Genomic DNA, 122,175 nt, shown 5'->3' on the forward strand with positions numbered 1-122,175 from the left:
CCTCTCTGCCTACTTGTGATCTCTCTCTATCAAATTAAAAAAAAAAAAAAAAAAAACTTTAAAAAAAAAAGTGTTGTACTCACAGACCATGTGGTCAAAGCCACTGAAAAAACAGAAATTGAATTTTTACAGAACAAGTCTGATCACTTCAGCAGTACTTAATGAACTTGAAGAATTGGGGTTTGGGATAAAGTATTTACATAAATAGTACATTTTACAGAATAGCAATTTCCAAACAAAGGATTAAAATTCTAATGCCCTTTTTGTTTGACAATTTTTAGCATCTATTATATTAAAACTTAATCCATAATACTAATTTAGATAAGTATCTTAAATTTTAATTATTGACTGTCTCTTTTAAAGTGTTATCATAGTGACAGTTACACAGCAGTGTAAGATAAGACCTTTCTAACCAGCGATCTATAAATGGTCAAGAGCCCTTTCAATGGTTAAAACATGATCATTATTAACTTTGGGCAAAACAGCCATTGCTTTTTACTTAGAAACTTGTCATGGCTATTGCTTAATTGTGGGTTCAATAAATGTTCATCGGAAGAGAAGGAACGTGTGGCAGGTCCACACTTGTCGTACATTTCCTTGCTCCATTCAACCTGTGAGGCCAAGAGTGTCTCACTTCTCCTGGACCAAAGTTTATGACAGACCAGCCTCGCACAGTCTTACAAAAACACTGGGCAAATGGAGCTGAGCGAATAGTAATGGGGAAGGATTTTATTTCTGTTTAGTGTCTTCAACCTGCAGACTCTCACATGCACTCAGGTTTTGAAATGGGATTGATCAAAAAAAGGGCTGGGATGGGAGGCCTGAGACATCTGCATTGTTTCTTTTAAGGAAAAAGTCTTTAAATCCTCTGCACTTGTTGCTTTCAATGACATAAATTGGCAGAATTCCTCGCAGTATCCGAACACTTGGAATCATAGGCTGAGTTTGCTGGAAGCAGAAGCCCAGACAAAGTATGGGGAGCAGGATGGTTTTCAGGGATTGACACCTGAGACAGGAAGGTTGGAAAAGCAGAATGGGGCAGAGGGAGAAATCAAGCAAGACCCTGGAGGCATCAGGAACTCAGCATGGAGCCTGGGAGCAAGTGTTGCCCCAGGACTTATCCTCCTTAGGCTGAAATGGACAGGTCTGTGTACCCCTTGGTCACTCAGTCAAGGTGGGGCTGCCCCAGGAAGGGCGCGGCCTTGAGGAAGGAGACTCTTTGCCCCTGAGACAGACACTGAGGGGGCTCCCTTCTGTTTGCTAGATGGGACACTGCCCAATTCATGAATTGTTGCATAAAGCCAGTTAGATCCTTAAGTTTGCTCTGTTGAGTTTTATTTTTTGATGATATCATGTATCAAATACATAATATAAAGTATCTTAAACTATGCTTTCTATCTTTTCATAATTTTTGCTGGTTCAGAGATGAATAATTGCATTTCTTAATTTTGAGGTTCTACTATACCATTAGTTATACATTTCCATTTACTCTGAGAAACAAACACATATTTCTCTACCACTATTTGAAATAAAGATACCAGTATTCCCCGATGAAAAGTTACTCTCCTGGCCTCCTGCTCTACCTGTCGTCATAATTTCACCCTTTGCCCCAGTAAAATAATACTTTCGTAACTTTTACTTTCCCCTCTCCCCAGCAACCCCCAACCCTTAAGTTGTTGAGGCTGTGGTCTGTTTTAGTCCCAGACTATTGAATTCCCTTTACTATATGACTCTTTAGCATTTATATTACTTTCCCTAATAGCCTGCCCTATCCACTTGGACTTCCTCTCCCCTTTTGCTTTCCATCTGAATGACTTTATTGTTTGATCCTTTTTCCTCAGGTGGGGTAGTCTTTATCCAGGAGGGAAGAGGATATTTTGCTCCAACCACTTGGTCCCCATCGCCTTTCTTTCCTCTCAGAAACCTGCAGCTGCTAGTCTCCTGCCCTCTAGTGGCCATTGAAGCAGCCGGAAGTTTGATGCCCAGAGGCAGGTGCTCACCAGACCCAAAATCTGCAGGAGCCTTGATCTAGAGGTGGGACCTGGGAGAGGAAGAGAAGGAACCTCAGAGTCAAAACGGTTGAGACTAGAGTGTCTTAATATAGGTGTTTAATGACCAGCCCAAGGGTCCTAAAAGTGCCCTGTTATCGGTCCTCTTGCCTGTGTTCTGCATTGGGGTTTTGAAGAGCTCACCATAGAGGGCAACACCCTAGGGACACTGAAGTCATGGCCAGTACTGTTCCATTTATATCCTTGAGCAGAATTTATTGCAGGTTTTTTTCCAGAAATAGGTTTGTTTAGATTGCTGGGGAGGGCAGTGCCACATCTAATATTAATTCTTCTATTGGGTAACAGGGACTTTTTGATGTAAGCCTTAAGACTTTCTTTTCATAACAAACATAGAATTTCATCAGTCGATACATGTCAAGTTTCTCTTACCAGAATAATCCATTTTAAAGTGAAGAAATTTAGCATTCCCTTTTCCTAAAGGAAAAAAAGAAAAAAGCAGTGGTGGCTTCTTTTCCTTTGTCTTGACTAAGATCTGAGAGTCAGAAAACCTTGGCAGAGACTGCATGCTACCTTCTCAGCAAGTCATTTTTACACTGAGTTCCCCAGAGCCCTGGGGCCTTCTGAAGGAGAGAAAATCAAATTACTTCGGGCCTCACCCTCAGCCCTCTGGGCTAAGCAGTAACCCTTTTCTTTCATTTGTTTACACTTTATAAGATTTCATTCGAACAAAAGTTTTGGCTGAGACAAGTTTGAAAAACACTTCTCTAAAGCCATCAGATTTCAGATTTCAGTTTCAGGTCAGATTTCAGTTTCCCAGCAATTAATGTGTTTGGTTCAGTAATCCAAACTACTTTTGTATCTTACAAATCTAATACCATAGTCACACCTTAGTACCTAAGACTGTTCTGTTCTTCTATGTTAAATGCTTGTATTTTATGTTAACACTGAAGGATTTATTCCTATAAGTATTATGAAACCCCATGATCCACGCTTTGCATCATCAGTATGTGTGCTCCTGTCAGTGGAAACCATGAGCTCTTGGTGTTCCCTACTTTCCCTCTCCTAGGGGCAGAGCCAGGTGGTGAATAGACTGTGAACCCTAAAAAACAAGCCCTGTGTCAGTTTTCCCCTAAGTGGAAGCAGCTATAAGGACATCTTCTGTCTCCACTTTTTCTCTCCCCAGGCTGCCTCCCCTCCATTCTTAGATCTCGTAGAATCAGCTACCACTCATCTGTGGGGACTATATGTCCCTCCCTCAGGCCTTCCCTGATCCCCCTCCACCAAACAAAGCTAATTCCCCTGCTCCATGCTTCTCACAATGATAAATATTTAATGGTATGTCAGTACCCACTGGGTGAATGAATGAATGAATCACTGATGCTTCCTTCACTTAAAAGTATCTTGGGTGACCAACCAAGCATATATCCATCCCCTCAATATCCAAGTTGTCATTCATGCTGAGCACCAAGAGCTTGCTACCTAATCGGGAAAATGAGATACATCAAGTAGACAACGAACTGTTAGTGGCAGATAAGAGGCTAGTTTCCCAGTTCCTGGTTTATTAAAAGAAAAGTAAAGAAGCAGTTGGTTGGATCTGCAGGTGCTTTTAGATTTGATAGAAAGAAAAAGAGTAAAAATGAAAACACAACTGTTCAAAACCTTTGGGATAGCAGAGATGGTCCTAAGACGGAAGTACAGAGAAATACAAGCCTTTCTGAAGAAACAAGAAAGCTGGAGTGCCTGGGTGGCTCAGTGGGTTAAAGCCTCTGCCTTCAGCTCAGGTCATGATCCCAGGGTCTTGGGATTGAGCCCCACATCGGGCTCTCTGCTCAGAAGGGAGCCTGCCCCCCCACCTCTACCTGTCTCTCTGCCTACTTGTGAAAGAAACAAGAAAGTTCTCTGTTGAACACACAACCAACCCTATACCTAAAGGAGCTGGAGACAGAACAGCAAATAAAGTCTAAACCCAAGAAGAAGAGAAATAATAAAGATCAGAGCAGAAATCAATGAAATAGAAACCAAAAGAACAATAGAACAGATCAATGAAACTAAGAACTAGTTCTTTGAAAGAGTAAAATTAATAAACCCCTAGCCAGTCTTGATCAAGATCAAAAAGAAAGGAGAAAGTGGAGAAAGTACCCAAATAAAGTCACAAATGAAAGAGGAGAGATCACAACCAACACTGAAAAAAACACAAACAATTAAAGAACATATTATGAGCAACTATATGCCAACAAATTAAGCAATCTGGAAGAAATGGATGCATTCCTAGACACATATAAACTACCAAAACTGAAACAGGAAGAAATAGAAAACCTGAACAGACCCATAATGAGCAAAGAAATTGAAGCCTTAATCAAAAATCTCCCAACAAGGAAGAGTCCAGGGCCAAGTGGCTTCCCAGAGAAATTCTATAAAACATTTCAAGAAGAAGAAGTAATACACATTTCTCTGAAGCTGTTTCAAAAACTGTAGAAATGGAAGGAAAACTTCCCAACTCTTTCGGTGAGGCCAGAATTACGTTGATCCCAAAACCAGACAGAGATCCTATCAGAAAGGAGAATTACAGACCAATATCCCTGATGAAAATGGGTGCAAAAATTCTCACCAAGATACTATCCAATAGGATCCAACAGTACATAAAGGGATTATTCACCACACCCAAGTAGGATTTCTTCCCAGGCTGAAAGGATCGTTCAACATCTACAGATTGATCAAGGTGATACACTACATAAATAAAAGAAAGGAAAAGAACCATATGATCCTCTCAATAGAGACAGAAAAAACATTTGACACACTGTAACATCCTTTCTTGATTAAAACTCTTTACAGTGTAGAAACAAAGGGAACATAACTCAGTATCATAAAAGCCATATACATAAAGCCCACAGTGAATATCATTCTCAATGGGGAAAAACTAAGAGCATTTCCTCTAGGTGGGAAGCACAGCAGGGATGTCCACTATCACCGCTGGTGTTCAACATAGTACCAGAAGTCCTAGCCTCAGGAATCAGACAACAAAAAGAAATCAAAGGCATCCAAACAGGCAAAGAAGGAGTCAAATTTTCACTCTTAGCGGATGACATGATATTCTATGTGGAAAACCTAAAAGACTCCAATCCAAAATTGCTAGAACTCCTACAAGAATTCAGCAAAGTGGCAGGACATAAAATCAATGCACAGAGATCGGTTGCATTTCTATACACTAACAGTGAGACAGAAAGAAGAGAATTTAAGGAATTGATCCCATTTACAATGACACCCCAAACCTTAAGATATCTAGGAATAAAACTTACCAAAGAGAATAAGGATCTATAGTGTGAAAACTATAGAACACTCAAGATGGAAATTGAGGAGGACACAAAGAAATAGAAAAACATGCCATGCTCATGGATTGGGAGAACAAATATTACTAAAATGCCTATGCTTCCTAGGACAATCTATACATTCAATGCAGTCCCCATCAAAATACCATCATTTTTCACAGAGCTGGAAGAAATCCTGAAATTTGTATGAAATCAGAAAAAAAACCCAAATAGCCATAGGAAAGTTGAAAAAGAAAACAAAAGTTGGTGGCTTCACAATTCCAGACTTCAAGCTCTATTACAAAGCGTGATCATCAAGACAATATGGTACTGGAGCAAAAATAGATGCAGAGATCAATAGAACAAAATAGAGAACCCAGAAATGGACCCTCAACTCTATGGTCAACTAATCTTTGACAAAGTAGGAAAGAATATCCAATGGGAAAAAAGATAGTCTCTTCAACAAATGATGTTGGGAAAACTGGATAGCCACATGCAAAATAATGAAACTGGACCATTTGCTTACATCAGACACAAAAATAAACTCAAAATGGATAAAAGGTCTAAATGTGAGATAGGAAATCCATCAAAATCCTAGAAGAGAACACAGGCAGCAACCTCTTTGAGCTCAGCCACAGCAATATCTGGCTAAACATGTTTCCAAAGGCAAGGGGAAAAAGGCAAAAATGAACTATTGGGGGGCATCTGGGTTAGTTAGTTAGTTCAGTGGGTTAAGCCTCTGCCTTCAGGTCAGGTAATGATCTCAGAGTCCTGGATCGAGCCCCACATTGGGCTCTCTGCTCAGCAGGGAGCCTGCTTCCCCCTCTCTCTCTGCCTGCCTCTCTGCCTACTTGCGATCTCTCTGTGTGTGTCAAATAAATACATTTTTTTAAAAATGAACTATTGGGACTTAATCAAAATAAAAAGCTTTTACACAGCAAAGAAAACAGTCCACAAAACCAAAAGACAACCTACAGAATGGGAGAAGGTATTTGCAAAAGTTTTATCAGATAAAGGATTAACATCCAAAGTCTATAAAGAATTTATGAGACTCAACACCCAAAGAACACATAATCCAGTCAAGAAATGGACAGAAGACTAGGTGACGGACATTACGAAGGAAGGGCACGTGATGTAGTGAACACTCGGTGTCACATACAATTGATGAATCACTGAACTCTTCTGAAATTAATAACACACCATATGTTCATTGAATGTAAATAAAATAAAATTTTAAAAAAAGAAGGGAGAGGAAGTTCAGTGTTGCTTTTTGATGGTAGTTAAAGAGAGTGGGAGGGCAGTCATAGCAGGATAGAAACAGGGTTGTTATGATTTCAGACATGGAAAAGCCTTCAGTCATTTAACAATATTTACTGGGCATTTATTCTGTGGGAAATTTACACATTCTAGGATACAGTGATGAGTTGAAAGTAATGTTCAAACCCTTACGGAGATTATGTTTTAGTAGACAAAGCAATTAGAAAGGTAAGCAAGTATCTGTGTCAGGTAACAACAGGTGCTCTGAAGAAAATGAATCAGCGTGGTAAAAATGAGAGGGCTGGAGATACTACTGCAGACTGAGAGATGGGGGAAGAGCTCAGACCCCCACAGCAAGAAGACACCAGTCATGCCAGTGTCTAACAGAAGAGAAGAGAAGTTGAGCCAAATGAGTAACATGCACCAAGGTCTTGGGATAGGAGAGAATTCGGCCTGTTCAAGAACCGGGGGAAGACCAACATAGCAGGGATTACAAACAAGGGAGGAAGTGGTTGAAGATTCACTTGGAGAGGTGGGCAGGGCTAATCCCATGGAACCTCCATGGAAATCATATGGAGTTTTGCTAAGTGCTCTGGGAGGCCATTGGAAGGTTTCGAGCAGAGCAATGTCATGTTTAAGCAGAAAAATGTCAATGAGAAGAATAATTTGCCTGGAGCGTGAGATTTTTTTGAAAAGCACACAATCTGAGGCCTGAAACAAGGACAGACTATGGAGGGCTTTGCACCCTGGGCTAAGGAGTTAGGACCTGATGTTCCAGACCTTGAAGAGCTATTGAAGGTATTTTTAACAGGAGTGACATGATCAAAAACACTGACCCATAATACCTAATTCACAGCATGATCTCCAACATCCCCTCTCAGGACTCTGTTGTGGGTTTCGTCAGCAACTTCTTAACATATGCAAAACACCTGCATACATACCCCATTTCCACAGAAGTTTCAACGCCGTGGAAACACACGTGCAAACACTGTCTCCACAGGTGTAGGAAGTTGCCTGGAACCTCAGCACTAGAACTCTAAAGAAAGTTGGAAGCTACCAACTCCATGTGGTTCGGAGTGTTTCTGGACTAGTTCTGTGGTGGGCAGGATTCTGAAGCCACGTGTGGACCAAGGAGGAAAGAGAATCATCCTCAGGTAACCAAATCTGGGGGGTGCTAGGTTTTTGCCGCCTCTGGCCTGAGGCCCTGTCACAAGGTGAGGCCATCTTAAGACAAAGGAGTGACTCTAACAATGGTGTGCCAAGGCTCCACGGCCTTCTGAAGGAAGCGTTAGGGAGAGGAGAGGTCTTGCCTCCTCTCTTGAAACCAGTCCATTTGAGTAGTCACCTGCTTTGCTCATATGTGAGGCCGAGTCCTGGGCATTACTTTAGCCGAAAGAACAAGAACGGCTTGATTTTATCTCCTCATACCAAAATGGATAGGCTCAGAAAGATCCAACATTATATTTTTCTTTTTATTAAGGAATTTTTCTATAAACTTAAGGTGTTTTAAGCCAAGAGATCTTGGTTTGGGTTCCTGCTTTGCCACTTAACTTTCTCTGTGTCCCTGAGCTACCAACCTCTCCTATCTGGGCCTCATTTTATTCATTTATTCATTTTATTCATGGCTGCCTTGACTGCATCACTTTCCCCATGGAGCAGTCTTGTGGGTGGGGAGGAAGAAGGGGTGGGGTAGAGCGGGGCCGGGTGATTGTGACATCCCAGCCCTCCACTTTAGGGCACAGAGTACACTATCTGTATGCTTCCTACAAGGACATTTCTGCAGCTAGAGTAAGAAAAAAGTCGGGAAAAGTGGGAGGTCTCAGAAAGCCCACTTCTGGCTCTCTGAGAAGAATGAAATCTGTCCAGAATATATTCCTGGGGCTGACAGTGTGCAGAGTCGTTTCAAGTTTAGGGGTAGTTTTTGGTTTTCACACACTGAAGCCATTCAACTCACAAGAAAGCCAGAAGAGTGGGCTGTGCATGGAAGCCAGGATTGGTGGGAAGGAGAGGAAGAGGCTGGGCCACACAGTACCCTAGACTTAAAAGGCCACAAGCAGGGACGTCTCCACCCCCTTGCCCTGCTCTCTGGGGCCCTCAGCTGTCTGCTTCTGCACAGGGAGGGATTTCAGTTGCTTGGCACTAAATTCTCATTTCTCTGGTGCCAAAGAACACCCGTGCTTAGAGTTGCAAGGCGAAGTTTATTTACAGGTGCAATGCCTTGCCCATCGGAGTCGGATGACTTGGTTTTCTTTGTGAATGGAAGAAAGGTAAGTGTTGGGTGATTCTACTGCAGCTTGCAGAGAGACACCAGGAAACGACCAGCTTGAGGGCAGTTCCTGTCCAGTCAGGGACAGGAAGCCAGGGACTTGGAACCCATACTAACTTGGCCTCTTGCCCACTCAGCCAAGGCTCAGCTTCTGAGAATCTGGGGAGGTGGTAAAGCCTCGGGGTGAATCCTGCGTGCCCCGGCCTCGAATCCAGCTCTGCCCTTTACTGCATAACTTTACGGGAGTTACTTCACCTCCCTGAGCCTCAGAGGACCCATCTCTAGGATCTGTAACTATGTTATAGATTGTTATAACGTTATATAATACATATACTATATATGGACTGTTATAACTTTAACTTTTTATAGAATGTTATAACTTTAATCTTAAAAAGATTAAAATAGAGTTGCTTCTTTCGTCGATTAGGAATCCCCTAGGTCCTTATAAAGCACTTAGCACTGGGCCTGATATCCTGGAAGCACTGTATCTAGTAACATATCTTGATCCTCAAGCTCGAGAGGACAAGAAATAGAGCTTTATTTTTTCTATTTATTAACTTAATTTTTCTGTCAAGACTTCATTAATCAGAATTCGTCAAAGTGTAATTGCAGTCAATTTTCAATCCAGGTGACAACTAAGTTCTAGGGGAACCTATATGACAAGAACAGTGGGCTCCGCCGTTGTCGCTGTCCTCTAGCAAGTCCCTGTCAGTGCCCACCATCCGTCCACACAGGCTGCTGGTTGACCCTCAGTGCCCTCTGCCAGGTCCCCTCTTCTCAGGAACTTCTAGCTCTCAGGGGAACCATTCTGTAGTTCCCAAGGTCTGTGGCTTTGCTTTGGTCTTGCCACCTCCTCCAAGGCCTCTCAGCTTTCCAGCTCCACAGACCTAACTGCGATCTGGCACATACAGCCTCCCACCCCAGGAAAGGAGATAGGACGTGGTGGTAACCCCCTTGTAACCAGTCTCCACAGCCAGCAGCCACCATACATTCTCCCAAACCTTCATTCATGAACTGAGTCCCAACTCACTTGTTCCACTCGCCTAGGCTTTGGAGGCTCCTTTGTCTATTTTCTGTTCCAAATCCCTCCTGATTCATGAGCCCAGAATTACTTTGGGGGGTCTACACAGGTTCATGTTTTACTTCTAGGGAAAAAAGGAGACCCTAACATGAATAGCCCCCTATGTCTCCTTCCCTCTGATGCCCCAGCATGGCTGGAGGTGTTTAGAGGATCCTCTAAGATAAAATCAAGGGAAATGTCCCAAAATAAGCAAGTAGGAAAGAAGATCCCTCCAGGCTTCTGAGCGATAGCTCCCCACTTTTCAAGGAGAGGGAGGGAAAAATTCTAGTGCACCACCAGAGACACCCTGGGCCCTGAGCTCACCATTAGCCCCTCTGCCATGAGGGGACTGGCACATTCAGGGACCCCTTTGGGATGACAGCAACTCGCCCCACCTCCCATCTCTGACACCAGCTCTTGAGATCCCTCATGTTCTCATGTGTGCTCCCCACATGAGCAGAGTGGGTATGTCAGAGATGCCAGGAAGAGAAACTCTTCTTCTCTAGATGTCTTCCCTCCGGGACCTTTCATTATGCGCACGCGCGCACACACACACACACACACACACACGGCATCCAAGTCTCTTCCCAATTTCAAATATCCTAAGAGTACAAAAGACTGAGTTGGAAGATTCCACACACACAGGTAGTGGAGCAAACATGAAGAACGTTAACTCCCTGTGGGGGCTTACTCAGCGGTGGCTCCCCATTCTAATCACACATAAAAGCATTGCTGGCGCACTCATTTGGTGAGTCTCCAGCTCTGTACACCTATGTGAAACTTGTTTGGCTTCAGAGCAAAAAATAAATGGGCAGATGAAAGTATACCCGAGCCCCCAAATCAAGCAGGCCGTGGCAGACATTACCCTGGGTCACCCAGTCAATCCCCATAATAACTCTCTTTCCTCTTTCCAACGCAGGTGATAGAGAGGAATGTGGACCCAGAAGTCACTCTGCTGACCTTCCTCCGGAAGAACCGGATCCTTTTGATCAAAGTCTGGGCAGTGTCTGTGTTTACCTTAAAACTTAAGCCTGCTGTGATTGTGAAAGATATTCTAACCTCTCTGTCTCTAGTCAGCCCCATTGGCCCTTGCTGTCTCTTTGCTTTTGGCAGTGGTTTTAAGGATATTAAGTTAATTGGGCTATTTCAGAGGATGAAGTTTCTCCAGAGCTTCTTATATCTGGATTTAATAGCAATGAAATAGAAGCTAAGCTCTTTACTTCAGCACTAATTATTCTTTAAGGGCTCTCCAAATCCCCAGCAGGATGGTTATGTAATAGAGGTCTGTGTTGTATGTACCCCGTCCTGGCAGGAAACCAGATTCTCCAGATTCAGGAAGAGCACGTGTCTTCGGAAAAGATTGCCTTTCCCTCCATCCGTTCTCTGACTAGAGATTTTCCCTACTATTTCCTGACCTTTTTAGATCTTCATAATGCCAAACGTTTGGATTTTTTTTTTAAAGATTTATTTATTTATTTATTTATTTGACAGACAGGGATCACAAGTAGGCAGAGCAGCAGGCAGAGAGAGAGGGGGGAAGCAGGCTCCCCGCTGAGCAGAGAGCCTGAGTGGGGCTCCACCCCAGGACCCTGGGATCATGACCTGAGCCGAAGGCAGAGGCTTTAACCCACTGAGCCACCCAGGAACCCCATGCCACACGTTTGAAGTGGTAAGTCTAATGTATCTTTCCGAGAAGCTGAAAGGTAAGTAAAGAAATGGCAGAAATTATAAATGGATGGAGTCCACCGGTGGACAGGTGTTGCTTAAAAGTCCACATGGTATTTAGTTAGTTATCAATGTTTGAAAATTAGGAAGTCTCATATTTTATAAAATCAAGATTTTTCAGCTTCTCATGAGAAATAAGAGAATTGTCTTTGCTGCGTGGTGGCCATTTTGCTGAGCAGAGAAGGGACCGTCCCTAGCGCCCCACCTAGAGCGCCACAGGCTCTCCGGTTCCACGCAGCCCACTCTGCTCATTTACATGCCTCTCTGATAAGCATCTGATGTTATAACTTAATTTACATGAATAAGCCCTATGGCTTTAAAAAAAAAAAAGCAGTGAGTCTGAATGAGTCTCATGAATTACATCCAATCTCGAAAACTAAACGGGGTGGAAATGGACCACACGTAGGAAGAAGGAGGAGTAAAGAGAAGGGGGTGGCATCTGAGCCTGGATTTGGGGCTCGGGCTCCGACCAAGCGAGAGCAGAGGGACACTTTAGGTGGGATTTGAAAGTTAGGATGAGAGTTTTTGCCAAAGCTCACTCACTTGTTTTCAGACCACAAGACTCTAAATCATAGGAAACAAACAGGTTTGCTTGGACTAGAGCAGGTGAGGGGTTGGGCTAACTGGGCGACCGACCTTAGGGGGGACTCGTGACATCATGAGTGATGAGTATCATATAAGACTGATGAATCACAGCTCTGCCTCTGAAACTAATCCTATATTAATGTTAATTAATTGAATTTAAACTTTAAAAATTAAAAAGGAAAAATAAAATAATTAAAAAACAAAACAAACGCAATACAAACGGACAAAACTAAGATACATTGAACTGCTAAAAAATGCTCTTCTTGGGGTGCCTGGGTGGCTCAGTGGGTTAAGCCTCTGCCTTTGGCTCAGGTCATGGTCTCAGGGTCCTGGGATCGAGCCCCGCATCGGGCTCTCTGCTCAGCAGGGAGCCTGCTTCCCTCTCTCTCTCTGCCTGCCTCTCTGCCTACTTGTCATCTCTGTCAAATAAATAAATAAAATCTTTTAAAAAAACAAATGCTCTTCTCTCCCAGTTACAAAATTGGAACCCGAAATACCTATAATGAAATAGGACTTTTCAAAGGGTTTTCACAGCCACCATCCTGTAAGATGCTCACGATAAGCCCGTGAAGATAAAGTAGGTATTACCTTTCTCTCTTAGCAAGTGAGAAAACAGACAGGAAAAGTTAGTGGGTTTGGTATCACACAACTTAAAAGATCTAGAGTGGCCTTTACTGAGACCTGGCAAGGAAATGACTTCTCAGACCTACATTTCCCCTTCCTCACTAGCGACACCCTAGGGAGGCAGCCATAGAGGGTAACGCATGCCATGACAACCTTTCCTTGACCAGCCCCTCTAGTACGCCTCACAGGAACCAAATACGCCTGCGGAAGAGGAGGCTGCGGGGCCTGCACTGTTATGGTGTCTAAGCGCGATCCACTGTCCACAAAGATCAGGTATCCGACCCAGAGGCCAGAAGCCAAAGGCCAGGGGGCTTGGGTTCTTGGTCAGGCTTATATTCCTATTGGAGAGCAAACTGTCTCTAAGATCATGTGACTCTAACCTCTCTAGACCTTTAACCTCTCTGAAAATCAGATAAAAGCTATTAGCTCTCTACTTGGAAAGTACATAAACGAATCCAGTGTTGCTCATAGTTTCAGGGAGATTATAGACCTCCTAAGGCCCATCTATGTGGGAATTCATAAGATTTAATAAACACATGCCTCCCTGGTGAGACCAGTTGAAAAGCAAAGAAGGGAAAACTGAGCCCCCTTTACAGTTTCTGGGCTGAAAACAGCCAGATCCTCATTGCGGCTCAGTGCTCTCATCCGGGGAGTAAATGCTTGACTTTGGAGAAACATTCGTCTTTGGAGGTCACTTACTCCCTGTCTGCACACTCATCACGAGCACAGCTTGTCCTCCTCACACTCTATTCCCTATGCTATTGCCCTGATGATTAAAGTCTCACATTCCGTCTTGTTTTTCTTATTCCCTTGGTTGTGTTGGTAACGTTCACAATAAAGGTGGGGGCAGAATTTGACTTGGGACCTTTTGCCACTAAAGCATCTCGTCCCCCCGCTCGCCTTCTCCTTTCTCCTACTAAGGTGTCTGCAGGGATCTTTTCATCCACCACCTCAGGGTTTGCTGGCCAAACCGACATATCTTTGTGTCCCAGGTTAAGAAAACATTCATTCTACAAATGAATGAGGCTTAAAGAGATAAAATGACTTGTTCAAGGTCACACAAGTTCTAGAACAAGGACTTGAACCCATATTTTGTGCCTCTGAAGCTAACATCTTTTCTACTGCTGGGCTGGACCAGCCTTGCCGAGCAGGGACCTGGGCCACGATTGCGTCCTTTCACTAAGGGTCAGATTCCAGGACTTGGGCTACTCTCAAATCTACTGCCTCAAGAAATCAAGAAATGGCCTCAGAATACATGTCATTTCACTGTTAAATGACCTTATCCAGAGTGTTTAAAATTAACAGCAAAAAAATTCTCAAATGTAGACATAAAAGCCGTAAATATGCCTTTTACCTGTTACAGGGTCAGCATCCTAATGAATACTAGTCCATATCCAACCATACTCCTGGCAACATGAGTCCATTCCCGCTGAGTCCAGACTCAGTGGGTCTATGCGGGCTTAGAAAGTTCTTCTGAGGTTCAGAATGCCCGGGTTCCCTCAAAGGATCCTCAGTTCCTACAGAGAGTACAAAGTCAGCAGAGAGGACTCGACATTCTCCTTCCCTGTCACCCCGTCAGTTCCCCATCCCCCAGGCTGAATGATAGGCTTAGGGGGTTTTCTGCTGCCCTTCTTCATTCCCAGATTCCCAAGAGGCAGGACTGTGTTACTTCCCTTGATTTTCTTTGTGTTCCTCCTATGAAGACACTTCTCCATCACTGCGTGCCTGGTGCCCATCTGCTCTCTGTACGGGGCTGCTGTCACCACTGTGGAAGGTGTTGGAAGCACCAACACCAGGCTCCACCCTGTGCAGGTAAGAGCACGTTGTCATTTTCTTCTTAACTTTTTCTTTTTAACCAACACTGTGTTGACTGTGCTGCCTGGAACTTCTAGGTTGTACTCAGGTAAGTAGAAGCTTTGGATGCGTATTGATTGAGATAATAACACCCAAGTGATTTAAAGAAAGCTGGAAATCCATCCACATTTTATTAGATTATTATCCTTTTTCCTCCTTTTTCCACCTGAATGATAAGCAGGATTATCAAAACATTGACTGGAGCCTGTGTGACTATAAGCTGGAGTAGATGCTGTGCATGGGCTCTTCTCCATAGAATAAAATGTCAGAGGTGAACAAGATAAAACCCAGACTTATTGCCTGTGGCATAGGAGGTCTTGGGAGGAAAATTAGAACCAAGGCTGACTATACCAGAGCACAAGGACAATCATTTCTCCAAACCTTAACTTGAAGCTGGAACACAGAGGCTGGTTTTAAGCTTTGGCAGAAAACACATCGACTCCTCTGTCATTGTCACAAAGAAGGGAGACAGAGAACTAGAGAATCGTACGCCCCGATCCACCAGGACCACAGATGCTTCCAGCAGGGTCTCTGGGTTTTACAACATGAGACTCGATTCCAGGAAAGCTCAGCAAAGGCCAAGGACCCAGCAGAATTTACTGAAATATCTGGGGGGTTCAGAGAGGATAACGCTGTGAAATCTAGAACAGGGCTTCCCAAACTTTAATGCATGAAGAATCATCTGGGAGCTTGTTACAAATACAGATTCTGAGTCGGGATGTTTGAGCAGAGGCCTGAGGTCCTGCACATCCTGCAAACTCCCAGGTGGGACCAACCCCGCTGGTCCATGGACGGCACTTCAGATAGCAAGGATCTGGGACATAGACCAAAATCTTGGATCTTTGAAAGTAGAACTCCTTTGGAGCCAACACAAAAGAATTTAAAGAAGAAAGTAAAGTGAGGTCAACAGTAAATAGTCTCCAAACTAATCAAAAAAGAGGTGGCCCCATGGTCAGAATTAGGTTGGACAAGATGTGGAGGTGTTCAAGAAAATTGTTTTTGAAACTTACACATACTTTTCCTAATTACTGATTTCTGGAGAATACTCATTCTGGGACTAGAAGCTGTACCCCGTTAATTCCCAGTTAGAAGGATTGAAGCATCTGAGTTTGAGAGATGATTGTAATGATAGACTATGACTTCTGAGATACCTCGTCCAGAGCAGCCAAGGAAAGGGGTGCTGGCCTTCTCCGAGCAAGGGGAGGGATGCTCTGCTCCGGGACTGGGTTCCACCATGATTAGGGAGGTGCCAGATGGGGACTTTGGTAAGGGGTGGTGACGGCAGAAAGGCCTGTGATCATGCATGTGTCCTTCTAGGAGAGGATTGCCAAGAGCCACGGCACCCAGTGTGGGTTCTGCACGCCTGGGATGGTGATGTCCATGTACACGTTGCTTAGAAACCACCAGCAGCCCTCCGAGGAGCAGCTCCTGGAAGCCCTGGGAGGTAGGGCTGACATGCACGGAGACCACCACCTGCCTGAGGCCCGGCGGGAATCATGCTTCAGGCTGCTGGGGCCCACTCACAAGGTCATCCCAGTGCCCAACCAGGGGCCACCTGGTTGTTTCTAGAGTAGCTACAGCTCACCCAGGAGCGGAGAAGAATGGTAGCGCACTTGCTGGAGAGGCCACACGCCCATCTGGACACCTCAGTTCTCTCTCCAGTGACTGACTTGGCTTTTTCTGTCTTTCCTGGCGCTGTCACATCAGAGTGCCACCAACGGGGTCGGTTAAAACGACAGGAATTTATTCTTTCCCAGCTCTGGAGGCTACCTGTCTGAAACCAAGCTGTCAGCAGGGTCGTGCTCCCCCTGGAGGCTCTGGAAGAGGATTCTTCCCTTGCCTCTTCTTTGCCTCTGGTGCTTGGCAGCCATTCTGACGTTCCTGGACTTAAAGACGCCTCACTCCAGTCTCTGCCTCTGTCTTCTCGTGGGCTTCTCCCCACTGTGTGTCCAAATTCTCTTCTTCTTATAAGGACCCAAGTCCTTACAAGGATTAGAATGGACTCTAATCCAGTAGGACCTCAATTTAACTATCTGCAAAGCTCCTATTTCCAAATAAGGTCATACCCATAGGTTCCAGGTGTTAGAACCTCAGCCTATCTTTTTGGGAGGACACAATTCAACCCAGCACAGAGCCCTTCACATATTGAAAGGATGCTTTAAATTTTGCAGTGGGTTGAAATTACTAAAGTGGAGTACCTACTCATATCTCTTTTTCAGGATCAATAAACACCATTTTGAAGCGTCAGCAGTCCCTAAACTAGTCATCTGTTAAATACACAAGTTCTTAGATTGAGACCTGAGGGGTGAGCACAGACAACTCTCGTAATCTGCCAGTCGCTGGCAGTTGTTTCCTTTTCTCTCTTCACCCCATTACAGAAAATCATATAGTGCCTTAAATCTGGCCCATACTTTCTTGTTTTCAGATCCCCTGTATCTTACATAGATGCATGCTGAATGAATGAACAAACTAATAGTGGATTCAAGTGAGCTCACCAGAGAGATGGCCATCTCCTTTAGGACAGCGAATAAAACTGGTATTGATGTGGTGGGAACGTTCGTGTTCTAAGAAGAGAAAAAAAGCATTGGACAGTCTAGCAGATATTTAAACACTCTCAAAAAAAATTAAAATAAAAATAGAATAAAAACCCCAAAACCAACAACCAAGTCTGCTTCAACTTTCAAAAAGAAAGTAGTAAAAATAAAGCCTACTGATAAGCATGCCTCTTCTCTGTTAAGGTAATCTTTGCCGCTGCACCGGGTATCGGCCCATTCTCGCAGGTGGAAGGACCTTCTGTGTGGTGAGTAGGTGACTGGGGACACCCTACAGAGCAAGAACGGCAGTGACAGCGGGCCAAGGCTGGGAATATGGGGGCTGAACTGTTCAGATCATAGAAACAGACAACAAGGGAGAACAAGTGAGTTAGTTCCAACCGACTCATGAGAATTTTAGCTGTTTCTTGAGGATAGGGCGAAAGTTACACGACCTCTGATGTTCCACATCCCACCACAAATAGGAGAGGTGAGCCTGGAAATGGACCCGCAATGCATCCCTCTCCCCAGAGCCAGGCCGGTCCTCTTAGGCGCATGTCCCAGACTTCTGCTGCCACATGGGGGAGCCAAAGTTGATAAACTGAGAAATAAAACCAACAGCTTGTAAACCCATTAAACTGCCACTGTAGGGGTGCCTGGGTGGCTCAGTTTGTTAAAGCCTCTGCCTTTGGCTCGGGTCATGATCTCAGGGTCCTGGAATCGAGCCCCGCATCGGGCTCTCTGCTTAGCGGGGAGCCTGCTTCCTCCCTCTCTCTACACCTGCCTCTCTGCCTACTTGTGATCTCTGTCTGTCAAATAAATAAATAAATAAAATCTTTGAAAAATAAATAATTAATAAATAAATAAATAAATTGCCAGTTTAAGGGAAGCACATATCAAATATGAATAAAGGAAATTAAGGGAAACCTCTCTTCCTCTGGAATCTGGATGTTATCCACCTTTCCAGGCACAGACTCTGGGGAAAAAGGCAAAAATATGTTTGGAGACCCACATGCCTCCAGCTGGCCCCAAGGACTTTAATGGGTGAAAGAAACTGGGCCCCCAGTGGGAATACCCGAGGCTCACATCTACTAGGCCAAGAGGAGACAGGCTGTTTCTGTTGTAGCTGACTCATGGTCCATCGTGGACACTCTCTGAGTAAGAGAGGAAGCTCTGGTCACTGGGCCCAGATGGTTTTGCTTCTTGGACAGAGTTAGGAAGATGACAGCCTGAGGCATTTGGGCAGACAACTGGGCTATCTGAAAGAAAGTATTTTACTAGGTAGTAAGGAGAAATTATTTAAGGAAGGATACACAAGAGGTAAATTTGGAGGAAATGGGAAATGAAGGAACCAATAAATGGAAACCTGCTGTAAAATTCATCAATTGCCCATACATTTCCAGTCAGTCCCCTGCAGACTCTAAATGTATAGAAAACCCAGTTCCAAAATGAGTTTTTTTCTCCACCTTTCTTTATTTTTTCTTTTCTTTTGTCTTAAAGGTCCTTATATAAATGATAACATTTAGTATTGCTAGATCTTATATAGGCTAAAGAATGAATAAATAATCATTGCCCTAAAAGGTATCATATCAATTAATTCTACCACTAGGAGTTCACCTGTGAAAAAATTCAGAGACGTACACAAAGCTGTCCATGTGATGAATAGAAATGTTCATTATGTTATTTATATTTATACAATGTAGGGGAAAAAACCCAAGTATATAACAATAGCAAATGTTATGAATATTTCACAGAATAGCCAGAAGATAGACTATTATATGATCAGCAAATTATATATTTTTTAAAGATTTTATTTATTTATTTATTTGACAGAGAGAGATCACAAGTAGACGGAGAGGCAGGCAGAGAGAGAGAGAGAGGGAAGCAGGCTCCCTGCTGAGCAGAGGGCCGATGTGGGGCTCAATCCAGGACTCTGAGACCATGACCTGAGCTGAAGGCAGAGGCTTAACCCACTGAGCCACCCAGGCGCCCCTCATTTTACTTTTTAATACTCATTTATTTATTTGAGGGAGAGAGAGAGAGAGCAAACTCACACAGAAGGAGAGGAGCAGGAGCCTGGGATCATCACCTGAGCCAAACACAGACACTTAACCGACTGAGCCCAGTCATTCTATATTTGAAATAAAGCAAAAGAAGAGAGATCTTGTGATTAGTCCTGTTCCAACAGAAACTACCAAAAATGACTAAAAGAAGTCTGGAAGTCTCATTTCAATTGACAAGCCTTTTAAGGCACATACCCATTTACCTATTAAAAAGTTTTCATCTGAAGGCATTTTGCTGTCCTAGGAGTCAGATGGCTGTCCACAGAAAGGAACAGGAAAATGCTGCTTGGATCCCGGAGGAAATGATGGTTCCTCGCTCCACAGGGAAAGTGATGTAAGTCCCTGTCTGTTTTGTCCTCTCTTTGAGAGTGTTGTTTAATACTGGCCCAGTGTTAAAACTTGGCTTGTAAATGTTGATGATCATACTTTGCATTGCTTTCAAATCTCCTAAGCACATGCGCAGATAAAGCACTTTTCATCTGGAACCTGGAAACAGGGTGGTTTAAAGCCAGGCTCTCATTGCCCCTTCTGTCTCTGTCAGGATGAAACAAGAAAACATAAACCCCTCAGACAAGAGGAAAAGACCTCCCCCAACTATGATGGCCCCCCTTGGGTGGGAAAGGGGTTTTGTGCCTCCCCCATGCAGGCAGAGCTGTCCTCTATCACTGTGTCCCCTCCTTTGCAGAGAGAGGGCACTGCAACCTCGGGAAGGGAGCCTGTCTGAAGTCACATAAGAGGGCACGATCATCACCACTGGGAAATCTAGCTGGAAACATTGCAGTCTCTGGCTTCGCTCTCTGAGAGACTCTAGTTTCCAAAAAAGACCCACTGCCAAGTTCTTAAAGGAATATGGATAAAATAGAGTCTCCTTCCTGTAGACAAGAAAATGTGAGAGAACAGAGCTGCCCTCAGAGGAAAAGGAGCCCATCACGCCCCGCCCTATTTCCATCCTGCACACCTACCTTGTTCCCATTCTTGGCCTCCCGCTGTCACTTCATTTTGGTCTGAAGAAGATGTGCAGTGAAATAGAGGGTTATTGCCAAAGAAGGCAGCTGCACCCCCCACCATGAGCACTTCACAGAAGATCAGTGCGCCTCAGGAGGGGTAATACATTTTAAAGTCTGATCCTTGATTCTGTGGCCTCAGGAAGTCCATCTGGGCAATGATTGGGCTCTGGGGACCACCTGATTCACTTTAACCAAACTTGATATTTAACATGATACTTAAACCGGAATATGCCCTAGTATTCATTTACAGAAACACAATTATAAAGTGGATCCAATGGTCACTGAGCTGCAGGTTCTTTCCCTACAGGAAAAAAACATATAGGAAGCCACATTATGATGAGGTTGCTTGGTGAAAATGGATGCAGGGTAGTTGGATAACCTTAAGGGTGACACCGCAGAAGAGCCCTCTCTTCTACCAGGGTAGATCAGCTGGATGGCAGGCATCTGCCCCATGACTCTCCCTTCTCTTACAGCTATGTCAAGATTTTCTATTATTAAGCCCTGGCCTAACACCTGCTCAAGAGAACTTTAATTCTTCAGATCTAATTCATTATGGGTTTTATTGTTGTTGTTTATGTTTTCATTCTCATACACTATCTTATTCTTAGGTTTTAGAGACATACCACTTCATTGTCCTCAGGTATTGCCTGCATTTCTAAGTCCAGCTAATGCAAAAATGTTGACCTGTAATTCCTCAATCTAGGGTCTTACTAAGAACCTTTATAAGGAGCAGTTGCAAGTTTCCCTTCTGGAACCTGGGAAGACCCCAGAGAAATAGAAAAAGAAGGGGAGTGTTGGACAAATGTCAATCCATTTCACCTAACTGTCATAAATTACCCTTCCAATTATATCATGATTTCCATTTACCTTTAGAGAGGTTAAGTATCTTTCCTTTGGGAGGGTCAGGGAGCCAAGTCGTAGCAGAGCTGAGAATGAACCCAGATCTGCCCCTGGTAAGGGGGTGGTTCAAAGCCAGGCTCTGATTTTCTCCTTCTGTCTGATGTCTACCCATGCTCTTCTCCACTACACAGACCTCTAGCTCTGCTTCCTATGGTTCTCCCAGTTTGCTGTACCATTTCAGGAATGTTTTCTGGGAGTAAGTGTTTCCAAAGCTTAAACAGATCTCTTTCAGACAAGATTAGAGTTTGGGTAACTTTCCGCTATGTGTTAGTGTCCTAATTGGTAAAAATGGAGATGATAATTCACATTCTTTCTATAATTGTTGTGAGGACTAAACAAATTATTAATACATGTAAAAGCACTTAGAACATAACACTCCATAAATGTTAGCTATTGTTATTAAAATTAGTGGAGATGGTTTGTGCATAGGCATGTATGTCTAGAGTCATTTTTATTCAAACTTCAGGACTTCTCATAGCCTTTAGCATCTTGAATCCTGATATGACAGGTGAAAGGACAGTGGCTAGGGCACAGTGGAGACCAGTCCCCCAACTTATTAACCTCTGGTATTTTCTCATACATTGTCTTGGTGTTTCACAGGGGACTCTTTGAACTTTTTCAGGAAAAGTCCTTTTCCTTAGTATCATATCAGGGGCAAATCAGTATTTCTTTTACAACAAGATTCTTATTTAAAACTTTCAACTGGTTTGAACTATTTCCCATTACTCTCATATTAGGAGAGTAGAAGAATTATGACTGTGTTCATTTTGCCCAATTAATGTAAAGAATTATAATGCTGTTTCTGGTTTAGCTGGGCTAACAAGGCCATTTTCTGCCCTTTATAAAGATTTGCACAGAGTTATTTGCAGAAGATGAGTTCCAGCCCTTGGACCCTACCCAGGAGCTCATATTTCCCCCAGAACTCTTGGTAAGATAAGTTGGGTGTTTTATATGTTTGTTGAAATGTCAATGGTTGTAAAAGCAATTTTATAAAACCACCCTTTCCTTCCTGTGAAGTTGTCAAACTCTGGAAATATTTGATCACACCAGGAAGCCTGTCCCCGCCCAGCTCAGCAAGCCCTCCCTGGCTGATGCCCTGGACACACTCCCTGAACCCTCAAGGGAGGCTCTCTGTTGAATGGCTTCGTCATTACTCTCATCATTGTCATCTGCACAGTGTCCCCATTGATTGTCCTAGTCATCCAGCTTTGCTCAGCTTCTAACCTGGTCTTCCAGCAACACTAATAGATTGACCCCAAGGAGCACTTCCAGGGCCCTCCCTAGCCCTACCCTTACCTCTATCAGCATCTCTCTCTCCTCTCTGGCATCCAGTGGTCCCATTCTATAAAATACCTATTTCTGAAGGGGTTCTGATGTGTTTATTTGCTCATTCAGCAAATACCAATCATCCAGCAACATGCCAGTCACCGTCCTAGGTACTAAATATAGAGCAAGGACTAAAACTAACACAAAAACCTACTCCCAAGGAGTTGTCATCTGGTAGGGGAGACAGGCAATAAGCAAGATAACAGATAAGAGATACAGTGTGTTAGCTAGTGAGAAGTGATAAGAAGGGGAAAAAAAAAAAAAAACCTGAGAAGGAGGCTAGAATGCTGGCCAGAGAAGATTTCTCTGAGAAAATAACGTTTGAAAAAAGTTTTACCAGAATCGAGGGAGCAGCCGCCACAGTAGGGGGAAAGCAGTCGAGGCAGTGCACAGAGCAGGTGCAAAGGGGCCAGTGGTGGGAGAACTGTTGTCCTGACCAGGGTGCGGCCTGCCTGGAGCATAGTGAATGGGGTTGGAAAGCTACTGGGGAACAGACCACAAGGACTTGGGCTGCTGACTTTACCCTGCGAGAAATGAAAAATGATTAGGGAGTTTGGACAGGGGAGGGGTGGGTTCCTATTCATGTTATGATGGGATCATTCTGGCTGGTGGGGTGGGAATAGCCTGCTGAGGGGCATGGGGAGGAACAGCGAGCCTTGTCAGGGTGCTAGTGCCATCCTGAGAGATGGTGGTGTCGGACCAGGCTGTCAGCATGTAGCTGAGAAGAGAATGGATTCTGGAAATATTTTGAAGAAGAGCCAACAAGATTTGCTGCCGGATATGGTGTGGGGTATGGGAGAGAGAGAGAGATTGAGGCTGACTCTGGGACTTTGGGCAGCTGGAAAGGACAATGGCCACTGACAAAGACGGGGAAGACCTTTTGGTCTTTGGGGGATCCTTTTTGGGGGTTTTGGAAAGGATGGGATGTGAGGAGCACAGTTTGGGGTATGTTAAATCTAAGATGCGTATTAGATATCTCAGAGGAGACTCCAAGTTCTCATTCAGATCTATGAGTTTGGATTTCAGAGGAAAACTCTAGGCTGACAATGCTAATTTAGGAGAATTCGTGTGATTATGATTTTTAAGGCCATGATACTGAATTGTGTTCAACTACTGCATACTGAAGTGTCATTGACAGAGGCCAGCCTATATCATCATTGGCCAGCCAAGAGCTACATATTTTAACAAGTCTTAAGTTAAAGAAGTGAATATCTAATTGTGGAAATACAGGCATTATTCAATGGGTGTAGTGTAATGAGTATCTTTTTGGTCAAGTAGACCCCGGGGCTCCCACAATATCTCTAGAGGAACGTTCCTCCCTCTGGGATTCTGAAAGGCAGGTGTGCCCATGTGCATATACACTTGTCCTTTGTACTTAGAGAATGGCAGAGAAGCCAGAAAAACAAACTCTGACCTTTCGTGGAGAGAGGGTTACCTGGATCTCCCCTGGCACCCTCAAGGATCTCCTGGAGCTGAAAGCCCAACATCCTGAAGCCCCTCTCATCTCAGGCAACACCTCCCTGGGTGAGTGATTACAGCGTTTCCTGTGCCACCGTTAGAGCCACGCCCAACCTCCTGTCCCCTACTTCACTCTCAGTCTACAAGCGCTACATTTCAAGGATAAAACCTCACCCTTTATAATAAAAAGAATATAACATAATAGTGCATTATAAAAATTATTATAGAAATAATTAGATCATTATATCATATAATATGTAATATAGAAGTACACAATATGCTATTTCAGGTCATGAATATATGTGATATATATTATATAATGATCTAATTATTTCTATACTTTTAGATATAAATAACATATAAATTGTATATGTTCTAATAATATAAAAGCACAATACAAATATCATATTACAATATAATATAATGGTCTCCAAAGTTGGATGTACCTATACCCTGAGAGTATACATCATGGCCATCCCTGAGGTGTGGAGAAAAAAAATTAGAGGGTTTTTTTTAAATCATTTCATTTATCTTATCTTTTTTATTTTGTTTTTGTTAAATAATGAGTAGATATAATAGAAATTTATAAAATATGTATGTTAACAGTGCATACCCAGTTATCACCTACACCCAGTTTAAGAATGAGAACTTTACTAAGAACTTGGAAAGCCCCCTGAGCCCTCCGAAACCACACCCCCTTCCCTTCCCTTCCTCTCAGTGCAGTCATTAGTCCGAATGTGGCGATGGTCAGTCACTTTCTTGTTTTTACAATTTTACCACATATATTTGAGTCTTTAAGCCACGTGTCATTTACTTTAGCATATTTTTGAACTTCGCAGAAATAGACTGACACAGTACTGCTCTTCTTCAGTTTGCTTTATTTGTTCAACATCCTTGACCCGAAACACACTCCCAGTGGTGCAGGTAACGACTGGGTCCCATTGTATGACCGCGTACAGTCTGCTCATCTGTTCTACTGTTGAAGGACATGGAGTGCTTTCCAAGTTTTGGCTATTACAAATATTCCTTTTTTATTATTTTTAATTTTAATGCCAGTCTAGTCAACATGCAGTGTCATATGAGCTCCAGGTGATACGATGTAGCGATCCAGCAGTTCTGTATGTCACTCAGTGCTCACCGTGGCGCGTGCGGTCTTCAGTCCCCACCACATAGTTTACCCATCGCCCACCCACGTCCCCTCTGGTAAATAATCAGGTTGCTCTCTATAGTTAAAAATCTGTTTCTTAGGTTGTCTCTCTCCCTTTTTTTTTTTTTTTTGGACTTTGCTCATTTGTTTTGTTTCTTAAATTCCACATATGAGTGAAATTATATAGTATACATCTTTCTCTGACTGACTTACTTCACTTAACATTATACCCTCTAGCTCTATCCGTGTCATTGCAAATGGCAAAATCTCACTCTTTTTTATGGCTGAGTAATATTCCATTGCATGTATACATCACATCTTCTTTATCCAATCATTTACTGATGGACACCTGGGCTGTTTCCGTAATTTGGCTATTGTAGATAGTGCTGCAATAACATAAAGGGGCACGTCTCCCTTTGAATTAGTATTTTTGTATTTGGGGGGTAAATACCCAGTAGTTCAATTACCGGATTGTAGGGCAGTCCAATATTTAACTTTATGAAGCACCTCCATTCTGTTTTCCACAGTGCCTGTGCCAGTTTGCATTCCCACCAACAGTGCACAGAGGTTCCTTTTTCTCCATCTCCTCACCAATACCTGTTGTATCTTGTGGTTTTTATGTTAGCCATTCTGAAGGATATAAGGTGATATCTCACTCTAGTTTTAATTTGCATTTCCCTGATGATGAGTGATGTTCAGCATCTTTTCATGTGTCTATTGGCCATCTGTATGTCTTCTTTGGAGAAATGTCTGTTCAAATCTCCTGCCCATTTTTAATTGGATTATTTGATTCTTGGTTGTTGAGTTGTGTAAGTTCTTTACACATTTTGAAAACTAATGCCTTATTTGATACGTCATTTATAAATACCTTCTCCCATTCAGTAGGTTGCCTTTTTAGTTTTGTTACTTGTTTCCTTTGTTGTGCAGGAATTTTTATTTTGATATAGTCCCAGTAGTTTATTTTTGCTTTTATTTCCCTTGCCTTTGGAAAATGTTAGTATGGATGCTGCCAGAGAAATCACTGCCTGTGTTCTCTACTAGGATTTGTATGGTTTCAGACCTTGCAGTTAGGTTTTTAATCCATTTTTAGTTCATTTCTTTGTAAGGTATAAGAAAGTGGTCCAGTTTCATCCTTTTGTATATTGCTCTCTAGTTTTCCCAATGCCATTTGTTGAAGAAACCATCTTTCTCCCATTGTATATTTTTGCCTGCTTTGTCAAAGGTTAATTGGCCAAATAACTGTGGGTTTATTTCTGGGTTTTCCATTCTGTTCCATTGATCTATGTGTCTATTTTTATGCCAATGCCATACTGTTTTGATTACTACAGATTTGTAATATAATTTAAAGTCTAGAATTGTGATACCTGTGGTTTTTTCCTTTGTCCAAGATTGCTTTGGGAGGTGTCTCTCCTGGTTCCGTACCTACTGTATGTTTGTTCTAGTTCTCTAAAAAATGCTGTTGGTGGAGCTCCTGGGTGGCTCAGTGAGTTAAGCCTCTGCCTTTGGCTCAGGTCATGGTCTCAGGGTCCTGGGATCAAGCCCCACATTGGGCTCTCTGCTCAGCAGGTAGCCTGCTTCCTCCTCTCTCTCTGCCTGCCTCTCTGCCTACTTGTTCTCTCTGTCAAATAAATAAATAAATAAAATCTTCAAAACAAAAATGCTATTAGTATTTTGATAAGGATTGCATTAAATCTGTAGATTGCTTTGGTTGTATAGACATTTTAACAATATTGTTCTTCCAACTCATGAGCATGGAATGTCTTTCCATTTCTTTGTGTCATTTTGAATTTCTTTCAACAGTGTTTTGAAGTTTTCAGAATACAGGTCTTTCATCTCTTTGGTTAAGTATATTCCTAAATATTTTCTGATTTTTGGTACAAAGGTAAATGGGATTGTTTTTTTAATTTCACCTTCTGCTGCTTCATTATTAGTGTATAGGAATTCAATGGATTTCTATACATTGATTTTGTATCCTGCAATTTTACTGAATTCATTTATCAGTTCTACATTGTTGTTGTCATTTTTGATGGAGTCCTTAGTATTTTCTATATATAGTATCATGACATGTGCAAACAGTGAAAGTTTTACTTCTTTACCAATTTGGGTGGTTCTTTTCTCTATTTGTTGTCTAATTGTTGTGTCTAGGACTTATAGTACTATGTTTAACTACTAGTCCTTAGACATCTTTTGTCTTATTCCTGACGTTAGGGAAAAAGCTCTTTGTTTTTCCCCATTCAATATGTTGTTAGCCATAGGGTTTTATTATATTGAGGTATATTCCTTCTAAGCCTGCTTTGTCGAGGTTTTTTATTAGGAATGGATGTTATACCTTGTAAATGTCTTTTCTGCATCTATTGAAATGAACATATGGTTTTTATCCTTTCTCTTCCTGATGTGACCCATCGAGCTGATTGATTTGTGGATATTGAGCCACTCTTGCATCCCAGGAATAAGTCCTCCTTGATGGTGGCGAATGATTTTTTTAATGTACTGTTAAATTCAGTTTGCTAGAATTTTGTTGAGGATTTTTGCATTCATGTTCATCAGAGATATTAGCCTGTAGTTCTCGTTTTTAGTCATGTCTTTCTCTGGTTTTGGTAGCAGAGTGATACTGGCCTCACAGAATGAATTTGGAAGTTTTCTTTTCTATTTTTGGAATAGTTTGAGAAGAATAAGTATTATCTCTTCTTTAAATGTTTGGTACAGGGTCGCCTGGGAGGATCAGTCTGTTAAACGTTTGCCCTTGGCTCAGGTCATGATCCCAGAGTGCTGGGATTGAGCTCTGCTTTGGGCTCCCTGCTCAGCCAGGGGCCTGCTTCTCCTTCTCTCTCTGCTGCTCCCCCTGTTTGTGCTCTCCTGCTCTCTTTCTCTGCCAAATAAATAAATAAACTCTTCAAAGTAAATGTTTGGTGGAATTCACCTGTGAAGCTCTCTGGTCCTGGACTTTTGTTTCTTGGAAATTTTTTGATTACTGCTTCAAATTGCTAGTAATTGGTCAGTTCGAATTTTCTATTTCTTCCTGCTTCAGTTTCGGTAGGTTGTATGTTTCTTATTATGAATATTCTTATATATGTCTCCTGGTTCCAATATGTAAGAGCTTTCTAAGAACCTCCCATCCATTATTTTATCTATATAAAAAATAAGCAAATACTTTTACTGGAAAAGCATCCTTATAAGTTTACTTTGCAGGGTATATAGCCACTGCTTTTATATCTGTACACATTTATTCTCAATTTTTTAAAGAATTAGTATCTGAATATTTTTATGAGAAACTATTTTTTTCCAATTTATTTCTTTTCAGAAAAACAGTATTCATTATTTTTCATCACACCCAGTGCTCCATGCAAGCCATGCCCTCTATAATACCCACCACCTGGTACCCCAACTTCCCACCCCCCCGCCACTTCAAACCCCTCAGATTGTTTTTCAGAGTCCATAGTCTCTCATGGTTCACGTCCCCTTCCAATTTACCCAAATTTCCTTCTCTTAATGCCCAAAAAAAGGGCATTTTCTGTTTCCTAAATCTCTCTAAAATACATATATTTACTTTTCAGGACCTGCAATGAAATCTCAAGGACATTTTCAGCCAGTTCTCCTCTCTCCTGCTAGGATTCCTGAGCTCAGTGTGGTATCCAAAACAAGTGATGGTGAGTTCCTGGTGCTCTTAGGAGAACCCTGGTGAACCATTGCCTGCCCAAAGCTTGCACTTGCCAAGGAGCTTGAAACCTACTTACACATTAGTCTTATGTGACCTATTTCCAACTCTTCATCATTTCTCTGATGTGATATAACATCCCCGCCATAAAACCTTACTATCAAAAGCTTTGCCCAGAATATGAAGTGTATTCAGATGATATCATTCAAGACCTTATAGTCACCTGCAGGATTCTTGTCTATAAAATGCCATGGTGACCTAAAGACAATAAATTTGCAGTGCAATTTTGATGGGAAGACATCAAGGGACTAGTGCTATCCATCGGTTGATAGTCAGTTTCTAGGAGGGAGGGTGTTTGCAAGGAGAAAGTAGAAGAAATACTGTCTGGCACTCGAATGCTACTTATTTCATGCGGACAACGGCGAGAGGTAAAATGAGACAAAGACCTGCCCAGGCAAACACCCCAGTCACTTACATCATTCTTAAGGGCCCGCTCCATGCAAATGCTACTACATCAGGCAAGGCGGGTACTCACAAAGTAGACAGAAAACCTGCAAGACTTTGCATGGCAAACCCTTTGACAAAAGGAACCTTATTTTACTCCTTTCCTCACCCCCCGGAGCTCCTGGCGTGTGAGCTCATGCATATAGTATGATACACGCATATAAATGCTCGCTTCAGTGACTGACGAATGAATTATTGGGAAAAAAATAAATGAATGAGTGGGTCAGGAACCTGAATTTGGGATGCAGTGGTATTGATGACTTTATTAACTTAGGCAGCAAGGAGGCAGACTGAACAGAAAGCTAAGACTGACTTGCAGGCCATTGTGTACTTGTGGGAGTCCGTAGGAGGAAGGGGAGAGGACCCCCCTTTCTGTATCATTGCCATCCATTGGCTCCTGACTGTCATCAGCCAAACTCAGGCCGCCCAGCAGACCAGCAAGCATGCCTCTCCCCGGCATCTCCTACCCATTTGCAAGGGAAGGGACCCATCCTCATTCCGCCCCGCACTGCAGCTTTACAGGTCCAGCCTCCCGAGGACTCCCATAGCACATCCGCACGTCCTGGTGAAAATGAAAGGAATGTGCTTCAACTTGGGGGAAATCTTGGTGAGAGCAGGAGGAGGAGAAGGGGGGGGACAGAACGGATGGATGGGGAGTGGATGGGCAGCGGAGGTAACCAGGATAGGGAGGAAGTTACGGCAGGAGAAATCTTCCTTTATCTTCACCTCAGCTATCATTTAGCCCAGTTCTCGGACTTCTCCAGCTCCCCAACCCTGTCCTCAAAAAAAAATCTTAGGGGCGCCTGGGTGGCTCAGTGGGTTAAGCCGCTGCCTTCGGCTCAGGTCATGATCTCAGGGTCCTGGGATCGAGTCCCGCATCGGGCTCTCTGCTCGGCAGGGAGCCTGCTTCCCTCTCTCTCTCTGCCTGCCTCTCCATCTACTTGTGATTTCTCTCTGTCAAATAAATAAATAAAATCTTTAAAAAAAAAAAAAAAAAAATCTTAAACAGAATAAATAAATGAAAATAAGCTGCTCTGTTCAGAGGAAAGGGGAGACTTTTCACCATCCCCCTATCACTGAGCCCCCTTATGTCTGTGCCTGAGAGGACCTTCAGAACACAATTCAGATTCCTCGGGGTTACCCAAATCCCTCATTCTTAGGAATTCTTCATGAGGGAGCCAAGTTGCAAAAGGAGAGTAGACTTGCCAATTGTTCCCCCAAATCGGCCGGTGGCCAGGACACCAAGCCACACATCTCCCATTTCCAATTGAGAACTCTTTTCCTCACTTGATGAGCTTTTCCCCATCTCCCAGGCCCACTCTGTGGCCTGCCCAGTTTGTTGTTGGAATGGACTGCTCAGTTTGGATCTACAAACAAAGTAGAGCCAGATTCTGACATCTGAGGAAGCCAATATGCCTTCCTCAAGCCCTCTTAAAATTAAACTGTGAGTACCCTCTAGTGGCAGAATGTTCCTCCAAGAACTTTTCCCAAGATTCCCATATTTTTCCTAAGGCCCAGAAGAATGCCAACATTGGTGGGGGAGAGGCACGTTGGAGCCAAATTATGTGTTCCCCCCTCCCAGGACACACCCCCACGGGAAATAAATTTCTGTGAAGGCTTATGTTTGTGTAAATTGTGCATGCTGATCCAAACCACGTACGTGTCTGACTCGGTGTACAAGTTTTCCTCTCAAAATCTTTAATACAATAAGTGCTCCAGAAAGTCCGTACCTCTTCATCCCGTAGACCCCCTGCACTCTGAAAAACATGAAGTTAGAACAAAACCCACATTCTGAGAATAAACAAAGTCGGAGCTCTTTCCAATTCTATTGAAATACAGGCTAGGTTTTTTGACCAAAGATGGAATAAAACATGAATAGAAATACAGTAAACAGAGTTTTCTCAGTACAGCCATGTCAAGCCTAGCACGAACTAACCGAAATAGAGCAGAGTAGATAGCCAGCCTTTCACTCCCTCCCGGGGCTGCACTGCCCTGTCTTACCTGTGTCGAATACGAGATGGTCATGCTGGTCTGAACGATGCTTCTGACCTTAACCTAATAATAATGCCACCACCACCAACAACAACAGCATCTTTTTATTTCTGACTTCTTCCCTACTAATAAGGCTCTGGGTCTATGGGGTAGGAGGGAATGCATGGCAGGAAACAAGTTTGGACTTCCCAGTGCTCCGGAGAGAAAAGTATGGATTTTTGCAGAATTAAAGAGCAAGCTCCTGTGGACCCTGTGGTGCTAGAAAGCGAAGAGCCCTTGCTGAGAGGTCTGGGATGGGCTCCCACGTTGCGGAGCGCCTTTCATGAAACACTGAGCAGCAGCAGGGTGCGGGCTCTAGGCTGAGACATTGCAGGGGGAGGGAGAAGTAGAGTTCTTTAGGCAAGATCTGCTTCCTATAAGGATAATAAGGAACAGGTGGTGGTTTCCTGCTCACTGAGGTTAGCTGTGATGACTGAAACTGCAGGTGTGAAATGTATTAGGTGGGTGTGCTGGCAGGGCTGGGAGAGGTATTGTGCCAACGACATTTTTAATATTGATAAAAGACGGTAAACCCGTCTCTTCAAAGGTTAATCCACAAGAGAAAAATCAAAGCCGAGCCTGAGACCTGCTGAAAACAGACTAAAGTTAGAACCCAGCCCTGGAAATGATGTCAAATCAGACTATATGTGCAAGCCGTTCCTCCCACAAACCCAGGGAAGTCAAGGAGTCATTTTAAAAGGCCAGAGAAGTGATCTCCTGATGGTTTGGGGACTTCTTCACTTTCAAAGACTGATCTGAACCTGTGTCTTCCCTGTTGCAGGGGAAACCCAGAGCTGGTCTAGTGGCCTGCCCATACGAGCAAGCATGCCGGCTACACCTTTCAGTCGTTACTCGCGTCCTCATCGAGGAGCAAATAGCATCGCCCCAGTCTTCTTGGATGCTCTCCCATTGCTCCCAGTTCCCGGCCACTCCCTGGGGACCCCCGACAACACCCAACACAATATCTGGGGACGCCCCTCCAGGAGCTGCGTTCCTTCGGATTGGCCGTGCCCTCGTGGAACTGCTTGTCTGGGTTGTTGAGCAGCCCCGCCCGCAGGGGCGCAAATCCACGGCAAAGCGTTATCGGGTACAGAGTGATCTGGGTGACTGAAAGTCCCTTGTCATTACATTAATGCCATCGGATTTCTTCCCCTTAGTCACAAACAGCTTTGCATTGTTTCACTGTGCTCAGGATGGGGAAAGTCCTGGTAGGGTCTGCCCCCTGCTAGTTGTTGCTAGAAGAAGTCATTCCTTCTTTCTCGCCTGTTGCCTTGTATTTGTCTAAAGAAGAGTACAGACCAGCCCAGGGGTTCCTCCTAGCTGCACAGCGCTACCTGGGGAGCTTTCGAAAAAGCCCTGTGCCCAGAAATTCTGACTGAGTTGATCAGGGAGTGAGGTGTCTGGGCTACTGTAGGTTCCCAGGGATGCTCTGTGCAGCGGGTGAAGAGAGCCCGCGCACCGGCTGCACACGAGGGCCCCGGCGCCACCGTGGTTCCTCCCACGTCACCTGTAAAAACAACCTGCTTCCTAGGACTGACGATCGGTGCCGGCTGCAGTCTGGCCCAAGTGAAAGACATCTTGGCTGAGCGAGTTTCCGAGCTTCCAGAGGAGAAAACTCAGACATACCGAGCCCTCCTGAAGCAGCTGAAGACTCTGGCGGGCCCGCAGATCCGGAATATGGCCGTATGTTCGGGGGGTCACTCATCACGCACACTGCACCTATTTCTTTTTTTTTTTAAGATTTTATTTATTTACTCAACAGACAGATCACAAGTAGGCAGAGAGGCAGGCAGAGAGAGAGAGGAGGAAGCAGGATCCCTGCTGAGCAGAGAGCCCGATGAGGATCCTGGGATCATGACCTGAGCCAAAGGCAGAGGCTTTAACCCACTGAGCCACCCAGGTGCACCTGCACCTATTTCTTAATCTCAGCTGCAGTTTTGAAATAAGCACTGGCAAAATCTGTATGCAAAAAGGTCTCAGCAGACTGAAACGACAGGCACAATAAACAAACACTTAAAATTTAACAAACATTTAAAAATATATTTAAAAGAGGATTCTAAGTCAAGTTCACTATAATAGCCAAATAGCAATGCAAGTAGGGAGAGGAGGTCATAATTTTGCTAATTTGATAAGATTATCAAAGAACCTAATTTAGTTTAAGGCTGCATTAACAGAAGTATTATACCTAAAATAAGGAGGGTAGCCTTCTCTACTCCACACTGTTCAGACCATAGCTGAAGAATAATGCTCAGATCTGAGAGTCACGCTTTAAAGTCTGGCTGTTTCTGACCTCAGAAGAAACAGAAGAGACATGGGTTTTCAAGATAGGCGTGTTCCCTCTGCTACATACCCCCAAATGGTGTGTGAGAAATCCTTGGGATATGGGGAACCAAGGAAGGACATATTTCCTTTGAAAAAGCTCTTCCAGGGATTCCTCCTGCCAAGAACTCTGAGTAACACCTTGCAGCCTGGTGAGGAGATGATGGCAGGAGAGTGCGGGGCTGGAAACCACATCAGAAAGAGGAATGGTGGGGACTGGGACAGCCAGAGGGATGGCGAGCGCTGCCTTCAAATATGTACCGACTCACGAGGATAGATGTGATTTACTTCCTATAGCCACGGAGGGTAGAAGTATGCCTGATAGGGAAAATCCAGGGAGGTAAATGCAGCTCGGTGGAAACAAGAACTTGAACTTCAAGCTGTTCCTAGAGGAGTGGGGTTCCCTGTCCTCACCTGATGGTCCAGCGCAGACTGCAGCCACCCAAGGTGGTCACAGGAGGCGCCATCACTGTGTGGGGAGGAGAGTATTAAGTTGAATGGCCAGTCATTTCTCTCCCAAGTTCTGAGAGGCTGTAGACTCAGCCAGATCCCAGAAGAGGAAAAGGGCCACTCCCCCTCAGTGGTGTGGGAGCCCAGGGCCCCAGCACAGCCACGGGAGGTCTGGCCTTGACGGAGGCAGTGTTAGATGCGGGACAGCAGCTCTGTAGCCACCTGCGCTGCGGCCGAGGCTGAACAGGGCTGGTTCCCAATGGGCCACTTGGCTTTGAATCCCAGTCCTGCCCCTTCCTAGCTAGGAGACGGGGTTCAACTTTCATAACTCCTCTGTGCCCCAGCGTCTTCATCTGAAAAGTGGGATAATGGCATCAATTGCACTGGGCTGTTGAGAGAAGTGAGTGAGTGTGTGTGAAGAGGTAGAACGGACGGAATGCTGTGTGGGTGATAGTTACCGTCCGCTCCTTTCCCCATCCAAAAAAGTGGGCGGGAGTGGCCCCCCAGATGGTCGGAAAGGAGCCCCTCTGTGAACAAGACCAAGACCCCTTGGGACACTTCCACTGCGAGAGGAACTTAAGCAGGTGCTTGTGGGGCATAGGATCTGAGGGATAGAATGACCAAGGCTCTATCTCTTCTTAGTCCTTAGGGGGACACATTATAAGTCGGCACTGCTATTCGGATCTGAATCCAGTTTTGGCTGTGGGCAATGCTACCCTCAATGTGATATCAGAAGGTAAGCTAGCCCAGAACTTTCTGAACTGGGCCTAGGACTTTCTGTCTTTTTAGGGAACGGCCATAAGTGAAAGCCCTGGTTTCTGGCTCTTAATCCAGCGCTGGGAACTTGGGCTCTGGAAGAAGGCACACGGAGGCTAGGGAGTGGCTGGTGCCTCCTGCTGGCTCCACACGCACACCCCAGCCTGTGACAGCCCAGCCTGTGACAGCCGGGGTGGCGTGTGACAACTGAGCGGAAGGCTGTCTGCTGCCTGAGGACTGCTCCCTCCTCCTCTTCATGCGCACCCGGCTCAGGTGCTGGGTGTGAAGCCAGAGTCCAGGGAGGACACACTGCCCACACCCCGGGCCCTCTGGGGACAAGAGGAAGGGAGTGACTAAGTTTGTGTGCTGGCGGGAAACACCGTTCCCGTGGGACCGTTCCATGCAAAACTACCCCGGTCTCCTGGAAACATTCCTCTCCCTCTGTGCTGCTGCTTCTCCAGGGATGGCCACATACCCCTTCACTGGGCGCTGTGCACCAGGCTGTGCCTCAGCTTAGGCACAGCCTGGCTCGTCCATCCAGCTGCCCAGCTGAGGTCACCTGCAGAGACAGACACGGGGTGGGGACCACTGTCTACAACAGGCTGCCTCCGGGAGGCTTCTGCTTCTCCCTGTGGTCACTCCCCCCCCGCCCCTCCCCGACAACCCATCAGATGCCCTCTCCTTCTGTCCACCCCACTCGGCCTGCCAGTCCTTTGGCGACGGCGCATAGGGAAGCTATCAGTCTGCTCCCCACATGAACTTTGGGGGTGTGTCTGACCCGGAATTCTATCACAGGCGACTGTAACCCTCCCAAAGGGGTTGTTGGCCATAATATGAGCCCATCCCTAAGTGGGGGGAGGAAGAGGAAAAGCTCTCGTGCCCCTATTCAGCTTGGCATAGGGCCCGCCCAGGAGGGAGGAGCCGAGAGGCCTGCCCCTGGCCCTGCCCTGTCAGCCATTCTCCTGAGTCCTCCCCGCCTGTGCCCAGGACAAACCCGGCCTGACCCCCAAAGACTAGGAAAGACGAAGCAAAGACTCTGGAGCATCAGAAGAGCAAGGACAGCCTGGCCCCATGCAGAGACCTCTGTGCATTAGTGGTCGTAGTACTAGTAGTAGGTAGTAGTACGCGTTGTACTGGCGGCGTTCTGTTCAGCGTTCTTCTCCTGGGGTGCTGGTCATTGCCTTTGGCTTAAGGTCTCCATTTTCCAGATTTGCCCAAGCCACGTCCACCCTGAACGCAGCCCAGCTCTGGCAAGGCTGGTGGATGAGCTCACCGACCCAGGAGCAGGACAGGCCAGGAAGGGTCCGCAGGGGCTCCTTTGGGCGCCCCTGCCTCCTTCGGGACCACCCCTACGTTCCAAGCAACATCTCACTGCTTTTGTCAGGGACAGAACCCACCGCTGTGCCCACCGCTATGGAGCCACAAACCACTTTTATAACAGGGGGTATGGCTCTCACTGCCACATTGTAACAGTTGGGCAGAAAGGGGGTTTTTTTGAATTGCTTTTAAGAGTGTAGGTATCCAGCAGCAAGAACAAAAAGCAAATGCAAAGATTTGAGCTCTGCCAGTAGTGGAGATGAACCCTGTTTCTGCGGAAGCTAAGGCCTTCCCTTGGTCACAGCGTTGAACGAGTTCAGTTAGTCAACCAGCCTCTGCCTGACTGGCCTGGGAGGGGGCCGGAGCCCCAGCTCACAGGGCACACGGGCGCAGAGCAGCCACTGCCTCCCTCCCTGGGCAGGGGAACGAGGGAGCCCCGGACTGTCGTGCACACGGACCGCTGCCTCACTCGGGGCGGAGGAAGGTGACCTTCTCTGCTTTGCCACTGACATATCAGAGTACAGGATACTCGGGCATTCCTTGTCACAGCTGAGAAGAAATATCATTTTCTTCAACAGAAGGTACACGGCAGATTCCTCTAAATGAACATTTTCTTGCCGGGTTGGCAAGTGCAGACCTTAAGCCGGAGGAAATTTTGGAATCTGTGTACATCCCTCACTCTCAAAAGGTAAGAATTCTGCTGGTGGCGTTTGAGAGTTGTTTTTCCCCTTTTCATAACTGAATGCAGTCATCGTTAGAAATCTGCAAACAGATGGAAGGAAAATAACTCAGCCCCGAAAACCTGTTTCCTGTCCACTTTGGCACAGCACCAAAGCCCTCAGACACCCTTTGGCAAGCAGCTCTGGGCTGTGGGTTTGGGGCTGTTGTTTCAGCTGTGGGGTGGGGCCCGCTGAGGGCAGGCGCTGGTGCTTCCACACCCCTTTGTGTCTACAGATTGACTCTGGGAGGTGGAAATTAAAGCTCCCCGGCTATGGAATGAGCCTCTCTGCCTGACCCACAAAGAGGCGGATGCCGGGGCTGGGCCTCCCCAACTCCCCCTCCAACTATGTCCAACAGCTCCTAGGAACAGAAGGGCCTCCAGATGTTTGCTAACACAGGCTATCTGGAGTTGAGGTGACCACCCACGGGTCCTCTGTCTTCACTCCATGTTCCGTGTCTCTCCCCAAAACTGTACCTGAATCCAAGAGGAAGGTCTTCCAAGAGAGAGGCAATTCAGCACACACACACACACACACACACACACACACTGATCAAAGCCAGGCATTAGCTTGGCTACACAGGAAGTCTTATATTAAGTCATGTTTTCAGCCATGTGTCACCTTCATTTATTTTTCCTTGGCAGTGGAAACTTTGAGACGTGTTCTAGTCAAATGTGCATCTGAGTAAAGTCCCCAGACAGAAAACCAGGCTGACTCGAACATAGTGCCCTCCGTGGCCCCACAGATGGAAACACACTTGAGACACAGGTCATCGCCATTAACTCCACGTCACAACACCCACAGTCACCGTCCCAAAGAGCCCAGCGGGGCAGACGTCACCCTCCTGACTCTTGTTCCTGATACAAGATTCCCTAGTCCACTGTTAGAAAGTTCTAGTTGACTCCTTTGTGACTTTTGCAAAGTGGAAACGTAGTCGTTTCTACAAACCGAGAGCCGTGGTGGGTCTCTTTCACTCTGTAAGCAAATTGCGTTTGAAAGAGCCTGTGCTGGGAGGCACCTCTATCCTCACGAAGACAGAAGCATCTGGAGACTAGAGGGAAGAGCCCCCTGGAAACAGAGCACACGGACATGATCCCGGCATCTTGGCCTCAGGAGAAGTGTACAGTGATCCCCGTTCCTCGGGGGTATCAGGCACTGGGGCTGAGCCTTTGGTGGCCCCCAACTTGTCCTCTGATTGTGCCAAATGACTTTAGTGCTCCCTTGGGTTGAGTCTAAGGGATGAACTAGTGGCACCAAAAAGCAGAAACCATGCTCTTAGTTTTGACATGTCAAACGACCCCAAATGGTTCTTGTCTCCGCAGTGGGAATTTGTGTCAGCCTTCCGGCAGGCTCAGTGCCAGCAAAATGCCTTAGCCGATGTGAACGCTGGCATGCGAGTCCTCCTCAGGGAAGGCACAGACACCATTGAAGACCTGAGCATCTCCTACGGAGGGGTTGGGGCCACGACGATCAGCGCACAGAAATCCTGCCAGCAGCTCGTGGGGAGGTAAGCAGCAAACCCTGCACCCCAAAGGTGAAACTTAATTTTAAAAAAAAGGCAGAAATCTGGTTCTGGTCAGTGTTGTTAACAGCCCTGGGAAGATGGAAACTCCTATCTGTAGAACCACTGCCTGTTCTCTTGGTAATTTTGCTAATAAATCAAACCTCAGTAGACTTTGAATAGCGAGGGACCACTCCTTGGGTGAGGGATATAACAAAACTGGCCTGGGACCACATTCAGCCACAGCCCTCACACACACCAGCATCCAGCAAACCCACACCAGCCGATGTCCAAGGGCACTGATGGCTGCCCCTTGGGTCCACGCAATTTCTTCCTCAATAAAGGCCTGTCCAGTTCCTAATGGAATTGTCCCCAATGGGCTGTTTGTGTAATGCCTGGTCGCAGCATGGTCTGGCCCTCAGACATGCTTGGTTCATGTCACAGTGAAACGGTCCCATCCTCGCTCTGCCATGACTCTCCGGTCACTCAGTGCCTGGATTTTCCTGAAGGACTTGGTTAGGTGATTTCTAAGTTCCCTTCCAACTCACAAAAGGAGACCTGGGGTTCTCTAAATTGTCGCTGTCCAATATCTAGTGCGTGCTGTGCAACTGAAACCTGCCTCGAGCTCGTCCCTTCCCTGCCTCCAACCCCCCCAGGCCCTGGAATGAGCTGATGCTGGAGGAAGCCTGCCGGCTGCTTCTGGAAGAAGTCTCCCTCCCAGGCTGGGCTCCAGGGGGGAAAGTGGAATTCAAGAGGTCTCTGGTGGTCAGTTTCTTCTTCAAATTCTACCTGGAAGTTCTGCAGGCACTAAAGAAGCTGGCGAAGTTTCTGCCTGTAAGTGCTCTGGCGTTCTTGTCCTCCTTAGAGCCAAAAGCCTCAGCTTTTCTGCTCTTTTTGCAACCTGTCTTGTGGGCAGCCCGGGCCACTACCTGTCACCTGCTCTGAGTCAGGCCTTGTCCGTTCCCAGCCATCCCTCCTTCGGGCGTTCAGCCCTGGAGGGCTACTATCTGAGGGCCAGCACGCCAGGCTGCCTGCATTTCACAGACATTCGCTGCACGCCCTGAGCAACACAGCATCACGGCGCCCTGCCTAGAGTGGACTACTGCTTTTTCTTTTCAACTCAGCTTTACTGAAGTATAATTACATATAATGAAATGCACCTATTTAAACCCAGTGAGTTTTAACAAATGTGCAAACCCACGTAGCCTCCTCAAACAGGATATAGAGCATTTTCATCACCCCCAAAACTACCTTTTGCCTCCTTGGTAGTCAATCCTTCCAGTCCTGTCCCCAGCAACCTCCAGTCTGCTTCATGGCATTAGAGATTAGATTTGCCTCTTCTGAAGGTTTATATTCAATATAAAATGTCAGATAAAATTCTATTTTTCAAAAAAATATGAAAATTTATTTGTATGCAACTATTTAAGTGGCTGCTTTCCAGAATTTCTGATTGGAAACTTCTGGAATAAGTTAAGCACTCTCTCTTTCCTTCCCTCTGAATATAACTCTCCCCCTACGCGGTACCCCCGTTTCCAACCACACCCCACCCGACGCTCCTCACATCGCCCACAGTGTTCCATTTCCGTGTACTCGGAGGAAGACCCCCAGCAGCCACACGCACCAGGGCAGTCATCGCTGCCATTCATTTCCGAGTCAAGACACTTGGTATGTTTCAGAAACCCAAGAGCCTTCCGAGTTTCGCTGCCGCGTTGCTGAGAAAAGCCAGCAGGAGTGGGCTCTGGTGTACGGCGAGCTCCAGCTCATTCTGGGCGGGCTGGCCCAGACCCCGATTTGCTTGCTTCTCCTGCTTTTACTCAGCTCTCTGACAGGCCTTTGCAGCCTCAGGGTGACTGGAGGACCCGACTGAGCTCAGTCCAGTTCCTCCTTATGAGGAACGGGAAGGAGGGCAAGATGCCTTCCCACAAAGGGAGATCCGAGGTGCTGTGGACTGTGGTCCTCCAGGCTGCTCTGGCCTTGTAATTTCTCAGATGCTTGAGCCGAGTCATTTCCACACACATCAAAGCCCAGTTTAATCACAGACTAATCAGTTCATCTTTATTGTTTTGAATTGTCTCTCAGGACGGTCATCATTATCCTGAAATTTCAGACCAGTTCCTAAGTGCTCTAGAAGATTTCCCCATCACAGGACCGCAGGGAGTGCAGAGGTACCAGGTCAGTGAGTATAATTTAATAGAAAACTAGAAACTAAGAGAAAAGCTATAGCTATGTGAACGAAGCAAGCACGTCAGAGTTGGGATTTATAATTCTGACCTTGTTTTTGCTGGTATGTTGCCCTTTGTTTGAGCCGAGTCAGGGAGACACTGGATCTAGGATCAGGCCTGAGCTACCACTGTACACGCTTGAGGCCGAACCAACCTGGAATGGTTTGACCACCTGACTAATAACCGATAATCTCCTCCGACCGTGTTCCTTGGGCATTTGTTTGAAGAGCACCCAAGCCAAGTGTGGGGGGAGGATAGAGTAGGACAGTAGCAAGGGTCAGCCTCCAGCCCTGATGCCAAGGTCTGATCTCCAGCCCGTGCAACAAGAGCCCTGCCGGCACGTGAACCGCGCCCCCTCCTTGAAGGACAATTTAGAAAGTATCTATTATTCTCTGTTAGCACCCAGCCCCTCCCCCCACCCCATCTACACACAGATTGTCCCTGAGAAGACTTCCAGAGCAAACCATTTCTCCATCTCCCTTATCCTCCCAGTGATGTTTTGGGGCCACTTGCAGGGACAGCCCGCAAGTAGATCCAGGCGGACTCTACTGCCATTGGCTCTCCTCCCCTCTCCCCTACCCCAAACCCCGTTCAAGTTGGCCCTTAAGCTTTTGGCTTTGATTTTGGTCCCCCACCATCAGGATTTATATCACTTTAGGCTTTATTATCGTGATCACTTCAGCTGTGAACAGTTTGGTCATGAGAAAGGTAAGAAAGCAGACAGGGTGACCCTCTGAATTCCAGAAAAAGTCCAGGGGAAGGACTCGGAAAAAGAAGATGCCAGAAGGAAAAGCTAGGGTGCCCTTTCACCTATTTCACAATGCTGCGAAAAGGTCGGCATTGCGACATAATCGACAGGACAATTCCCCAGTCTAGTTACATCATCAAATTGTCACATTTATCATCTGACCCACGCCAGGGCTTTTTGCCTGAGGGTGACTGATTTCTTAATCCTGAGTCAGGAGTGTTGGCAATCGGCCGGAACACTCCTGGAGATTCAAGTTTCCAGGGCAACTCTCATGTCCGTCTGCAGAGTGTGGATTCTCGCCAGGCCCTCCAAGACCCAGTGGGACGCCCCGTCATGCACCTCTCAGGTCTTAAACATGCGACAGGTGAAGCCATATTTTGTGATGACATTCCGACGGTGGATAGAGAGCTTTTCATGGTTTTGGTGACCAGCACCAGAGCCCATGCAAAAATCATGTAAGTAAATGGGAAGCTTTCAAAAACCTTTTAAAAGCACACCTGCAGTTTCCCATGGAAGAATGTGCCTGTTCCGCAGTGTCCTGAACCCAGAGATCCTAAAATTGAAAGAATAAAGAAAAGGTCACCATCCCCAGGAGGAGGAGCGGAGGGGATCTGGAAATGAGCATTAAGAAAGAGAGAACAGAAACAGTGGTTATGGGCTCCTTGCTTCTGTTCTAACCCCACAACTCTTCAGCTCTCTGCTGGAGCCCCAGGCACGGCTCCCAGGAGTAACCCTGAGTAGTGCGATACCCAGCTGGTGATAAAACCCCGAAATACTGCATTTCTGAATGGTAAATGCCCACTGTCCTAAACTTCCTAAGAAGGTCCCTTGCCACAGCCACACGGGCCCCAACTCCAGCTCCCCTCCAGCAGCTGAAGGGTTACCCTGACCCAGCAGGGAGCCTCCTGGATCCTGCAGCAGGTCAGCAGTTATTGGTCAGGACCTAAGCTGGACCAGTGGTTATATATTTTGATTTTCAACAATATTCTATCCCTCCCTTAGGTCTGGGGCCTTCAGAGTTTGTTGATTTCTATTTCTTAAATATTTATCTTTTTTCAGATCAATTGATTGGTCTGAGGCCCTTGAACTACCGGGGGTGGTTGATGTGGTAACAGCTGAGGACATTCCAGGCACCAACGGGACTGAGGAGGACAAGCTGATGGCTGCAGATGAGGTACAGAACGCGCCTTTTCAGGCGACTTTGTGCAGACCACCACCAAGGTATCCCCTCAGCTGGTTTTCAGCCACCCCCCACCCCCACCCATTGGGGGATAGAAGTGCCAATTTTTACACCTCCTCTCTACACCACACATTTTCATTCAGGCAGGCTTAGCAATTACATCATAAAAAGGACATTTATTGCAGAGAAGCGAGTCCTAGCCTTCCTACTGTGTGCTCAGTTGACCCTGGTCTGAAGAATAAATGTAGGACCTGGCTGTATCCGGAAAGAATACCCTAGAAAGAACTAGAAAGGAGAATACAAGAAATACAGCTACTCCCTGTTGTTTACACTGACTTCCTCCCTTCCTGGACCAACCCCACATACACACCCCACCCCCACTGACTCTTACACCCGCCATTTTTGATAACGGTGCTCTTGCCCTCCTTGACCTTTTAATTCAATTCTACAATCTTTCACTGAATACCTGCTTTTGGAACCAGGCTACCTTGGTTGTTGTTCTACCCTCACTACCTGTGTGCCTTTGGGTATCATTATCTGTAAAATGGGACTCATCATAGCACCAACCCCATGGTGTCGTTGTGAGATTTAAATGAGTTAATGCATGTGAAACGCTTACCACAGTGCTTGGCACCTGAAGGCTCTCGGTAAGGGTTAGCTAGTATCGTCACATCTCCATGAGTCACACAGACTGCTTCTCCCTCAGCCATGAAACGAATCACTGTTCTCTTGGTTGCACTCCAGACGAGGAGGTCAGCTGTTGCTTAAGGGCTATATTATCTGCTCGGGAGGCCATTACAAAATACCACAGACTGGGTCACTTGGAAAAAAACCAGAAATTTATTTTCTCACAGTTCTGGTGGCTGATCCCTCGAGATCAAGGCACTGGCAGGTTTGGTTCCTCCGGAGGCCTCTCTTCTTGCTTTGTGGGTGGCCATCCTCCCACTGCGTCCTCACACAACCTCGTCTGTGGGTAAGCCTCCCTGGTGTCCCTTCTCTTCTTGTAAGAACATCCGTCATACTGGACTGGAGCGCCACCCTGACGACCTCACTTACATTTAATTACCCTCTAGCGGCCCCGTCTCCAAATACCACCACATTGGAGATTCAGGGCTTCGACATACAAGTTTGGGAAGAAGAAGGGGACACAGTATAGCTCCTAACAGGAATCACTTTGCACAAAAAAACACTTTCCTTATCTTTAAACTCTAAAATGATAAATGATACCATGAAGATGACACGTGAGAACCAAGCTTGACAGAGGACATAGCAGATTCAGGTCCCAGCCAATCTCACACCCCCTCGGGGGCTGACATTCATTGAGTAAAATGGCCAGTGGAATCATCTGTAATATTTAAACTCTTTTTTCAATTGAAATGTTTGTTAGCCAAGCACATGTGGCTGAATGTGACCTCCAGTATGGTTATTATTGCTAAACAACGAGAATGAAGACATCAGCCACGGGTGAGTAAGACAGTTTCTACAAATATTCTTCTACCTGCTTCATGCCCGTACCTTCCGCAGGTGCTCTGCGTCGGCCACATCGTCTGTGCTGTGGTAGCAGAGACCGATGTACAGGCAAAGAGCGCAGCTGGAAAGATAAAGATCACCTACGAAGATCTGGAGCCTGTGATCTTCACCATCAGCGTAAGCAGGGCTGGCTGGCTTCTTCCTGTAAGGTGTAGAATCAAAAGCACCTTTGTAAATTTCTTTTTTATATTTTTTTAAATGCTTTATTTATTCATTTGAGAGAGAGAGTGAGAGCACGTGCATGGGGAGGGGCAGAGGGAGAAGCAGACTCCTCACTGAGCAGGGTCTGGATCCCTGTTCCTTGAGATCAGGACCTGAGCTGAAAGCAAATGCTTAACTGACTGAGCCACCCAGGCACCCACCTTGGTAAATTTCTGAATGCAAGACTAATTCTAACTTTTTCTTGTCACTGACTTGCTCTGGAAAAATCAGCTTTCTCTGGAAGGTATTACTTATGTGAGTTGAAATTAGCATTGGCTGTAAGAAATGAGGGGACAAAGACACACCAAGAATTGAAGTTTCTTTCTCTTTCACATTCACATTTTTTCACATCTAGAAGTGGTCCGTCCAGGGCTTATGTGGGGTTCTATACGTGAGGGATCTGGGCTTCTTCTGTCTAGTTGCTGCCTGGTTTCTGTACTCCAGGTCACACTTTTGTCCACAATAGCTGCAGAAGCTTTGGCCATTAAGTCCCCATTCCAGAGAGCAGAGAGAGAGAGAGGATGAAGAAAGGCATATCCCCTCCCTGTAAAGACACTTCCCATATCTCATTGGTTAACACCTAGCCAGATGACACGCCTACCTGCAAGGGGAGCTGGGAAATGTAGGCTTTATGCCAGGTTGACTACATAGCCACCAAAAATTGGGGAAGGTGAGAAGAATGGATATTGAGAACGATCATGTATTCAAGGTGGGGCCCAAAAACAGAGTGACTTTCACGATGGAATTCCACAGAAATTTCCACTCTTTATTTGTGGGTCTAACTGATGGAATGCGAATGCTATTTCCAAACCAGAAAGAATGAAGTTAGAATAGGAAATTCAGATATAGACTGGGATTAGTAGGTTCTAACTCAATAAAGGCAAGTTCAGAGTAATTGAGTTGAGAAAAGCTTTCTTATTTGTGCACTTGTCACAGAAAATAGAATTTTTTCAAAGGCCCCAGTGAATTACTTGACATTTTAAAAATGTGCCTAAAAGGTACAACTTGCTCAATATTCAAAGTGTTAAAAAGGTCATATTTCTTGATCTTTCTAAACCAAATGAATTCTGTTCCAAATTCCCATTTTGCCAAGTTTGCAAGAAGTCCAGACCTTTTTCTTGACTCACTCTCTGTCCCCGGCTTGTACTCAGATTCTAATATCAGCTTTTGAAATCTCAATTCTAATCTCATTTCCTCAAGAGGAAATGACACCCAGAAGAAAAACCATGAAATATCCTGGGACTCAGAATGGTTAGAGATCTAGTGTTCTCTCAGTATGGGACTGAACAGAGTCAGCTAAAAATTTCTTTTGTGAACGACAGTAGATAACAAAATAATCGTACATACCAATATTTGCTCACTCATCCATCCATCCGTTCATTTCAATGACTGTATATATGAGAGACAGTGGAGGTAGTGGCTAAAAGCACAGGTTCTAGAACCAAACCGCTAGATCTGAACCCTGGCTGCTCACCTGATAACCGTGTCACCTTCGTTAGTTAAGGTGCCATGGTTTCTTCACCTGTAAAATGGAAGTAATAATAATAGCCACTTCATCCAGTGGTCACAAGACCAAATGAGATAATACATGGAAAGCACTTAGCACCCTGCCTAGCACACACTCAAACCTCACTAAGTAAAGCACGTATTACAAGATTCCATGATCTCATGACATATTTCCAGTATAGCTATAAACGTGCTTCCCCATGAACTCAGTGATTCATTGACATCTTGGTGTAGCAGAAAGTGAGAAAGTCCACTACCTGGTACACACTTTCTGCTGCTTGGAGAAATCAAGTATTCCTCACCAGGCGAGAGGTTTCTGAAAGCCGAGCTGGGGCTTGAACACTGCTTCCGTCTCTTATTTGCAGCATGACCTTAAGAGAGGTATTTAAGCTCTCGAGGCCCAGTCTCTGCATCTGGAATTAACGTGAGAATGTGCGCATGGGTGCTGTGTGTTGTGCAGTGCTTGACACAAGGCAGCAGTCAACAAATGTTGGCTGTTCTCATTATCATCACAATGAGCAAGATAGACGTGAATGGGAAGGCTATTGGAGAGTCAGAATGCGGGAGACAGGAGCCATTTCGAAGTTCACGCCGGGCCTAAAGGCTCAGTGGAGATGGGCTGTCAGTAGGTGAATCCACAGGGACTCGGAGTGGGACAGCTTCAGTCTTCACGTGTAATCAGTTCACGCTATCGTCAGAAAGAAAAGACAGAAGAAAGGGCTAGAAAGGCCCTTGTGAGATTTTCCAAGAAATGAACCCAAAGAAATGAACATACTTCCTACCATGTCTCCTGGGCCTTCTTCCCCAGAGATGTGTCAGGATTTGAGTCTTCTCCCTCCACTTGGCCTCAGCAATTTAGATCCCTGAGTTGGAGGTTCTTGTACATGAGCTACTAAGTCTGACACAAGTGTTTTTCTTCAGGGAGAGCATGTAGAGGGAGCGCCTAGAACCTCAGCCCTCCTGCAGTTAGACCCATCACTGTTCCCTGGACACCCACCCTGAAGAGGAGAAATGAGTAATTATCGTCCTGGGCCATCACTGCGCCCCCAGATCTCATTTCTTGATGTTTCCCTAATCCTTCTTGTCAGCCTTCCCCGCAGTCTGAAGACAGCCTCCTCACAACCATCTCGTCTCTGCCACGAGCTCACGACTCTAGTACTTCCTTTGTTGATGGCCCTTCGTGGCCATTTTGGGGGAGTTTACTTGCCCTTGATTAAGAAAAAAAAAATTTGCCATTGGAAGAAAAAAAGTTGTTTTAATTGGCTTGTGTTTTTTGCCTATCATTTAGGATGCCATAAAGCACAACTCATTCCTATGCCCTGAAAAAAAGCTTGAACAAGGAAATGTTGAGGAGGCATTTGAAAAAGTGGATCAAATTGTTGAAGGTAAGCCGCTCAGGATATCTATTTATTTATTTATTTATTTATCCCCAAATGAGACCTTTTTTATTTTCTTCCTCCATGCATTCCAAAACAAGAGAATCAAACTAAAGCAAACAAGCAACAAACAAAACTAACAACCACAACATCGGTAATAACAAAGAGAGTTTTTCTTCTCCATTTTGTTAAGAGGAACAACATTCACCCAGTTTGGCCCAAAATCTAAGAAGTCATATTTGATTTCTCTCTTTCTTTAACTTCACATTCAATTCATCTTCAAGTTTTATAGGCTTCTCCTTTGAGATGTATCCCAAGCAGGAACATGCTTTCCCACCTCTGTAGCTCAGGATGTTTAACAAAATCTTTGCACAATTCTCTTCCAAAGGAGACATAGAGAGAATGTGATTTCCTCTCAGAAAGGGCGTCGTCTAAAGACTCAGCACTTTGCCAAATTTCATTTATATCTCTTCCTCTCAGATTGTGTGTGTGTGTGTGTGTGTGTGTGCGCGCGCGCGCGTGCGTGTGTGTTGCCTTTAGAGGTTGGAGGGTGGGGAGCAACAGAATATATAGAAGAAAAATCCCTAGCACTTTGATTAGGCAAGAACAGAGGAATAGAACCAAATAATCTGAACTTGTTGTCCAAAACTGTAGTCTTGGAAACAGATTGCCCTCAGCTGCCACAGGACAAATGCCTGACCCATCAGCTCTTTATTCCGAACAAATCCATTCTGGTCAGTCCACACCTTACCTGCTTTTGAATTCCTCCACATGGTAGTTTCCAACTAGCACACACTTTCAAGAATCTCCCTACCTTGCACTTAACAGGAGAGGTCCATGTTGGAGGACAGGAACATTTTTATATGGAAACACAGAGAGTGCTTGTCATTCCGAAGGCCGAGGACAAAGAATTGGACATTTATGTGTCAACACAGGATCCAGCCCACGTGCAGGTGAGGTCCGGGATCGCCTTTACCTTCCCAGCCTCCTAATTCCATCACGGCCTTCGATCCCCACAGCTTCGCAGTTGGCAGCCATTTTACCTGCAGGAACTTGATGCCCAGGTACTGGACACCAGTGGAGCAGCTAAGATACCAGAACCCTTTTATTTTTTCTGGTCGTGACCAGTAAATAAAACAAGTCGAGCAAGGTGACGGGGATTAAGAGTATACTTACCATGATGAACACTGAGTAATGTACAGAATTGTCGACTTACCATATTTCACCCCTGAAACTAACATAACACAGTATGTTAACTATACTGGAATGAAAACTAAATAAAATAAATCAAATTTAAAAAAAAAAACAGCCACAGTCACTTCAGATTTGAAGATTGCATTCACTTGCAGCATGCTTGCATGAGCTCTAGCACTAGATAACAACGCTAAATTGTATCTCTACATGACTTTTCTCTAAAATAATAACTATGGATAATCTTTGGAGTGAACATATCACTTTATAGCACATTTTCATCTCCCAGTAACAAAGTGCCCTAGGTTTTAGCTGCAAACATCTTCTTTAGCAAGTTGTCCTGCGTTTGCTGATTTTCACCTTGTTGGGACTTCAGGTCTATGCATTTGGCCATGATTCCAGCTTCTGACGGGAATCTCGGACTCGGGCAGTTTCCCTTCTGGAAAATACCATTTTTCAGCTGGAAAGGCTATTCTGTAAGATTAACGATGTTTACAGACTCCATAGAGCTCTGCAGGACAGACTTAGACTATCTTAGTTTTTTGTGGTTGTTGCTTTTTCTGACAGTAGGTGTGGTTGAATATTGCTCTAATGTTGTTTCAGAAAACAAAAGGCTTCTTTGCCATTTCTTGTAAAACCTTTTCCATTCACCTCACTTTTACAGAAAACAGTGTCCTCTACTTTAAACATCCCCATCAACAGGATCACCTGTCACGTCAAGCGGGTGGGCGGAGGGTTCGGCGGGAAGGTGGGAAGACCTGCTGTGTTCGGCGCTCTTGCGGCTGTGGGTGCTCTCAAGTAAGTGCGCCTGGGGAGACGGAGAGTGTAAAATGTGCCAACTAAGGGTGAATCAGTGGAATGAGCGTCGCTGCTGCCATAACCACCTGAGTGTCCTTGGGCAAATCAGGCTCCTGTGTCTTTTTCTTTATAACTAGAGTTACAATACTCACCCTCCTAGTGTTATTGGAAAAGTCGAATGTACATAGGACTGGAAAGAGGCTAACTTGCTATAGAAAGGTAAAGTGGTATTATTAGTTAAAGAGCTCCAAGGCTGCGGCTGCCCTGTCCTTGAGCTTCAGGGAAAGTGACCCATTTAGGGGTGGGACAAGTGTCCTGTGCGAGTGGAACACCATGGGTGTGGTTCCTCCCCCACTTTTCCTTCCTCTCTAGCTGCAGACAGGGTGGAGTGAGGCAAGAAAGCTTCCCACCCTGGCCCTCTGCACCTGGGAAGGCCTGGCTAGTCAGTGTTTGCTTAATGACGGATGACATCCTCAAAGAAAGTTCCCGGGTTAACTTCAACACAACGCTTGCTCCTTTGCTGTCCACGCTGTTCAAGCTGCTGGCTTTTCTGTTCCTCGTTCATTCTCTGTGGCTGTTTCTTAGTAGTAACAAAGTACTGTCAGAGCCCAGTCAGCCCACAAAGTTCAAAGGTCCTGCTTCCTTTGACACAGTCTGTGTAGTTCAGAGCTAGCTCCAAAGCATTCAGCCGTGTGTCTCATTCTGCAGTGAGCGGTGGAAGATCACAAGATTTGAATCCCATGTCCAGTTCTCTCCATAACGAACCTCTCTATTTGCACCCACCAAGTACGCAGCAAGGGATAATCAGCTCATCATACTCCTACCAGGCTCTGTGCCCTTAAGACCTCCGAGCATTACTGCACATCAGAATCATCCAGGGAGCACTTAAATCCCAATGCCTAGGCTGCCCCATGAAGATCCAGGCATCACCATATTTAAAATTACCCCGGGGTGCCACTGTGCAGTTAAGTGTAGGAACCAGTGTCGTAAGCTACAGCCCTGCCTTCGCACACGTCTGGCATACAGTTAGTAGTTCCCAGCGTAGAGTTCCCGAACTGTCGATAAGACTCGCGCAGGCTCCTAGAAATCCCAGACCCACCGCATCAGAATCACCAGGGGGTAGTCCCAGAAGCTTTCCATTTAACTGATGCTCCAAGCCGACTTCACCATTAAAAAACAACAACAACAACAACAAAAAACCACACCCACACACATACAAGAAAAAAAAGAACAGGAAACTTTGTGCCAGAATTGTAGCTTTCAACATGTACCTGGAAATAGCTGCGTAAGAATCACTGAGAAGGGCGCCTGGGTGACTCCATGGTTAAAGCCTCTGCCTTCGGCTCAGCTCATGATCCCAGGGATCATGGGATCGTGCCCCACATCAGGCTGTCTGCTCAGCAGGGAGCCTGCTTCCCCCTCTCTCTGTCTCTGCCTGCCTCTCTGCCTGCTTGTGATCTCTGTCAAATAAATAAACAAAATCTTAAAAAAAAGAATCCCTGAGAAAAATGCCAATTCTAGGCCCCTCCCTAACATATTGAAGGACAGTCCTAGTGCTAAGACTCAGGAATCTGCATTTTCACCAACACACCAGATGATTCTTTTGTACTCCGCAGAGTCCAGGAACCGCTACCCTAGAGATACAGCAAGGCTAAAGCTCTGAGTACCCGAGGGCCCAGCTTAGCCAACAGAGTAGCATTCATAGATAGAGATGAAGATGCTAATCCAGCTGGCTAAGGGCTTGGCCTTGGTTTTGCAATTGTGTTGCTAAGTTTGCATTTATCTGTTCGCACTCCTAGTCTTTGTAGCTGGTGGTGGGGATATGCAAAATGGCTGGATCTGGTCAGGCATCAAATCTGAAGCCATAAGAACACACGTTAGGGATGCCTGGGTGGCTCAGTGGATTAAAACCTCTGCCTTCAGCTCAGATTATGATCCCAGGGTCCTGGGATGGAGCCCCGCATCGGGCTCCCTGCTCCGCGGGGAGCCTGCTTCCCTCTCTGCCTGCTGCTCCCGCTGCTCGTGCTCTCTCCCTCCTTTCTCTCTAACAAATACATAAATAAAATCTTAAAAAAAAAAAAAACACGTTAACTGGCGTGCGACATCAATATCGCTTTAGCTAGATCTCCAGCCATTGAGTAAAGGCTGCAGAGACAGTGTAGTTTGGCCACATGTCAATTCAGATCGGCGCCCAGCTCACTGGCAGGGAATACACAGGGGGCGACTGGACGGTGAAATGAGTGGTTGGATAAATGGGTGGGACGAGGGATGAGGATGGACGGGTAGAAAGGCAGGCGATGGGAGGGCGTAGACCGTTAGATGAGGGAATGAAGAAATGGGTGGGCGGAAGCTGGATGGGGAAATGGAGGAACAGGGGAATGGGTTGGGGGGGGATGGGTGGAAAATACACTAAGATTTGTTTTCTTTAGAACTGGTCGTCCCGTCCGTCTTGTTCTTGATCGCGAAGACGATATGTTAATAACTGGGGGAAGGCACCCATTATTTGGAAAATATAAAGTGAGTATTAAAGATGAAATTATTAAAATACCTCATTTTATCTGAGTGGTTTTATCATTTTGATTTTGCTAAATTCTAAAAACAATAATCTCACCTAAAATAGTCAATGAAAATGCTGTGTATTTGAATACTCATAAAGTTTATAAGGAACTTTTAGTAAATCTAGTATAGATTGTGAAGAAATTGAATGATAAAAACACAATTTCAATTGATAAAAAAATTACTGGAAGGAATAAGACTTTCGTTAGTGGTTCCTCAGAGACAAAAAATGAAGGAAGCTACAAGCACTTGTTATACCAAAACTTCCTGATTATAAAAATATTTTGTAGTAGGGACTCCTGGGTGGCTCAGTCAGTTAAACATCTGCCCTCCGCTCAGGTCACGATCCTGGAGTCCTGGGATCAAGCCCTGTATCAGGCTCCCTGCTCAGAGGGGAGCCTGCTTCTCCTTCTCCTTGTCCTTCTCCCTCTCCCTGTGCCCCCTTTCCCCACCCCCGCTCATGAGTGCTTTCTCTCTTGCTTGCTCACTTTCTCTCTCAAATAAATAAAATCTTTTTAAAATAAAGAAGAAAATATTTTGCAGTTGAAATGTTTGGAAGCAATTTTACCATTTTAACTGCAAAATCATTTTTACAAGTGTTTCTGCCAAATTGTTATGAAAGTGTCACAAAAGTTCTTTGCAAATAGAAAAAAAAAAACCCACTAACTAATGAAATCATTTTAAATTATTTCAAACCATGCTCATTGCATTTTATACAACTATGACATAAATAGCATTAAAAATACTGTTAACATCTAATCGACAACAATAGTACTTTTTAAATTTGTGACTGAGTTTTTAGGATGGCTCTAATGTAATGTTTCTATATCAAAGATGTTTTCTCCGGGAATTGCTTATAGCATACACATAGTTAGATAGTCTTACCTGACGTCATGTCTAATGATTTAGATTACTAAAATATATTTCCTGGATTACTAAAGCCATACCACAGCACCATTTATTTTCTTCCCTCGGCATTAATGATTTTTGTAATTAGGGAGGGAAAGACCACAGCTGGCCATTAAATTTTTCATTTGCCTTCAAATGCACAGAAATCAATACAATTATTATTATCTTCTAGCACCAAGAACAACGTAGAGGCACAGTCTAGGATTATGGCTATTTGTTTTGTTATGGTGGCTACTGAGTTCTTTGGTTTTGGCCTGAGTTATAAATTAGGCTTTATTTATATTGCATTTATGTGACTATTTTAGTACTAGTACTTATTAAGAAGATTCTAGACTGTAAATATTTTGGTAATTATAGTAACATAAAATATAATTAAAATGAGGGAAATAGACTTTGGAAAATCCAAAGTTTATTTAATTTTTTATTTTCTAAAGATTTTATTTATTTATTTGATAGAGAGAGAGAGAGCACAAGTAGAGGAGCGGCAGGCAGAGGCAGAGGGAGAAGCAGGCTCCCGGCTGAGCAGGGAGACAGATGCAGGGCTCAATCCCAGGACCCTAGGATCATGACCTGAGCCAAAGGCAGATGCTTAACCAACTGAGCCATCCAGGTGCCCCATAAATTTTATTTTATTTTTAAAGAAATACAGTCTGACTTCCCATATAGTAAGATGCTAGTGTGAGAGAGGAGAGGTGTGTGTGTGTGTGTATATATAGAGAGGGAGATCCACGTTCAAAACTAGCTAACAAAGTTTTGCTCTGTTCATCAGAGCTATTTGTAAATTAGCATAAAAATGTTTATGTGAAAGAGGTTCTTCTGAAATTCTTGAAAAGTTTATAAACAATTTAAGAATTTTCTCTACTACCTTATTTATTACTTTGTTTTGCTTAGCAGTCCTTTCTTCATGAAGTCATAGATAAACTTCAACCTAGCATTTGTCAAAATTACCATACATTCTTAATTTGTGGCTTTTTCTACATGTGCTAAGTGCTCTGCTTTGTTATCTAACATCTCCATAGATGATAATAGCCATATGGTTGTGCCCATTTCCAAAAAGGCAAAGGGACCAGGGCCAATCCTTTTCTGGTACAACTACAAGCAGGAGATTTTCAGTCAGGCCTAAGTGGGTAGGAGGGAGCGGCAACTTCAGAAACACGCAAGGTTCTTCTTTGAGTCCCAGTAAGAACGGCAGCACTAGCCCACATCTGTGCATCCTTGTTCACAAAGCACTTGAGCGGCTCCCTACGATGAGAGCAGCCCTTCTCATGTCCTTGCCCCAGGCCTCAGCTTCCAAGGCTTTCCCATAACGAGATGCTCTGTGATTCATTCCCACGCACTCTGGAATTCCAGAGACTTTTCCACAAGGGAGAGAAACTACAGACTAAATTAGAAGGAAAAGTAGTAAAAAGTGAAGGAGACTTGGGGTGCCTGAGTGGCTCAGTCAGTTAAGCATCTGACTTCAGCTCAGGTCATGATCTGAGGGTCGTGGGAATGAGCCCACGGGAAAAGCCCTCCATGGGGCTCCTTGCTCAGCAGGGAATCTGCTTCTCCCTCTCCCTCTGCCCTTCCCCCCCACTCATAAATGTGCTCTCTCTCTCTCAAATAAATAAAGAAAACCTTTAAAAAAAAAAAAAAAGTGAAGGAGGCTCTTCCAGAAACAAGGAAGGAGAGGGTAGCAATTCTCCACCAGCAGGCAAGCAAGGGCTTTGGAATTCCATAACTGACTGGGAAGCCAGGAAAGGACTCCTGGAAAGGAAGAGCTCCTCCAAAGTCAGATCTGAGGAGGTCTTTGTCAGGTAAGCACTGAAAAAGAGGGGATGGTCAGGTGTGGCACACACAGAGCAAAGGAAAGCATTGTCTGCCTTGCAAACCTGCCCAATCCTAGAGCTGGGCTGTGACTTAAACTTGGCTTGTAAATTTTTTTTTTTTTAAAGATTTTATTTATTTATTTGACAGACAGAGATCACAAGTAGGCAGAGAGGCAGGCAGAGAGAGAGGAGGAAGCAGGCTCCCTGCTGAGCAGAGAGCCCGATGCGGGACTCGATCCCAGGATCCTGAGATCATGACCTGAGCCGAAGGCAGCGGCTTAACCCACTGAGCCACCTAGGTGCCCTTGGCTTGTAAATTTTAAACGGATCATAAAATGTCCTTCATTTGGTGACAGGTGGGGTTCATGAACAATGGGAGAATCAAAGCTCTGGACATTGAGTGCTTCCTTAACGGAGGATGCATGCTGGACGACTCCGAGCTGGTACGTGCTTCAGAAAAAGGCGTCATTCTGGATCCTAACCCCAGGGCAGAATTTCCAGATGAATCTTTACAGAGCATGTTTCTTCAAGTCCTTACCCAAGTTTCACAAGCAGTTAGACTCTTACTTGACTTTTACAGGAAAAAAGAAGTATTGGCCAATATATATTAATATCTTCCTTCACTTTAGGTAACAGAATTTCTTATATTAAAGCTGGAAAATGCATATAAAATCCGCAACCTCAGGTTCCGTGGGCGGGCATGCATGACACATCTACCATCTAATACCGCCTTTCGGGGATTCGGCTTCCCACAAGGAACCCTGATAACAGAATCTTGCATCACCGCTGTGGCAGCCAAATGTGGCCTTCCGCCAGAAAAGGTAAGGTTGTAACCAAGGTTGTAACCAAGGTTGGTGAAGGCTCATCTGAGCTGGGGAACTGGCTACCCAAGGAAAGACCCGAGGAGAACCGCTCAACTTAGCCTTGACCCAGAATTCGAGATAAATTCAGAGCTACTTGGAAGAAATGACTTTCCACTATCTTCCTACCTCCTTATGGAAACAACTTTCTGTTTCTTTCTTTTTTCTAATTGGTACAAAAATAATTACTCTTTTTAAAATTCTAACCACACTGAGGGAATTAAAAAGTGATCATCCCCCTTTTCATCCCATCCGTCCTTACTGGCCAAGAGTAACCACTGTTCATAGTTCTGTGTTCCAGCCCTCTACCTTCATACACACACGGGTCAACACGGACATAACACACGTGCACCTGCACACTCACACGCACAAACACACACACACATGTGAACATAGAGAATATTTACCAAAATGGGACCATGATAAGCAAATCATACTTTTTCTACTTGACAGTAAGCCATGGCTATCTTCCTCTTTCATTAGAATGATCCATTTCTTGCTTTTTCATAACAGTATTATGTAATAGGGACTTTGTGTAATTTATTTAGCCACTACTCCACTATGATACACATTTATGTTGTTACCCGGTTTTGGCTATCAAAATGATGTTGCAAGAAACATCTTGGTGCAGGCACACCAAAATGTAGATGTACTTTTGCCCTATATTATATATGTGTAGGATAAATTTATAGAAGTGGAATTGCCAGTACACTTGAAAATTTTTGAGAGATCTACTACCAAAAGATGCCTCCCAAAATATTATTTTATAGTGTCCTAGAGGGTGCACAGTATAGACAGGTTGCTAGGCGAGAGAGAGACAGCCGCTGTCAGTTGAGATAATTACCAATAACACCTTTCTAGCCCTCAGACATTTCAGTTAGACCCTAGCCTACTTTTTACACTTCTTTTCCCTGTTTCCCCAGTATAGTCCCTCTGCTCCAGAAGCCATACTTAAATATTGCCCTTTGAACCCCTTGGCCCCAAAGTTCAACAGAGAGGACCAGGTTTGTGACCATCAGGGTACTTCCTACACACAGGAGAACACCTAGATGTTATTCACAGATATCCTGAGAGAAGTCACATAGAGTGTTCTGTGAGTACAAAGGAGAAAGACATCACTTTGGCTGGAGAGGAGGAGAGTCAGCAAGATCTTTCTGGAGAAGATGACCCTTAAGATAGGCCTTGAAGAATAATGGGCAGAGATCATGGAAAGGTGATGCAGGCCAACCAAGCAGCTCCAGCAAGGAGAGGAAACCTCTTTGTGATTCAGTCTCCTTATCTACGAAACAAGGATGATATGACTCACCACACAGAGTTCCTGCCGGAATCAAATGAGTTAGCACTTGTTAAAACATGTGTTCTCGTAAACTGGATAGTAGTCCTCCAGTGTCACTGCTGATAATGACAATTATCCGGTGTTACTTAGAGGGACAGGGGGAGAATGAAGACTCCGGGGCATATCTCAGCAGGCTCTCCCTTATCAAATCTTGCAGACTTCCAGGACCTACGACACCCCATATTCAAATACATTTATAAAAACATTTGACCACACATTCCAGAGGCGATAGGAAAGCTTAGAGTCGATCCGCTGTTTGTCACCAGCGGCAGTGCAGTTCCTCTGTAGCAGAACAAATCTTCAGTTGGGACAATACTTCCTTGCTTTGTTATACAAGCTACCAACTCCTCTTCATCCTCTGAACCTTGTAGGAAAAAAGGAGTATCTGCTTCCCTCAGCCCCTCCATCCTGCTGCCCTCCAGGGACCAGTTACGACCACTACCCTCCACTTTCAGTGGGGAGGGGAGGGGCAAGGAGGGGAGAAGAAGAGCAGAGGGAGAGGGAGAGCAAGCTGCCTGCTGAGCAGGGAGCCCGATGTGGGGCTCAAACCCAGGACCCTGGGATCATGACCTAAACCGAAGGCAGACGCCCAACCGACTGAGCCACTCAGGTGCCCCTAACTCCCATTATTTTTGCAAAAGCACATGCTGTTCAAAGAAAGAACAGCACCCTGTCTTCTCCCCACCAAAGTTTGTGTTTTACTTTGGAAGTTTTTCAAGTTTCTCTTTTGCGGTCAGTTTCTGTCTTACCATAGCTATCAACTTGACTTCTCACCATTTCAGATTAGGGAGAAAAACATGTACAAAACTGTTGATAAAACCATCTACAAACAAGCATTCAGCCCTGAGACCCTGATAAGATGTTGGAATGAGTGTCTGGACAAGTCTTCCTTTCACAGCAGAAGAAGGCAAGTGGAAGAGTTTAACAAGAAGAATTACTGGAAGAAGAAAGGCATGGCAATCGTCCCCATGAAGTTTTCAGTCGGCTTTGCTGCCACGAGCTATCATCAGGTAAGGCTTTTCTACGTGGTAAATAGCCCTCAGATGGGATGCACTTCTCACCCTGTCGGCTCCTGCTGACTTTGGGAGACGGTCACATTCCCCAGGCACCGAGCCCCTTGCTTCCCCAGCACCCGAGAGAAATGTAAGAACGCACAGAGCAGCTGCCCCATCCGCAAGCTCGTGCAACGCAGTCCCGAAGGAAACATGGCTCCGTGGCAGAAAAGGGCATCAGGAAGCCTGCTAGCAGCACAGCTGCCGGGTCTCAGCAGTGACCACAATCACCACCCCACCCCACCCCAAATCATCCCTATGCCAAAGGGAACGAGAGCGCACAAGGCCTGGGGTGCTGAGCTCTTTGAGCCCAGGGCTTACGGCTTGGGCAGGAAGTGGGCCTCTCCCAGTCTGTGCCCCAGGCCCTCAGCTCTCCTCGGTGCCCCAAAGTCTAGGCATCCAACTGCATGTTGCCCTGACAAGCTGGCTATTTCCAGTCACCTCTCCCAGGAATCTATGTCAATTCTAGTGGGGAAACGGGTGCATGGTCCAAAAGTCCTTCCAGGGAGATTGCAAAAGGAAGAGGCAATCATCCTCTGGAAGAGGCACTCAGAGGCCCCATCCAGAAGGCAGGAGGAAAGGTGGCAAATAGATGAGTCCATTAAATAACACAGGACTGGTATAGATGAGTGTTCCCAGCAATCCCAATGGGTGCCCTATGGGGAAGCTGTTTAGAAAATCGGGAAATGTTATCGCCTCCCCATTATTATCCACCAGAAGCAGAGACTCTGCAACTGGAAAAAGCTTGTACGCATTAGATCTAAATCTAAATCTAAAAATGCATTAGATCTCTCTGTGCATGTACCAGTGAAAGCATTTTCCCACTTAACACCCAACTACCAGTAGCCAATAGACACCCATGCATGCACACACATCAAAAGCTGCCCTGCCCGAGGAAACCCTTCTCAGGGCATAAAGCACTTGCCTCCAGACTCCAAGGAACTGGAGTCGGATGGACCTGAGCAATGCTTGGCCCTGCCGCTTACTAGCTGTGTGATATTAAGCAAGTGACTTAACCTCTCTGAGTCTCAGCTTCCTCGATTATAAAATGAGAATAATAATCCTTTCTCTCAGGATTGATGAGGACTCAACAAGCTAATAAAAGCAAAGCACTTGGCAGGGTTCCTGGAGCTCTGCGGAGCTGTCCAAGGCCGCACACTCCCCTCCCCCAGGAGACCTCAGATGCACCCCTCAGGGCCGTGGCTCAGGAGGAGACTCCTGGTCTCCTGAGTCAGGGCCTGCATGCCTGTCGACAGGGCGGTGCACAAGGTTAACCATCACCACTGTGGGCCCGGACTGATTCAACAGCTGGAGGAGTGAGCCTAGATATCTGCCTGTGTGGTTTTCTTTTTTCCCTCCGACACCAAATGCTGTGTTCTTTTCCACACCAGTCCTCCACCAACTGAGCGGGGATCCTCTGACACTAACTACCCAGATCTAGCACAGGCCCTACCGATCAAGGGCTAAGCCCCACGAGTCTGCCTCCATTTCCATCACCAGCAAAAGTGATTCACCAGCACAAGCTACTCACACTCTGCCCGGGCAGCTACGCATTCAGGGGTTCCCACTGCCCACCTCCCTTAGGTTTGGTGATTTGCTAGAGCAACTCACGGAACTCCGGAGAGCACTCTGCCGACTATCATGACCAGTTCGTTACAAAGGACACCGCAGAGGAAGAACACACAGGGCAAAATATGTGAGAGGGGAATGGGGCTTTCACGCCCTTCCCCTCCAGCTTGTGGCTGTGGCCACCCACCCAGAAGCTCCCCAAACCCCGTCGTTTGTGAGTTTTATGAAGGGTTCATTACACAGGCACAGCTGATGAAATCATTGGCCAGTGGTGATCAAACTCAATCTCTGGTTCCTCTCCTCTTCCTGAAAGTCAGAGCGTGAGGCTAAAAGCTGCAACCCTCTAACCACGTGGTCGGTTTTTCTGGCAACAGTTCCTACCCCCTACAAACTGTCTAAGCTTCTCCCAAGAATCATCTGAACAGCAGACAAAAGACAGTAAATTCCCAGAATTTTTGGACCTCTGTGCCAAAAATCAGGGACAAAGACCATCTATTTATTTTTTATTATATGACACGTCCCCTCACCTGTATGGCTGCCCTTCACCTAAACCACAGCCTACTCTGCCATCATCCAAGGGAGCCAACTTCTCACCTCAACACACACAAACACAGCCTTATATCAAGCAATGACTTTAAAGCTCTATTTGAAAGGCCTCCAGTTTCTTCACAGAGATCCAAACTGATGCGTCCAGGAATCACCAGGCTCAGAGTTAAAACGTGTTATTTCAGGGCAGCTGATGACTCACAAAGCTGGAACACCTACTCTCCAAGCTAGGCATGGGGAGCACGGTCAGAGGGAGTCAGAAGGCCCACAGTGATAAGTACTATTATTAGCATCTATAAGCCTGGGTGCCCCAAAGCTCCTCCAAGCCATTGAGACAGAATACAATGAGGTCCTAATTCTTCCCCCTTCTCTTCCTCCTCCTCCTGGAATGAAAAATACCACATTTCCATTGGTCCAATTCAACAAACATTTATTTAGTGTCTCTGTGACTCAGCCTTCTCCGAGTTCTCTACAGGACACGAAACCAAATGAGACCAAGTGCCCTCCTTCCATGAGATGCTCCCAGAAGGGCGGGTCACCCCCTTTATTCACCGCCTGCAGCTGTCATAAGGAAGTACCACCGACTGGGTGGCTTCCAACAACAAATGTATATTCTCCTGGTTCCTAAGGCTTGAAGTTAAAAATCAGGGTGTCTGCAGGGCAAGGCTCCTCAGAAGTTCGCTTGCCTCTTCCAGCTTCTGGTGTCTCCCCGTGTCCCTTGGCTTGTGACCACGTCACTCCAGTCCCGGCCTCCATCTTCACGTGGCCTTCTTTGCTGTGTGTCTTCACACAGCCTCATAGAAGAAGAACAGTCATTGAAGTTAGAGCCCATCCTAATCCACTATGATTCTTAACTAATTATATCTGCAAAGACTCTATTTCCAAAGAAGGTTGCATTGGAAGGTTCCAGGTGGGCAGGAATTTGCAGGGGACACTAGTCACCCCAGTTCGCCCCCGTAAGAGGAAGTGCAGAGAAGCAGGTGACTGATCGTTCCCAGACGGGTATGAGAAGTGTTTGCGGAAGCTCTAACAGAACAGAGACCAGAGGTATGGGTCTGAAGGCCTGACCGTCTGATGGCCTGGGAGACCAGGAAGTGAGAACAGCTTTAGCATGAGCACAGGTCAGGAAGGAGCAACAGAAAGGCAAAGCAGGAAAAGGTAGCGATGGGACCAGAAAAGTACACTAGACCGAATTCTAAAAGACCTCATGTTGTAATAAGGAGCTAGGCTTTGCCATACAAACAGTGGGGAATCTGGGCCCACCTTGCCCAGCGGTAAACCCTTCTTCCCTTTCATGATTCCATTCAATTGTGTCCTTAGGGAGCCCTTCCCCAGGCTTCTCAAAAGCAGTTGGATCTGCCCTCCCAGGTCCCAAGGGCCCCTTATACCATGCCCACTGTCTCACAAATCATTCTGCCTTGTGACCTGCTTTCCAACCAGTCCCCCATCACAGTGGGAGCTACTACATTGTTGAGGAAGATCCACATCTTGTTCATCTGTGTATATCCAGAGCTGAGCACAGGTTGGCACAGAACATGCGCCAAGTACGTAATAAATGTTTAATTAGTTAGCTCAATGGTCAGCCAGAGACTTTCAGCAGGGGAGTGACTTGCAAAGAGTTGGAACCAATAGTCGTAACTCCTGAGTATCCAGAGGGGCTCCTATTAAGCCAGGTTCCTGGGACACCTGGGGGGCTCAGTCAGTTACGCATCCAACTCTTGGTTTCAGCTCAGGTCCTGATCTCAGTGTCAGGAGACTGATCCCCATGTCAGGATCCATGCTCAGGGTGGCGTCTGCTTGAGATTCTCTCTCCCTCCATCACTGTCCTGCTCCCCCACTCATCCTTACTCACGCTCTCTCTTTCGTGCTCTCTCTCAAATAAAAATATAAAATCTTTTCCAAAAAATTGTAAATAAAAAATATAAATAAATAAATAAATAAATAAAACCAGGTTCCTAAATAGGAATGTTCTTTACAGGTGACTTTTGCATAGAACAGAACTAAGCTTCAGAATCCCAGCAGGAAAGCTTGCCTCTCCGACCCTCCTCATTCTGTGAGACTGGGGTGTCCCTCCCTCATTGGTTTACATCGAACCTCACTAAACTTGCACTGAGCTGTGCCTTCTGGGTTGTTCTATTAGGCAGCTGCCCTCGTTCATATCTACACGGATGGCTCTGTATTGGTCACCCATGGAGGCAACGAACTGGGACAAGGTATTCACACCAAAATGCTGCAGGTAAGCTACCTACAATTAAGTCATTTATCTCTCTATACATTGCTGACGTGACTGGCAGTTGGCACTAATTACAGGGAAGATGATCAAACCCTAAGGACTTGACTATTTGGTTGAAAATCTTCTTCCATAGCAAATGGAATGTCTGAGATAGCAGAAATCCCATGTATGTACGAATAGTCCCAGAACGTGGCCAGGATTTTGGGTGGAGATTGTGGTTAGTGACACCACCACCAATGAGCCCTGGAGAACTGTGGCAGGTGCCCCGTGCAGGCTTTACCTACAGCAAGAGTTTCCCAGCTTTTCTATTTCGACCAGTATGCATGATTTTTAAAGTTTGGACATTAGGTTGCTAATACACAATTTGGACAAGTAAGGACAAGTATGTCATCAACTGTCACCACGTTATAATTTCTAAAGTATATTTTAACACACACACATATGCACAAAGTAGGAAGATATGATCTCAAGAGAAAAAAGAGAATAATCCTTTAAATTGAATACATTTAACCATGACCAATTTATTAGATTACTATAGTATATAGCTCAGTTTGACCCTCCAGCCCTTTAGCTCCTCTGGACTACGCCCCCTACATTCCACAGAGTCCTACAGGACTCCTCAATTCTCGTACCTTGTAGCCCCTTCTCCCTCCTTTCCCCAACTCCAGCCACAGACAGAGGCACAGGCAACAGCTCCTGAACCCACTGGCTGCAGGGATGGGCCCAGGCAAGAAGCGTGGGACCAAGATCCTTTCTGGACCGATGTGCCGATGCTGGCAGAAAAGGCCTAGCATCCCCTTACGGTTGCTGAGCTCCTGTGATGTAAGCCAGGCATTGTCAGAGGACCTTCTCCTGCACCATCGAGGAAACATGCCTATTCTTGGAAATAACAGCCATCGTAGGAAGAAAAATGAATGTGAGAGGCAGTGAGGCAGCGAGAGGACCCTGAAGAGACCAGAAAGACTTCGATGCAGATGTGTGTGACGCGGCCTCCCTCTGTCCTTCCCAGCGAGGGGACCCAATACATCTCTTGGGCTCTTCATCACCAAACACCAATAAAATTGCCCCCCCTTTTTTTCTTTTCCCATTTTGCCTCTTTTTGGGGAAACTTAATCTTACAACAGCGTTAGTCTGTAGATTGGCACTTGGGAACAAGTCTGTAACTACAGACGTCTGGAGAAAAGTGTTTTTGCCAAAACTAAAAGACAACAGAAACCAAAATCGTGCTTTTTCCCTTCCTTCCTTCCTTCCTTCCCTCCCTCCCTTTCTTACTCTCTTTTTTTTTCTTTGTGATTAAATATCTTTCTTTCCACATGTGTCTGCTAGAGAACCTGGAAGAAAAAGAACGGAAAGGAAGAAAGCGAACAGTAAATACTAGAGGAGTATAAACAGGAGGGAAAAAATAGAAGACAAAAGAGGGAGAATCAAAGGATAAGGTTGGGATGAGGACATGAGAGAAGACAGGCCCTCGCGGTCATTCGAAACTCGTCGGATGTTCATAGCAACAGATTTAAGACCAACCTCTGAACAAGTCAGTCCGATCCCTCTCTCCCTGCCACTGTCACCAAATAAAACTCAGGAAAAAAGTAAACCCTCCACATGCTAAACACACTAACTTTGAATGGAAGAACCACTATGGAATATTACCAAGAAAAGGCTTTAAAAATCAGCAGGGCTCTACTAAAAAAGTGGTTCTAATTTTTTTAAGACACATTAATTTAGGCTTTCAAGGATATCATGGATGTAATATAAACAGTAGGATTTTTTAACTAAAAAAATGACTCACATCTTCCTAGAAGACTTCACCAGACTCGAAAATATTTGTTTTTCTCCCAGGTGGCGAGCCGTGAACTGAAAATCCCCATGTCCTCGGTGCACATCTGTGAAACAAGCACAGCCATGGTACCCAACACCCTCGCTACAGCAGCTTCCGTCGGCTCGGACGTGAACGGCAGAGCCGTGCAGGTGCCCTCCCCGGCCTGTCTCTCCCTTCTGCACCGTGTCCCTATCTCGCGCTCTCCAAGCTCGATGCAGACACAGGCAGTTGGCTTCCGAGAAGTCATCTGTGGCATTAAACACAGTCTCAGGATCACCAGACTGTCAGGAGAGCGTGCTCATTTGAGGAGGGGACACTGAGGGGACACGTAGACCCGTAGTGTGTCAGCGGCTCAAACACGGCAAAAGCTCCTTCCTTGCGCACAGAGCGGTCCAGAGGGAGCGCTCGGGCATTAGAGTACCTGCGACTAATGGCAGGTCCTCCGCCTTCAGCCTGTGGCTCTCAAGGCTGCCCTGAGCATCATCACCAGGGAGAAAGCACGGAGGGCAGACCAGGAAGAGATGCAAGTCACTTCCACTAGGCATCGCCTGGCGGCACAAGTCTCGGCCGCGTCCAAGTGCAGGGGGGGAGGGGTGCGCCATAGGCCCAGCTGCTGTGGAGCAGGGGGAGAATGCTGCTTGGTGAATAAGCAGTCTCTGTCCCTGGGACACACAGAGAGAAGAAATCTGGGCGCCGAGTATTGCCGAGCTGGGCAGGTTTCCTCTGACACAAGCAAGGACCGGCAGGCAGAACCCCGGCCCCTTAGGTGTGGTTCCGCTCAAGTGTCTACATCAGTGCGGTCTACCACAGCGCTCATGCTAATCCTCTGTACTTATTTTCCAACTGATATTTCTTCTGCCAAATTTTCACTTTTTCGAATAGACTATGATTCCAGTATTCCTTAATTCAGAGACCCGATGGCGTATACTTTTGAAGTCATGTCATGTTTCTGTTATAAACCTTTTCCATTGGGACATTGTGGAGAGCATATTCTCCGAACCTTGCACTTACGCTACCAAAAGGGACCATTTTCAAATCCATCTGATCTCCACAGGCACACTTGTTAGGGGCTAAAATCCAGAGGTTCTTTCACTCAGAACAAACGTGGAGGAAACTTCTTGAGACCCAGTTTTGGGTAAGATCAAGCTCAAGATAGGAATAGCTCAGTGTGTATGGGGGCTGTCAACCCAAACTAAGCATTAACCCATCTTCTGGAGTTTTATGTTTCTGTGTTAAGGATCAGAAACTTTGCAGATCTAGACTATTTTAAAGACAAATTTAGTTATCTTCTCACTTCACATCCAAAACCAAGACCTTCCTTACAGTGGTTTGGGGACGGATGGATAAACAGATGGAAGAATGGGCAGACAGTGGAATAATATCTCAGACCCACAGGTATATTGCTATGTTATTGTTGCAGACCGGAAAGCACAAATTAGAATGGAGATAAGATGTTTTGGGACACCTGGGTGGCCCAGTCAGTTAAGTATGAGCCTTTGGCTTGGGTCATGATCCCAGGGTCCTGGGATCGAGTCTGCATTGGGCTCCTTGCTCAGCAGGGAGCCTGCTTCTCCCCCTGCTTGCTACTCCCCCTGCTGTGTTCTCTCCCTCTCTCTCTAACAAATGAATAAATAAAACCTTTTTAAAAAATAAATTAAATTAAAATACTATAGCTTAAAGAAAAGATCTTTTGTTCCTTTGATTTTAATGGCTGGAAAATACAAAAGAAGGTATAAGTCAAAAATGTAGAAAAACAGAAGGAATTTAAAGCACAACTAGAAAGGGGACCTGAAAGTAGAAATTCAGCTGAGCCTGCATTTTTGTAGGAAGTGAACCAGGGAGGTTTAAAAAAAACCAAACCAACCATGCAGTAACTGATACTCTCCTCAAGGTCAGGGACTGTGTCTTCACTGTCTCTGTGTTCCCAGTGCATCCATATCAAGCACTTCGTAAACATTCACCAACCTGATCAGTTATCAATTACTATTCTTCCACACAAATCCCAACCACGGGGTCCTTTCTAATGAGGCTTCCCTTCTTTACTCCCTCAAGGATGCTTGTCAGATCCTTCTGAAACGCCTTGAGCCCATCATTAAGAAAAATCCAGAAGGTACATGGGAAGACTGGGTAAGTGTTCCACTCTGTTCGTCACGACACATGAGAAAACAGTCCCAAGCAGGCCCGAGAGGATCACAGCAGCCTCCACAGTTTTTTTCTGGGAGGGACTTCTGCGTAAGGGCTGGATCGTGAAAGCCTGACACGGCTACTCCATGCTGTATACCAGGTACGTGTAAGAAAGCACACAGGGAGCAGCATCACTGAGAGGAGGAACGGAAGCATATGAAGAACACCCAGAAAGCCTTACCACTCTGCTTAAATAAGAAGAGGAAACGACTTAGCCTTCCTAAGCACCCCCACATACACAGTTGTTTTAAACGGGGAGGAGGAAAACCAAAAGGCCTTATTGTTATTAAACATGTCTCAAAGGAAATGACTCATCTAATCCAACTTTACAACATCCTTTCTTATCTCATTAGAACAGTTCTCTCACACTCAAACTCTCATCGAGAGTTCTAACATTTAGAAACGAAGCCCCCCAACACCTTGCGAGCTCAGCCCCTCTGTCATGGATGTGCAGCAGGAACCTATTGTACTTGTTTAATTCGGACAGCTCAACCCAAGCAGAAGGAAGCTGTTAGTGTACCAGCTGAGGGAAAAAACATTACAGTGAGTTCTATTACCGGTAACAAAGCACCAGCAACAATTACCAGATGTCAATTTTGATATAGGGAATATTTTCATTTTCACCTCTCAGATGATGTACCTATTTTGTTCTGACTAAATATGCCCGTTCTGCAGATAGAAGCTGCTTTTGAACAAAGAATCAGTCTTTCGGCCACTGGATACTTCAGGTAAAAATTACAATAATATTTGAACGGAGCTGATAAAATATAAGGTGACCCAATTGCTCTGGGGCTTAGCTCCCTTATTTGTAAAACAGATTTTTATTATGTGGTCAGTGAGGTCCCTTATAAGCCTAAGATCATATGATTTTATGTAAGCCTTTTAACTATGTCCAAAGAAATGTTAAATAATAAAAATACCCTTATTGCGTAAAAAAAAAATTTAATACAACTTAGAACATCCGATCATCATTTACTATTCATTGTTGAGTAGTAGAAAATACCGTCCCTAGAAACAACTTCCAACTCGGTTTTACAAATCTCCCTCCCTTTACCCTAAAACCTCTCTGTTTTGAGGCTCCTCTCTGGGCAGGAAGAGACTCACAGGATGGTCACCAGTCATCATTTGCTCAATTTCGGTCTGTGGGAGGCCCTCAGTCAATTCGTGCCTGTTGAATGAAGCACAAAGAGGGGAGCTGGCTGTCACGTTCAGGAAGTGAATGACATGAGTTTTATAACCTAGTGAAACAAATCCGCAAACTAAACACACACGTGCACAGGGAGAGAGAGAAAGAAAATAGTAAAGCAGCTTTTTCATGAAGAAAGAAGAAAAGAAGAAGGTGACAGCCCAGCCCGGTGCCCTGAACTTAAGGAGCTCCAAATCTCTGAGTTCAGTTACCAAGAAGAGAGCAAATCAGCCCTTTAGCCTGGTACATGTTCCATTGTACATGAAGGCATTGAATTACATGCCCTTTTTTTAACCATCCCTGAATCATCACCGATTCCCCAGTTAGCACAGCCTAGGGGGTCCCTTTGGGAATGTTGATAGAATCAGCTGAGGTCCTCAATCCACAGGACTAAAGCTCAAACCCTAAACCAGGGATACAGACACACTGGGAGGTCCGGACCAAAACAGTCTGTCGGAGTCTCTCTCTTTTTGGCATCCTAACTGTAGCACAAGAGTATCTTCTTTAAGTGGAGGCACATGAAAGTGCTGCTGTAATTAGCTAGGTTAGAAATACAGACGGCAGTTTAAAGGAGCTTAAAAAGCAGTTGAAATAAGTATCAATACAATAAAATACTATCATGGCTTTTAAAATGAGTCAACATTGTTTGGAACCCCACCACCACCACCACAAGTTGATGGGTTCTCTTTCTTCCATCAGGGGCTACAAGGCCTTCATGGACTGGGAGAAGGGAGAAGGAGACCCTTTTCCATACTATGTCTATGGAGCAGCCTGTTCCGAGGTTGAAATTGACTGCCTGACCGGAGCTCACAAGGTCAGCCAAAGATACCTTTCCTCTTGGCAAGTTAAAACAACAACCACAAAATTGTGCTATACGATAAATACTTGTAATTGAACAGTAAATTTTGTAATACTTGTACAACAAGAACAGGATTTTTTTTTTTTTTTCAGTTCCTTGGGAAGGTCTAGAGATCCAGCCTCACGCTGAATTTCCACTTAAAAAGGAAGGAATTGCTCTTCACAGTGGTTGGGGGTTGCCAGACGTAGAGGGTAGGGGCATAGATGAAAGGAGTAGACGGGGGTCAAAAGCTACAAACTTCCAGTTATAAAAGAATTAAGTCACGTAGACGTAAGGTGCAATGTGAAGACCACAGTTAATAATACTGTATTGCATATTTGAAAGTCGTTAAGCGAGTAGATCTTAAAACTCCTCATCACATGAAAAAAGAATGTTTAACCATGTGTGGTAATGGTAACTATGTTAACTAGACTACTGTGATAGTCATTTTGTAATACACACAAATATCAAATTGCTATGCTGTACACCTGAAACTAATATAAAGTCATGTCCATTATACCTCAACAAAAAAATTAATTTAAGTTAATTTAAAAAAATTTTTAAAGATGTAGTCAAAAAAGAATTGCTCATGATCGCCTAAAATGCATTGTTTATTATTCCATTTCAGGCAACAAAATTGCTTTCCAAAGTTTTTGCCAAAAAAAAAAAATCTGTTCCTAAAGTAAGGTCAAGTTATCTAATCCTAAAGGAATAGGTCATTTAGTAAATTGTCTTGAGTAAACATTTGAGAACACATAGCAATGTGATGTTTCTCCGAAGTCAGTTATCCCAAGGATATTACTGTCCCTAACAAAACAGATGGGGCAGGGGTGAAAAAATAATTTTTATGTTTACTACTTAATCAAGCACCCTGCTGGAGGCAGAGTCATATTTAATCAAAAGCTAACAACTTCCCCCCCAAAAATGCTGACTTCCACCATAAAAGGTCAACCATGTATATACCTCAGGTATCGTTCTTGGAATAGAGAGAATACAGAAAACTTAAATATAATATAGTGTACCCAGTAAGAGACTCTTAACCATAGGAAACAAATTGAGGGTTGCTGGAGGGGAGAGGGGAGGGGGAATGGGGTAACTGGTGATGGGCCTTAAGAAGGGCACTTGATGTAATGAGCCCTGGGTGTTAAATGCAACTGATGAATTATTGAACTCTACGTCTGAAACTAACAGTACACTATATGTTAACTAATTGAATTTAAATAAAATAAGTTATTTTTTAAAAAAAGAATATAGGGCCGCCTGGGTGGCTCAGTGGGTTAAAAGCCTCTGCCTTCGGCTCAGGTCATGATCTCAGGGTCCTGGGATCAAGCCCTGTATTGGGCTCTCTGCTCAGCAGAGACCCTGCTTCCCCCCACCTCTCTGCTTGCCTCTGCCTACTTGTGATCTCTGTCAAATAAAAAAATAAAATCTTAAAAAAAAAAAAAAATATAGAATAACCAAAGTATAGTAATTGTTAGGAAACTTACAGAATGGACCAATGACACATTTAAATTCCATATACAGATTATTCCAGCATCATCTTGAACCATTCTTAGCCGAAATTAGAAATGGTCAATTTGGGGCACCTGGGTGGCTCAGTCAGTTAAGCATCTGCTTTCAGCTTGGATCATGATCCCAGGGTCCTGGGATTGAGACCCACATCGGGTTCCTTGCTTGGTGGGGAGCCTACTTCTCTCTCTGCTTCTGCCTGCTTGTTCTCTCTCTCTCTCTCTCTCTCACAAATAAATAAAATCTTAAAAAAAAAAAAAAGAAATGGTCAATTTATGTAAAATAGGAAGGAATTTGCAAATACTAACTGGAAATTCTTATCAAAATGACTTCTATTGTCCCATTCTCAGAAAATCTGTCCATCACTTAAATTTTATATAAATAAGATAGAAAATAGAAAATACAGTAAATGAAGGGATGTCTGGAGAGCAGTTGCCCTCCATTCAACTTGAGTTCACTCTTAGGGTACATTCTCTCTCCATTTTCACTCTAGATCATTGTGAAGAAGTAACTCATGAAATTAGGATCATAGATTGTTCATATGATTATTTTAAAACTGTGTTTCCTAATGTTTTTCACATCATGGCACACATAGATAATGATAATATTGGCACAGCACTATTTTTCAAGCAAGGAACTCGTGTTTGCTGGTGACCAGCCTGAGGATCCTGTCCCAGACTCGCAGAAATCCAAGTGCCAGCGTCCTGACACACCTGTAACCCAGCCAGGGCTCCACACTCAGTGGAAAACTGTTTTTAAAGGTGTTTTTGTTTTTTTTTAAGATTTTTATTTATTTATTTGACAGAGAGAGATCACAAGTAGGCAGAGAGGCAGGCAGAGAGAGGGGGATGCAGGCTCCCCGCTGAGCAGAGAGCCCGATGTGGGGCTCGATCCCAGGACCCTGGGATCATGACCTGAGCTGAAGGCAGAGGCTTAACCCACTGAGCCACCCAGGTGCCCCAAGGTGTGTTTTTTTTGTTTTTTGTTAAGATTTTATTTATCTGACAGGGAGAGAGAGAGCATGAGCAGGAGAAGGGGCAGAAGGGGAGGGAGAAGCAGACTCCCCATGGAGCAGGGAACCTGACAGGTGGCTCGATCCCAGGACCCTGAGACATGCCTGAGCCGAAGGCAGACACTTAACCGACTAAGCCAGCCAGGCGCCCCTGGAAAGTGTTTTTAGGAATCAACTAATTTTCTGGTTCTCCACCCCATGGGTGGTGTTGCGAGATTTAGTACTAGCAAATAAAAATACAGGATGGCTGGTTAAATTTGAATTTCAGAGAAGCGACAAATAAATTTCCAGTATAAATATGTCGCTGCAGCATTGGGGACACACATACTGTATCTGACAAGTCTAGCTGAACTTGTCAGGGATTTGGTATAAATCCCTGAAGAAACCAATCCCATGGGGATCTGCCAGAATTTATGGTACCAGTAAAGTTAAAATCTGGCTGTCCCTGTGGCTTCCTTATTACTGGTTAAGGTTCAGCCATTGTGGTATCACTTTAGCCTGTGAAAGAGTTTATTCCTTGAAGAGGCAAATTTCTTTTAACTAAAGGGAGATCAGAGAAACTGAATGGCAGGCCTGTTCTGCTGGCTGAGCCGGAACGTGCGTCCGTCCCGTTAGTGCACAGTCATCTCTTCCCACTGCCCAACACCCTTAATGCAAAATATGTTTTCAAGATGGAAGTGAACTCAAGGCCCACTCTGAAATGTGTCTAACCTCCTGCCCTATCTGTTGAGAATAAATGAAGGATGGTCCCAATGCCATGGAAGGTTGTCTGAAAGGTCAACTTTTGAGTCAAAACAGAACTGCCGACCCAAAGGGCTTGATAGAAAGGAGAAGCCCCGCTGGTAAGCCCAAACAGAGAATGATGGTACTGTCAGAACAAGCCCAGGACGTGGGGGCGGAAGGAAATTCCAGCGATACACCGAGGTAGACCACTGGCACATAAGGGCTTTCTGTTTCTCCTTAACAACCAATCTGCCCGAGCCCTGTGCCAACGTATAAGCGCCAAGTTAGTGTGATGTTTCTCAGGGAAGGAAGGAGATTAACATAGTCAAAGGCAGTCTCAACATTCCCCTCCTGTGTTCCAAGATCTTTCATAACTCCAATTTCATACATGCCACTATGGCTACACGGTTTCTTCTGCAAAATGGCAATAATAGCGCCTCCAACAAATCATCGCGAGGACTCCGGGATCTCGTGAAATGCAGCAGAACAACAAATCCAGGTTTAGAATCAGGTGAGCAACCAGGATCAGCTCTTCACTAAGCGACACTCAAAGGCACTCAGATACCATGGACTTTGGAATCACTTAAAAGAAGTTAGAACCATGATTACGTAAGATCTTCTGGGGTCATGGCCGGTCCCTGCACTAACATGGAAGGGCTTGGCAGATTTCGTCCCCCTTCTTAAACTGAGGAGGTTCAGGGAGGGGTGATTAGCCAGCAGGAGTTCTGGAGTAAGTGGAGACCTTTAAATAAACCTAAAGATCATCTTTTTAATTTAAGTTTTTAATGGTGAGATCATTCTCATTTTTGGCAGAAAATCAGAGCGGACATCGTCATGGATGTGTGTTGCAGCCTAAACCCTGCCATTGACATTGGGCAGGTAGGTGCCGGCGAGGATGGACGCCACTTCCTGGAAGTCATTCTGGGGTGGCCAAGTACTTCTAAAAGGCATACAGAATCATGGAGCTCGACGTTTTCTCCTTTCAGGTTGAGGGTTCCTTTATTCAGGGAATGGGCCTTTATACCACTGAAGAACTAAAATATTCCCCAGAAGGTGTTCTGTACTCTCGAGGCCCAGATGAATACAAAATTCCAGCCATCGCTGACATCCCGGAGGAGTTCAATGTCTCTCTGTTGCCATCATCACAAAGCCCGCCAACCATCTATTCCTCCAAGGTAAGCACCCAAACACCTGCTGCTGTGCGGTGTGATCATCGAGCAGCATGTAAATGAAAGCAGGTGGACAAAAATAATCATAATCATGGTCATAATCATGCCAACCTGTATCAGGAGCAAATGACAAGAGACTATTAGAATTTGGAGAAGAGTTACCCAGGGATGAGTGATCTCTGCCCAATGGCCATCCTTGGCCAAGGGCTTTATGTGTTAGTATCCTCTTTCACTGGAAATGCTAAAATTCAGTGAAAAGTTCTGATCTGACAGAATAATAGTTTCACTTAAGAGCCTTACGGCTGAAATAGTAAATGAGATTGAAGGCGTCACACTCCTGAAATCTTGGGAAGCTGCGGCAGCACGGGAAGCATCCTGGACCAAGGCCTCAGTGGACCTGGGTTCCTACCCTCGCCTCGCCAGCTCCCTGTGATCGCAGATGAAACGCTCACCTCTTGGGGGCTCAGGGCTCTCGTCCATCCCCAGAAATGGATCCAGAACACTGGTTCTCCACTGGGCCACAGGGGACATTTGGCAGTGCCTGGGGATATACGTGGTTGTCACACTGGGGTTGTGGAGTGAGGAGATGCACCTACTCTGGGTAGAGAGGCCAGGGACGCTGCTAAATAAAGAGCCTTCAGTGCACAAGAAAGCCCCCAGCAAAGGCTTCTCTGGCCCAGAATGTTGGTGGTGTCAGGAAGCAAAGACACAAACCGTTAGTAATTGCTAGCGTAGTGGAGTTGCGAACGAAAATAAAGGTCAGCGTTTACTGGCACTGCTGCGTGGAGATTATGAGAAAGACACTCTCGGTAGAAACTTCCTTTAGGTTTGAGATGTATTGCTAAAACTTCCTTTCAAGACTTCCAGGTGGCTTCTTACTAGGGGTGACGAACTGATGTATGAGAAAATGAGTTCACCTATATCTGCTGGAATGTTCTCCTTTCCGAACTGGAGCGCACTGTCAGCCCAGAAACTTTCTCTGGGCGTGCAGTGGTGGTGGGAGGTGGAGAGATGGGGGGGGGGGGGCGGGGTTGCAAATTTGAAAGGAAGGAAAATCAGCATCCCCTTTGGATTCTCATTAGGCTGGAAATCACTCAAAGAGCAGCTTTCAGGCCACCAAGAACAGTAGGACGGGGAACCCGTGGGTCCTGTGGCTGTGGCCAGCCACTCATAGGCAGAGCCTGAGGAAAATCATGGGTTTACAGGTGCCCCATGGAGTGTACTATGTAATAATAACAGGGACCTACCGAGTACCAGGCACTATGCTAGGTGCTTTTGCACTTCCTGAACTTTACAACACCCTGTAACGCAAATATCATTGCCCAAATTTCACCGATAGAGGGACAGAGGCTCTGAGAGATAATCCCACCCAGAGAAATAGAGGAAGTAAGGGCCAGGAGGCGAACTTCATGTCTCTAGCTCAGGGTTGCAAATTGGGGGCCCACTGGCTGAATGTAGGCTTCAGATGTGCTTTCTGTGACCCACACAGTGTTTTGTTTGTTTGTTTGTTTGTTTGTTCTTTTTAAAGATTTTATTTTATTTATTTGACAGAGAGAGATCACAAGTAGGCAGAGAGGCAGGCAGAGAGAGAGAGAGAGAGGGAAGCAGGCTCCCCGCTGAGAAGAGAGCCCGACGCGGGACTCGATCCCAGGACCCTGAGATCATGACCTGAGCCGAAGGCAGCGGCTTAACCCACTGAGCCACCCAGGCGCCCTCACACAGTGTTTTTTTTTTAATCAGAGAATTGTAGGGGCACCCGGATGGCTCAGTTGGTTAAGTGGCCAACTCTTGATTTCAGCTCGGGTCATGATCTCAGGGCCCTGGGATCAAGCCCCACATTGGGCTCCGTGTTCAACAGCAAGTCTGCTTGAGATTCTCTCTCCCTCTCCTCGCTCTCTCTCTCAAATATATAAGTCTTAAAAATCAGAGAACTGTACATTAAAATAAGATTATCTAAATTCTCTTGAAAAATTGGATGATCTGGTAATTTTGGTTATATTCTTAGAAGACATCAATTGCTAGAACTGAAGAACAGGGGCCCCTTTAGACAGGACATGGCGATATCTCTATTCCCCATAATTCCCACTTTTCCTTGCTGTCTTTCAACTGCCCACATCATTCACTTAAATTACCTGACTGTTCCCTGCATGTGATAGGTCCGCACACCATCATCTGGTGCCCAAGTCTGTACTCTTCTTCTAGAGCATCCTACCTCCCCGGTGCTGCAGTCCTAACGAGGCATTTTTCTTTCACTCCTGAAGTTGGCCGTTGAATGTGCTTCTCTAAACAGGATAACACACAGGGCACCCAGGAGGCTCAGTCAGTCAAGCATCTATCTTCAGCTCAGGTCATGATCCAGGGTCCTGGGATCGAGTTCCGCATCGGGCTCTCTGCTCTTCAGGGAGCCTGCTCCTCTCTCTGTCCACCCCCAACTCTCTCTCTCTAATGAGTAAATAGATAAAATCTTAAAAAATAAATAAATAAATAAACAATAGGATACCCCCCCACACACACACACATGCACGCACCTACCTTTCCTATAGAACAAAGATTTAAAGACAACATTACAGATCTAGGAAGTTCAGGACGTACTGGGATTTTTATGAGTACTCAAGCTTCATTCAGTCGATATGTCAGTGAACAAATTATTGAGAATTACTGTGAACAAGACACTGTGCTAGACATCAGGGATACAATGATGGAAAAAGACCTGGGTCCTGAAATATAGTAGCTTGTAATCTAGCCTAGAAGATTCTACAACAAACGTGCTCTCTTCCAGGGCTTGGGGGAGTCCGGAATGTTCCTGGGCTCATCTGTGTTCTTCGCCATCACTGATGCGGTGGCCGCAGCCCACAGGGAAAGGGGCATAGCCGAGGACTTCACAGTGAGGAGCCCAGCGACACCAGAATGGGTTCGAATGGCCTGTGCGGATCGGTTCACAGAGATGGTACGGAATTATTGATTGCTTTCCTAAAAGGTGACTTTTCTGTCGTGAATTTCTTGGGCCTCTAAGGTAAATTCATAACCCAATCTGATCAAATTACATGCTCCAATTATAAAATAAAAGCTAATCAGAGTACAAGAGGGTAAAGATAAATCAGACAATACCTTTTTTAGGTGGAGCAATTTTAAATTTTTAAAAAGCATTTCCACATCTGGTATGTGTTTGGTTGTCTCGGCAGCACTGAGGCGGGGTGATGTATCACGCTTCAAAAACTAGTAGCTGAATAGGAAGCAACTGGATAATGTCACGGAGCCGTTGTAAATGTTTCCTCCTCTGTCCTGCCTAATCTATCCTACTCTTCAAGAAAAGCAAACACAGAAACTACCCATGTCTCGCGTGGCTACGTCTGATAATGTATTGTCCACGTGCCCTTTACAAACACAGAGGACACCTTTCCTAGAGAAATGACAGGATCTTTTTACGAGCTGCTGCCTGTGGACCCTGCCTGCCAGCCCAGGAGAGGGAGGACGGGGCCGTCACAGCGACCTGTGCCCGCACGCAGCCATCCCAACCCCCGACTGGTGCAAACACGTCCCCTCGGCGCGGTGGCTGAGCCCACCTGTGCCCATTTGCTCGTAGATCCTAACGTAACTAATAACGCTAGTTACACTGACTGAGCACTGCCCCAAGTATTTTACACAGATTATCTCATCAGTCATCTCCCTAACTCTATCAGGTAACTGGTACTTTTTTCTTCATTTTACTATTGAGGAAACTTTGTCCAAAGTCAAGATTCGAACCCAGACCGTCTAGCCCCAGTACAGTACGTTGCCTCTTAGAGAGAAAAGAATTGATTCTGTACCTCTTGAAAGAAATTTGTGTGTTCAGATCTATAGTGAAAAAAGCCTCAATACTACTTAACTAACCTCTTCAAAGCATCCAGCCGTAGAGCAGAAGAGCAATGTGACCCAGGATTTGGGAATGATGCTTAAAACGAAGTGTCATCGCGACACATTTCCTTCCCTGACACGACCCGGTCCTCTTCCATCTCCAAATCTGACTCCACATTTCTTGCACTCCAGTCATACCCAGCGGCCCATCTTTCCCACCAAGTGTCCCGGCAACAGCCGTGCCCCCGAGGCGGCCCCTCACCTGACTGCCCCGGAGGGTTACCACCGCCTGCCTCGGCTCAGTCCCGCTCAACTGGCCACAGTCGGAACCAGCCTCCCCCCATGGCAGGGAGCCCTTCCCTGGGCTCACCCGAGCCTCGAGGGCCCGGTCCGCCCCCTCCCAACAGCGGTGGTCACACGGTAACTGCGGAATCGCTTGATTTCTACCCCAAAGCGCGAGCACTCCTGACCTTTCAAAAAATGTTCTCAGTCAGCTTTTGTGGTAACAAATACCCCTTCCCCAAATGGGGCAGATTAACAAAACTAAAAACACACAGCAGCAGGTTCTAATCTCCCTTTCTTGCCTACGTTTAACTTCGTCAGTCTTCAAACAGCCTGGCTCCCAGAAAACGAATTCCTTCGTTTCCAGGCTTTTGGGCCATTTTTAATAGTTGGGTTATCTGGCAAAGTCAGTCTGTCACACGCAATGGTAAAAAGTGGATCACTTGGATTCCAATTGCCCAATTTCTCCCAAGTCTGTTGGTTTTTTGATAAGTCGAATTTAATATGTCTTTGTGGATATAACTCACCTAATATTTGGTATACCCATCCACTAATTATGTACACCGATTATTTTTTAAAGATTTTATTTATTTGGGAGCAAGGGAGTGGAAGCAACTCTTGAGAAAGCACAAGCAAAAGACCATGAGCCAAGGGCTGGGGGCAGAAGGAGGGGGAGAAGCAGACTCCCCACTGAGCAAGGACCCTGATGCGGGGCTCAATCCCGGGACGCTGGGATCATGACCTGAGCTGGAGGCAGACACCTAACCGACTGAACCACCCAGCCTTCACATTTTCTAAAACACATCTAAATAGCACCTCATGTTATAATCTGGATTTGATATTATAAACCTCATTTTAGTTACATGTATTATTTTATATCTTCATAAAAGTAACATACATCCATTATAGGAAAGTAAGAAATATGTCGCAAAGAATAAGATGAAAATTAAAATCAGCCACAATCCCACTAATCAGAAATAATCATAAAAATTTTGGTATTCAGGGACACCTGGGTGGCTCAGTTGGTTAAGCATCTGCCTTCTGCTCAGGTCCTGAGCCCCACATTGGGCTCTCTGCTCAGCTGGGAGACTGCTTCTCCCCCTGCCTCTGCCTGCCATTCCCCCTGCTGATGCTCTCGCTCGCTCTCTGACAAATAAACAAATATAACCTTTTTAAAAAATTGGTGTGTGTGTGTATATATATATATATATATATATTCATACACACTTGAAATCTTCTTTTAAGTCGTAATTATTTATACGTAACATTTACCTTATTTAGTACTCATTTTCCAAAATTGAGATACCCCTGCCATAAACGGTTAAAAACATCTGGACAGTATAATTGCGAGTGACTTCATGATAAGAGCAAAGCTTCTTCAAATTCTTGGCAACACTTCAGGGATTCAAGAGTTTCTCTGTTCTGACCTCCAAACACATAACAGCAAAGGGAAAACCAGAAGCCAAGTCTTGAGTGGGGCCAGCCTTGAGTGGGTCCTCCCAAGGGAAGCAGAGAGGAGGAAGTCCTGACTCTTGGTTTTAACAAAGAGAACAAAAAACACACAAAATACAGATTCTGTTACTTCCTGTCACAGGACAGGGCAATACTCCTCCATCCGTATTATTTTTATGGTTTATGCCACAAAGCAGGTGGCAGACCTTGTTCAGGGGGCTGGGAATTCCGAAGTGAGTGAAACAGAGAGCAGGCTCTCCCTTTGTGGTGCGTCCTTTCTGGGGACCATAAGTACCTTCCCATCTCTCTAGTGTGGGTGGAAGCAGGCTCTTTGCTGGCCTTCCCATTCCTAATGCAGCCAGAAAGTCATGGTGTGACAAATATGACCATGTCACTCTAGCACGTATACAAGGTGAAATGTTCCCGTTGCTCCTCAGATAAAGATAGAACTTTTCAACTTGCCAAATCTGTAACCCTGCAACATCCAGCCTGACCAGCCTCACCCTCTTCTCCAGCTCTGCGTGGTTCCCTCCCCTGCCTTCCCTCCTCACGCCTGCCGCCTTCTGTCTGTTCCTCCTGTCAAGGGCAGGGGCCTCCACCAAGCTCTGACTTTGGCTTGGCTAGTCCCTACTCACCTTTCATATTTTTAATCAAATTCAAGAAATCAATTTAATACTTTTTGCATATTTTGAGGTACTGGGAGTGTACTGGTGAACCAGGCTCACAGATACTGGCTCTCGAGTTGTTTACAGTGTAGCAGGGCAGAAAGACAAATAATTATCAGGAATTATACGTGCTAAGCTGACTGTGGGTTATGCCTGTACATCAATAGAACAAAACTTTTCTAACTTTGCCTTAACCTTTTCTTAGAGTCAAAGCCCCAGCTTTGGTCATTCATGCGATCATTCGTTCATTTTTCCGCGCACTGGACACTGCTGGGGAGTAAGAGAAACAGTGAGCCAGTCAACCCCTGCCCCCATGGGGCTTGCACACTACTGGGGAAACCAGACAGGAAACAACAGACTCACAACATAATCTCAAGGGGTGATAAATACTGTGAAGCAAAATAGGAAAATCGGGGGCTCGAATGGGATGGAGAGATTATTTTTTATTATTTTTATGGTTTATTAGAGAAATTTTCTCTAGGGCATTGCCATTTGAGCTGAGGCCGGAATGAAGTGAGGGAACAAGCATAAAGCTCGTAATGGTATGGTTAGAGAATAGTTAATATAAAGGCCCTGTGGCAGTTTCATTGGCTTCCAAGAGGCACAGGACCAAGAAGCCCTCAAAAACGGCCTTACCTTGTACGTCTCTGATATTGGTAGAAAAAAGCTTGTGACTAAGAGGCTGCAGTTGTTGTTCTTCCCGGCATAAAGGTAGGAGATAAAAACGTGGGGGGGGCCTGGGTGGCTCAGACAGTTAAGCACCCGACTCTTGATTTCAGCTCAGCTCACAATTTCAGGGTGGTGAGTTCAAGCCCTGCATCAGGCTCTGTGCTGACTGTGAAGCCTGCTTAAGATTCTCCCTCTCCCTCTCTCTCTCTAAAATAATTAATTAATTAATAAAAACTAAAATTTATGGCTTACTTATCTTCACATCAGGAGGGTAAAACCTGAATAACCCTTATTCCGGCTTCCCTGGCCATCAGCCTCTATCACAACCCGGGGCTATATCTACGGTTCTTTAGAAATTACAATTTGTTCACACAGCAGGCCTCCGAAAGTTCCCATAGCCTGGCTCCTCACACGGACCGTCTCTTTAAAGCATCTTAGAACAAATCTGAGCCTCTAACAGATTTACATATAATCAAACTACAACATGGTAGTTTTTTTTAAAGATTTTATTTATTTATTTGACGGACAGAGATCACAAGTAGGCAGAGAGGCAGGCAGAGAGAGAGGAGGAAGCAGGCTCCCTGCTGAGCAGAGAGCCCGATGCGGGGCTCGATCCCAGGACCCTGGGATCATGACCCAAGCTGAAGGCAGAGACTTTAAGCCACTGAGCCACCCAGTGCCCCATACAACATGGTATTTTAATAGAAATACAGTCAACTCTTGAACAACACGGGTTTGAACTGTGCAGGTCCACTTATACCCAGATTTATTACAGTACGGCACTGTAAATGTATTTCTCTTCCTTAAGAGTTTCTTTATAACCTCTTCTCATCTCTTACTTAATAATAAGAATACAGTATAGAATACGCATGTGTTAATCAGCTCTGTTATCAGTAACATCGTTCATTTCAGTCAACAGTAGGCTATTAGTACTTAAGTTTCGGGGGAATCAAAATTATAAGTGGATTTTCACCTTCACAGGTTGTCATCACCCCAGCCCCCACGTTGTTCAAGGGTCGACTGTATAAAATGATTCACCCCGGCATATAACACTGTACTAGGCAAAAAAACAAAAACAAAAACAAGCTTTTTTTAAGAAACAGATATTAACACTCCTAGTATATTGGCCTTTGAATTCTGTTGTCAAAACACAATTTGTTCCAACATATAAGAAGTCAAGAGGTTCAGAAGTTCTGTGTACCAGAGCGTGAACACAGGAAAGTCTAAAATAGCCTCTTTTAATAACCTCCTTATAACCATAAGATAAATAACAGCTGGGCTATATCTATTTCTTAAACAAAAATGATGGCCAAACCCTCAGTACTTTTCCTTTGGAATTAAATAAAATAACACAAGTAAAAATATTGTGTAAATATAAGTCACTCTGTAAATATTAGGTGCAGTTTCCACCAAACACCCATAACTATTCATGAATTTCTTCAAAATATGCCCCTCCCAAAGGGCTTGAGAAGAGTTTCCACATTAAATCAAGTTGACCTGTTAAACTGAAAAAAATCTACCCTTAAACACTAGCAGCCTCATTTTCACAGATAAGTAGTTTTAAGTTTCAACGAAAAGCAGGCCAAAAAAAAAAAAAATCTTCAATTTGAGCAATCATTTACTATATCAAAGATGTTTACATCTGTGGCTCTGCTTATCTTGATCGGAGTTGTTGATTGTTGTTTTTATCCACGGCCTGTTCCCCGGCGCTCAGCAGCTGCTCAGAACGGGTCGCTGGTGGCAGGTTCTGCTCTGCAGCCTCCCTCAGCCAGGCACAGCCAGAAACACTGTCCCATATATTCCCTTTTTGGAGACAGGAGAAAGAAAAATGTATTTCTTGGAAAATGTGTTTTGTAGAGTCATTTAAAATTCCACAAGGGGGAAAAAAAGGACATTTCTCTTAAAGATATACAGAAAATACCTAATTAATACTTTCAAGTTAGAACTTTTCCTTGGAAACAGTGATTTCATCCAAAAAAAACCCAAAATAAAACTTTGGGATTCAGAGACATGAAGAGCTCTACAGCTTTAACAATTAGAAAAACGCTGCCTTGAAGAATTTGGCAGTAGGATGAATACAAAAACCTTGTTATCACTAGCAGCGGGAAGTATTTATTAAAGCAGCCACAACACCGCGGCGCGTGGGGGCTGCCGCCCTGGGAAGCCAGGTAGAGCCAAGGAACAGATTCAGTGTCTGTGTCCTGGAAGCCACCGTCCGACACTCGGCTGACAAGCAAGTATCTAGGCGGGTTTCAGTCCCCCCCCATTCGGAAGGGGCAGCTTTATGGTGCTGACTCATAAGGAAGGCTTGCAACCACAACAGGTGGCTGCGGCGTGTGTTCGGCCGAGGCCGGGCTGCAGAGCAAGTTCACGGGAACCAGCGCCGAGGGCCGGGCCTGCCCTTCCTCTGTGCGGCGGGCGGGTGTGTGCTCCTGAAGGCCTTCACCGGCCCCCTCTGCAAACCCCAGTCCGGCCTCCTTCCGCCTGTTCCCTTCCCTCCGAGGCACTGGCACCTCCGCCCCCGTGCTTCTTTTTCCAAACTTCCTGCTGCTTTGGCATCCCAAGATGCCCAGACTGAGCGAGAGCAGGCAGCACTAAAAGCGCCACCTGCTTAGTCGGGCAAAGGGAGCCACTCCCGCCAGACGAAGGAGAGACACATGAGCATTTTCCGCGCTGTCAGCAGCCCGGTTTCCCGCACTGCCCTCGGCTGGTTTGTCCCCACACACTAGTCCTCAACCGCATACCCTGTGCTCTGCCTTACATTTCTCTGAGCAGAGGGAGAGGTCCTGCCCGTCCCACAAGATTGCGTTCTGCTCCTTTGTAGTGTTGGAGCCTCCCCCATCACATGTAGAAACACGCCTTCCGCATCCTGTTCTGCTGAAAGCTCAGCCACACGCACTTGGCACGGCCTTCAAAGCAGCCCAGACACACCTCGGCCCCGTGCGCCCCGGGAGCTGGAGCACAGACACAGCCGCAGGCTCAGGAGCGGGCTCGTGGTGGAGGCTCCCAGGGGGCCTTGCTCCAAGCACTGTCTGCCGTTCTGTTCCCGTGAGGTGCACACACACACACACACACACACACACGTGCTCACGTGCACACACTCTCAGACGGGCATGTGCCCTCATGTTCTTCATCTCATTCTCCTCCTCCCTGCCTCTCTGTTACCGAATGTGCATTTTTGTAGCTAAAAGCTCTCCTACCTGGTGTCAGGAAGTTGCCTCCTCCAGCTGCCAGAAGCAGAGAAAGAAGAGAGGCAGGCACAGAGCTGAAAGGGAACAGGGCAAGGCTGGATGCAGAGAGGGAAGCAAGCAGTGAACAGCGTGAAACGGGCAAGAGGCAGTGGCTGAACTAGTGGCCAGGAGCTGCAGTGCACGCTCCGGGGCTCAGACACAGGCCCTAGAGTCAGGAGGCTGTGCCCGGGAGCCCTAGCTCTGCCTTTAGGGATTTACATGATTTCTCCCATTGTCCTGTTTCCTTATCTATGAAAGGAGGGGAGAGGTATGCGGAGCGAATAACTCTAATTACTTGACAATGTTGTAGTCAAGAGTGATTAAGATAACGCATGAAAAACACTTCACAGTTGTCACACATAATGGTCAAGGCACACTGACCACGAGGACGGTGATGGTGATGATAACGAAGATGACTGAGTCAGAAGTACCCATGACCACCTTCAGATTTAATGTGAGACAGACTCACAGAACTCAGAAAAGCTGGTATACTCACGGTTGTGGTTTATTGCAGTGAAAAGCTACAGGCTGACATCAGCGAAGGAAAACGGAACATAGGGCAGGGTCCAGGGCAGACAAGGCACCCACTTCCAGTTGTCCTCTCCCAGGGCAGTCACACAGATAACACCTAAATCTCCCAGCAATGATGGGTGAGAAGGTATACAAGGCATTGCTGACCAAAGAAACTTACCTGAGCCTTTGATTCCAGAACTTTTATTAGAGATCAGTCAAGTACACACCAGTTATCTGCATCTGACCCTAGTTACTCAGTGTCCAGACCTTCCAGAGGTCAAATGATACCACATGACTCAAGGGCTGAGGTAAACAAAGACATCTTACCAGTTGGCATTTTAAGGCCTTTGGTGTTACCTCCCGGGAGCTGGTCTGGGGCTAAAGCTTTTTTTGAAGTGTGCCAGTTTGGGACAAGCCAGCCTGCTGACTTAGTGCTTTACTGCACCATGATGATGGTAAAAAGTCCTGCATTGATGGCAACTCCCCATTGCCACTAGACCTTGAGACCAATGAGATCGGGCCAGATATAGCTCAGAAGCAGAGAGTTCATGAAAAGCAGAATTGATCTTGACAGTCATAGCGAATATTGCCTTCATTAAGAAGTAGATGATGGCACCAGGGAAAGAAGATAAAGGGAAGATCTCCAAAAGCGAATGGAGAGCAGCTTGAGTCCCAGAGGTGGGGCCTCGGAGACCCCCTCTCCCAAAGAAGTTAAGTCCTCACTCCAAGAGCTAGGGAGGGGTGAGACTCAAGAAGGCCAGGAATGACTGTGTTCCGAAGCTGAGGGGCACCCTGGGGGCCTAGGTCTGGTGAAAAGAATTGGAAGCCGGTTTTGGAAAAGAGTAAAAATTCCATTCCCTTTAGCAGAGGAGCTGACCTGAATCTACCTCAGACTACACTGAGGAGCTTTGTCCCGGTCTTGCCCAGCCCGGGTGCACCAGGCTGATTGTAGACGAGATAGCCAAGCAACTCCCCAGCCGGTGAGGTAGAGAATTCGGGAAGGCCCTTTGAGAAAGGCAAACCTAGCCTCCATTTACATTTCAATACATACTAAAAGCAAACAGAGCAGAATTTGTAAAGATAAGAAGTTAAAAGTTGTGTTTTGCTTGTTTTGGTTCTTTGTCTTTTTGTATTTCTGTGCAAGAACTATCAGGAGAAAAGCTTTTTGGAATCTTCATAACTTTCCATTACTTATGGGAAGTTTGTTTTTGTTTTGTTTTGAGCACTTTTGTAACTAAAAGCCAACTCTCTAAACAAAAATGGGGGGGGGATGGGAGGTGCGGGGGTTGAGGGGGTGGATACCCACTCTTTGCCAGACGTAAGAGGGGGAATTCCAAGCAGAGGACTCAGGAATTAAGGAGCCCAAGGAAGAAGGATAAACAACTTAAATTCTTGGGGCTTGTAGCCCAGGATAATAAATGAGCCCCGGGGGTTAATTAGCAAAGGCGCTGATCCACACAAATCATACCTGTGCTAAAGGTGTAGACAAGGCTGTTCTCAGATCACTGCAGAAGAGACCAAGTCTGTAGGCTCCCATGCAAACAACTCTCACCGAACCACTCTCCCCTTCCCACAATCCTCCCCCAAACATTTCCTAAGATACATCATTCTCAGGGGCGCCTGGGTGGTTCAGTCGTTAAGCATCTGCCTTCAGCTCAGGTCATAATCTCGGGGTCCCACATTGGGCTCCATGCTCAGCAGGGAGCCTGCTTCCCCCTCCCTCTCTCTGCCTGCCTCTCTGTCGAATAAATAAATAAAATCTTTTTAAAAAGTTTTTTTTCAAAAGCTACAGATTCAAGATAGTTTTTTCTGATGAGCTATTGCAATGGCATTATGACATTAAGAATTTGATTTACTTTCTTTCTTAGATCCCAAGAGATGACCCGAAGACATTTAAACCTTGGTCCATCCCTATAGCATAACATTGCTGTCATTTCTTAAAAGGTAAGAATATTAAGCTGAAAGATAAATTACTCAGAAAGAAAAAACATCAGCCGGTTGACTAGCTTTCAAACTGTATTCTAAGGACATTTAGGATTGCACAGATGTATAAATCGAGTTTCTTTTTTTTAAGATTCTTTATTCATTTGAGAGAGAGAGAGAAGGAGCAAGGGGAGGGGCAGAGGAAGAGGGAGAGGCAGGCTCCCTGATGAGCAGGGCCCCTTGCCACCCAGAACCCCAGGAGCATGACCTGAGCCCAAGGCAGACTTTTAACTCACTGAGCCACCCAAGAGTCCCTCTAGTTTCATTTTTAAATCTTACCCAACATTTTGGGGCGCCTGGGTGGCTCAGTGGTTAAGCCGCTGCCTTCGGCTCAGGTCATGATCTCAGGGTCCTGGGATTGAGTCCCGCATCAGGCTCTCTGCTCAGCAGGGAGCCTGCTTCCTCCTCTCTCTCTGCCTGCCTCTCTGCCTGCTTGTGCTCTCTCTGTCAAATAAATAAATAAAATCTTTAAAAAAAAAAAAAAAATCTTACCCAACATTTTAACACTAAACATGCATGGCTCTGGATGCCGATAAGGAAAGTCAGGGTATCTTACACAAAAAAAAACAGCAATTTCTCTTTTCATTTTCTTCTCTTTTTATTTTTATTTATTTTTTTTTAAAGATTTTATTTATTTATTTGACAGAGAGAAATCACAAGTAGATGGAGAGGCAGGCAGAGAGAGAGAAGGAAGCAGGCTCCCCGCTGAGCAGAGAGCCCGATGCGGGACTCGATCCCAGGACCCCGAGATCATGACCCGAGCCGAAGGCAGTGGCCCAACCCACTGAGCCACCCAGGCGCCCCTCTTCTCTTTTTAAAAGATGTTTATTTTTAGGTAATCTCTACACCCAGCATGGGGCTTGAACTCACAACTCATGTTGTGACAAGAGTCACATGTTCCATGGACTAAACCAGCCAGCTGTCCCAGTTTTTCTTTTCATCTTAAAATAAAATATAAAATGAGGAAGCTGTGGATTAAGATATTTTCAAAATCCTATTCCCTGATTCTTTTGAGAATTACTTATATCTTGAGTGCAAAACATCAAATTAAAATCGATTGCTTCCCACATTTATAATTAATTAGTGCCATTTAAAAGAGGTATCTCGTTGTATTCGTTGAGCTCAACTGCTACAATTTTGTAGTGCAGCTTAACATAAAACCCGGACCACTGAAGGCTTTGGAGCACGGCCACCAAAACAGTCTGGGAGATATATGCTGACAAAAAGAAAGATACTTTTATTGTTGGAAAAGTAAACCGTTTTTCTACACATTTACTGGGCAACATTTTCTAATGCCGAATATGAAAGCAGAATTGAGAACTACATCATAAATTCAGAGAAAAAAGTTTTTTCATTGAATTCTAATTTTCCAATTAAATGTCTAAAACAACCTATGCGTATTAACAGATATGTTTAATTCCATTTTGCTTTGTCACACAAGAACTTGCATTGATAGTTTTGCTAAATCAGACCAAACAACTGGTGAGACTTTTGTTTCTCTTTTCATAATAACAGCAAAAATCAAAATAGTCAACATTTAAAATTATATCTTAAATCATTACAAAATAATAATTAAATAACATGCACCCACGTATAGAGGGCAGAATACCTAGCTCCTAGCCCTTTAATTATTCTCTCTCTCCCTACCTCTGTTGTTCCAAATACTAAAATCTGGATATGATGGCAAATTCACTCTACTGCCTGTATAAAACAAGGTTTGTAAAGGGCACCGCATTGTGCCTGACACTAGTATTCAATCAAGAAAAGCTACACACACACACACACACACACACACACACACACTCAGATAGGCTAAGTGCCAAACTTTAACAAATTGGAGACCACCAGTGAATGAACTGGGTTGTCAAGTTTTTGTACAAACTTCAACATAAAGGCCATCCTCAGATCGCAAGAGAAACTTAAAAAAACAAAACTCAAAACCAAGCCCCCAAAATCTCTTTTGCTGCTTTACCACTTAAAGCTATTTGTTGTGTCCGAATGATACCCATGCTGTGCAATTAAAATAAAGATGTAGATATAAATTACATTCTGAGTCTTTAACTGTCATCCTTTACCTGCATTTTCAGATTTTTGCTTTCTTCAAAGTAGCATCATTGTTCTCACATATCTGCTTTATAAGCAAATGTTAAAACATTGACCTTCTTGAATTTATACCACACTAAAATTTTGTGTGTGTGTTCTGATAACATTTTAAACCTCTGCTGAAAATGTGTGAAAATCTCTGAGCTCTTCCAGCTTCTCATTTATTTTATAAATGAAAACATGGGAGCCAAGGAAGAATAAGAATGACCTAAATGTACTTATTCGTATCCATAAAGCTCCACCCATCCAATTTTACAACTATTCATTGTTTTCCTTATAAGCAAAAGTTGGGGTATTTGCACTCTTTTATAATTATTCTCTCTCTTTTTTTTCCCCAGGTGTTTCAATCTTCACAAGTGAAAAGGTGGTTTGTTAATCCCAACTGATATTCTTATACTGTTGCGGAAAAAAGACACAAATTTTAGAAACATTATTCAAGTCTGATTAGGTTAAAGATGAATCATTATTTATAAATCATTTACTTAGACTTTCTAGGCTAGAGGCCACCAGACCAACTCTGCAATAGCCACAGTAGCCAAGTTTAAGTTTGATTTGTTTCTGAGGATGTCATGTAAATATTGCTCTAAAAGCAAATTGTTTCTTTCTGTGTCCATCCAGTCTGACAGGACTAGTAACGCAAGTTACAGACCTAGAATGAAAGAGGCTTCTCAGTAAATAAATACATTATTACTTTTCCCAAGGATATGTTCGATTCAGTGGCCACAAATAGGAAGATCGCAAGAGTTCTGCAAGGTTTGGTTTTGTTCCTACTGTGGATTAGCTGTGTGTCTGTGCATGTGCATTTGACAGCAAAAGAGTGGTATTTTACTCATGTACGTCAGCTATTCAACTGGTTAACACTCTTTTGGAATTTGGAGAGAAAAGGCAACGTAAAAACGTTTTCAATATATTATCATAAAACCCTTTTTTTTTTTTGTCTATAAAAAACACCTGATCTAGGGGCGCCTCGGTGGCTCAGTGGGTTAAGCCACTGCCTTCGGCTCAGGTCATGATCTCAGGGTCCTGGGATCGAGTCCGGCATCGGGCTCTCTGCTCAGCAGGGAGCCTGCTTCCCTCTCTCTCTCTCTGCCTGCCTCTCCGTCTACTTGTGATTTCTCTCTGTCAAATAAATAAATAAAATCTTTAAAAAAAAAAAAACACCTGATCTAGTGTCAGTTTCAGAAATACTTCACTGCTCCGTTTCCCATATATTGAAGAGACTAACACAGAGCAAAAGAGTTCTAAATTGTATGTTGTAGTTTAAAACATCGGGGATGCACCCAGTTCCCTTAATCTGATTTTTGGAGGCCATCAGAGGAGGAGAAACCAGAATAAGAAGGAGGCCTTTTTTGGACCAGGAAGTCAGGAGGTAAACTGACATTCTGTCAGGCAGAATTTGCATGATAAGGTCACGGAGCCAACAGACTCAGTGACTCAGGAAGTGAATGAGGGAGGAGGGGCTGAGCTGAGAGCACTGGGTAAAGGGTGGGAAAGCCGAAAATCGGGCTGGCCCTATGGGAGCCTGTAGGTCCCTGGAGGCCGTGAGCACACCTGGTTGAAGCGACTGGGATCCGGCTGTGTGCAGGCCTGTCCGCTGACTTTGGAGGCCTCACTAGGCGGCAGGGGTCTAAGGGAAGAAGTGGGGACTGGAGCCCAAAGAGAAAGAAGACGACAACAGAAGCGTCACGGGCAGGACAAAAAAATTATGCAAGATTCTTGCACACATAAGGAGAAGAGCTTGGGAACTTAGTGGGAGTAGCCAGGGCCAAATCAGTTGAAAGTAACAAAAAAAAGTTTTAACTCTGAAAAATAGAATGCTTAACTGTGTAATCTAATGTGAATACAAGAAATTTATTTGGGGGCACCTGGGTGGCTCAGTCAGTTAACTGTCTGCCTTTGGCTCAGGTCATGATCCTGGGGTCCTGGGATCAAGCCCTACATGCGGCTCCTGCTCAGCGGGGAGCCTGCTTCTCTCTCTCCCTTTGCCCTGCGCGCTCTCTCTCTCTCTCTCTGTTAAATAAAATATTTTTTAAAAAATTTTTATCATCTGTATCATTTTAAACAGTGGTAAGTGTTATTCATATTTTGTAAAAATTTGGTCTGTTGGGGCTAAGGATGGTTAGTTACTAGGCACTTATTTTCTATTTGTCACAGTTGAGAACTCTAAAGCAGCAAAAATAGAAGGGTCTGTATGAAAATTTCTTGTGTGAGTTGGTACACAATCTGAATGGCATGGATATCAATCAAATACTTTTTCAAAAAGGCTCATTTGAAACCACATACTTGCAACCAGTTGTTTGGACTCGATTAAGCATATCCGTTAAAGGATAGTTACTAGATTCTTTGAATTAATAATACATTCACACAGTTCAAAAATATAAAAAGGCATATAGTGCAGGGACTTACTCTCATACCATCCCCATCCAGCCAATTCTCACACAAGCAAGAAATATAACCACTTTCTTTTTTTTTTTTTAATTTTTATTTATTTATTTATTTATTTGACAGAGAGAGATCACAAGCAGGCAGAGAGGCAGGCAGAGAGAGGAGGAAGCAGGCTCCCTGCTGAGCAGAGAGCCCGATGCGGGACTCGATCCCAGGACCCTGAGATCATGACCTGAGCCAAAGGCAGCAGCTTAACCCACTGAGCCACCCAGGCTCCCTATAACCACTTTCTTAAACAAAAGATTTATTTATTTATTTGAGAGAGTGAAAGAGAATCCCAGGCATGCCCCATGCTGAGTGCAGAGCCCTACAGGTGTGGGGCTCCATCCCACGACCCTGAGATCGCGACCTGGGCCGAAATCGAGAGTCGGGCGCTTAACCAACTGAGTCACCCAAGCGCCCAACCATTTTCTCTAGCTGCTTCTTTGTCCCCTTCAGGAATAGTTGGTCCCAGAAGGCCCAGCCACTCTGGTCAAGATTACAGTTACTCTCAGCTGGTCCCACACACAGATGGGACACGGTGACCAAACGTCGGGATGGTAGGGGAAGTCTACGGTCTCGGGACGAGCAGCTGGTTCCTGCTCCTGTTACACCTGCTGGACCCACTGAACGAGGTGCTGGTCCCCCCTCTCCGTCTAGACAATTCTATCCCCTTCCCCGTGTCAGCAGCACATCCAGTGCTTGTACCAGTGAGGAATATAACCCTTCATGCTTGCCATGGCTCTGAGGAGACTCCCGTTTTCCCTACGGGGCTTGGGCACACAGAAGGCATTTGTCCTCTTGCTTTCTGAACCCCCGGCTCTCTGAATGGGTGTCGTCTCGTGAAAGCAAAAGCAGCCTGCGCCCAGCTCCGCCCCCGGAATGGTGAAATTTAACATTTGATCTGTTTCATATACCTGGGTAGACAAATAGCAAAAAGATACGACTTCTGATTCATAAGATGCAGAAGTTTAAAAATTAGGCAGAAATAGTTGGGAGACAGAAAATAAAGGCATTTCCTCAGTCTCCTTACACAACCTCGAATGAGTTGATACGAAGATATCACGGAGCACAAAACAAGAATGTTCTTTCCTTGGCATAGCCACCAGAGCAGGACAGACATTCCCACACTCCCTTTACTTCGATTAGGATGATGTCACCAGCTGTCTAACTGGTCTTGTTCCAAACTATTCTGCGCAGAGCTGCCCAGAGAATCTTTCCCAACATCTGTAACCACCTACGTTCACTGGGTAAAAGAGTAGCATTCAACAGGACAGTTTCCGCTTCCAAAAAGGACTGTGCTGCAGTCCGTGTGGGAATCACCCATTGTTTCCATCCGCTCGGGGGTATTTTCCTTTGGGGAGGTCCCCATCTTCCACTCCATGTGTTCCAGGAGCGCTGCTGGGAGAAACACAGGAGAAAACTGGGTCCGAGTCTCTCCTGAGAGTGAGACTCTGGAGTAAGGTCCATGAGGGTAAAAGGCCGTCGGAACAGACTGCCTGGGCGGCCCGGCTGTGGAGAGCAGGTCCACAAGCTCGGGGGCTGGATCCTCGGGGCCGCCCCCGTCCCTGTGCGTCTCAAGACCTGCTTCTCCGGTTCTGCCCTCAATCCTGTCCGCTAGCCAGTATCTTCCCCATTTTATTAGTTTTGTAGAGCTGCCATCACAAATTCCCACAAACTGGATGGCTCAAATATTTATTCTTTCACAGTTCTGGAGACTAGAAGTCCAAAATCAAGGTGTGAGTTGGGCCATGGATTCTAGGGGAGAGCCCTCCCTTCCCTCTTCTGGTGACTTGAATGTATCATATCACGTATACGAAATTTCTAAAGTATTTTGAAGTAAATTACTACACAGAAAACAAAACAGATGAAGACCAAACTTCTTAACATATCTGCCTAGGTCCTTCCTAGACGAACCCTCACATCATCTGCACTGCCCTCCCCGAATGCACACAGACGCATGTCCACACACACTCCACACTGGGCACACCAAGCTGGTCCCTGCTGTTAGAAGTCGGCAGCCATCGCCACTCCTCAGGCTTTTCCACCAGTAGGGGCTGCTTCTTGCCCCTACTTCTTCATCCGACTAACCTCTTCTATTTCATCAAGTCCCACTTCAGCTACCTCCTCTCAGAATCCTCTGGGACCCCCTTCCTTCCCAGCTGTGCAGATCTGGCCACTGCCTCACCCACCTTCTAGTGGCATCTGGTGTGGACCTCTCCATCCGCACGTTCACAGCGGCGCTGCGCTGTCCCTATCATCTGGTGGACGGCGCACGTCATAAGAACCATAGGACGGCGCACGTCATAAGAACCATAGTCTATTGTCTTCCGACCTCTACAATGGCGCACCAGGCACACAGTAAGTACTTAGTGGATATGTATTGAAGAAAACAAAAGTGAAGGTCCTAGAACATTTCATTTTTTTACCTCTTCTGCCCAGGAAAAACAGAGAACTTCCTCACTGTTCTTAGCAAATGCTTTGCTCCAAGACAAATCTGTTGCTTATGTATTGTTCTTTCTAGGCAAGTGATTCTCAAGATGTCATAAAATACCAACGTTCTTAAAAAAAAAAAAAAAAAAAACAAAAAGCAAAAGTTCTTAATGTTATTTCATAACACTTTTTACCTGGGTTCTAAAAGTTCATGGAATTTGTGCATTTTGAAACATGACTTACACTCAGAGGAATAGGTGTAGAGAATTGCTGCAGAATTTCACATGAACGCCTCCTAGGACAATTGGCCTAAGGCTAAGAACCTCTGCTGTGGACAAGCCTCGTTACATCAAGCCCTCTGAGACTGTGGTCACCTGCACTAGACAGGTTCTGAAAAGTAAAGCCATGTTTCCAAAGACACTTTGTTCCAGAAAGACCTAGGAAATCCTCCAGGACAGTTTTAATACTGCATTTTAAGAGTAGAATCAAAAATGCACGATGAGCAAAAGGGTACTTTTCTCATCAGATAAATCAGCATCAGATTTCCATCACAGATAGCCCACGACCTTCTTCTGGAAGAATCGTCATCAGGGATATTGTATGTAGCTTCCCTTGAAAGTTAAACAGCCCCGCTTCCTCACAGAGTTTCTGTGGAGAACTCTAAAATGCACGTGAACATATTGCGCCGACAGTAACATCTTCTCCAGAGGAAAGGTCTACGAGGACCGCTCGGACTACGGCTGGTAGCACGCGCTGGCCGCCCAGTGTGCGCTTCTACCAACGGCGTGGTGTGGCTGCGGCTACCCCGACAGCTACAGTACAGCACCAACCAACGTCCCTTCCGCTCAGCTGCTTTCTCTTTTTAGGCTAATAACTTTATATCACACAGAGGGCCCTAAAAAGTGAAATGTGGGTTTATAAAAAGAGAGTGAAGAAAGATGGCTGTCTAACAGGCCAGGCAAGAGCTCAGCATACATTTGAGATCATTTTCTAACACAAAGACCTCCAGATCAGGGCTATCAAGAAGAATTTCTTGTCCTTTAAATGAATTTTAATATATTAAGAAATAAGAATTAGTAAGCAATAAGCAGTCCTTCATCCTATAACTTACAATTAAACCATACACCTTGTTTTCCTTTAAATAAATGCCTTGCATGTTACGTAACTTAGAATGTAGCTATTGTGGTCATCCAAAATATTACTTACTTGGCAAGTTTCCTCAAACTATTTCTGAATAAACACTTTACAGGAACAAAGAGTTTTCACCTTAACCTACCATCATTCCTTCATTCCTTTGTGGAGAGAGAGATTGAATGCCAGGTTTCTTGAATACCTAAACCTCAAAAATCTAAATAATAGAGTCTGTTTCAAGGGGAGAGGTTAGTGTCTTGTTGTTGTTGTTTGTTTGTTTGTTTTAAGGATTTTATTGATTTATTTATTTGACAGAGAGAGATCACAAGCAGACAGAGAGAGAGAAGGAAGCAGGCTCCCCGCTGAGCAGAGAGCCCGATTCAAGACTGGATCCCAGGACCCTGAGATCATGACCCGAGCCGAAGGCAGCAGCTTAACCCACTGAACCACCCAGGCGCCCCTGTTTGTTTGTTTTTAAGATTTTATTTATTTGAGAAAGAGAGACACAGCGAGAGACGGAACACAGAAGGGGGAGTGAGAGAGGGAGAAGCAGGCCTCCCAGCCAAGCAGGGAGCCTGATGCAGGGCTCGATCCCAGGACCCTGGGATCATGACATGAGCCAAAAGCAGACACTTAACAGACTAAGCCACCCAGGTGCCCTGAGAAATCAGTGTCTTTAAAGAATAACTTATTTACCAAATTTTATTAAAATGTTCAGGTAACCAACAATGCTTATTTCTTATTTTTCATTATCTTGATTTTAACAAATATTATTAATAGTAAATATTATTAAAAGTCAAATAGCTACTAAAACTCTTCTATACAGCAAGTGAAAGCAATGGTATATAGGCGTATGTGGTTAACTCAATCAGTAGAACATGCAACTCGATCTCAGGGTCATGAGTTCAAGTCACACCTTGGGTTTAGAGATTACTTAAATTAAAAAAAATTTTTTTAAATAGTATATATGAAGGACACCTGGGTGGCTCAGTCAGTTAAGCATCTACCTTTGGCTCAGGTCAGGGATCAAGTCCCACATTGGACTCCTTGCTCAGCAGGGAGCCTGCTTCTCCCTCTGCCTGCTGCTCCCCCTACTTGTGCACTCTCTCTCTCTTTGACAAATAAATAAATAAAAATATTAAAAAATAATTAATAAATGGTATATATAAATATGGAGCAACAATTTAACACATTTTCATCTAAAATGAAATTATTTGAAAACACACTGCACCTCAACACTTTTGCATTATAAAAATCTTGTAGAGTCTATGAAAATACTTCTAGCCACATACAATACATACCTTCATATATATGTATGAGTATACATGCATTCATATGTGCATATGTATATGTACATATAAACATATATATGTATATATACATGTATATATATAGTGTTTAAGCCAGGTACATAAGGTGTTTTACAGTCTTCTATCCAAAGCACAGGAGTATAAATACTTTTCCCAGACCATATCAGAAGCAATGTGCTCTTTGGAGCAGGGCCTTGTCATCTTCCTAATTTTTGGAAGAAAAACCTATTGTTACTTGCCCTTGGAAAAGAAACACTTATCTATTTCTACCACCAAAGTTAAAACTAATATCAAGTTCATATGTTGCATCTAGCATCTTTCATCTAAGTAGGTCAAAAATTTTAAATCCAAAAGTACTATGGGGAACTTGCAGCAGTGGCAGAATGAAGGTGTTAGCAAATCCTCTCTCCAAAACTAGTGATAAAACAGGGCAAGATTGTCCAAAACCACCATTTCAAGACTGTAGAATAATGGAACAGAGGCCAACAACAAATCGACACGTGCTATTCATAAAAAACTGTTAAACTTTGAGTAAGAATAGGTCATCAATGGCATTCTGTGGAAATCACTGAAATAAAAAACAAAACCAAAAGATAGAGAAAAATCAAGAAAACCAAAAGATTTGGTTTCTTTGAAAATGTTAACCAAACTGATAATCCATTAGCTATACTGACTCAGAAAAGAGAAGACACAAATTATCGAATGAGGAATGAAACAAAAGACATTGCAACTAACTTTATAGATACTAAGAGGATGATAAGAGAATATTATGAACAACTGTATGCCTGCAAAATAGACAACTTAGACAAAATAACAAATTTCTGGAGACAAATTACGAAAGCAGACTCATGAAGAAACAGGAAATCAGAACAGATCACAAGTAAAGGAACTAAATTGTTAATAAAAAATTTTCCCACAAAGGAAAGCCCAAGCCCATATGGCTTCACTGATAAATTCTACCCAATACTTTTAGGAGAAATAATCCCAATCCTACATAAATGTTATGAAGACTACTGGGAGTGATTACTGAAATATTTTCATTCATGAAATAAATCTTCGTTTAAAGTAGGGAACCCAGGAACCCTTGGTTGGCTCAGTCAATAGAGCATGCGACTGGATCTCAGAGTCCTGAGTTTGAGCCCCATGTTGGTGTGGAGCCTACTTACAAATGGATGGATGGATGGATGGATGGATGGATGGATGGACGGATAGGTAGATAGATAGATGAATAGATTAAAAAACAGGGAATGCAATCTGGCCTAACAATGATGAAAAAAGTTCCAAAATACTTTAATCATAAGACATTGTCTTGAATGTTTCTAATATTTTACCAAAAACTTTATTATTTATACACTGGAGTTTGCAAGGTTAGCCATTACAGATTTTTTTTTTTTTTTAACCCTAACCCCAAAGTGATATTTGGAAGTAGGGCCTTTGTTTTGGGTTTGGTTTTTTTTTTTTAAGATTTTATTTATTTATTTGACAGAGAGATACAGCGAGGGAGGGAACACAAGCTGGGGGAGTGGGAGAAGGAGAAGCAGGCCTTCTGCTGAGCAGAGAGCCCAATGTGGGCTCCATCCCAGGGTCCTGGGATAGTCACCTGAGCTGAAGGCAGACACTTCACGACTGAGCCACCCAAGAGCCCCTACAGCATTCTTAACTGAGCACAGAAAGTCTAAATAACAAAGTCCTGCATAGCACTAACAAAACAAAAGGCAATTTCAGGCAAGCTTGGGGTCTTGTCTTATAAGGCATTTCCTCAAAGATCTAATTCATCCTTCTTGTCAAGCTCAGAGCTCAATAACGTTAAGCTCCTTAAACATAAATTTAACACTTTAAGCTCCTTAAACTGTGACAGCAGTACAGCATTTATCAGGTACGCAAGCAATATACTGTTGGGAACTCTAGTCAGTTTACGGATACCAATAATGAGTCTACAGAAAGATATGGAACCCCAGCTACGAGGGTTAGAAGGGTTTTAGCTGTCACGTAAAGCATCCACACTCACATTTTACAGAGAGCTTAAATGGTAAAATATCAAAAACAGCCAGGGATGAGGTTCTCCTTTCAATGTCTATCTTCCAGCATTGCTACAAGAAATCAGCTTGACCTTCCTTGTCACCCTTCTTTCTCCTCCATGGTCAAGTCTTCTTCACGCAAAATACTAGTTTTATCAAACTCATCCCATACTCACTAAAGTACGTTGCTTGCCATATACTGAGATACTACTGAAATGAGCAAGAAATCGCCATCGCCATCAAGAATTTCAGTATAGGGGGCACCTGGATGGCTCAGTGGGATAAGTGGCTGCCTTTGGCTCCATTCATGGTCCCAGAGTCTTGGGATCAAGCCCATCTTTGGTCTCTACTCAGTGGGGAGCCTCCTCCTCCCTCTCCCTCTACCCGCTGCTCTGCCTGCCTGTGCTCTCTTTCTTTGTCAAACAAATAAATTAAATCTTTAAAAAAAAATTTTTTTTAATTTCAGTATAGGATAAAAGATAAGACAGTTGCAGTGTCTAAAAATGGCTTAAGGGTAGGGTAGTATTTGAGATGAGGCTTGAAATGATAAATAGGATTTTGACAATAAAAAATGAGGGAAGGACATCTCAAGAAGAGGGACATCTCAGTCTGACTAAAGCAGAGGTCCGGTGTTTGGAAACTTTTCTGCCATGGTACAGTTCACAAACACTTCCCTTGCGAGCCCACCGCACCTACTCCTGTGGGCACACCTGGAAGCTTAGATAAAATGGGCTCAACTTCCGGACACAGTTCCCAGGGAGCCCCTCCCGTGCTGACTCCCAGGAACATATATCAGAATGGAAATAAGTGAGAATGATCTTATATGGATAATCTTCGATCTGGTTTAATTTTTAAAGAAAATCACTTGCTGGGGCGCCTGGGTGGCTCAGTGGGTTAAGCCACTGCCTTCGGCTCAGGTCATGATCTCAGGGTCCTGGGATCGAGTCCCGCGTCGGGCTCTCTGCTCAGCGGGGAGCCTGCTTCCTCCTCTCTCTCTGCCTGCCTCTCCATCTACTTGTGATCTCTCTCTGTCAAATAAATAAATAAAATCTTAAAAAAAAAAAAAAGAAAAAAAGAAAATCACTTGCTGGGGCATCTGGGTGGCTCAAGAGGTTGAACATTCGACTCTTGATTTCTACTCAGGTCATGATCTCAGGGTCCTGCGATCGAGCCCCATGCTCAGGCCCCACTCTCAGCTTAAGGATTTTCTCTCTTTCCCTTTACCCCTGCCCCTCCCCTCTCACTCTCTAAAAATAAATAAATCTTTTTAAAAAATAAAAATCACTTTTTGAATTTAATATAGTTTTTAGTCAAAAATTGCTTGCTCTATGCCTCACAATAGAGGGCAATAACGGGTTAAGAACCAGCAATGTGATGGGAAGTAAAGGTAAGAAACATTGGTCAGAAATATCCCTGGGTGATCTGGAGTACAGACCAAGGCGTTTAAACACTGAGGAGAAATGATTCAGGCTGCATTTGGGAAGATTACTCTAGAAGTATAGGGGAAGGGATAGCAGTTAGGAGGTTATTGCAAAAGTCCCAGTTAGGGGAAACGGAGACCTAAATGAAGATGATACTAGAAAAAGATGATGACATTGAGAAATGTGACAAATATAGAAGATAAGCTTTGTGAGGTCTAACTTGTCAACTGTGTATCTCTAGTGGCCTTTAGCTCCGTAACTATTTGTCGAATGGATAAATAAGATCTTGGTGGCAAGGCAGTAATGCTACAGTGGTATATATAGCCAGACTGCCTGGGTTCAAATCAAGCTCTTCTACTTACTAGTTCTATGACCTTGGGTAAGTTACTCACTCTCTCTATTCCTCAGTCTTCCAGTCAATTAAATGGGGCTACTAACAGTTTCCAGATCATAAGTTAGTTTGTTTGTTTGTTGGTTTGTTTTGATATTAAGGTAGTTTTGAGGATTAAATAAGGTGAAGTGCTTAGAGGAATACATTACACATATACCTGCCACATAAAGTGGCTATTATTTTTATTAGTATAACATTGTATCTTTAAGAGAACTTCAGAAGTGAGAAAAACAGCTTTGGGTGGGAAGAAGAAGAATCAATAGCACTTAAGAGTGTTTGGTTTGGCATTTAGTGGAGATAACAGTTAGTGGGACTATGGAGTTCACCATAAAGGGTTAGACTTAAAAAGCTCCGGCTTTTACCAATCACCTGTGCTCCCATCTCCCAAGGTCCTCCCATCTGCCACCAAGGTCCAGTCACACTAGCCCCTTCCCATTCCTCCAACAGGCTAGGTTTTTCCTACCTCAGGACTTGCCCACTACTATTCCCTCAGCCTGGAAGGGCATAGAGCCTAGACTCAACAAATATTTAATGATTCAATAAGAGAATGTGGCATTCTTTGAAAAGTTCAATCTCTAGGAATATACGAGAGTATCATGTAGGAAAGCATGATGGAAGATAAAAGGTATGAGCACAAAAAGGAGGTGGTGCCAATTACAAAGGAGTATCCGGGAGGTAACCGGGACAGTTAAAACAAAAGGGTTACGGGGATGGGTAATGCCCTAAATGCTCAGGGGAGGGAAGGAGGGTGAGGACTGAAGGATCGAAGGATCACTGGATTTGGCAATAATTTCGGGAAAGAACTCTGAGAAACTAATTTTCCAAAAAGTTGTGAGGGAAGGGGTCAGAAGTCAGAGTTCAAGAAAATATATCAACTAATGCAAAGTAATTTGCCCAAAATATTTGCTAAGGAAGAGAAGCAGAGTCCAGGGAAGGTGACTTCTGTTTTGTTTTGTGTTTGGTAGGATAAGTAACAATGCAAACCACTATGCAGAGGCTGGATCCTCGGAGACATGGTGCATCGCTATTTGTTCAGGTTTATAACGTCCGCGGTGCTTTTCACACACGTTACCTGTCCCCCAGCTCTCCGAAGAGACACCCTCTAACCCCTGCTTCTCGAAGTGCAGTCCCTAGACCAGCATCATCAGCATCCCATGGGACTTGTCAGAAATGCACAGACCTACATCATCCGTGCTGGTGGGACCCAGTCATCTGTGTTTGAAAAAATCCTTCAGCGGAGTCTGATGCCTTCCAGGTCCCCGCCAGCACCACACTCAGGAGCAAACGACAAGGACCACGCAAGGAGAGGCGGCCACAGCAGGGAGGGAGGATTTTCGTCCCAACGCCTCCACCTGGATCGCCCACCGCGCCAGCACCGCACAGCGAAGTCCTCCCGCTCCCGCGCCCCCGGCGGGAGCCGCGGGCCGCAGCCCGGCCCCAGGCCCAGCTCAACCACCGCCCCAGGAGGGCCCCGGCGCACCCAGCCCTCGGGCTTGGACTTCCCGCTCGGTGGGTGGCGGCGGCGGCGGCGGCGGGGGCGGCGGGGGCGGCGGGGGCGGGGGGGCCGCGTCTACGCGGCGGGTCTCCGGGCGGACGCGCCACTTCCTCAGGGCTGGAGGGGGTGGGCGCGGGGTAAGGGGTGGGCGCGGGGCAGCTGCTCTTCTACCCCCTCCACGTGCTGAGGCCGGCCGAAGCAGAGTTGGGAGAAAACACGCTAGTCTGGGTACATTTCCGGAAGACCCGGCTCCCCACAGGGAAACAGAGAAGCCGGGGCGACTCGCCTCCCGCTCCCTCCGGCCTTCCCACCCCGAGCCCCGCGGAATGGAGACGGCGGAGGCCCCGGGCGGCGCCGCGGCGGGCCGCGGGGGAGGACGCCGGGCCGGAAATCTCGCGATAGGAGGCCGGCCGGGGCGGGGGTGACACCTCCTCCCTCCTCCTCGCGTTAGTTCCGGTCGCAGAGGAGACACCGCCGCAGTTGCCGCCACCTCGGGGATTTCTGGCTCTTTCCTCTTCGCCTTAAATTCGGTGAGGCGCGACGCCCGCTTGTCCCCGGCCGAGGTTGTGGCCCCTCGTCGTCGGACAGGGCGGGGGCGCGGGGGTGGGGGGGAGGACGGGGGGTGGCGGGTCAGATGCGGCCCCGCTTGAATGGGCCCGAGCGGAGGCCGCCGCATGAGGCCGGGCGGGATCCGGGGCCTGGATTCGAGGGTCACCGCCGCCGCCTCGCCGGGGAGATCGAGGGCGTGCGGCCGGGGCCGGAACGTGGGGCCCGGGCGTGCGCTGCGGCGCCGGAGACCGAGGCGGTGGCCGAGGCAGCCCCCCCCCACCCCCGCGCCGGCCGCGCTGCCCGGCCTGGGTAACAAAGCCGCTGCGGCCTCTGTTGGGTGATGTACGCGTGGGGGGTTCTGGCGGGCGGGGCGGGGGAGCCGCCACCACCTCTGCGGCCGCCTCCACCGCCGCTGCTGTGGCTGGAGGGCGGGCGGATGTACGGGGCGGCGGGGCCCCCGGCGCGAAGCGCCTCGGCGCCTGCGGTCCGCTCGTTGCGGCGGCCGCCGCCGCCGGCGACGGGGTCAGTGGGGAAGGGGCTGCGGACCGGGACCAGCCCCTACGGCACCCCGCGGCGGCCGGGGGGGTCCTGCGTGCGGGCGGGTTGTCGCGTTCCAGCGGCGGGCGCCGGAAGGGTGTGGAGGGGAGACACGTGCCGGGGAGGAGACTTGGATCGCCGGGAACGGGGCAGGGAGGCTAGGCCGGCTCTCGGGGCGTTTGGCCGGCTGGGCTGGTGCAGGCGGCCGCCGCAGTCACAGCCACCATGGGTAGGGGGGTGCCGCTCAGAAACCCCTCTGTAGACAGGATTCAGCTCTTGACCGGTGTCTGGAAATGGACGTACACGTTTCTGTGTACCCCCTGACTCTTTTAGCCGTCTGTGGTGCTGAGAAGTAGTGGAATAAAGGGGAATTTAAAGAGGAACGAGAAGGAAACCGGTTATGTTTATGACGGGTGATTTGCCACCACTCACTGTGGTGCTGTGAAGGCATTTAAAAGTGTACATCCCACCTTTAAAGGGTTTCTTGTAGGGAGAAATGCAGGTTTTGAAGTTACATTTAATTCAGGCAAAGGTAATTCTTTGTTTCCCCCAGGTCTGTTTCCAGGCTGAAAGTTTGTGTTAATATTTGACTTATGTGTGATGAGACCAAGGTTTGTTGCTTTGGTTTTAAAATGAATGTTAATGGCAGTGATATTTTTAAGGCCTTATTTTTCTTTTCTAGGGTGTCTTTTATGAATAATCAAAAGCAGCAAAAGCCAACGCTATCAGGCCAGCGTTTTAAAACCAGAAAAAGAGGTAAATATTTGTGTTTTAATATCTCTCTTCACATCTCCAGAATAACTTTTATATCTTGGTTTCTCTGGCAGGCAGTGGTTTAATAGTGAACTTTAAAAGAAAATACCAGAGGGGGCACCTGGGTGGCTCAGTGGGTTAAGCGGCTGCCTTCGGCTCAGGTCATGATCTCAGAGTCCTGGGATGGAGCCCCACATTGGGGTCTCTGCTCAGCAGGGAGCCTGCTTCCTCCTCTCTCTCTGCCTGCCTCTCTGCCTGCTTGTGATCTCTCTCTGTCAAATAAATAAATAAAATCTTAAAAAAAAAATTACCGGAAAGGAACTTGAATTTGTAGTTGACTGCCATTTCAAATATATCCTTAATATTTCTACTGTTTTTCTAAGCCTTTATTTTTTAGTATCAACGTACGTATCTTTAAGCAGGTTAGTGAATGGTCTTTTTATTGCAAGGCTAAAGTATATTTCTTTCTTTTTTTTTTTTTTTTTAAGTATGGAGTGCATTTTCACTAGCTCAATTTTATTCAAGCAGATTTATGCTTGAGGGAAAAAGTTAGCTAATGAAAGGAGAGCTATTGTGATTGCTAATTCCTCCCAAACTTTGTGAAACTTTGTGAGAGAAAAACCTTTATGCGTGGAAGTTAATTATGGAACAGAGTTCACATTGTAGAATTAGTTAACTGCTTCTGTCTATTCGTGGGTGGTTAGGCGAATATTTAATTCTGTAGCAAGTTCCTATACTAGTGATACAAAGTTAAATAGGTGTGGTCACAGGTATATTTTGTATCCTGCTTAATACTTTCCCCCCAAATCTTCCAGTGTTACTGCTCAAAAACACCTGTTGACCTTATTTTACAGGAAATAGAATTGGGTCAGCTACTGGTGATAAATCGTATTACTTTATCGTAGGTAGCAGACCACTCACTGATGTATATTACAGAGATGTATATTACAGAGTCTTGTAATCCCTGCTCATGGACTCTCCTCTCCTAGTGGGGAGACCGAAGACGATTTGATGCTAGTCTTTGCAGATTTTTTTAGATTTTAGATTTTTTAGATGTAGCCTGGTAAATTTTCTCAAGAGGAGGAACAGAAATTGGAAACCAGAGCAATTCAGCAGTGATGGGGGAAAGTCTGTGTTCTTTTTAATGTGTTTAGTATCAAGGAATTTTATTGTTACTGGCATCCGGAAGAGCTGTCACTTCCCCAGTTCCAGATAGAGATCACTCATGCCCCCCTAGTTCTTGGTGATGGGGTTCTGGGCAGCATGAACCGTCATCCAAATTTGTCTGAGACTGAACACAGTTCCCAGGACATAGGCTTTCAGTGCTAAAACAGAAAAGTCCTGGGCAGACAGGGAGGAGTTGATTACTCTAGTGCTGTGTGAAAATTAAGATAGCATCTAACCTAGATGGAGAGGTCAAACCCTGTCGTCCATGACGAGTGTAGTAGCAGCTCAGTAAAGGCTGGGTATGCGCGTAAGGCACTGTTAAGTACCAAATGAACGATTTAAAAAACAACATAGAAAGTGTTCCAGGCACTTCGAGAAAAGAATGGAGAGTTCCGGTGTTTGGACAAAATTTAACTCAAGAATAAAATTTACCTGAAATTTAGAGGATGCCCTAAATTTCAGAAAAGCCCACAGGCAGTAGGAGAGCATTTAGGGTAGAAATTGTCTCATGGCTATAGGAGCACACTAGCTCGTTTTATAACTCCTCATTTATGAGACTTAAGTGAAAAAATAGTGGGGGAAAAAGCCACGCAGTTCTTGTGACTAGGTAGTCCTGCCTTGCATTGCAGAGAGTGTATGTTTAGGTCTTTGCTTATGTTGGTGTTTTACAGCTGTTGAAATCAGTGAGATTGTGCTAAATATGGTTCATTTATTCAGAACTTAGACTTTCGTAAGGTGGTGGTTTTGTGGCATTTTGTAAGCCTGTTAACACTAAATGTTGTGGGGTTTTCCCCCCAGATGAAAAAGAGAGGTTTGACCCTACTCAGTTTCAAGACTGTATTATTCAAGGCTTAACTGAAACTGGTACTGATTTGGAAGCAGTAGCAAAGTTTCTTGATGCTTCTGGAGCAAAGCTTGATTACCGCCGTTATGCAGAAACACTCTTTGACATTCTGGTGGCCGGCGGAATGCTGGGTAAGTGTCTGGGTTTTGTGGGAGGCGGAATGTGTAGAGATCACGTGGGATTCAGAATCCGAGCTGTTTGACAGTCCTCTCAAATTGGGGTGGCTTTTTGGCTTTTACCTCAAGATTTTTCCATTTTTTTCCTCCCTTATCATAACAACCTAGCAAATTTTCTTGCTCTGTCTAGCTCTATAGTTAAAATCTGTTACAAAACCATAATATTTGGGGATGCCTTTTCTGATACCTATGTCCTTACTACATTCCCAATCAATAAATTCTTCCTGCTTGTGTTTGAACATTCTCAGTTAGTAGAGAAACCCTTACCTCTTCTGTCTTATGAAATACAACTTCTGTGTGCCGGAGGACTACTGCACTCCTAAGTACATCAGCTGCTACCCACGCGCGGCTATCCGTCACGTGGGATGTGGCTGATCTAAATTGAGAGGTGCTGTCAAATACACATTGGATTTTAAAGACTTAATAGGAAAAAGAATGTAAGACCTCTTAATAATATTTTGAATACTGAAATGCTAAAATCAGTATTTTTGATATGTTGGGTTAGAGTATACTAAAATTACGCTATTTTAAGTAGTTTTAATAAAGTTCCTTCACAATAGGAAATGACCTCGTGTGGCTCACAGTGTATTCCTGTTGCACAGCAACTTCTGACTCCTCCCTCCGCTCTCCGCGCTCAGGGAATCTTAAGAGAATGTGTCATTTAGCTCTATATCGTCAAATGATGGTGGCACTTTCCTTTCCATGGCTCTTTAAAATATTTCAGAATGTTTTCAGTGGTAACTGTGTTGCCCCTCACAGCCAGGCTGATAGAATCAGAACTCAGGGTGGAGGCTTAGAGAGGCTTCAGTGACTTACATGCAGTCGAACAATTACCCGTGGTAGAGCCGAGGAACATGTAGTCATATGTTCTAATGCCTAGTCCAGTGAGAATTTCTTCCACTGCGTTATCAGTTTATGGTAAGAAATACCCATTTTCTATTTACAATACTACCAATAAGCCTGCTTTTAAAATTCTTTGTAAAACCTTCACTAAGGAAGTTTTTGAAGATACCTTAGAGAGAATAGTAAAACAAACGTCTTGTCTATTACCCAACTTCCGTAACGGTTAACAGTCTGATCTGGCTGTGTCCCCACTGACTTCATCCCTCTCCCCATATTTCTAAGTATGTATCAGATACCACTTTATCTGTAAATACATATAAATGTATGTAAAAGATAAAGTCTCTGACTTGTAAGTTTTTACCGCCCAACCTCTTCGGCAACTTACAGGGTGGTTTTATTTATGAAAAGTTACGTTACCAAAACCAACTCAGCATCTCCACTTGTGTGACAGATTTGATACTGCTGAGTGGTTATTAATACAGCTTTATTTGAGTTACTAATACACCGAGTTTATTTGGGTTGCTGAAGGGGGTTATTCCCTTAAATTGTTTCACTTGATTCACACATCCAGAACCAACTAGTCATACTCCTACTGAGATCCTGACTTAGCTTCCAGATCATCTTTTAGAATTTTTATCATTTTATTTTATAATGGGAATCCTTCCAGAAAGTAAGATGGAAACAATTACTAATTTTCAGTGAAGGTCACTGCAAATTGTTTGTAAATATACCTCAGCCCCAGGTGGTACGCTGGCAGATGACATGATGCGGACAGATGTCTGTGTGTTCGCGGCACAAGAAGACCTAGAGACCATGCAAGCATTTGCTCAGGTAAATGAGGCTTGATTTATCTTGGTTAGCTACCAGCCATCTGAATAGGAAGAGTATACTTTGAAGAGGTTGCAAGTAAAAGGTTGAAGGAATTTGAACTGAAGGTTTAGAGATACTTTTTGGTGCAATATAATGAAATGTGTTAAGGAAAACAAAGCAGAAAAGATTGGATTGGTTCTTTTCCTACTTGTCCCTTTGGAATTAATCCATTTTTAAGAAAAACCTCAAGCTGAAAAGGAAAATCACTTCCCTGTCATGATTTCCATCATAGAATTATTCTACATATAATTTTTTTTTTTTTTAAGATTTATTTATTTGAGAGAGATCATGCAAACAGGGAGGGGTAAAGGGACAAGCAGGGGCTTGGTCCCAGGACCCTGAGATCATGACCTGAGTCAAAGTCAGACACTTAACTGACTAAGCCGCCCAGGTACCCCTGTATATAACTTCTTAAAGATGAATAGGTTATAAGCAGATTAGCTTACCAATCAAAATTTCATTTGAAGCTTTCGTACATAGTTAGGTTTGTTATTGTAAGCAAAGAATTCATGTGTATCTAGCCTAGAAATTGGTTGTCTGTGTCATTAGGAAAGTAAAACTATATCTGTGCTCTTACTCTATTAATATCCTACAAATGGGTAAATGACTTGTATTTGGGCAATAATTAGTCCTTGCTTTTAACATTTGGCAATAAAAATCTGTTGTGGGATGGCTTAAGTGTTAGATCATATAATGTAGGGTTTGGGAGTGGACAGACTCTTCCTAAGCTGGCTTACACAGTTTGTAAACTCCTATCCAGCGGAAGGTTTTCTTTGATGTTCTAAAGATTCTGAGAGATGCTCAGATCTTTTAGGAATCTGGCAACTATAGTTATGAAATTATTAAATTCCTTTCTTCATAGGTTTTTAACAAGTTAATCAGGCGCTACAAATACCTGGAGAAAGGTTTTGAAGATGAAGTAAAAAAGGTATGAAGAACAGTATGCTTTATGGGAACAAAAGGTCGGGGTCAAAGAGGAGAACATTGTATCTTAATTCTGCCACAGATTTGAAATGATTAGCTATTTATGTGGCCTGAAAGGTAGTTTGGGGTATATCATTTAGTTCAATTTGTTATACACAGTTTCTTAGCTTGGTGTCCAAACAAGTGACAAAAGGCTAAAAGTCAAAATGAGGTCTGTTCAAGATAGGGGAGAGAGGATTAGAGCTAAGCATATTGAGGAAGAAATTTTAACATACTTGCTGTTGGAGTCTTGGGTATTCTGTTATAGGCAGACCAAAGAGTCTAGTAACATTAATAGTAACATTTATCATGTTTCAGGCACTGTTGTAATTATTAACTCATTTAATACAAAAATCTTGTGAGGCAAGTTTTATTATCCACATTTATTTATGAGGAAACTGAGGCACGGAGGTTAAGTAATTTGCCCAGGATCACTCAGCAAACAACTGAAATAAAAATTTGGATGGTCAGACCTCAGAGCCCACACTTTTTTAACCAATATAGTTTGCCTTACTGCTTCTCTTTGTGTAATGCATTGCTCTTTTTAACCTTTAATTATTTACTTTTATAGCTGCTGCTGTTCTTAAAGGGTTTTTCAGAGTCGGAGAGGAACAAGCTGGCTATGTTGACTGGTGTTCTTCTGGCTAATGGAACACTTAATGCATCCATTCTTAATAGCCTTTATAATGAGAATTTGGTTAAAGAAGGTAATGACCTCTTAGAAAAAAGTTGTCTTTGGTTGGCTGTGGGTGGGGATAAGATCATGAAAGATGTGAACTAACACAAAAGCTAGAATATAGTTTATGTAGATATGGCTTGTGTAATTGTGTTAGTTTTCTTAACTATCCTTTAATTTAACAAAATTCATTAGATGATATTTCATGTATACCTTTGGCTCTCTTTAGGCATACAGCAAATATCCAAAGCTCAGACAAAATGTGGTTATAACCTAAAAAGAGAAATGCCAGGGAAACCCAGAAAGATTAATTCCAGTTGGGGGATATGTTGAACCAAAAAGGAAATAAGGTCCCTTTGTCATTTTCATAGTTAAATAATCCTTTATGGTTAAAAAACTAACTTTTTACATTTTTTTAGGTTTTTGTTTTGTTTTTTGTTTTAAGGTTTTATTTATTTATATGACAGACAGGGGGCGTGGGGGAGGGAGAAGCAGGCTTCCTGCCAAGCCGGGATTCCAGTGCGAGGCTGGATCCCAGGACCCTGGGATCATGACCTGAGCTGAAGGCTGATGCTTAACAACTGAGCCACCCAGGTGCCCCAAAAACTAACTTTAAAACTAGACAACTAGGTACTTAATAAGACACCTTGTCAAGTGTCAGTACCATTACTGTCATTTTATACATTTCAAAAGCAGTGTTAATAACTAAAAATACATAACTAGTAACTTACAGAAGAGAAATTGGAGTGAAATGCTAAGCAGTTTAGTGGTCGAAAGAAGTTTAGGGAGAAAGTGAGTAATTCTATGCCCCTTGAAAATAAGGGGATAGAACGGTTGAAATCCACTTATCTATTAAGTAAGCTCTTTTGTTCTACAGGGGTTTCAGCAGCTTTTGCTGTAAAGCTCTTTAAATCATGGATAAATGAAAAAGATATCAATGCCGTGGCTGCAAGTCTTCGGAAAGTGAGCATGGATAACAGACTGATGGTTTGTAGTTTGCTTCGTGCTTCTGTTCTTCACGACACTTCAAGTGTGATGAGGGAACTTCAGTTTCTAATCTGTGAAAAGAGGAGGTGTTTTTCTTGATAGGATTAAAGATCATTTAACCCGATTAAATTCTCCTTTCAGGAACTTTTTCCTGCCAATAAACAGAGCGTCGAACACTTCACGAAGTACTTTACAGAGGCAGGCTTGAAAGAACTTTCAGAATATGTTCGGAATCAGCAAACCATAGGAGCTCGAAAGGAACTCCAGAAAGAGCTTCAAGAACAGATGTCCCGTGGTGACCCATTTAAGGATGTAAGATATTTTTATTTAAACCATCTTAATGATTTCTTTCTGGCAGAGAAAACGATTATTCACTTGAGAAGTTTTCAAGTATTTCACCACAGTGGGTTTTCATTAATAGCTCTAGAATGTTCTGCTGGGGCTTCTCGTCAGTCTTTTTCATATTTAGTGCTTTACTGGTGCCCAGAAATGACAATGCTTGGGGATTTTGTGGGTTGCAAGCCAGTGGATAAATCATATATTTCCATCTCTGTCCTTTCCTAGCCAGCTTGCTTGTGTGTAAGTGAAGGTTTGGACTAGAGGTCCATCCTTCCCAGTTCTGAAAGGTCTCTGCTTTCGTGTGGTACACATGTAGACACTGCCAGTTGCACGGAAAGGTGTTTTTATGTTTTTGTAAAAGATCTGCGTTTGATGTATGGAGTGTACATACCAAAATTGATTTCTTTTACTAAATTTGAATTCTTTTTTGCAGATAATTTTGTATGTCAAGGAGGAGATGAAAAAAAACAACATCCCAGAACCCGTTGTCATTGGGATAGTCTGGTCCAGCGTCATGAGCACCGTGGAGTGGAACAAAAAGGAAGAGCTTGTAGCAGAGCAAGCCATCAAGCACTTGAAGGTATCAGAACTATGCCTTTTCAGAACATTTCTCTGCTCTTTTTAAAGTGGGGACACGTGAGCTGATACTGTACTTAGAGAATGTATCCCATCCTATGGCTCCTGGGGATGAACATCAGCGAGTAGACAAATAACTATTCATGGTAGTTACAAACTATTGATGATCTTTTTAAAAAAAGTCTGACTTCAACTTTCTTTGGTTCACGAGTTAAAAACAAATACACATTTAAAAATAGCATACACCTGCAATTTGGTGTTTGCTTTTACGGGAGTATTGGAAAATAAGAGCCCTCCTGTTTTATCCTCTAAAGTACTAACATCGTATTGACTTGTCTAGAAGCCCTGGTGTGATATTGCGTATTTGACTTAGACACTTTGTAGCTGCTGCTTTGTTTTATTTGCTTGCTTGTTTTAGTTTGCACAACATAGAATATAATTCACAGTGATTTTAAAAGATCTGTATCTTAGGAATTTTGAAATGGAGGGTCATTGTAATAAATGGCAAAACTTTTTCTCCTTTCCCTTTAAAAGCAATACAGCCCTCTACTTGCTGCCTTTACTACTCAAGGTCAGTCTGAGCTGACTCTGTTACTGAAGATTCAGGAGTATTGCTATGACAACATTCATTTCATGAAAGCCTTCCAGAAAATAGTGGTGCTTTTTTATAAAGGTAATTTGAAATTTGAATTTGGTGATAGAAATCCTAGGGGTGCCTGGGTGGCTCGCTCACACAGTTAAGTTTCTAACTTCAGCTCAGGTCGTGATCTCAGGGTCCTGGGATTGAGCCCCCATGGGGCTCCATACTCAGCAGGGAATCTGCTTCTCTGTCTCCCTCTAAACCCGCCCCCCCCATAAAAACTTAAAAAAAAAAAAAATCTAGAATACTGCTAATAATTCCAGTGAGGAGCTGTCTGAACATCAGCTCCATAAAATATTTTACTTTAATCATGGGACAAAATTGTCTCTAATTGAATTGGGTGCTTTTTAGTCCACTTATATATCAAAACATCTCTAAACCTTACTAAGTTAAAACCTAAAATCGTCTTGATGTGTCCTCAGACTTCACCTCCTATTCTCTATCGGTTCTCTTCCCCAGACACACTTGTTACATTTCCGTAGTCTTGGGCCTATGACAAGTTAACTTCGCATCATACTCTACCCCATTACCCATTGTAGACTTTTACTTGTCCTTCAAGACTGTAAAGATTATAAAACCTTCTGTTTAGTTACTATTCCATTTCTGTGATCCTATTTCAGAAAACTGGTCTAAAGTAGTAATAAAAATAAGCACTTTGTTGGGAGAGAGTCCATTGCAATATTTACATGGTTGTTAATAATGTTTTCTTCAGTTCTGCATAAATCAGACCACTTTGACCCCAGTAAGTGTGGTTTGTGTGCACATGTAGTATTTCCATGCTCTGGTTTTCATAAATGATTTTGTTGGTTCGTATATTCTAAACTTAGAGATCTGTATCCCCACCCCCAAAATTTTTTGCTCTTAAGAAAGAGTAGGGTGATGAATTCCCAAGTATTCAGGCTCTGGTTATAGTTCGGTTTCTATATATAGCTTACAGTAAGGTTTCTTAAAAGTATGCCCCCATTTATATCTGCCTCCCACTCTTAATTACTTATAAATAAATCCTAGAAACCTTTATTTAATTAATTTTTCAGTATGGCTTTGTAAAGTACATGGACTTGTTTTTGTTTTTAGTAAGACCACAGTACCATTGTCACACATAAAAAAATTTAATGATACCCATCAGATACCCCTAATCATTTATTACAAGGTTTCTCAGCCTTGGTACTGCTGGTATTTTGGGCCATTTAACTCTAGTTGGTGACAAGCCTGTGCATTGTAGAGTGGTGAGTAGCATCTCTCCCTGCTATAACAACCAAGAATGTCTCTAAACATTGTCAGATGTCCTAGCGAAGGGGGCTGTAAGTTGCCTTCAGTTGGGAGAATCACTGGTTCAGTGTTTCCTAGTTGCGGGTCATACGTTGGCAACAAGTTGATAAAGCTTTTCGTAATGGAGGACTGTCCTTAACAGAATTGAAGAAGCCAGTTGAGCGTTTCGAATACGGTAATTATCGATACCTTTGAGTAGGCTCAGTTTTGCCAGGCAGGCAGTTCCGCTTTAGGTGGCCTCTGACTTTGCCTGAAAAGCCCCAGATGTAACAATCGCTCTCTTTGTAGCTGAAGTCCTGAGTGAGGAGCCCATTCTGAAGTGGTATAAGGATGCGCATGTTGCAAAGGGGAAGAGCGTCTTCCTTGAGCAAATGAAAAAGTTTGTAGAGTGGCTCAAAAATGCTGAAGAAGGTAAGTCTTGTCTTTGGCGCAGTTTGTGTGGTAAAGCCCGAGAACTCATTTTAAAGCAGTCAGAGAACGTAACTACCTCTTTTCATTGAGGTAATGGTTATCATTGAGATAACCATTCTGTACCTGGAGTACAGATTTTTGTTCATTCGTGACCGACCTGCCAATACTCATTTGCTTTAAGGCAGGTGGGGAGAACTTGACTTGTGAAATACGAAAGTATTCTGATGGCTTGGCCAGTACACTAACATACGTATTCGAAGGGAAATTGAAAAATTTGAGACTACTTACTAGATTTACAAATGGAGGTTTTTGAATATCCCCCTTTTAAGTAGGTGGTTATTAATAAAATTACTTAATTGTAATAAAGAGCTTCAAAGTTAATGGAACTTTTTGCTTTCTGATATTTACATAATGCTTGACTGCATTTTTCCCCTTTTCTAGAATCTGAGTCTGAAGCTGAAGAAGGTGACTGAATTGTGAAACTACACCCTCAGTAAAGCAAACAGGAGTTGTAGATAAAATGTCATGTCTCATGTGTCCTGGTTCTTACATCTTCCTACCTCCCTATATCAAGCATGATATAAGGGCTTTCATGGCAAATTTTATTTTAACTGTTTCTATGGTTACTGGAAATGTTGGGTTTAGTTTCTAAAACCATGTTTTAAGTAGCTACAGGAGCTATAGATTTGAATCTAATGTTGCATTAGTCTTTTCAGTTATCTTCTACCTCCTGTATTTTCTACTGTAATAATGTAATTTAAGGCCTTCCACAATGAACAGTTCACTTTATTCCCTGGGTTTTCTATATAAACAGTTTTCAAGATATGATTTGGTTAAAAATAATTTGTTATAAATATTCTGTTTGCAAATTAAACTGTAAAAGTATCCAAAGTCTCAAAAGGCAATGATTTGTGTGATAATTTGGTATGCCCAAAGCCCTGCTCATCAATGAAAATCTCATATACAGTAATTGAATTCATTAACATGAATCTTGAGTATTTGGACCATTGCTTGCATGTTGATATTTTCTTAAATTTTTAACCCTGGGTGTTCTTGAACTCAGTTGTTTGCTCTCTGGTTTTCATCCTTTAGTAAAGCCATAGAGAACAAGCTTAAAAGTGAGTTCTTTGGGAAATTTTATATGGCAGAGGTAATGGGAAGAAGAAAAGTTGAGCTTTTTCCCATTGAGAAACTTCTGCATTCAGTTTGAATCTTTCCCTGAAAAACAGAGGGATATTCTTCTCATTACACCCATTTTCAAAAGTACCTTAGTAAAATCTTGTCATTTAAAGTATTTTACACTTACCGTGCACTTCGTTTGAAGTTTTGGAAAGGACCCAAAAGAACGGGAGTTAGGGGTGCCTGCTGGCTCAAGTCGGTAGAGCATTTGACTCTTGATTTTAGGGTCATGAGTTTGAGCCCCACACTGGGTATAGAGATTACTTCTTGGAAAAAAAAATAGTGTGAGTAAAGGAAATGACTATACTAAACCTAGTGAGTTAAATGTTAAGTGGTCAGCATGTTCTAATTGAGACTCTAAGTGTAACTCATTTCCTCTTGGCTTGAAGTATTTGTTGTAAAGAATGAAGTGTAATGGCCATACATTCCCACGTGACCACACTGGGTCAGCTTCATTCACGTGACACGCTTACAGCTCAAGCGGCAGGCTGTTAACATACCCACGCTGCCATCTTTTTAAATTGCCATGAGCCAAATAACTCTTTTGTACAATTGACCCATTTATTTTAATGGCTGCCTTTTAACTTCCATTTTTCTTTTCTTGCTGCTACCCATATATATATTTTATATATATATGTATATATATATACACATATATGTGTGTGTATGTGTGTGTGTGTGTATATATATATAGTCATTAGAAAACAAAATACAACCACTTTGGTGGAGAAACTTCATGTTAAAAGTGAACATTTTGAGAGGTTTTTTTTTTCTCTTGATGAAAGAAACTAACTTGGAATAATGCCACCAGAGACTGAATGGAAATTGCCCCTTTCAAAGGTGCCATTCTCATGAGCCAAGAATTTGAGAGAATAACGTGTAATATATAACCTTATGAAGAAGAGCATTATAACAGACCATTGTGAATGGGGTGAAATTGTTAAATGAATAATTTTGATAAAGTTTTCATGCACAGGCAAAATGTATTCACTAGGTTTCTACATAGTGATCTGCTTTTACTTTGTAATTTGTAGTCCTCAAAAGACTTTTTTTAAAAAATAAAGTCCATCCTTACACTTAGGTTAGAGGTCAGTGTTCTTTCGTTTATTTCTATATATTCCATGTCAATACCTAAGAGTAGGTATATGTTATGTGTTCAGATGTCTCTACTGTGTTAAGCATTGAGTAATTGTCCTTCTCATCCTTACGAGTCCCAAACCAAACACCCACACAGAATTCTGATGTAGCGAAAACTACATTTAATATATCTACAGCCAAACCATTGCATGTTACTGTCGTACAGAGTGTACCCTATTTTATTATATACTGTGTATAGTGAAAGAGTGTGTAGTCTTCCAGAACTACATTATGATCTTTGTCTGATCGTAGTTTTTTCCCTTCATAATGACAAAGTAGTATTTTACTTACTACAGTATTATAGTAAATGGATAAGTGTAAAGAAAGGGAATGCTTCCTAAAGACTGCAGATTTTCATTTTGAATTTTAATTGGTAATTTTGGAACTCCGCCTCCAGTGCCCACCTATGGCATCAAATATGCAATGCTTAATCTAGATGTTAAAATTGTACTTGTAATTATGGTTGGATAAATGTTAGTTGATTTTCCAAACTTGGTGTTGGTTTCTAAGGATAAGTAAGTCTTCTTGGGTGCCATAATTAAACATGTTTAGAGCAGATCATAGGTTTCTAAGTATTGTCCTAGGGATATTTATTAGTCTGTTCTTATGAAAATTCCAAATATCAAAAATTCTACAGGATATTTTGACAAAGCATAGTGATGGTGGTGAGAGGAGATGCATGGGAGTAAGAGTTGTATAACTGCTTTACACATGAAAAAGAGGAAGAGGGATATTTTTGTTGGCTTTTGGTCCCGCATGGCAGTGACGTCACTCCCACTGCAAATGCATGACGTAGTGTATCTTCTTTTAAAGGGGAGGGGACCTAATGATAGCCATTTGCATTGGCAGACATCTCTTAATGCACATGTGTCTCCGGAGACAGGATTTTTCCTGCCAATCTTAACAATTGGACTTTACACCGCAGCCCGCCATAGGCAACAGACATATCATTCCCCACTGGCTTGGAAGGTCTTCACAGATTCTTACCTGATTATAAATGTTACATTAAGTAAAATCATTTGGGATCCTTCTAATATATAAAAGTCAAAATCCTAGGTGAATGGTTTAAAGTCTTTAGGCTAACACGTGGATAATGGTATTGAAATTTACTGATGAAACTACAGGAGATTAGGAACTGACAGAAATACTGGTTGGCTTTAGGTGTAACAGATGCCAAAATTTTAGTGTGCATAATCACTTGGACCACTGGATTACCTTTGTGAAAGTTTTCTTCAAACGCTATTTACAGGTGTCATGTAAAATAGGTTAAGCATTTCTGTGAGAATTCTGGTAAATTGCCTTGCCAAGATTTTTATGTAAAGTATTAATCCTTTAGCATTGATAGATTGTGTTTCTTTTCACCAGCCTACTGAAGCCTACATTTTTAAAATATAATTAAGTTTTTCAGTAGGTTTTATTTAAGTGGACTCTAGAAGATGGATGTACTTCTGCTTTCATAATAATTTATAATTGGCTTTTGTTTAAAAATGAATTGCAGTGGATTTGTGCCTCAACCCAGTCATCCCTAATTGTATGACACTGTGGATTAGAAAACCTTCCCGACTCCCTTTGCCAGCTTTTTCCTCCCTGTTTAACTGGGCAATGAGCAGCCATATCAAATCCAAGCCATTTTTAAAAATCTCTTTTTTATTTAAATTAATTCAGTTAGGGTGATGTATTAGTTTCAGAGGTCGAGGTCAGTGATTCGTCCATCCTACAGAACCCCCAGTGCTCGTTTCTGCGCACGCGCTCCTTCTTGGCCATCACCCAGTTACCCATCCGCCACCCCTGCCCCCCCAGCAACCCTCAGTTTGTTTCCTCTGATTAAGAGTCTCTTACGGATTGTCGCCCTCTCTGGTTTTGTCTTTGTTTTTTTCCTCCCTTCCCCTATGATCCTCTGTTCTGTTTCTTCAATTCCACATGTGAGTGAGATCATATGATAATTGTCTTTCTCTGGCTGACTTATCAAGTCCAGTCTTTAATTTTAAAGTTTTTCATGCCCTTACAGTTTTTTCTTGTTCTAGGAGTATAGTCTCCTCCCCTCTTAACGAACTGAATAAAAGGATGAGGATACTTTACAGATGCGCTCAGTCACTGTCAACTTAGTCATTAGAAATTTTTAATAACCTTACTTAAATGAAAAGTTCAGTTGCTTGTGGTGCCCACTGTAGTGCCATAGAGGAGGAAACACTGGTGAGAAATCTGAGTCTTGTTTTGTCGACTATTTGAAGGGAACAATACCTTGTTCAAACTGTGACATAATTAGAATGTCGATGACTGTTAAGCGCAGGCTTGGGAATTGCATCAAGTATATACGTTGAATTTGGGGTGTGACAAAGTTTTCAAATATAATTGAGCTATTCCACTTCAGGAGTTTCCATTCCATAGAACTGTTTTACAATAAGGACAAAAATAGTTGAAACCATTTTTTAAAGCTGAAATCCCAAGGGCTGTGCTTAAGCGGTTGACCTAGAGGTTACTGTTAGGGAAATAAGGGACCCATTATAGACTGAAGCCTCTATTACTTCAAAAAGATGTTCTATGTTCTCTGGCATCTTAAGAATATTTTCTCTGTAAATACACCTCATTTCCATTCTAGTTAGGAGTCATGGACCCCGGCATGGCACACAGTTGAAGAACCAAGAAAACGGGATCGCTGATGCTCTGGCTAGTTGCTGGCGCTCAGAACCGCCTCCAGCACAGCCATCCCAACCAGTAACCCCACCGCTGCATTATTTCTGTGTTAACTGAAATCTGCTTCTTGTCTGTACCCTTAAAGTTGAATAAAATTTCATGAGACTCCTTGTTAACATAAAGAGAGAAGCGATGACTCTTGTTGCATTGGCGGTTGTTTGCTGATCACCTGGAAGCGCCGGAGTTGGTTATGGCTCCGGTCCTCGTCCTGGGCCTTTCGGTTTGCGCTCGGTGTTGTAAAGACCGTCAGAAAGACTGTACCTCCGGAGACCTTTTCCTTTTGCTTTTGTTTGGCTCAAATATACTTCAGACTCATCCAAACAGTCAAAAAATATGAGTGTTTCACTTCATGAAATGCTAGTGCATCTGCCCTCCCGGGGAAGTTACAGCTCCGCTCCCTGGAAGCTCTCCCATCCAATGGATCAAGTTCGGTCCATTTCAACTCCCAACTCCAGGTCCAGTTCAGGCCACCAGCGTCTGTCAACAGCCAGAGTAGTCTGAACGCAAGTGAAGCCGTTGCCGGGAGGGATCTGCGCCATTGATTGATTCGCTTAATCTGCCTTTTTCTCTTATTCACCCCTATATGTGCAGCATCCAATAGCATCGTCAGGTAGCAAGTGTTAAACATTAGGTAAGTGAAGAAATGAGAACAGGCACAATACTGGGTTTGGTCAGAATACTGATGTTGATAGGAAACATGGGTGTTGCCAGCACAAAGCTCTGTGAGTTAGGGATACATAATTGTTCAGGGGCAACTTAGACAAGGTTAAATCCAAGATGTCTGTTCTGTGGTTAGGATCGCTGCAAGTGACCAGACTAAGAGAAGAACCTGTCAACAAACTGTAAATACGTGTCATCCAGTGCCCCGCTGAGTTTTAGCATGATGTGAGGAACAGGACTGGATACCAAAATACAGGTTTTCCAGAGGAGGTAGGTAATCAAGAGTGAGGTGAGTGCAAAATCAAGGGCATTGTAGGTACTAGCAAGCTGGGACTGTCTGGTTTCAAGGGTTACATAATCTGTAAATGATTAAAACCATGCGAGAGAAATTACACTTTAAAAAAAGTAGTTTGTAAGTCCCTAACACAACAAAACAGACCACACGTGCCCACCTGAAACAGCCTCCTAGCTGTGTGATGGGCCAGTAAGTCAACCTCTGAGCCTTGTTTTCTGCCTGTATAAAATAAGAATGACCATGAGTGAATGATGCCTTTCTCATGGGGTGGTCAAGAAGTTTATAATAAAACACTTAAATAAAAGGAAGTGCCTTAACACAGTTACCGGTCCTAATAATCATTCCGGGAACTATTGGTCAATGATGTGTTTGGAAGGATAAAAAGCTACTGACGCTACTAAAGCCCCGAATACAGGTTTCCTGTTGGATTTGAACTAGTAGAAGGTAATGAGCTTCCCCAAAATAATCACGCATGCTTTAGCAACTGTAGAAAGAGACCCGAGATGAGCTGAAATCCTCATGGCCCAGCAGCAAGAACAAAAGTCGTACTTTGTGAGTATGGTCAAGTACGCAGTCAATGTCCATTCTAATAACAATATAAAAGTTAGAAACCCACCAAAAGTCAATGGTAGTTGATAAATACGTTGAAAGCAAGCAAACAGGTGAGCAACGGGTGTGGTTTTAGCTTTCTGTTCTGCTAGGCCCTTATAGTGCGGCAGAGAGCCAGCCATAACTTAGATCGATACCGCAGGACCAAGGGAAGTCTCAGAGGTTGAGGGGCACTGGTTCCTTTAAGGTAAGGAGCAGGGCTGAAAACAGACGAGCGTCTTTAAAAGAAGTAGCCACCTTCTCTGTCTGCTTCCCTTAACTTACACCGCCAGGTGACTGCCCTTAAATTCAGCAGAGAACAAGGTTTACCCTGCAGAAAGAAGGAAAAAAGGTGGGGGCTATGGATGGTGGGTGTGGTAAGAGTAAAGGCCCTATATTAAGAATCAAAAAACAAATTAGTAAAACAGGGAGATCCCAGCACTGCACACCTGTGTGGCAGAGACTAACAGTGTTCCCTGATCATTATTCCCTGTTTTTTTTTTTTCTTAGAATCCCCAACTTTTAGCTGGACACATGAGTGCTCAAAGAGCATCTCCTACCCTCCCTTGTAAGCTGGCCACATGAATAAATTCCAGACGATGGGATGGGCTATTTCCGGTGGCCTCGAAGAGACCATGTCTTCCCTTTCTTCTTCCTGTAGCTGGGAAATGGGCATCAGGACTGGGGTTCAAACTGGGCTCTTGGACCATGAAGATGAACAACAGACTTGCTGAGCATTACAAAGCAACAGGCAGATCCTGAGTTCTTTTTTTTTTTTTTCCCCCAAGATTTTATTTATTTATTTGACAGCACAAGCAGGCGGGGGGGGGGCGGTAGGAGGGGGCAGGCAGAGGGAGAGGAGAAGCAGGCTGCTGCTGAGCAGGGAGCCCTATTCGGGGCTTGATCCCAGAACCCTGGGATCATGACTTGAGCCTACGGCAGGCGCTTGAATGACTGAGCCACCTCAGTGCCCCTGAATATATGTTTTCATTTCTCTTGAGTATACACCTAGGATGGAATTGCTGGACCACATGACAACTCCACATCTATCTTTTTGAAGAAGGACCCAAATGTTTTCCAGAATGGATGCACAATTTTTACATTCCCTCTAGCAAATTTCTCTACATGCTCAGCACATTATTGTTGGCCTCTGGTTATAGCCAACCTAATGAGTATGAAGTATTATCTCATTTTGGTTATTTGCAAGGAAACCTGATTAATAATGTTGCATACCTTCTTGGCTCTTTGTATATATTCCTTGGAGCTATTTCTATTCAAAATCTTTGGCCTGTTTTTAAGTGGGTATACCTTTCATTTACTGTAAAATTTCTTAACATATTCTGCATATGAGGGCATAATTCTTTTATATGTTTTGCAAAAATTTTATTTGTCAGTAGATTGTCTTTTTTTTTTTAAAGATTTATTTATTTGACAGAGAAATCACAAGTAGGGAGAAAGGCAGGCAGAGAAAGACAGGGAAGCAGCCTCCCTGCTGAGCAGAGCGCCCGATGCAGGACTTGATCTGAGGACCCTGAGACCATGACCTGAGCTGAAGGCAGAGGCTTAACCCACTGTGCCACCCAAACACCCTGTCTTTTCATTTTTTGATCCTGTCTTTGAAGCAAAAAATCTTTGAATTTGTATGGAGTCCCATTTATTTATTTTTGTCTTTTATCCCCTGTGCATTTGTTGTCATATCAAAGTAACCACTACATTATCTAAGTTCATAAAGACTTATTCCTATGCTTTTTTGCAAAAGTATTATAGTTTTAGTTCTGGCATTTGGGTATATGATCCATTTTGAGTTAATTTTTTATATGTGGTGTGAGGTAGGGATCCAACCCCTCTCTATGCATGTAGAAATCCAATTGTCTTAATGACATCTCCTGAAAATATCATTCTTTCCCCCTTTGAATTGTTTTGACACCTTTTTCAAAAATCAATTGCCCGATTTCTCCATTCTCATTTCAACTCCATTGATGTTTAGGTCTATCTTAATGATAGTACTATCCAATCTTGATTCTCACTGTAGCTTTGTGGTAAGTTTTGAAACTGAGAAGTGTGAATCCTCCAACTTTGTTCTCTTTTAAAATTGTCTTGGGACTGCCTTGGTGGCTCAGTGGGTTGAGTTTCCAACTCTTGATTTCAGCTCAGGTCATGATCTCAGGGTTACGAGATGGAGCCCCATGTGTGACTTCACACTCACCTTGGAGTCTGCTTGTCCCTGTCCCTCTGTGCTTCACCCCACTTGTGCTCTCATTCTCTCTCTCTCTTAAATAAGAAAAATCCCCAATAAATAAATAAATAAATAAATAAAATTATCTTGGCTATTTTGGGTTCCTTATATTTCCACATACATTTTAGAATCAGCATAGCCATTTCTGCAAAAAAAGGAAGTTAACATTTTGATAAGAATTGTTATATCTTGGGGCGCCTAGGTGGCTCAGTGTTAAGCCTCTGCCTTTGGCTCAGGTTATGATCTTAGGGTCCTGGTATCCAGCTCCACATCGGGCTCTCTGCTCAGCAGGGAGCCTGCTTCCCCCTCTCTCTCTGCCTGCCTTTCTGCCTACTTGTGATCTCTCTCTGTCAAATAAATAAATAAAATCTTAAAAAAAAAAAAAAAGAATTGTTATATCTTAGGGTGCCTGGGTGGCTCAGTTAGTTAAGCGTCTGCCTTCAGCTCAGGTCATGATCCCAGAGGCTTGGGATGGAGCCCCGCATCAGGCTCTCTGCTCAGCAGGAAGTCTGCTTCTCCCTCTCCATTTACCCCTCTCGCACTGGTTCTCTCTCTCAAATAAAGTAGTAAAATCTTTAAAAAAAAAAAAAAAAGAATTGTTATATCTTAGATCAATTTATGAGTATTGCCATCTTAACAACATTGTCTTACAACCCATGAATATGAAATGTATTTCCACTTATTTAGGTTTTCATTAATTTCTTTCAATGATATTTTAGTAGTTTTCAGAGTACAAGCCTAGAACTTTTGGGGCTAACTTTATTTCTAAATATTTCATTCTTCTTGGTGCTATTGTAAATGGAATTTTCTGAATTTCATTTTCAAATTATTAACTGCTAGTGCATAGAGATACAAAAAATTGATTTTTATATATTGGTTTTGTATCTTACAGTCTTCCAGAACACATTTATTAGTTCTAATACCTTTTTTCAGTAGACTCCTTAGGGTTTTTCTTGACACATATCAAGTTCATGTCATTTGCAAGTAGAGAATTTTACATCTTCCTTCCTGAGGAATTCTTGCCTATTTTCCTTGGCTAAAATCTCCAGTTCGTTATTGAACAGAAGTGCCAAGATCGGACATTCTTTTTTTGTTCCTGATCTTCAGGGGAAAGTGTTCAAATTGTTCAGTTTTTTTACCATTAAGTACAATGTTAACTGTGGGTTTTTCATAGATGTCCTTTATCAGATTGAGGAATTTTCCTCTTTCAGCTTTATTGAGATATAACTGACAAATAAAAGTTGTATGTGTGAAGGGTGTACAGTGATTATTTAATATATGTATGCATTGAGAAATGATTACAATAAAATTAATTAATACATCAATCACCTCACATTGTTACTGTGTGTGTGTGTGTGTAGATACTTAATATCTACTCCCTTGACAAATTTCAAGTATTCGATACCATAATATTAACTATAGTTAACATACTGCAAACTCCAAATTTATTCATCTCATGACCGAAAGTTTGTATCATTTGATCAACATCTCTCCCGTCCCCTTTCCCTCATTCTCTGGAAACTATCATTCTACTCTCTACTTCTATGGTTCTCAGTTTCCATATATAAATCAGAATATACAGTCTGGGTCTTTCTGTGTCTGGCTCACTTCACTTAACATAACATCTTCCAAGTTCATTCATGTTGCCATAAATGGTAGGTTTTCTTCTTTTATGTGACTGAATAATATTCTAGGAATTTCCCTTCTATTCCAAGTTTATTGAGTGTTTCTGTCATGAAAGAGTGTTGGATTCATCAAAGACTTTCCCACAACTGTTGAGATTATTAAGTGTTTTTTGTCTATTTATTGGATTAATTTGGTGCATTACATTGATTGATTTTCATCTATTGAGCCATATTCTTTTCGTTCCTGGGATAAATCCCATTTGTTCACAGTGCAATCTTTTCATATGCTTGCTGTATTTGGTTTTTAGTATTTTGTTGAAAGTTTTTGCATTTGTATTCATAAAGGACATTGGTCTATAGTTCTTTTGTTTCCTTTTTGT

The 122,175-nt window shown here is 44.1% G+C and overlaps 2 protein-coding genes across 3 annotated transcripts; both read left to right on the forward strand.

Annotated features, from left to right (window-relative positions):
- The first annotated feature begins 11,575 nt into the window (after window positions 1-11,575).
- LOC122903471 (aldehyde oxidase 2) lies at window positions 11,576-85,019 on the forward strand. The gene is made up of 34 exons (XM_044244346.1): window positions 11,576-11,600; window positions 12,999-13,104; window positions 14,535-14,643; window positions 16,003-16,129; window positions 17,424-17,485; window positions 19,524-19,613; window positions 22,034-22,114; window positions 23,892-24,036; window positions 28,672-28,764; window positions 32,839-32,990; window positions 34,719-34,812; window positions 36,728-36,837; window positions 38,191-38,375; window positions 39,026-39,203; window positions 40,449-40,541; window positions 41,625-41,794; window positions 42,399-42,513; window positions 44,044-44,166; window positions 47,045-47,141; window positions 47,961-48,085; window positions 48,988-49,121; window positions 51,551-51,638; window positions 54,751-54,837; window positions 55,024-55,215; window positions 57,373-57,600; window positions 61,898-61,993; window positions 63,827-63,955; window positions 65,859-65,933; window positions 66,666-66,718; window positions 67,876-67,990; window positions 72,072-72,137; window positions 72,245-72,433; window positions 75,207-75,374; window positions 84,941-85,019. Exons 1-34 carry the CDS (start codon window positions 11,576-11,578, stop codon window positions 84,992-84,994), a joined length of 3,954 nt encoding a protein of 1,317 aa, XP_044100281.1. The 3' UTR covers window positions 84,995-85,019.
- Window positions 85,020-100,205: 15,186 nt separating this feature from the next.
- On the forward strand, window positions 100,206-113,640 carry BZW1 (basic leucine zipper and W2 domains 1). Of its 2 annotated transcripts, XM_044241263.1 has the most exons (12): window positions 100,206-100,311; window positions 101,550-101,623; window positions 103,586-103,762; window positions 105,387-105,481; window positions 106,383-106,448; window positions 107,055-107,190; window positions 108,037-108,146; window positions 108,288-108,458; window positions 108,919-109,065; window positions 109,596-109,734; window positions 111,259-111,381; window positions 111,823-113,640. In XM_044241263.1, exons 2-12 carry the CDS (start codon window positions 101,560-101,562, stop codon window positions 111,852-111,854), a joined length of 1,260 nt encoding a protein of 419 aa, XP_044097198.1. In that variant the 5' UTR covers window positions 100,206-100,311; window positions 101,550-101,559; the 3' UTR covers window positions 111,855-113,640. The 2 variants fall into 2 exon arrangements, with proteins under 2 accessions (XP_044097198.1, XP_044097199.1); XM_044241264.1 differs by lacking the exons at window positions 100,206-100,311; window positions 101,550-101,623; window positions 105,387-105,481 and having other exon boundaries at window positions 103,685-103,768.
- Window positions 113,641-122,175: the final 8,535 nt, after the last annotated feature.

The sequence above is a fragment of the Neovison vison genome, chromosome 3 (assembly GCF_020171115.1).
Source record: "Neovison vison isolate M4711 chromosome 3, ASM_NN_V1, whole genome shotgun sequence".
NCBI lineage: Eukaryota > Metazoa > Chordata > Mammalia > Carnivora > Mustelidae > Neogale > Neogale vison.

Excerpts from the sequence above, each read along its gene's own strand:
- LOC122903471 (XM_044244346.1), top strand. The coding sequence starts at position 11,576 with ATGTATCTTTCCGAGAAGCTGAAAG. Across the intron at positions 14,644-16,002 it reads CCAGGCTCCACCCTGTGCAG|GAGAGGATTGCCAAGAGCCA; the intron begins GTAAGAGCACGT and ends GTGTCCTTCTAG. Across the intron at positions 75,375-84,940 it reads CGGATCGGTTCACAGAGATG|ATCCCAAGAGATGACCCGAA; the intron begins GTACGGAATTAT and ends TTTCTTTCTTAG.
- BZW1 (XM_044241263.1), top strand. The coding sequence starts at position 101,560 with ATGAATAATCAAAAGCAGCAAAAGCCAACGCTATCAGGCCAGCGTTTT. Across the intron at positions 106,449-107,054 it reads TTGAAGATGAAGTAAAAAAG|CTGCTGCTGTTCTTAAAGGG; the intron begins GTATGAAGAACA and ends TTACTTTTATAG. Across the intron at positions 109,735-111,258 it reads AGTGGTGCTTTTTTATAAAG|CTGAAGTCCTGAGTGAGGAG; the intron begins GTAATTTGAAAT and ends CTCTCTTTGTAG.